The following is a 123,282-nucleotide window of genomic DNA, read 5'->3' on the forward strand; positions in this document are numbered from 1 at the left end:
TGGAGGCTTGGCTCGGAGGTGGTTGTGCAAAGAATCTTCTTCCACATTCAGTATCAAACCCAACCACAACAACTACACATTCGGTATCAAACCTATTCACATTACCTACATATTCGATATCAAACTCATCCACATTATCTACACATTCGGTATCAACTCATCCACATTACCAATATATACGACTCAAATATAATAATTTTTAAGTTAAAAATCAAATTTTTACATAAATAACATTAAATTAGAAAAAATGATGGTTGACCCAAAAAAATAAAAAAAAAAACTGTTGAGAGTAAAATAGGCATGAAACAAAATGAAAAATGATAACCTATTAATTGACCTTATAATCTCACCATGGTAGTTTTAATATATAAGGAGATAGTCAAAGGACGTTTGGGTTTTTCCTAAAATATTCCAGAACAAACGCAATTGGTAGTCACTTACTAATAATGTAAAATTACAAACAATCCCCACTGGTTAGGGGGTAGACCAGAGACGAGAGAGGGGAGAGAAACAAATTAGCGGGTTTTGAAATAACTGGCTTCTTCTTTTTAAGAGAGAGCTTGTGATCTATTTTCAAATTTGTTTTCAAATTTGAGCTCGGATTGCTTCCCTGCTTAGAGCTCCCTACTTCCTTCAATGCATTCCTTCCCCGCTTAGAGCTCCCTACTTCCTTCGGTACATTGCTTCCCTGCTTAGAGCTCGCTACTTTCTTCGGTGAATTGCTTCCCCGCTTAGAGCTCCCTACTTTCTTCGGTGCATTGCTTCCCCGCTTAGAGCTCGCTACTTTCTTCGGTGGACTGAAATCCTGCACAAGAACATGATGGATAAATACATGTAATTACAAGTAAGAAAAAAGAATAGGATTCCAGGCATTGAAACCCACAGTTCAGCTAGATATATGCACGATAGTTGATAGAAAAATAAAAACTAAAACTAAATTAAGTAGCTCAAACTCACCGGCGAGTAGATGGAAGCTTCTCTAGCTATAGCATAGTGCACATACCGCATCATCCCATTATAGGTACAAAATTCTTGTCCTGTTGCAATACAGACGAAGCACTACAAGAGCCAGCCATAAATCGAAAAGTATCAGTCCTAAATTTGTTCATGTTTCAACTAGTTTTTCTTAATTTATTGTTGAGACTTGCTAGCATTACTTAATTTAATTCTTTCACAGTTAGTACTATATTCATAGTAGCATGGGTGTCTTTGAGCATGCTAAAAGCCAAACGATCTAATAAACATGGTTACAAGAGATCCAAATATTCAGATAAAAAACAGGGAAAGAAGAAAGAGTTGAAGCAAATTTCAGGGAAGTTGATCATTTAATATTTAAGGCTCAAGATTTTGTAAAAAGGGGAAGTAGAGTATCATATACCTGCCCTGCTAGCAGTTTTGTTCACAGCTTAAAAAATATTACATAAGTTTCAGAAAAGTATATTTGAAGTGCTTCATTTGTTAGGGTTTTAGATGTTATTTTGTTTCTCTTCTAGCAGATCAAGTCTTTTATGTAATTAAATCAAATTTTCCATTAGGGTTTATTAAGGCTTTTTAATGAAATTTCATTAAAAAAAAGACCGGTGCAGAAATATGGTAGACAAATGACAGCTACAAATAATTGAGATAGGCTCAGAACTATGGTACATCAATGACAAGTCTAGGATTTTCCTCAATCTGGAACAGTTCATGAATAAGAAAAGGTAATGTTAAACCTACAAACAGGGATTATTAAGTGTACACAATTGGTAAAATTACAAACCTATTTACACATTAAAACAGTTAGGGAACAACAAGTTTCTGTTTGTAATGAGCTATTTTCCAAAATCGCCGAAAATATTGTGTCGCTTATTGGCAACACGCATCCAATATTAATTAAGCTCCTCAAATTTGACGGTAAAAGTATTCAACATGTGCAACTATTTGGTAAACGATATTCCTTACATTATCTTAAAAAACTTATGAAAAAACTGAACTGAATGGTCAAAAATCATGCACAGGTTTACGACATTCCTTAGAATCATCTTAAATGCGTTACAAAATTCCTTAGATTCATCTATGGAAAAGGACATTCCTTAGATTTCATCTACGGAAAAAGGCATTCCTTAGATTCATCTTAAATGCGTTACAAAATTCCTTAGATTCGTCTATGGAAAAGGACATTCCTTAGATTTCATCTACGGAAAAAGACATTCTTTAGATTCATCTTAAATGCGGTATGACAAAACTGAACTAAATGTTCAGCGATCATGTACCACATAGTACTAAATATAATAGCTGCATGCAATTCAACACTTGAAGCTACTCGAAAACAATTTTACTTAGATTCATCAAAAACAGGTCACGAGGAAGCTGAGCAGGATGTTCAGCGAACTTGTATCACGTACTGTCAAATATGTTTTCAACATTAACCGATCCCAGAAGATCTAGTATCCGACCACATATCTCATAGATCACAAGTATCTGTGCAAGTCCACTAGTTCTAACTTATGAACACTATAATAATGAGCAACTCAATCTCAAGATTCTCCAACTTATATAACCTAATCCGTATCAATGGGTAAGGAGATGATCATGCTTTATGGTATCAAACTTTCTACACTGAGAAGTTTCCTGAACAAAGCGTGGTACTTACGCTTTATCGAAATAAAGATCAAAACAATTCCATGCTGCCCAAATAATAAAAAATTTGTATTCTAAGTTGATCATAAACACTGAAAATACTATCATCTAAGTCAATTAAACGATTTAACAACACTGGAAAACCTTTTTCTAAGAAAGAACAATGAAAGCTTCAGATCTGCAGCTCGAATTATCAAAACAGCGGTTCAAAGTCTTTTTTCCATGCATTACTCAATCAACATAAAGAAATTCACAGTAACATCACTAAAAATTAAAAAGATAATAACCATAAAAACACAATAAAATTGGAACCCAAATCTTCAAAATTTACAAAGATGGTGAAAAGGGTATAGAATTTGGAGTACCTCGACCTCAGTCCCATCACCCTCAACCTTCTTCTGCATCACCCAGCCCTCAGGAATCGCATACTTAGTCCTCGGTGGTGCCATTGCTCAGGATAAGACCAACCCAACAAACTGCACACTCTGTGCAGCTTGACAACAACAAAAAGAGGGGCGTTATATCCTTTTGGGTTCGATACGAACAAGGTGGCAAGCATGGTAAGCGAGGCGAGAAGAGGAGAGAGCTCGGTTGGCAAACACGTGGCGCCATTTTTTGGAGAGGATGAACGAGACAGTAACGTAAGAAAGATGACGAGGAAGAATCTTATCTGGGATTTAGCTGGTTCTTAAGAGAGAGATAGAGAGGGAGCTGCGTGTTATCTGTGAGGGGTGGAGACGAGAGAGAGAAAAGCAGAGCGAGCCAAAATTAGATTTTCCGGAGAAGCTGCCGTTACACTGACTTAATATTGGCGATGTATAAAATGCTGTGTTAACGGGCCAGACCTATATGGTTGGGCCATTGGAAGAGTAGACTAATGAATATCTTTCAAATAAATTTTGTATTCGTCTAATTCTTAATTTAACAAAATTTATTGTTAAAAAAAAAATGTAAATTTAAATTGCAGAAATGTTCCCTTTTAGGGATTTTGTCGAGTAGATATTTGATTAAAACTATCATTAATATTTAATTAATCTATCATCGTTATTTAATAAAAAATATTTTTTTTTTAGAAAAACTAGAAAAGTGCTCACTCAAACTTTTCTTATTGTGAGTCCTGTATATCAAAATTAGAAAATGCTCGGTCAATCTTTTCATTGTCGATCTTCTCATAATGTTCATTAAACCCGAATCACAATCTTAGATTGCTTAATGTTAAAAGTTTGATTATTGGGTGTAAGTTTATTGATAAATTTTAGTTTTATTGTTAATTTCATCTTGTACATGATAATATTTATATGCTACGGACAATTACGTAAAAATATTTTTTTTTCTTCCAAAGTAGCATTGGTTTTTTAATCATGTTTTGGTAAAACTACAACAGTTTGGAACATTTACATGAATAAAGCAGATTTTTCAGTTAATGAATTATTTTTTAGATTTTTTTTTTCTGAAATTCAATTTCATTATTATTTAGAAGAATTTCACGGGAAGAAAAAGAAAGATATTGGTTTGTCCACTCAGCAAGTCCATAATCAAATATGACATGTAATCACATATTATCCAAACAAAAAGGATATGGTGCACACGTGTCATCACCCTAGTGGAGGCAACGAATTATCTCGCGTTGCCAGGATCAGATAATTCTGTCGTCCTCAGTAGCAACACAAACCCAGTTCATTCAAAGCCTCTGGTCTTAATTTTATATCCATTAACTTCTGCCACAATCTCAGCACAAGCTAGCACACAGAGAGCTAGAGTGACCAACAGCAGCACAGAAATCTCACACATGGCTGGCTGTGGCATGGCATCAGCTGCCTCAGGCTTTGTGGTAGCACCAAATGTTGCAACCACCAACGCAGGCTCAGCTTCCAGCCGGAGTAGCATGCTGTTTTTCTCTTCAAAACCCAACACCAACACAAGAAGCAATGCCAGGTTTGTGATCAGGGCAGCTGAAGAAGCCGCTACGCCGCCGGGCGCCACCACGACTGCACCAGAGGGGGCAGCTACCCCTAAGCCTAAGCCACCACCAATTGGACCCAAGAGAGGCACTAAGGTTAGTTCATGTGAAAAAATAATAGAAATAAATTAGTGTTCTTTTTCAAGTATTGTTGTGAGTAAATTGTCAATTGGTTTGTAGAATTGCTGAATAGAAAAATCAAAACCAAATAACCTAGAAAAAAAGTAGGGATTTAAACAACACTAATTGTGAATTTGAAAGGCTTGTAGCTTAAATCATTAAAGGTGTTATCCTCGCACTTGAAATCCTTTGTTTAAATTGTCACTCCTCCAATATTACATTACACAAAATATATCGCTAAAAACTTGTAAAGAGCTCAGTTAGTCCATAGTGAGTAAGAGGTCCCAAGTGTTCGTTAGTCTAATTAGATAGAAATAGTCCAACCCAGGTCGAGCCACAAGAGACCTTACTATATGTTCTTGAGTATGAATTTTTCAACAAATGGTTTTGTGTTTGGTTTTAATACACGACCAATTGAATATACAAGAAATTGGCTCATTTACTAATCTGGCATTAGAACGAGAAGAATTGAATTGAGGATGAATATTGAAACGTTGATCAGTTTGACTATTTCACTTGGCTCCATAGTGTTTTTTTTTCTTTTTGAATCATAACTCTATACTTTCTTTCACAGGTGAAGATTCTTAGGAGGGAATCCTACTGGTTCAAAGGCATTGGATCTGTTGTGGCTGTGGATCAGGTCTGACAGCTCTCTCTCTCTCTCTCAATAAAAATGAACTTGAAAAAGAAAATGGAGTACTTAAATGTGGATATCTATTTTGCAGGATCCGAATACCCGTTACCCTGTCGTGGTCCGATTCAACAAAGTTAACTATGCCAATGTGTCCACGAATAACTATGCATTGGACGAGATTGAAGAAGTTAAATGAGTTTGTAGTGGCACTGTAAATTGTAATCTTAATTAAATTGTCCTTCTCTCAGTTTGTTCCTTACTTGTTGGTGCCCTTTATTTGTGTATCATACTCTAAATTTCTTCTTCCACCTTTTCTTAGTTATTTTCTATCACTGCTTGCTCAAAATACGAATAGATCGATATAAATTCATAATATATACCGTATTTATACACCGGATTCATATGCCCGTTTCATGCATCTATACGCTGTAAATTATCCTATACTGGTTTCATACACCGGAGCCGTACACTGCTTGTCTCTTTGTCAGTGTATCTTTATCTTATGATAGAGAGGGAAGCGGTGTATCATATTGGTATGTTTCCGCGGTAAATCATTAGAAACCTCTTTTAATCTTATGCAGTGTTTAGTTTTTTTCTGTCGATTCTCCTTCAGTTATTCAATCCAAAGACCATAAGTAAATAGGGGTGTGTAAAGAGAGAAAAGGTTGTGCGGAAGTAACTTCCCTTTTCCATTATCCAGGTAGAAGTCGAAAGCAGTTCCAAAGATGATTTCCAGTTCCCAATAGGCACAGGCAGGACCTGTTTACTCATGCATAAGTGTTTAAGTACTTTACGTCTCAGAATCTGCAAACCCTTGTTGGCACCAGAGAAAGTATGTTTTACGTGTTTGGTCGAAACGAAAATCCATGTGGTTAAGCACCCAATAATACAAGAGAGTTAGCAGATACCCGAAATGTTGATATGCATGCCTTTAAATGCACATAAAATCACAATATTCTCAACAAATTGCAGAGTCATGACAAGTAATGAATGACTAGAAACTAACTTATCTCATAGCTTTTCAAGTAATCCAACTAGAATTTAATCTATACAAACAAAAAATATTTTCTTAAACTCTTCCATCAAACCCGTCGAGAAGACCAGACCACATTCCCTTTACAGGTGGTAACTGTGCAACGAAAGCATTCCAAGGTGGGTAACCAACGCCACTGCCACGAACACGACCATCCAGGCGAAGAGATATATATCTGCAAACAAAGAAAATGATGTAGAATTACTGACGAAGTGATCTTATATTAATTCCACTAGGCAAACTGTCGTAATATAATAGATTAGGCATAAGGCAATTTGCCTAGTGGAATTAAAGACAGAAGCAATCATGGAAGAAATGCTTACACGGGATAGTCAGAGGTGACACCGGCCAGCTTCTTTTGTTCGTCCAACCAGCTGCAATTTCCAACGAAAAAATGAGCGTGTCTGAAGAGGGAATAAGAACTTGAAATGATTAAATCATTTTGTTTTGCAAAAGGTTTACTTACTTGGTCCATTCAGTAACATAAATTGGAGTTAGCTGCCAGAGTCTCTTCCTCTTCGTAGTAATATCCTTAGCCTCTTCACTTTCTTCAAACTCAAAACTAGGCACGTTTCCATCCGTAGCCAAGGGCACAACAAGCACTCCTCTTTCCACAAGCCCTTCAGTGAAAGGCTCACTTCGATTGAACGATTCTGTGATGAACGATGCAGGGCCAGCGCATATTACAAGCCGAGCAATCCCTCTCAAAGAGCTAACAGGAATGACCTTCTTTTCAGAAACACGAAGCTTGAGATTTGAAAGATTTTCCTCTCGAGAGAGCCTAGCAATCTGTGCATTCTTGGCCTTGTTCTCCCTCAAATACAAGAATGCAAAGAGAGACACTGCTCCAAGGTCTATGCCAAGACCCTTTGCAATTTCGGGGGCGTCGAGTGCTCTTGATGGATTTGTTAGTGCTGCAATTAACTGTGTGGTTGCTATTAATCCTCCTAAACCACCACTTGCAATGAAAGCAAGGTAGAAAAACATTCGAACGGAGCGAAAGGGAGTGAGAACTTCACTCCTAATCCTGGCTGTGGAGCTGAGGAACAAACAAACCTATGATTACAAGGAAGCCTAATGTGTAAAACAGAAGCTGATATAGCACAAGGCATTGGAATGCAAAGAACCCAAGTCAGCAAAGATGTTTGGAAATTTGAAAGAACCCCATTACTGCTCAATGCACTTCAATTTAGAACCAGATCCATTCGCAGTACAAATAGATAGAATTTATCAATTATCCATCTATTTGTACTGTGAATGGAACTGGTTCTAAATTGAAGTGCATAGAATAGTAAAGTTTTATTGGACAATTTAAGCTTCCACCATAGTTCCCCAAAATATGCGCATATAATACCGGTTATAAACTTAATCGAAAATAGAATTGAGAGGATACTAAATAAATAATAACGGGACACTAAACCTTGTTATCTATACGGTTTATTTCCTGTTTAGTATTTCTAATTTTATTTTTAAATAGAAAGTTTGAAACCGATTCTATATGTGCAGACTTTTCTTAAACCAATCATGCAAAACAATCATTCTCAAAATACTGGAAAAGGGAAGACCTGATTTCAGTAGAAGAAGTTTGCTTATCAGTTGCAAAGCATGTGATGGTTGAAGACTTGTGCTTTGAGGTCTGCAGAGCGAGAAATTGTGCATTGCTACAAGAGAATGACCAGAGGGTGGTTGTGATTCCACTGCTGAGTTTGTAGTGAGTGTGGTTTGGAGGTTTGAGAATGTAGAAGGGAGAATTTGCCACAGAAGCCATGGCCACCGCTTGAGTTCAGAGTTCTTTTGTTGCTTTTTAGAGTTTGGCAGTGGTTTCTTGGGAGGCCATATTTGGATGAACACAATACTGCCACCTCCCACAACCCAAATGGTGGTAATTAAAGCCAGTCTTATTCTCTCACTTGATTTTTCCTTTTATTTATTTATTTATATTTTCTATTTATTTATTTTTATTTGTTTCTGAGGGACCAAAAAAGCTTTATCTTTAGCTAAAATTACGATCTAGTGATCTTCATCTTCACTTGTAAGTAAAATGTTTTAAATTCGATTCTTGCTAAAGGTAAATTTGAACTATATTATTGCTAGTCTATTATGAGATTAAGCCTATCCTCTCCCCACTAGCGTAGATAATATCGTTTGTTAAAAAAAAAAATTGCACTGTTTAGTTGCATGACTTTAACACCATAGGGTGTGTTTGTTTGAGCTCACTAAATTTTATTGGACTGATTGGACTACTTAGTGCTGGTTTGGTATTGTTGTACTTTGAAAAAAAAACTGCTTCGCTGTGCTGTGAGAATAAGCTCATTTTTGTTGTTTCATGTTTTCAGCTTTGTTCACCCAAAATTGTGAAAATAAGTTGTTTTTAAGTGTTTACCAAACACCTTTTTGAGCTCAACATTTTTTTATATCCATTTATATATATATATATATATATATATATATATATATAAGACCAAACCAATACTTATTAGTGTTGTATAGTGTTTGTTAGACATAAGGATAAAATTTAATGGGATTAGCCGGTACTCACTCCGACTAACCTCTTCGCTAAGAGGTTTTAGCGAGGAACCCCAATTATCACAGCATTGCTAAGCCAGTCTTCAAAAGCGTTGCTCATTCATCATTCTCGGTCGTCCTCCTCGCTCGTCCTACTCCTGCTTGTCCTCGTCTTGCTCCTATTTGGTAAATTCCAAATCTGACAATCTATTTCTTCGATTTTGTTTTGTAAATCGTGAAATTATTACTGGGTTCTCATTGATTTTGTTGTTTTGGGTTCGAAATCTATGAAATTGTTACTGGGTTCTGATTGATTTCTCATACAATCCTTCTTGCTTCAAGCTTTGATTCCAAGTTATAGAAGAAATGCGATGGGGGAGTTGTTATGTGATGAGTAGATTTTATGTTATATATTTTACCCTATTCTTAGTATATTTTGGTTAATATTTTGAAAGAATTTTGATACTTTGAATTGTATTTTCAATATCGGACTTTCAACTTCCTCTAGAGCAAAACATGATCAAATGGACGAATTTTGGAGTAATTCTAATTGGAGGACGTTTGTGAGTCACTTAAATTGATCGGGTCAAAATATCAGATTTTTCCACCAAGCGGTTATTTTCTGGCGATAAAATAAAGGAGCGTTGCGCGGTGCTGGAATATTGACGTTTTGGGCTTGAATAGTGTTTTTGGAGCCCAAGATGACCTCATATGGGTTCGTGGCCTTCTGGAGATGTGTTCAGAACGTCCTGATCTTTAAAACAAGCTATTTTGGGCCAAATTTGGAGGAGATTTGAGGCTTTCATGTTCAGATTTGATCCGAACGTCCGAACGGGTTGCATGTTAGATATAGTTCTATGTTGGAGGTTCCAAGTAGAATATAAATTAGGAAGACCTAACCTTAAAAGTGGCATGTGTAGATCATAAGTCATTGGTAAAAATACATAGGATTGCTAGGTGATGGTGGAACTCTAGTGCTTTCTTTAATTTGATTTCTACAAAACTGTTTCCTTTTTCTTCATCTTTAATAGTGCATATTAGTTTCTTTTATTAATTAAATTCTTTTTATTAAATTAGGTCATAAAAATCAATCATCTCAACTTTCTACTTAACAATAATTAATTGGAATTTGATTTGCTTCAATTTATTTAATAATCCCAACGATCTTGCAAGAACCGTTTATACTACAATATCCTTGTCATTCTTACAAGTAATATATGAGTTTTTAACCCGTTTGCAGTTGTGGTAAAATCCTTATCATTATGCTTAGATATACCTTCTTTTAATTTCAAGAAATCAAAATGAGTTATGATGTCGATGTTCGGTCCTTTGATTTTTTGCCATCTATTGAGTGAATTTTCCAGCCCCTTTGCCATCTATTGGTTTAAAAATGAAATTACATTCTGAATATGAGCAGTCAAATTTGCCAATCCAATCTTATATTTTAAGCTCTTACATCCAATCTTTGTTCATGTTTCGTATCAGTGTCGTTAGTTGGTCATTGTTCTATCAAGCATTGATGTTTATGTTTTATCCACTTCCGTGCAAATTGTTGCCCAAACAATGGCGGTGGTTGAATTTATTTTGGATGGTTTCGTCTGTGTAGGTGCTACTGTATTCTGCACGAATAGAATGTATTGGGAGCTATTTTTAACATCTGTTACGAACTCAAGACGGCAAAAACATGGGACGAAGTCGAGCAAATAGTGTTGGGAGAGTTGAATAATTGCGGAGGTTTCCCTGGATTATCTTCCACTTCGCATTTACTGTTGCTATAGTTTGTTGTTTTATCACTTCATAAGGTCCAAATAATGCGTACAATCATGATACCAATGTACCCCATTTTTATATATGATCAAACTACAAGTTTCATATTTACTTTTTTATGTCCAACATTTTTTTCCCAATCTTTTTCTGTCAAGTATGTATTGAGTGTTAAACCGAGTTAATCTTATCAGCAACTCAGCTCCGAAACAAACTCTTCAAAGGATAAGATTGCTAGGTCAGGTTTTAGTTTGAATAGCTCAAAGATGAGTTTGTTGTGATTTTGTATTTTGAATTCAAAGATCTCCGTGTAAATAGGGTATTCAAAACCTTACTTGTAATCTGAAATTGATGTGTATAAATATATTGCAACCCATCATTATATGGGTATGCAACTGAGCTGAAAACCCTAGTGTTCTAAAGTTGTACATGGTATTGAGCCCTACAGTCTAATGGTTATCATCAGCAATCCAGAGTGGATTATAATGAAACGTTTAGTCCAGTCGTGAAACATAGCACCATTCGACTTGGTTTGAGTCTTGCCGTATCAAAGAAGTGGAGTGTGAGACAATTAGATGTACAGAATGCGTTCTTGCATGGCTATTTGGATGAGGATGTGTACATGAAATAACCGCCAGGTTTTCTTGATCAACAGTATCCCAATTATGTGTGTAAATTGCAACACAGTTTGTATGGTTTAAAACAGGCTCCCAGAGCCTAGTTTCGAAGATTCTCGGATTTTCTCCTTCAACTTGGGTTTGAAGAATCGTTATGTGATTATTCATTGTTCGTGTTTAATCACGAGGAGTTTACTTGATTATACTTATCTACGTGGATGATATTCTTCTTACAGGCAATAATGATAAACAAATGCAATGGTTGATCAAGAAGCTCGACACTTTGTTTTCTATAAAGGACTTAGGTCCTTTAAGTTATTTTTTGGGTGTCGAGGTTACTTATTATGGGCAGAATATGCATCTTACACAGTCCAAGTATGCGTTGGATCTGCTGGAGCGCACAAAGTTTATTGATGTACAACCTATTCCACTCCTATGCCTACGGGACATAAGCTAGGTCAATATGATAGTGAACCTTATTCGAATCCAGAACAATATCGAATGGTTGTTGGAGTGTTGCAATATTTGACGATTACCAATCCCGATCTTTCTTATACTGTGAACCAGGTTTGCCAGTTCATGCATATGCCTCAGACTACACATTGGACGGCGGTTAAGAGGATCTTGCACTATTTAAAGACCACGTACGATCATGTTCTTGTCTATAAACCTAGCAATGTTCGATTAAATGCTTTCTCTGATGCTGATTATGCAGGAAATCTGGATACTCATCATTCAACTAGTGGTTTCTGTATCTATTTGGGAACAAATTTGATTTCGTGGAGTTCAAAGAAACAAAAGACTGTTTCGAGGTCTAGTACAGAGGCTGATGATAGGCAACTTGCTTATACTGCAGCTGAATTATCATGGTTAGGCAGCTTGTTTCAAGATCTTCATATTTATCTTCATCGGCCGTAGATTTGGTGTGACAATGTTTAATAGAACTTTTACGGGAATCTTTTTTTTTAATTGTATTGCTTCTTTAGAAATATATATATATATATATACACAATCAGTGTTCAACTAGGAAACTAAATAAAGCTTATAAACAACCTACTTAATAAAGGACTCCTACTATTTACATTCCCTTTTTTCCTAAGATTGACTCATGACTAACACTCCCCCTCAAGTTGGTGCATAGATATCACACATGCCCAACTTGACAAGTGAGTCATCAAACTTTCGACTACCTACAGCATGAATTAGAACATCTGCAAGTTGCTCCTCCGAATTTACAAAAGGTATTGACACAATCTTCCTTTCAAGTTTCTCTTTAATAAAATGTCGATCAACTTCCACATGTTTTGTCCTATCATCCTGTACCGGATTATCAGCTATATCTCTCGCTGACTTATTATCACAGTATAGTCTCATGGTCTCCTTTGGCTTGAACCCAAGCCCCTCAAGAAGTTTTCGAAGCCAGAGAATCTCACAAATGCCGTGAGCCATCCCTCGATACTCAGCCTCAGCTGAGGATCTTGATACTACCTTCTGTTTTTTACTTCTCCATGTAACCAAATTTCCTCCTACAAAAGTAAAATATCCCGAAGTAGACCGTCGGTCACCCACACTTCCTACCCAATCAGCATCTGTGAACCCTTCAACCCTTAAATGTCCATGCTTCCGATATAAAACTCCTTTCCCAGGTGCAGACTTCAAATATGCTAAGATGCGCATAACAGCAGCCATATGATCTACACTCGGTGAATGCATAAATTGACTTACTACACTCACTGCATAAGCAATATCAGGACGTGTATGAGCCAAATAAATTAGTCTCCCTACAAGTCTCTGATATCTTCCCTTATCAACAGATTTCTGATTCGGATCTAAACATAGATGGTGTTTTTCAACAATAGAAGTATCTACTGGCTTACATCCCAGCATACCAGTTTCTTTTAACAAATCCAAAACATACTTACGTTGTGACAAGAAAATACCTTTCGAAGATCGAGCAACTTCGACTCCAAGAAAATACTTCAAATCCCCTAGGTTCTTCATGTCAAACTCAGCCGCAAGATTTTTCTCCAACCTTGAAATCTCATCAAAATCATCTCCAGTAATAATCATGTCATCTACATAGATGATTAAAGCTGTCACTTTCTCATGCCTCTGTTTAACAAACAATGTATGATCAGAATGACTCTGATAATACCCAAACTTTTTCATAACTCGAGTAAACCTATCAAACCATGCACGAGGTGATTGCTTAAGCCCATAAAGAGACTTATGCAACCGACATACTCCGGTATTTCTGCCAGTACTGTATCCAGGAGGAAAATCCATATATACTTCTTCCTCCAAGTTCCCATGGAGGAAAGCATTTTTCACATCAAACTGTTTTAATGGCCAGTCCATATTAGCAGCTAAAGATATCAGAACACGTACCATATTCATCTTGGCAACTGGAGAGAACGTTTCTTGATAATCTACATCATATGTTTGGGTGTATCCCTTAGCTACCAACCTTGCTTTGTACCTGTCTAATGATCCATCGGCTTTGTATTTGACAGTAAACACCCACCGACATCCAACTATTTTTTTTCCTTCTGGTAAGGACATCACCTCCCAGGTATTATTCTTCTGTAATGCCAACATTTCTTCATCCATTGCTTTTGCCCACTTTGGATCCTTTAGAGCCTCCTTCACACGGGTTGGTACTCGAATAGCCTCCATATTGTCCACCAAGGTCTTGCGTTCTGGTGCAAGACCATTGCAGGAGACATAGTTGGCTATTGGATACTTCACTTTGCCTTCCAGAGAAAACCTGTCAGGTGGCACACCCCGATTTTGTCTCGGTGGCAGCTTATATGCATTTACATCATTACTCGCGTTAGTTACATAATCATCCACAATACTTACCTCAGGTATATCCAGAGAAGATTCATTGGGCAGCATTGTGGAGCTAGAGAGAGAGGGGGTTACGTCCGCAGACTTGTCAACAATCTGCCCTGACTGCAGATCTCTCGGCTGCAATCACTCCTGACTGCATGCCGCTCTCGGCAACAATCTGCCGTGGCATTCCAGCCCCATTATCATGCACGACATCTATGATCACTGCCTCATTATGCACGGCATCAGCTACAATGTTCCCTCCCAAGTCCAACCATTCCAGATCACCACTATGGCTCTCTCCCTGGTGATCTGAAGATGAAGATACGGGAGCATAAAAATACTCCGATTCAGAAAAGGTCACATCCATGGTAACATACATATGCCGAGTCTCAGGGTGATAACATTTATATCCTTTTTGGTGAGATGAGAAACCAACAAACACACATCGAAGGGCACATGGATCCAACTTAGTGTGATGAATTTTCTGAATATACACATAAGCCACACACCCAAATACCCGCGGGGGGGGGGGGGGGGGGGGTGAGAGTATGAGTAGATACCACTGGAACATGGTGAGTGAGGGCTTGAAGAGGAGTGCGAAAATCAACCACCCGAGAGGGCATACGATTAATCACGTAGACAGCATAAGTAACTGCCCTCTAACTTCAACATGCCACTGCCTCCTTCTGATGCCATTCGACTTTACTCACAAAAAAAAAATAAAGCAAGACTGATACTGAGATTCACCACACTGCCAGAAAAACACAACACACACACGCAGCACTACCATACATACATGGCAACACTGCAGAAATCGCAACAATACCATACACACAAAGCAACACTGTTTGCTGCAGAAAAATTGCAGAAAAACACTGCAGAAATCGCAGCAATACCACACACACACGGTACCACTGTTTTCTGCAGAAAATTTGCAGAAAACAGTCAACCAAGCACAGCGGAAAAACTAGGGTTTCGGCGCTCTTGATACCAAATAGAACTTTTACAGGAATTTTTTTTTTTAATTGTATTGCTTCTTTATATATATATATATATATATGTGTGTGTATATATATACAATCAGTGTTCAACTAGGAAACTAAATAAAGCTTATAAACAACCTACTTAATAAAGGACTCCTACTATTTACATTCCTTTTTTTCCTAATATTGACTCATGACTAACATGTTTCATCGATTGCTTTGGCTTCCAATCCTGTTTTCCACATACGAACAAAACACTTGGAAGTGGATTACCATTATGTACGAGAAAAGGTGGTATGCAGACAACTTTTGGTTCATTTTAATTGTTCCCAAGACCAGATTGCCGATTAGTTCACAAAGGGTCTATCTTCTTCACGTTTCAAATTGTTAGTTTCCAAGCTTCCAGTGGTTGCTCGACCTGCCAGCTTGCGGGGGGATGTTAGACCAAGTCAATCTTATCAGAAACTCAGCTCCGAAACAAACTCTTCAAGGATAAGATTGCTAGGTCAGGTTTTAGTTTGAATAGCTCAAAGATAAGTTTGTTGTGATTTTGTATTTTGAATTCAAAGATATCCGTGCAAATAGGGTATTCAAAACCCTACTTGTAATCTGAAATTGATGTGTATAAATATACTGCAACCCATCGTTATATGGGTATGCAACTGAGTTGAAAACCCTAGTGTTCTAAAGTTTTACATTGAGTATATTGTCTTCCCTGTCTATGTGAGTTTTGGGACCTGCATAAGTGGAGACAACTCCCGCTAAACCGGAGGTTAGTTGGTGTAATCTTTCATATGCTCAAGGTACCATTGAAACTGACTTTTTGATGCCTCCAATGGGAGAACGTTGGGACTTTGTCAAGGGAGGTGACAGGTGGGATTCCGGTTCAAAGTCAGAGAACGAGGATGGTGAGATTGATGGAGCTGGTATGTCTTTAGTTGTGAACAACAAAAGTATAATGTTGATCCAGCATTTCATATTTTGCATATGTTATTGTTGGTTTGGATCTTTCAACTGGCCTTGAATTTCATTGTATCTTTAGTTTCAAATGGTGCATTTGAAGATGGCGACGAAAAGTTAAAAGAGCTCTCCAAGCGGTATGACGCTTCTTAATTTTTGTTGGACACTTGTATTTGGGGAAGAAATCATAAGATCCTTTGTTTGCTCTCTAGTCTCTATTTTGTTACAACCAACGCCACACGCTGTTCTGCTGAAAGTACTCAATTATTGTTCTCATGCTTTGCAGGACGAAAAGAATGTCCATAGAAATTGGTCCGAGTAGCTTTGCTTCAAGGAAGAAGAAGCGTAAGAAGAGCACGACATGATCTGCCAAGCGACTTATTTGCAATTTACGAGATTAAAGACTTGAAGAAAGAGCTGTGATAAAGATTAATTATTCCTAGCAATTTTTTTAAGTAGTTGCTTAGGTGTGATTTCCTTTTGAAGGTTGTATTTTTTCCTCTAGTGATGTTCTAAGACCAAAACATTTTGTTCAGTGTAAATTAATCAAGATTTTGCCCATGAATATTGAATTGATTGATGTTTTACCAACTGAACAGGGTTATGTGTTAATGGATTATCTCATTTGTTTCGTGGAGGCTCGGAGTTATCAAAATCAACCTTTCGATCACCTGCCCTGCAAAATTTGAACATTTTGAAGTTCGATGTTTGTATGGCATTTTGTTGAGTGAGGGGTGCAAAAGATAAAGAGAGAAATAATAAAATAAAAATTAATTTTTTGAGCCAAAAAAATTAAAATATTTTAGTTTAGAATATAGTCCGTCATTGCACTAAATACTTCATTATTCTTATCCTGCTTAGTCCAAGCCAAGTCAGTCCATCTTAATTGCTAAAACATCTAAAATAATCCGGTCCAACAAACCTACTAAGTTTCTAATACCCGGTTTACTCTTTTCTCATTAGGATTTATAAAATATAATAATTTCACAAAAACAACGTAGTGGGACCATGCGTGGTTATGTTTATTATTTTTCAAATTATATTTTAATAAAAACAATAATATTTAAAATAATTAAAATTAAAAAAAATAAATAAAAGAACAAATTGTCACACGCGCGTGTGTCAATAGGCTAGTGATGAGTGGGTGATTGGGTTAATATATTTTGGGCAAGAAAATTTTCAATGCACCAAGAACACGGTCTGATACATTAAATGTCATAATATAAGTGATTGAATTTTTTTTTCAAGTATCCAACCATTTGTTATTATGACGCTTGAAAATTTTCTTGTTATGGATGTAGAGTATCAGGGGGAGTTTGTTGCGCCGGACTATCTCGGACTGGATTAGCTTCAAGGACTAAGCTGGACTGGCTTAGACTAGACTAAACTGGACTAACTTAGTGAAGCGTTTGGTGCAGTATTGAACTAAGAAGCTGGATAATAACAAATTCTAATATTATTTTATTTAATATATAAATTATTAATATTTTATTATGATCTTATCTTTTTCTCCATCTTTTCCTACCATTTCCGTCCCACTCTTTTCCTCTTCTCTCATCGTCCCACCCTCTCCCTCTTTTTTTTCTCTCAGACCTCTCAATTCATGTCTCTTTCTCATTCCCGGTCAAACTCCTTATTGATTCCAGTCTTTATTTCTCTGTCCTCCCTCCCTCTCTAGCTATACGTTGTTCGAATGGAACCTCACAGCTCCAATTTTTCCGACGAGTTGCAGGTTTCCCGATGTGTTTTTTGGTCAACCCTCATTAAATTGGATGAAGTTAGTACCGCCAAAAAATTCATCACCATCCCTGGACCGAGATCTTAGCTTTGCATGCTCGAATTTGTCATGGATTTGAAGAAGCCCAAACAGGCCGAAACTTCCAGGCCATTTTTTGGCCACATTCGACCACATTTTGGCCTCAATTCAAGTAAAATCGTAATCTTGTCACTCCCAGCTTCAATTTGGTATATTTTATATGAAAGTTGGTTGTGAAATGGATCTGAAAGAGAGTTGGAAAGTTAATGATTGATCTAGGTGACCGGAGATGACGAGGAGTCTGTCGGGAGTGGTTGTTGAGTATGATAAGGACGAGAAATAGAGGATAGTCTTAGCCAGTCCCATGGTTATTGGGGGGTCTCACTAAGACCTCTTAGTGAAGGGTTTTGTCCATGCTAGTCCCCTTTAGTCTCATTAATGTTAGTCCCAGCATGGAACAAACACAGTATTAGACTAATAGCTAATCCAGTCCAGTCCAGTCCGACTTAGTGAGGGCAAACAAACGCCCCCAAGGTTCTAAGAGGCGCTAGGCGCTACTCGGGCGGCAGGCAGGGGCCTAGGCGGTTTTCTAATTTTAATTAAATTTATTATATAACATATAAATATATACTTATACTTAATATAAATAAAAAATTGTATTGAGATACATAAATTACGAAATACAGTGAGATATAGATTATATAGTATTATAGCATATTGAAAACATGAGGAACAAACATATAATGAGCGTTCATCCAAGTATTCAACAAGTCTCTTATAATTTGTTGAAAAAATAAAATGCAAAATGAAAGTTATCTATTTTCTGTCTAACTACGACCTAGGCAAGTGCCTAAATAGGTCTAAACGCCATTTCTTAAAATTTTAAACGTCTATGGATTAATCGAGTTGGTGACTAGTAACATTTTTTTAGAATAACAACCATTATTTTTCTTTCTTTGTCTTAACCACTTTCATATATGCAAAGGCTAAAAAGATGCTGAAAGAAAGCAATTCAAGGCCTTGAAGCAAGGATCATCTCCCTCCTCTGCTTGTAAAACAGAAACATTTTATCAGGATGGAGGCTCTTTTTTATAGCTGGGTTTTCCCTAAACTTGTTAATCCAATTACACAAGCGAGGGAACTCATTGGCATGCAGTACTTTGACACCAACAACTTGTTCAATCACTCCAAAAGAGGAGGCTATAAATCCCAACGCCAAGTCAGCCAACCCTATTTCATTGCCACCAAAGAAGTCCTCCTCTCCCAGAGCTTGCTCTTCTAAGATCTTGAATACATCTCTGATTTCTTTTGCAGCCTTCTCATGTTCTTCCCCATCAGCCATAAATTTAAGATAAGGTAACCCCTGCTTGATCACACAAATTGAAATGTTCATTTGATTAGTAATGACCAAAAAAGGCCGAAACCCTAACAATCTACAAAAGCAATACATGTTATGCTTGTCAGACTGTGAATTCGGTGAACAATAATATAGATACGACACTGTATGACATAAACAATCACCTTTTCGTCTATAAACTTTGTCCAGAACCGCGCCAACGCTCTCTCATGAGGGTCATCTGAAAGGAGGGGATTCTGGGGCCAAGTCTCCTCAATGTACTCGAGGATCACAGCGGACTCGGTGATTGGTTTCCCATTGTGAACGAGTACCGGAATCTTTTTGTGAACTGGGTTGTAATGCAAAAGCAAATCACTCTTGTTAACCAAATTCTCTTCTACGTATTCATACTTCACACCCTTGAGCTCTAGAGCCCATATCACTCTGAAATTATATGGACTAGGCCAAGCTCCAAGCACTTTCACTTCTTCCATTCTTTGTTGAGTTATATGCGTTCTTTAAATCGCCGAGTCCTGGACTCCTTATATACTGATTCTATGAAGAAGGCTTTGAAATTTCCTATTGAATATTCACCCGGATGGTGCATTGTTTCTTTTGAAAAATATAAAAGAAAGTATTTTAAAAATTTGATTTAAGTTGGTCTACGTTTCTCTGTTTTGTGAACAAAGGTTTGATTTGATTTAATTCCCTTTTTTTTTTTTAATATATATCTTATAAAAAACCTCCTTACCGAGAAAAATAGAGTATTAAAGTGCTTCTTTGTAAGTGTGCGAAGCTAATTTTTTTGTGCACCCATAAGCCATAAGCCATAAACCTGAGGGTGAAGATTATACACATTTTTGGAAAATGAAGAAGAAGAATAGTTTCTGCAGCTGTGAAATAAGATTAAGGAGAAATTTAAAAGAAAAGAAAACGATGGAGAAAACAGATGAAAAAAAAAGTTTTTTTTTGGGTAATGGTAGGCATCCATTTCCTATCATGAAGGTTCTTTGTTTTGTGTTTATTTTATTATTGGTTTAGTTTGGTTTTGAGTTTGAGGAAAAGAAAAGGAAAAAAAAAATGAAGAAAAAGAAAAAAAAATGGTAAAAAGGAGAGATGAGAAAAAAGAAAAAAAATGAGATTTGGTTTTTGGGCTTTCGAAATGGTTTGTGTTTGTTTCAACATGCAAAAAATTTATTTGAACTTGCAAAAAGATTCGTGTTAGATTCACTTTCACCATGTTAAGAGGTTTTCTTGGATTTTCGAAAAAAATTGACGTTTGTTCTAGTTAGGAGTTTTAAAAGAAGTATGAGTTTCGATGAATTGTGATTTACTGAACTTTTAAAAAAAATAGCGTTAATTTCAATATATTAATACAAATTTCTTGCAAGTGCGGCTCCCTTAATGCATAATTCCACATAAGAGGGTTGAAATTACTAAGTTTTAAATCAAATTTGATTTGGCAAACTCATTTCTTGGATCCCCTTTGACCAGATGAGAATGAGATGACCTTTCAAAGTAATTTTGATTGTTTCCCAAGGACACCAATTTTTCTCTGCCAAGTATAACTCCAATTTTCGATTATGTACACGAATTTCTAATTTTTTATTTTTCAGACAGGCTAACAAATTAATGGTAAAAGAGTCAAAAGTCTTTGAGTCAAATGAAATGATAAAAATATTTAGAAAGATATTTTAATTACAACGGGCTATAATGCACTCACAGTGGAGGTCCGCTGCCATATGTATACGAGGTTAACCACAACTAAATGTCGAACATAAGAATTCCTTTAACTAAGGGAAGACAAACAGATAGAAAGAATCCATTTGATAATTATTTTCATTTTCATTTTTATTAAACTGAGCCTTGCAGACTTCAACTTTTGTTGCATGTTTTCAACCAGTTGGTGAAGAGCATGAGAAGGCTAAACGAGAAACCCAAGTAGTGTTCAAAACAATAGAACATGGACTTGGGGATAAGAAATTTTTTGGAGGGAGACAATTGGTTTGGCAGACTTGGCATTTGGGATGGATAGCTGGTTGGCGAGGAGCTACAGAAGAATCAGCTGGCTTAAAGTTGCTAGAACCAAATATGTTTCCTCACTTGCAAACTTGGATAAGCAGTTCTGAAGATGTCCCCGTGGTTAAGGAAAACCGTCGTAAAAAGCACATTTTATGACCATAAAATATGGGTCGTCAGTAACATGGCATGAAACAAATTTTTATTGCCAACGTCCATAATGTCCTTGGAAAAAGTCTTAAGTTTCGTCGGAAATGCACTTTTGTTTGGCGGGAAGAATTGGCACCACTTGTATTAACGACGAGTAAAGTTCTTATAAAAAATTAAATGGTTATTTCCGAAGGTTTACTCATGTTGAATAAATTGATTTAGTATTTTCGAGAGAAAAAAATCCTATCGGTAATGTTTTTGTACTTTTGAGGGAAAAAAAGTCCTCTCATTAATGCTTTTATATTTTCAAGAGTGATTAGTTATTGTCAGAAGTAATCATATTTTTTCCGACAAAACTTTTTTCTTTTTGTCAGAATACATTTTTAAGGCATATGGTATTGTTGGAATCAATTATTTACCAATGGTTACATGTGTCGTTGGAATATTCTTAAAACAAGTTTGATGCTTAATTTAAATTTTGCAATAAATAGATCATATAATTTAGAATACATATGAAAAAATACACAAAACCGTATTAAAATAATACTATTTGTTGAGAGAACCTGTCCCACCAACTTGGACAGAAGGAATAATGCACATGGTTTCAGCCTTTTGTGCTTCTGACTTGCAGTGAGCACGCCACCTTTACTATCTGTGCTTTGTGTGATGCATGTGGATGCCACACCCTAGACAGCAGGGATTTGCACGTTGTTGCTGCATCATGGGCAGCAATGATGCCATCTGTTTTTTTGTATTGTTTAATGCATGCGTGTGGGTATATGTATATATGAAAGCTGCTTCCATTAGCAGCAGACTAATTAATAATACAACAAAACTTAATATGGTATCAGAGCATAGGCAATCCTTTGCTCTGCTCTGCCTTTACTCTTCCGCTGCAATACTATGAAATGTTAATGCAGCTGTGCAAGACTTCTGCGTTGCAGACCTCACAGCTCCTGACGACCCTGCAGGCTACTCTTGCAAAAGCCCTGCAACAGTTAAAGTAGATGACTTTGTTTTCTCGGGCCTAGGCGTTGCTGGCAACACTACAAACATCATCAAGTCTGCAGTCACCCCTGCATTTGCTGCTCAGTTCCCTGGTGTCAACGGCCTTGGCATTTCACACGGCTTTGTTTCCTCAGCAAACACAGTTTATCTACAAACTGTCGCTGCTCTACCGTCACTCGTCGCTGCTCTACCTATCACAGCCATTAAGCACAGCCGCAGAGCACAGCCAAGCACAGCCACTGCACACTGTCTGCCGACATGGCAACTGACTCTTCCAGCAAACACACCAAATATGAAGATCCCAACGATCCTCTTTATCTTCATCACTTTGATCAGCCTGGAGCGATCCTCGTCACACACCCTTTGAATGACGAAAATTACTCCACTTGGAGCCGAGCCATGGCCATGGCCCTCAATGCCAAGAACAAGGAAGGATTCATCAATGGATCCATTAAAAGGCCCGAGTCTGCATCCACAAGTGAATTCCAACAGTGGACTCGTTGCAACAACCTCGTGAAATCCTGGCTGCTCAACTCTGTCTCAAAAGATATCGGAGCAAGTGTCATTTACAACAATGTTGCAGCTGATATTTGGAATGAGTTGAAGGAACGTTTCTCTCACACAAACAGTGTACATCTCTTCCATATTGAACAAGAGATACATGGAAGTGTTCAAGGAAATTTGAACATTGGTGCATATTATACCAAACTGAAAAGTCTTTGGGATGAACGTGATGACATGTGCACTCTCCCAACCTGTACATGTGGAGCTGCAAAAGAATTAATGCAGTTTCAGCAAAGTCAGAAAACCATGAAGTTTCTCATGGGCCTCAATGAATCCTACGCTGCGGTTCGTGGGCAACTTTTACTTATGGATCCCCTCCCTGTTGTCAACAAAGCCTTTTCACTTATTATTCAAGATGAGAAGCAAAGAACAGTTTCAATACATGCTCCTGGAAGGTCCTCAGTCACCGATACCGCAGCTTTCGCCGTGCGGGATAACACGCGAAACTTTGGTAGGAATTTTTCTCCAAGAAATTCCCATCTAAAATGTGGTCGTTGTGATGCAACTGGACACACTTCAGATACCTGTCGTGCACACCTCAAGTGCGACTACTGTAATTGGAAAGGTCACACCATTGATCAATGCCGCAAACTGAAAAAGGCGAAAGACAACAGCAATAGGGGAGATTATCAGGATCGCAGGGGTTCCAATTCCAAGGCTAATCATGTTGATACCCAGCCAACGCCTCCAGCAACATTTCCTTCGCCCTACAGCCTCACTTCCGAGCAATATCACAATCTGCTTGCACTCCTTGATAAGAGTCAATCCAACTCCACATCTAATCATGTCGGTACCACCTCTACTATGAATAACTTGTCAGGTAGAGTTTTTTGTGCTTCTGCTCTCAATAAGGGAAGGGACTGGATTTTCGATACAGGCGCCACAGACCACATGGTCTGCTCACCAAGCTTAATGACCACAAGTGTTCCAGTATACAATCGACAAGTGCACTTACCCAATCATGCACTTGCCGATGTCACACATATTGGCACAGTTCATCTCTCGAATGATCTCACCCTTCACAACGTGCTTTGTGTCCCATCATTTAAACTGAATTTAATTTCTGTCAGCAAACTCACTAATACCTCATCTTGCTTTGTCATCTTCACTGATAAAATGTGTCTACTTCAGGGCCAACGATCGGGGAAGATGATTGGGACGGGAACTGAACGAGAAGGACTCTACTACCTTGATAATGTGATGAAAACCAGGTGCAATTCAGCGTCAATTGTTGCCTCTTCTTCTTCTCAGCTTTGGCATCAACGCCTTGGCCATCTTTCCAACAAGACCTTACGGCATCTCTCTACTTGCATTAAAAATTTGAATTTTTGTAGCATTGATGATTGTTTGATCTGTCCATTAGCCAAACAAACACGTACTCCTTTTCCTTTGAGTTCTATCACCACAAAGGCTCCTTTTGAGTTAATTCATGTTGACATTTGGGGAGGTTACCATGTTCCCACTATCACAGGGGCACAATATTTCTTAACTATTGTGGATGATTTCTCAAGATGCACATGGGTTTATTTAATGAATCACAAATCAGATGCACGATCTTATCTCATCACTTTCATCCACCTTGTTGAAACACAATTTTCCACACGAGTCAAGGTTCTTCGTAGTGATAACGGTCCAGAATTTTTTATGACCCAATTTTTTTCAGATAAGGGGATCCTCCATCAAACAAGTTGTGCATCTACTCCCCAACAAAACGGGGTAGCAGAGCGCAAACACCGCCACTTACTCAATGTTGCTAGAGCCTTACTTTTTTAATCTCATCTTCCTAAGAAATTTTGGGGTGATGCAATCCTCACTGCCACTTATCTCATAAATCGGACTCCCACTCCTCTTCTTTAAGGCAAATCACCCTATGAAATACTTCACCACAAACAGCCAGCGTATGCACATTTGCGAGTGTTTGGTTGCTTATGTTTTTCTTCCACCCACCACCATCGTCCCACAAAATTTGATGCAAGAGCCACACGGTGTCTTTTTCTTGGGTATCTATATGGCACAAAGGGATATCGAGTTTACGACCTTCACACGGGTAAAATCTTTATCTCCCGTGATGTTATTTTCCATGAACATGTGTTCCCTTTTTCATCTTCTGCTGCAGTTTCACCACTTATGTTTCCACATACTCAAGATACTGCCTGTGATGATCCCATCATTCATCCGTCCATTCTACTGGAGCAGGATTCCGTCGATCCATCCTCTTCTTCGCCGGTGAGTCCTGTTTCGGTTTCATCTCCTTTTCTTTCCACCTCCCCACCTCGTCTTAAACGACCCACTCATGCACCTGGTTACCTTCAACAATATCACATCGACATCAACCTCCCTTCTCGGTCCGTCCCTTCATCTCACTCGGCGTTGACCAAAGTACCAGGTACTCCTTACCCTTTGTCTGATGTCCTCACATACGATCGTTTATCTGCTCGACATCGTGCTTTCACCACTTCCATTTCAGCTGCCATAGAACCCAGCTCATTCTCACAGGCTATACACGACCCTCACTGGCGTTTCGCTATGGAAGAAGAACTGGCAGCCCTTGCTGCGAATAGGACATGGTCTCTGCAACCATTGCCCCCTGGCAAGAAGCCGGTTGGATGTAAATGGGTTTACAAAATCAAATTTCGATCCGATGGATCCATTGAGAGATATAAAGCACGCTTGGTTGCCAAAGGTTATAGCCAAATTGAAGGCTTAGACTATCGAGAAACCTTTGCTCTGGTTGCAAAATTGACTACAGTTCGCCTACTCCTTGCTGTTGCCTCGGTCCAACAATGGCACCTCCACCAGCTTGATGTTAATAACGCTTTCCTCCATGGTGATCTTGAAGAAGATGTCTACATGTCCTTGCCTCCTGGTTTCGGACGAAAGGGGGAGACACGAGTTTGTAAACTTCATAAATCTTTGTATGGACTTAAGCAAGCCTCTCGTCAATGGTTTATCAAACTCTCTTGTGCTCTTAGAAAGGCCGGTTATCAACAATCCAAGACAGATTATTCATTGTTCGTCCGAAACCATGATGGTAAATTCACTGCCCTCCTTGTCTATGTTGATGATATTATCTTGGCAGGAAATAACATACAAGCAATTGAAGATACCAAGTCTTTTCTTATGAATCAATTCAAGTTGAAAGACCTTGGCCAATTAAGATATTTCTTGGGCATTGAAATTGCTCGCTCTAGCAAGGGGATCACTCTCTCACAGCGAAAATATGCCCTTGAAATACTTGAGGATGCAGGTCATCTTGGCGCAAAACCAGCCACCTCTCCTATGGAACAAAACTTATCACTCAGAAAGGACGAAGGACAATTGGTTACTGATCCTTTCTCTTATCGACGACTTGTTGGGAGACTAATCTACCTGACAATCACGCGCCCTGATTTGGTGTATGCTGTCCATATTCTTAGTCAATTTATGGAGAAGCCTCGAACTCCACACTTGGAGGCAGCCCAGCGAGTCTTACGATACGTTAAGCACACACCAGGGCAAGGTATTTTTCTTTCTGCAAGAAGTCCAATTCAATTGAATGCCTTTTGTGATGCGGATTGGGCCAGATGTCGAGACACACGACGTTCTACCACCGGATACTGTGTATTTCTTGGAGAATCCTTGATCTCCTGGAAAAGTAAGAAACAAAATACTGTGTCACGTTCTAGTGCAGAGGCGGAGTATCGTTCAATGGCAGCAACTTGTTGTGAAGTCACTTGGTTGAAATCTGTTCTACAAGACTTGGGCATCAATCATAAACGTCCAGTCAAATTATATTGTGATAATCAAGCGGCACTTCACATCGCTTCGAATCCGGTCTTTCACGAAAGAACCAAACACATAGAAATTGACTGCCATCTTGTACGAGAAAGGGTTCAAAGTGGAATGATCGAGACATCTCACATCTCAACCATGAAACAACCAGCCGACATCTTCACAAAGCCACTGAGCTTATACCAGTTTACGACTTTGCTTTGCAAGTTAGGAATAATCAACATTCATTCCAAACTTGAGGGGGAGTGTTGAGAGAACCTGTCCCACCAACTTGGACAGAAGGAATAATGCACATGGTTTCAGCCTTTTGTGCTTCTAACTTGCAGTGAGCACGCCACCTTTACTATCTGTGCTTTGTGTGATGCATGTGGATGCCACACCCTAGACAGCAGGGATTTGCACGTTGTTGCTGCATCATGGGCAGCAAGGATGCCATCTGTTTTTTTTGTATTGTTTAATGCATGCGTGTGGGTATATGTATATATGAAAGCTGCTTCCATTAGCAGCAGACTAATTAATAATACAACAAAACTTAATACTATCCATTAGTGCAAATTGTTGGCTTATTTCAATCCCCTAAGAGAGAAGTTCATTGCATCAGCAAGATCATAGACTAGTCTTTTAATTAATTGAATCTGGCTACCGTTAGACGTCGACACACACATCAGCTCAGACAATGCATCATCAATAGTCAAGAGTTGCTCAAGAACGTTAGCTAAAGCGTACTTTTGAAATGTACGATGCAATGCTTTTCCCTTTTAAGTGCTATTAGGAGAAAAGTATATGAAAGCATGTGGTCAGCATATCCAAAGAGGGCACGATAGCCTTTAAAGAAAAGAAAATTAATGAAAAAAATTGGAAAATTTTGAATTTTAACGATAAAGACAAAATAAAAGGTAAAGTGAATAGTATCATAATTATTTTTTTAGTGTAAAAATATGATTTTTCGTTAAAATAAACAGTACCTAAAACTTTTCGTTTAAATTCATTTTTAAAAATGATGATTTATATACCATCCTATCAGGAATAGAACCCCAATAAAAGTTTAATTTGCATATGCAATCTGTTCTTTTATTTTCTTCTTGTGAAGACATCATGACTGACGTACACATACACGTACTCCATTTTCAGCGTCTAGGGAGTCATCTTTTAGGAATGAGGATCTCCGGATACTTTCTATAAGGATTCTAAAAATTCTTAAATTGTATTCATTCATCGTACATCGTGTGGTCAGAAATCCTTTTAAATACTTTTATTTAAAATTAAATATGAATAATATCTGACGAAAACTGACCGCACGATGTACGATGAACGAACACGATTTGAGAATCCAGAAAGGATCCTCATTCATCTATTAGGGACTCTTGACCAAATAACCTAAGGATGTCATATTTTATGATGTGACTTTAATTATATGTAACACTTAGTGTTAAGAAATGTTTAGCCATTTTTAAATTATTAAATCATTTATTTTCAATTTTAACTATTCATTTTCCAACTAAAATGTTATGTACAACTGAAGTTTTTTTGCATATTCTATATGAAAGAAGCCAATTCCCCGTTAAATTCCCAAGGCCCTGTACTCGAAGCACAAGCAGCAAAATTGATTGAAAATAACAAAAATGGCAGAAGTGTAAGCACTCACGTACACATGCACCTTCCAATAATATTTTATATGAAAGAAGCCAATTCCTCCCTAAATTCCCAAAACCATGTGCTTGAAGCACAAGCAGCCGATTTAATTGTGGGGGTATAAATAGATCTAGAAACCCAGCACAACAAATCAGGAATCTCAACACAAAAATTACAAAAATGGCACAAGTGAAACTACTAGGACTGTGGCCTAGTCCATATGTTTATAGGGTTATATGGGCACTAAAGCTCAAGGGTGTGGAGTATGAGTATGTAGAGGAGGATGTGTTATTCAACAAGAGTGATGAGCTTCTAAAGTACAACCCAGTGCACAAGAAGGTACCTGTTCTTGTTCATGATGGGAAACCAACAGCTGAGTCCATTGTCATTCTTGAGTACATTGAAGAGGCATGGCCACACAACCCCTTGCTTCCTAAAGACCCTCACCAAAGAGCCGAGAATCGGTTTTGGACAAAGTTTGGAGAGGACAAGGTAATTATTCTTGACAGTTTTAACATATTATGTCATCACAATGATTGAGCATATGATTTTAATTATATTATTCTAGTATGTTATCAACATTGGTGATGATGTAATAACATGACGGATCAGATTGTCTATCAACTTAACATTGTATTTAAACCAAACTAACCAAAATGTTTTGTGCAACATAGAACCGAGCTTTTCTTGGATTCTTTTTCGCCACTGGGGAAGAACAAGTGAAAGCGGTAAAAGAAGCGCAGGAAAATCTTAAAATCTTGGAAGAGCATGGACTGGGAAACAAGAAGTTCTTTGGCGGCGACAAGATTGGATTGGTCGACTTGGCATTTGGGTGGATAGCTTTGTGGCTGGAAGTCCTGGAGGAATCAGCCGGTGTTAAAGTGTTTGAAGCTGATAGCTTTCCTCGCTTGCATGCGTGGATTCAAAGTTTCAAGGAGTCTCCAACAATCAAAGAAAACTTACCTGATCGTGATCGCAGTGCATTCTTGAACTATTACAAAGGCCGAAGGGCAACAATTGTTGCTTCAGCACAGTCATGAACAATATATACATTAGCAAGTGTTGCTATTGTCGTTTCTTTGTTACTTGTAAGGTAGTATTAGTATACATGGATGGTGTCGTTTCTGTATTTTGCTTTCCAGTAATTCCCAGAAAATAAAAGCTTGCTTGCCGTTAAATTTGCATATACCATTGGAGCTAAGGATCTTCATTTTCCTACTCTCTATTGTTTTTTTTTATCGTGATAGGGAGACATCAGTTCGTATAAAAAAAAAATTAGGGGTTTTTGAACATAGACCTTGCAAAAGATTAAAATTAAAAAAAAAAAACTGGTAATAGATTACATATTCAATTTAATCCGTTAAAGTGTACTTTTATTAAAATTTATATTCAATTTTCGTTATTTAATGTGTATTTTTATTTAATCTCTCCACATTAAATTTTAATTTTATTAATATGCACATATTTAGTTTTTAAATTATAAATGAACATAATATTAAAAGAAATTTGTGATACAAAAATGTGTAAGTGTACAGAAATGACTGTACCGAAATATATAAAATTGACTTTTTTTGTACTGAAATGTTTGTATTTAAATGTTTATACCTAAATGTTTGTATCAAAATATATTATAATGAACCTGAATATGTGTACTGAAATGTATTATATTGAATTAATGTACCTAAATATATATACCAAAATGCACGTACCAAAATATATGTACCAAAATATAGTATATTGACCTATGGAGCGTGAGTGCCGTGTAAAAGAAAGATTATGTGATGGTTATGTTTTAATTATTAGGTGTGAGTTTATTGATAAATTTTATTTTTATTGTTAATTTTATTTTGTACTTAATGGTAATTATGCAAAGGATAATAAAAACATCATATTTAAAATTTAGAGAGAGTTTATGTGAGTTTAAATAAAATTTTTCCAATAAATTTTTGCTACTTTCAGTCGTTCACCCTGATATCTTTAATGCATTGCACCCCCACAACCATTGATTATCAGAAATCGTACACCAAACCATGAAATGATTTACCATAGCACACTTCTTTGAAATGTACAATATATGCATGGTAAGCCAGGATTTTTAAATAATGAGTCATGATGATCAGAAAAAACTTTATTGAACCATTTTTGTTGAGCATTTGGTAGAAACGTGTCAAGACTTATGCTAGTATATATCAACAACTATTATGATATGTAGAGGTTTTTCAAGATTGGCTATCAAAAACTATTGAGTATTGTTGAAGACTATCGAGACTTGTCAAATGAGGCATTTCATCGAGTATTTGCTGCGCACAATAGAGTCGCACACAAGAAAAGACGAAAGGAAGACAGGGAGGATAAAAAAAAAAAGGAGAAGTAGGAGGAGTTTGTTGTAATTTAGTTTCCCTAAATGTTTACAAGATCAAATACAATATACACACAAATATATATAAGATTTTTGAAATTTTTGAAATGAAGAACAATTAATGACCTGATGCTGGCTTTGTTACTGGACATGATTTTCTTTCTAATTAACTGGCACTATTAAATGGCTTTTATTAACAATATCTAGGTGAGAAAATTAAGTGAATGTGACATCATTGCTAACGTACATATGCTCCTTGAATTGTCTTTGTTGTTGACTCTTGACTCTATCGCCTAAATATCATATCTTATGTGAGAAAAGCCAGTATTCCCTTAAAATTGACCTTGTATCTCCACCAAGTCGGTTGTTGGGCATAATTATAAATACATCTAGGAACCACAACACAAGACAACATAAGAAAAATGGCAGAGGTGAAACTACTAGGAGCCTGGCCTAGTCCCTATGTTCAAAGGGTTATATGGGCTCTAAAACTCAAGGGTGTAGAGTTTGAAAATGTAGAAGAGAATGTGTTATTCAACAAGAGTGATGAGCTTCTCAAGTACAACCCAGTACACAAGAAGATTCCTGTTTTTGTTCACGATGGAAAACCAGTTGCAGAATCCATTGTCATTCTCGAGTACATTGAAGAGGCATGGCCACACAACCCTTTGCTTCCCAAAGACCCTCATCTCAGAGCCGAAGCTCGGTTCTGGGCAAAGTTCGGAGAGGACAAGGTAAATTTTGTGCGGTCAAACTGTTCGACATATTATGTTGTATTTGAATATGTTATCGAGCTTTATGAACGATGATGACATAAAATGCAAGACTGTCTTGAAACATAACCTTTTTATGTGAACGCCAACTAACACATGTTTTGTCCAACCTAGGACCGAGCTTTCCGCGGCTTCTTTTTTGTCACCGGAGAAGAACAGGTTAAGGCTGTCAAAGAATCGCAGGAAAATCTTAAAATCTTGGAAGAGCATGGCCTGGGAAACAAGAAGTTCTTCGGCGGCGAAGAGATTGGATTGGTCGATTTGGCGTTCGGGTGGATAGCTTGGTGGCTGGAAGCCTGGGAGGAAGCAGCTGGGGTTAAAGTGTTTGAAGCTGATCGCTTTCCTCGCTTGCAGGCATGGATTCAAAGGTTCAGGGAGGTTCCCACAATCAAAGAGAACCTTCCTGATCGCAATGCACTGTTGACGTTTTTCAAAACCCGAAGAGCAACGATTATTGCTTTAGCAAAACCATGAACATCACAATGCTATCATTTCTGTATTTTACTTGTTCAATAATTCCCAGAAAATAAAAGCTCTTGAAGTTCAACTTTTGCATATATTTTCAGCAACTTGATGGTATGTGTTTATATTTCTGGGGAAACGAAGAGATAAAGAAGTAGCAAACAAAAGCAGGCAGTGGCACACATGCAAAAAAAAAAAAAATTAGGGTAAAGTACAAAAAAATTACCTCAACTATTAGTATCACAACACTTTCATACTTTATCTTTTAAAATTGACAATGTAATACCTCATCTTTAGAATTTGTGTCAATGTTATACCTTCCGTTAGCTTGGCCGTTTATTTCTTAGTTAAATGCTGACATAAGTTCGGAATCCATTTTTTATTAAAAAATTAATAAAATATTATTAAAAACAAAAAAATCATTTAATATTATTTAAATATTAAAATAATAAAAAATTAAAAAATAAACCTCTCCTTTCGTCTCTCTCTCTCTCTCTCTCTCTCTCTCTCTCTCTCTCTCTCTCTCTCTCTCTCTCTCTCTCTCTCTCTCTCTCTCTCTCTCTCTCTCTCTCTCCCCCATCTTCCTGCAACCCAGAAAGAAGGAGGAGGAAGAAGAAGAAGAGAGGGGAAAAAATAAAAAAATAAAAAAATAAAAAAATAAAACCCCAAACCAAACCCAGTTTGTCCTGCCTCCCCCCACCACAAACACAGGCAACCCAAAAGAAGGAGGAGGAAAAAAAAAAAAACCCCAGTTCGTACGTCTTCCCCCCCGGGACCCACCCTCTTCCCTCCACACCCATTACCCCCCATTTTCTCCGCGCCCAGATTCTCAACCTTCAGAATCGGGCTGGTGAAGGTTTCGCGATTCCACCTCAACGGGATCTAGGTTTTTTCTGGGTTTTTTTTTTTTTTTTGGGTTGTAGGTAATGGGTGCGAGGTTGGGTGCAAAGGGAGGGTGCGAAGGTGGCGAGGTTGGGTGCGGAGAGTGGGTGCGGGGAGAAGAGGGGATGGGGAGTGGGGAAAACAAATTGGTTTTTTTTTTTATTTTCTCTTCTTTTTTTCTAGGTTAAGGGGAAAGAAGATGAAGACGGGGAGAAGAGAGAGAAGGGGGGGAAGGGGACGAACTGATGTTGTGATGTTGGCTTTTTTTTTTTAATAAAATTTTTTTTTATTATTTTAATATTTAAAAAAATATTAAATGTTTTTTTTTTTAGTTTTTAATAATTTTTTAATAAAAAATGGGTCCCAGATCAAGACACATCAGCATTTAACTGAGAAATAAACGGCCAAGCTAACGGAAGGTATAACATTAACATAAATTCGTAAGATAAGGTAACGACATTATCAATTTTAAAAGATGAGGTATGAAAGTGTCGTGACACCAATAGTTGAGGTAGTTTTTTGTACTTTACCCAAAAAATTAAAAGACGTAGTCACTCGCTCCCGACTTTAATTTTCTTTTCTTTTCTTTTTTTTCAGCTAAAACGGTGAAGAACTTACACGCTATCATTGTATGTGAAGAGAGAGACAGACATTGTTTTATAAAACATGGATTCAAAAGTTTTTCTCCTACAAACGCTACCAAAATGTAAGAGGATGGCTTGGTTTCATCCTAAAACGTCATCGATTAAAAATACACAATTTGAAGACTAAGGGGTAGATTTGTGTGAAATATTACTTAAGGTCAAATAAGATGGCATATTATAATTAGTAATTTCCACCTAACCTCCTTTACAGATTGGTTGGAGCCGATGCAAATTAGAACTGCATCCAACCAGCTAGAAGAAGATAAACACAAGCAAAAAGAATATGGAGGAAGTGAAGGTACGAGGGTTCTTGACAAGTCCAACTGCTTACAGGGTTATATGGGCTCTGAATCTCAAGGAAATCAAATATGAATATCTAGAAGACGACATTTTTAACAAGAGCGATTTGCTTCTTCGCTTAACCCAGTGCATAACAAGGTTCCAGTGTTTGTCCAAGGAGGAGAAACTATTGCAGAGTCCATTGTTATTCTCTAGTACATTGAAGGGGCATGGCCGCAGAACCCACTGCTGCCAAATGACCCTCATGCAAGGGCCGTGGCTCGGTTTTGGACAAAGTTTGGAGATGACAAGGTAATCCTACCTCCCTAACTCTAACCTCGTTGGACATAACTTGGATGAACTAATAACAAACTGTTTTCTTGCCTAGAGATTCTCAGACTGATATAATATGATGGCTTCACTGACTAGTTTTCTTTTGAGTAATTCAGAAGGCAAACTTTTTGGATTTCTTCAAAGGCGCTGGAGAAGAGCAAGCAAGAGCAGCTAAAGATGCCCAAGAACATCTGAGAATCTTAGAAGAGCATGGCCTTGGTGGAAGAAGTTTATTTATTTATTTTTTTAACAGAAATGAGATAGGAATGACGGACTTATCTTTTGGATGGATAGCTTTCTGGCTTGAGGCCAAGGAAGAAGCAGCTGGTGTTCAAGTGCTGGAAGTCGATAGCGTCCCACGCTTGGAGGCATAGATTAAAAATTTCAAGGAAGTTCCTGTGATAATAGAAATTCATCCTGATCCAAGTCATCTGTTAGCCTATTTTAAACGCCTGAGAGAGATGTATACGAAGCCAGCAACTTGTTGACATCCAAGTCTTAAAATTTTGAAGCACAGAATGTGGACCAAACACGAATAAAGGTTAAAAAATAAGGAGTTGTATTGGATATAAAAATAAAAAATGCAAAAAGCAATAGCTTCTCAGTTCCAAACGTCAATAGTTTCAACCACATCTGTGTACCTTTGAAACTCTGCATAAGCTTCATAAACCCTTCATTAACTGTCAAATCATAAAGGTTTTATGAAAATGAATTAACACTCACAATATATTTTCTCTGATCAGTGAAATTTGTAGAGGTAGAAATCGTGCGTCTGTTCTTTCAAATAATCAGAGATTGCAAGGAGATCGGGCTCTGTGAGTGAATGCATGCTGGGTTGTGGGGCTTAGCTTTGTGTATCTTTAGCACTCGCTTCTGAGAGCAAAGTTTCAAGTTCACCTTTTCGGTATAACTTCACAGTATCTGCATATCAGATGTATGAGCAACATTAGACATTAATATATTTTCACCTTGTTCAACTTTGTTCTCTTTTAAGGTTTTCACTTTTCACGGGAGATTTTATAACTAGCCAGCACGGCCAACACGAAGATAAACAGATGTTGACTCAAAAAGTGGAGTTCTTTACTCTATGTATTTGCCTGTGTTTTTTACTTTCTTATCACATTGGTCTTCTATGATTTTAAGAGTCTATGATCACGTACTGTCACATGGAATTCAACCCTAAACTTCCCACTTACTTTTAAACTAAAAAAATTACAAATTATTTTGCTAAAGACCAGTGCCATGAAAGACGAAACGTTCATGTAGGAGTATTATACCTGTACAACCCCCAATGTGTTTCCCACCTGCATGAAAAGGAAAAGAAGTGTGAGCTTTTATTATAATTAAACACCCAATAAGATCAATAATAGAAATTGCAATATGACAAACTTATAATGCGTTCGAGCACATTAGTTGGTAATATTTTTCTTCAGATAATGCCAATCACTGAATGAAGCCACTGTTGATAAATTATGCCAAGGAAGGAATAACTATGAAAGCAAAATCTAACGAACAAAATTTTCTTTTCTAATAGCAGTTTACTAAATTGCCTGAACTTGAAAATGTTAACCATTTTGAGATTTACATTTAGCTTCTGAAGATATAAACTGTTAGTAGTCTGACTTACGCCTTTACACTGTTGACCATCAACAGGAGCACAAATTTTCAAGCATCGACTCTATCATCTCCAAACTGTTAAAAGAACCTAAGGAGTTTCATTTCTATTCCAGCAATTGCTCAGTAACAAAAAAGGAGTGGAAAAGAGAGTTTGAGGAGGTTTTATTAGTCTTCACTTTTGTTTGTAGCCTTGGAGGATGAGATTAGTGTTTCAAAAGAGAACAACGAAGGGAATATAACCTTGAAATTGAATTTGGAGAAAAGAATGTCAAAAAAGAAGATTGAGTGTTTGAGAAAAGAATGGAAACAGGATTCAGTAATTCACGTTTTGGTTAACATTCAAACTTAAATAGAAAAAAAAAAGCCCCCAAACTACAAACGGATAACATCCACAAGACTATAATTCTAGGTTTGTTGGGGAAGATAAACAATTTGTCCATCAAAGATTATGTTCTTCATCAACAATGGGGGATTCCCACATTTTTTTAATTTACCGTTGCACTTATTAATGACAAACTAATGAACTACAACGTATAATAAGTATTACGGACAACTTAACTTGTACAAAATTGCAATAAACATCATGTCGAGATATTATATAAAAGAAATATTTGTTTTAAGCTACCCAGAGCAGCAGCCTAGAGTAGCCTAAACAGGGATCCACCCTTGGATCCATCATATGAATATCGATGTGGGTGGGAGATCAGGTTGTCAATTGAGCAGAACATAACATGTTTGAGATGTTTTAGGTTTTACAGAGTTGCTTACCGATAAAAACATTAGGGACAGTATGTTGTCCTGTAAGCCTCTCCAATACCTTTTGCAGCTGTGGTCCTTGGGGACCTGTAGAAGAGAAATAGCTTTCAAATTCAGCGATGGAATCAAACAAGGACTCTTCGACAAAAACCACTACAGGAAAGCAATAAGGTAAGATCAAAGTGGATGTATGAGGAGCAGTAGCGAATGGATTCCCGGGTTTAAGATTGGAGGTCATTTTTTGATTTCAATCACCACCGGGCAGCAAGCTCCACGCTTCTCAGTAAACTTCTAGCCGTACCCTGTCCGCCAACCTGCACTGTTCGGGGTCTGTCATAGCACAATTCTTCTTGGAGGAGGGTTGGTTTGCCCAGGTGACTGATCCTGCCATAATGTACTCCTACCTATAGCACTGGCAACCGAAGTCAAGCATATATACGACAATCTTCATGCATGAATAGCCGGGAGGAAAGAAAGGGCGGTAGATGATAATGATAAGGTGTCGCGTCTGGACCCTGCTCCTACCCACCGGGGGGCACTATAGCATGTTGGGAATAAGGGGGGACACACTGGAAGTAACCACTCCCTTGGTTGGGGGCTGTGCCGCCCTGCCTTTCAATCTATACGCAGTTGAGTAGGCCAATCACGAACGCTACGGGTGTGGGAATTTTGTGTTATAAAAGCACACTTATTTTCTTGATTCAAGAAACATTATTTTCGATCATCCTGAAATCCCTAGAAATGTGAGGACATTCCCAGAACCTTTCTGTTTCGAAAGGTGAATAGAGCTTGACAAGTTGCTCTTGAAACTATCCACTATTCATACATTGTATACATAATCAGCTGGCCTACCATCAAATTTTACATTCCAACTATGCTACCACATTGTCAAGCACAGAAAGCTGAAGCTCTATTAACAATTTACATTAAATCTACGGACTCAACTGCAAAAGCATTGCCATGTAATGGATAGTAAAAAATTCATACCCAGTTCATCCAATTCAATCACGATCGGCTCCACACCAAGCCTTTTGAATAACGATTTCACCTCAGATGAGTACCTTCAAACACAATTTCCAGAAAAAAAAACCCAATTCAAATTTCTCGAAAAGAAACCAAATTTACAGCAAAAACAACACCCAAATTGCAAATTTACGAAATTTAATAGCAGAGGAGATTTTGATAAGATGTACTCACGAACACCAAGTTTTGGAATAGACGACAACAGGGTTCTCATCCACCGTCTTCTTAACGCTCTCTTCGAGCCGGGAACCGAAGGAGGAGGAAGCCATGGCCTGAACCGACATGGGTCTCCATCGTCTCGAGCCGCCATGGACGCTGGAAAGGTTGGTGCTCGAGCTACCTCCCGAACTGTAACTGTTGTTGAAAGGAACACAGAAAATGGATGACTTGTTTGCAGACGAAAGAATGCGAGGGGAATTTAGAGAAACGGATGCGAAATTGGTGAGATTATATGAGACTGCCATTGCTGTTGTTGCTGTCTCTCTCTCTGTCGGTGGCTTCCGCTTTCTCGGAGCTTTTTGCTTGGCTTTTTGGCCTATCTCACTTTGCTTGCTTCCTCCGCCTTCCTTTTGGTTCTTTTACTGGTTTGGGATTTCAACTGTTAGATTCAGGTTCTTTGTGGTTCAGCGACGGATGAAAAGTGAAAACAGAAACTGGGTTTTTTTTTTTTGCTGCCGTTGGTTTGAGGCTTTTGGCAGTTGGACTGAGGAGAACACAAGCCACAGAGGCAGAGCATTAACCTGAAAAAAGCTATGGACTTATGGGGCTTTAGGCTTTTGTACAGGAACCATCTTAGGGAGCCTGTATTTTTCTTTTGGGCCTACATCTCCTTCCTCGTTTTCTTTTCGATTTTGATAGGATTTAACTCCTTTTTTCTACCAAAAATAAACACACGGGTAATTATGGAGAATAGTTCGTCTATGGAACAGATGTCCGTTCTTAGAAAAAAGAATGAAAAATCATTGACATTTCTTCAATAATCAAAGCGGCCGTAGCTCAGCGTTAGAGCATTTGACTGCAGATCAAGGAGATATCTTGCCAACAATATATCCAAACATGTTATTCATACATTTTTGACAACATCGATGCATGTACACTTTTTCACGAAGAAAAGACTTCTTAAATAAATATTCCTTTTATGGGTAAGAATTAAAAAATAAATGTAAGATAAGTTTTACATTTTTATATTTTTAACCGTTGGATCTTTGATCAAAAATATAAAAATCAAGATCTAATAGTTAAAATTCAAAGAGTATAAAATATTTCAGAGCATCATAATTTTTTGTTTCAAGTAATAGTTTATAGGTTTTTATTTGATCCAGCCCATTAATATGATCTTTAAAATTGAAAATCAATCAATTTAGTTCCTGAAAATTGGTGTCTCAAATCAATGTGATTCTTTTATCACAATTCCGTCAAAAACTCTGTTATGTGCTCATGTGGCACATAATTATGTCCCATAAGTCTAATTAATATTGTCATTTGGATTAGAAATGCTTAAAATAATAAAAAAAAACAATTTTTTATTTTTGAATAATAAAAAACTTAAAAATTAAAAAATTAAAAAAAAAACACTCATCTTCTCCCACCCGAGGAAGCTGCACCCCTCCACTTTGGCTTCGAATCAGGAAATATATGCCTGATATCCAGAAGCCCCAAAGCCCTTAATATTGCATCCACCACACAATGAACCAACACATCCCAAAATTCAAAAATTAAATCGAAAATGTAATTAAATACATTAGAAAATGTGAAATTATGGGAAGAAAAAAGCAGATTAATGGAGGAATTACCGTCAGAATGGGCATCCCAACCTCTGTCATGAGGAATTTCGATGCCGCCGATGATCAAAGGGTACCTGGACTCCAGCTTGTGTAGGTCGAACCCGTACCCGGCCCGAAAAAGCAAAAGATTGGACGGAGTGGCGGAAGTTGGAGCTTGGTCGACCTCCAAGGCCGTGCTCGAGAGGTGCAAAACAGAATTTTTTACAGAATTGTGACGGAACGATTACATTATTCTGCAATACTCATTTTCAGGGACTATATTAATCGATTTTCAATTTCAGAAACCATCTTGATGTGATGCGTCAATTTCAAGGAATATTTGTGATAAAAACTCTAGTTTATAACCATTTTAGTTGTACAACTATGATCCGCTTAGCTATGTTAATGTAGACTTTGTCCTTGTTGATTAGACTTTACAGGGATTCTTGCAAGCCACCAAGTACACTCCCTTGTGAGTATAAGATTCATCACGTGACCGGTGACAACCAAATCTTTCTTCTCCATGTCCGGATCACAAGATTATGAGTATAGTACTTATTACATGACCGGTGACACCCAAGTCCTTCTCATGCTGTGGTGTGCTGTGGAGGAGTGCGGGGCTCTGTTTTGGGGTCCTGTTGTCACTCTGTTTTCATCCAGCTTTGGGGCAATAGTTCGGTTGATTTCCAAAGGTTGTAGGGGGCTGTTCGTTTGGTAAGCAGGTTGATGGCGGAGGTAGGAAGCTAGTAAGGTTTACTTTGGTGTTTTTTCTGTTCAGGCCTCAAAACTATATTTTGGACTGTTGGGTTATTACGAAGATCCATCTTTTTGTTTGTGTGTTTCTTGTATTTGGGCCCTCTCTCGTGTAATCTATTGTGTTATAAATAAAGTAAGCCTCTATCCATATATATATATATATCTTAGTAAAGCCAAGAGCCCCATCAATTTTCTGACTCAGTGCTATTTAATTCCAAACCAAAGCATGAGAAATAATGATACAACACATTTATTTATGAATTGTGTCTCTATGTCAGACAAGGCTGGCTGCACGAGCAGAGACTCTTTGCTGGCTGGTTTCAGGTTTAGGGTTGCAACACTCGTCTCTTCACTGCATGTGTAGTCAGTGTGTGTGTGCACGGTCCATACGGGAATGGCACAACCTTAATTAATGGAAAGGAAAAATTTGAAATAGGTCCAATTTTGTAGATTACCTTTTGAAATAGGTCCAATTTTTAGTGACTTTTGACTTTTGAAATAGGTCCAATTTTTAGTTACTTTGGACCTATTTCAAAAAACCCCTTATGAAAATTGGTGGTTTATGCCCCACAAACAATGGATGGGCTGCCAACTCAGGGTTGCAACCTGAGCTGAAGGTGTTTTTTGTTGACCTGCATCGTTTAATACATGTTTCGGAGTGTTGGATTTTGATTTCGATAACTGTATATACTTATCAAAAGGAAGTTATTATTTAGCATTTGAGTGAGTATAAGCTAGGATTCTCCATTGGCATTAATAATATCAAGAGTAAGTTGATAAAAAGTAAGAAAGTAGTCAAAATCAAGGTACCGGAAATTTTATTTGGGTTATCTAATTGTTTCTGTAGAATCATACATTTGGAATTTTTTGGAGGATGATTCATATGCAAGTGTTGAAGAACATAAAATACCACGTTCGAAACTTGAAAAACGAAAATATAATGTACAAGTGGTTCGATAGTTAATGACAGTTAGGATTTTTGTGATTAAACTCTAGACTTGATACTGAAATATTTAAGTTGGTGACAATGTCGTACAATTAAGTGGAAAAACAGGAACATAAGATATCTGAATGACAGTTAAGGAGAATAACCATGTGACAACCTCTCTTACAAGTAGAATCTAGATTCCAGCAAACCACTGCACCACTCAATTCAAATTGTACTTAGAAAGTACTCAAACAGTGCATGCAGCTGGAGTCCGTGAAAGCAACATGACATTTGAAAGAGAATCTAAAACTTTATTGACTAATTTCAGACTGTGTGGCTTTATGTGCTGCCTGTTCATGATTGATATATTTAGGGTTACAATCAGAGACCCTACTGGCCCAAAATGAATTGCTGCATTTCTTTTACTTTAAGGTCCAAAATCCTACGGACGATCCATATAGGTCCACTAACACCAGGTTGAGCAGAAGACACAACATGTGAAGTGAAGGAACAAAGTCTAATTCTTCACTTGTGCAATAATAAGCAGAAGAGAAATGTGATGTGATTGTGGCAGAGAAGAACCGTGGCCATACCCATGTGTTATTTTTAATGTTACTGGCAGAAAATGTCTGTTTATGGAGAAGATGTTGGAAAATAATAGAGAGAAAAGAACAAAAAATAACTGGATCTGTTATCTGCAGCCAGGTTTTTTGAGGAAGGCTCAGTTTGCTCATGTGAGTTGGGGTTGTGGTGGTGAAAGACTTGAAAGAGTATCGTTCATTCTCTCAGTTGAAATCCTTAATTGGGATTTTGAATTCAGCTGCAGCATGGGGTTCTCATGTGGGGTGTTTTCTACAGACTTGGCCTTTTGTATGGTGAAGCTTTTGACTAGATAGATAGGGTTTTGTGTGTATGTGACTGTACTTATTATATGTGTGACGAGAAGTCAGTGTAGCTTTATCTCAAGCCAATCTCGTATGTTTGCCATTGTGGAAAAACTAAAACACATACCAGTGCATAATTGACTTTAAATATGTACTAAAATGGTAACATTCCCGATAGGTAAGTGTCTCTTGTGCCAACAACACTTTCTTCAAATATTTTTGTTCATCTTTATTTCTTGTAGTCTGCTTTCATGTGCTATTTACAGTGCATCAAAAGCAGAAGCTATTAAAAACCAATAATTTTGATTTGCTTCAATCACATTATTTGGAGATATCTGACAGCAAAAGAAAAGAAAAAAGGGGAATTATGGCAATTTACACTAAAACACATAATGTCAGTTTAGATATTATATGTACATCTTCACAAGTTTTTCACTGAGATTTACTTTGGTAGATTTTTGGCAGTAAACCTAGCAATATCGTATCTTTTGTCTTTGTGCAGAAAACAGAAGAAATTGATGTTTGGTTTGATTTCTATTTGTGCAGAAACCTATCTATATCCAATAATCTGTCTTCTGTACACTGAATCAATCACATTCAATGAGGTTGATTTTTTTTCCCTTACAAAGAAACTTGAGCAGTTCATCCAATTCGTTGATGAAAGGAACTTGAGCAGTTTTATCAAGTCCTACAAAAGAACCAGCTCATTTGCACCATTGGACCTTCGTAACCAAACAGTTTCCTAATCTGTTGCCTAACCACCGAGTACTTCTAATTCGTTGATGTACCAGCATTACTAGTTCATTCATGTTATAATACTTGTATATATCAACAGTTCTATACCCTAAGTTCATGTGCTACCAATCATGTCGTCTACAATATTATGACACGTAAATTAGTAACATCACGTGGCCGTCTCGCCATCATTCTCAAAGACTTATCCATAACACCATCCTCATCATCTGTTCAATAAGCTTTAGCTTTCTGCTGATATCATTATATGCATAATGCCCTTTCCCTTTTCCTCCTCCCTGAGCCATTTAGAAAGAAAAAAAAAATTAGAAATGATTACCGGCCAATACTTATACTAGTATTCGGGCAGAAAGGTTTAGTCATTGGCTTCCTTTACATAATCAAACATGTTTAAACAATTAATTCTCACACAACATTTCAACTTATCACTCCAAAAGGCAAAAGTTTTGAACTGCATTCCTTCCTTTTTAGATATTGCTTTACAGAGAAGATTTAACTGTGATTTTCATTGAGGGCTTTGTGGCTTCTATCCATGTGCAAGGGCAACAGAGGCTTAATAAACTTGTATTTTTATTTGATCATCAAGTTGGTCAAACCTCAAAGATAATAGTTGTTAAAGGGAATGGTGATGTGTAGCCAAATTGCAATTTGGCTAATTCTCTAGTGGGAGAGAATAGAGAGAGAAAACAAAGGTGGTGGGTGTGGTGGACTCGAGTTTTCATTCTTCCATTGATGGGTCCTACCCATCTGATGACAGATGCTTGTGGCAAGTTGCCAATCTTAAAAACTTTTGAGTTAGTGGGCTGGCCATTTACTTTAATAGGCTTTACGGGAATACATGGGTTTAAGAGAATGTAGAACTATTTTTAGAGCAATATTGCTTCAGGTAGTTGTTCTTGGCTGAGAATTAGGAACCTTTGCACATGAAAAACCATGTATTAATGCAAGATGGAGAGGAAGTGGGAAAAGGGACCTCTTAATTAGTTTAACACTTGAACTTAGCCGCAAACGCTGGCACTAGTCGCAATCATATTGAGCTTATGTGCTTCCTCTGTGTACTCGAGTTTGGATTTTTTTTTTTTTTAAATAAATTTTGTTTGTATAAGAAAAAACACTTAAACATAGCCGTTGTGTAGTTATGCTCACATGATCACTAATTTTTCTTTGTTGTATGTAAATAGTATGAGATAAATGGGGATATGAAAATAGATAGAACTGGAAACCTGTGATTGAACTCGATCATTGGATTAATATGATACAAGAACTGTCTGGAACTTCAGAAAAAATAAAATAAAAATGAAGAAGAAAAAAGAAGCCTCATCATCCTCGGTTTACAAAACTCCCAACATTTTCGGTACTTGGGTTGGACCTTTGGAGAGGGCTCTTTGTCTTTGTGTGCTACCTATTTGTTTTCTTTCCTTTGTATGATATACACTAATTTTTTTTTTCTTTTTCTTTCATTTTTTAACACCATGAGAGTTAATTAAGTGTCTGGTTAATCTTCTGAATGGATAGGTAAATCTTTTTAGAACTGGGAAATACATCTTCTATGGCAAGCTGTGGTTCTCTTTTGGACCTGCTTGGTTTCTCCTTTCCACACATTGCCAATATCTCGAGCAATTCTCATGGCATCACTTGATGCACCACTGAGCCCTCTCCTTGTGAACCCTACTGCATAAAGTCCTGCATTTCCCTTCCAACCATGGGGGAATGGCTGCTTTGGGAATCCATTCTTAGAGAAGAAATCACCTTCCTGTTAAACATAGCACAAAACAAGATTAGTCACTGGTCCAAAAACAACAATCAAAGTTACCATGAAAGTTTTTAGTCTCGATGTTCGTGTACAGACATTTTTTTGTCACAGCATCCTTAATTGACGTATCGCGCCAACAGGTGATGTGACAAACATTGTATACAACCGAGTTTTAAAGAAAAATAAGAGTTTGGAACATTTTTTTACCTGAAGCCAAGAAGGGACATTGCTGCGGTATCCGGTGGCTAGAACAGCAGAGTCGATTTCGAGGGTTTCACCGTTAACGAGCTCAACTTGACCGGGGGAGAACCTCTTGATTCCGGGAACAACTTTTATTCTTCCGGACTTGATTTTGTCCAATGCACCAATGTCCAAAACAGGGGTTTTTCCTTCAACGTTCTTCATCTCCATTGGTCCCAAGGATGGCCTTTTCAGCCCGTATTTCTCAATGCTTCCGAGCACCAACCATGAAAACATCAGGAGCAACTTGTCAGCCAACCAAACTGGCAGCCATTTTAGCAAGAAAACCGCCAATTCGAACGTTGATTTTCCGAAGATTTCTCTAGGCATAACATGAACCTGTAAAAAACACAGCAAAAATTATTAGACTTCCATCAGAAGAGTAGAACTTAGTAGAGAAAATTAAGGACTCGTTTGATAACCATTTCATTTTTTAGTTTTAGAGTACTTTTATCAATGACTTACCGAGCTTCTAACCACCATTGATGGGAAGGCATTGTGGTTGCAGAGGTCAAGAGAGACTTCCATGCCGGAGTTTCCGCACCCAACAACAAGTACTTTCTTTCCCCTGAAATTTTCACCGGACTTGTACTCACACGCGTGCATAACTTCACCTCCAAACTCCGACAAGCCGTCAATTTCTGGCAGGACACACTCGGCATTTTCGCCCGTGGCAACGATGAGCCACCTGCAAATGTACTCAACCTCAGACCGGGTAGACTCGGTTGAGGTAACGGTCTTGACTCTCCAGAAACCGCTTGTCTCATCGTACCTTGCGGATTGAACGCATGAGTTGAACTTTGGGTTGATCTCAAAGTGTTTTGCATATGACTCAAGGTAGTCGATGAATTGTCGTTTTGTTGGGTACTCAGGGAAGTCTTCTGGGAATGGAAGCTTGGGAAGTTGGCAAAATGCTTTTGGAAGGTGAAGTTTGAGCCTGTCGTAGGTGCGTTTTTGCCAAAGCGATGCTATGCACTCGGCTCTCTCAAGGACAACAAAGGGTACTCCTTGGTCTCTGAGACATGCCGCTGTTGCCAGACCTGATGGTCCGGCTCCAACTATGATTGGACCATTGACCATGATGCAACGGCGAGCGAAGAAATCTTCATGATCAGCTAATCGAAACAAGTTCTCCATGCTTATGATCAAAGAAGTAGTAGCTCAAACACTAAAAGTGTTAATTTTTGGTGGGATTTTGAGTAATGGGTTTTAAGTACAACACAATTTGGGATTGTTTGTTGTTGTAGTTGAAAGTAGATCAAAGATCTTGAGAATTTTGAGAAGGTTTGTAAGTCGAGGTTTGCAAATGTAGAGAGCAGAGTGTGTTGAGTTTGGTTTGGAGGGAGAGGAGGGGGTGGGGGTGCTTATATAGATGTGAAGTGCATGTGATAGCAGTGTGGGGAGTAAAATGCGCTTTGAGAGTCACTTCCAAATCATAAACATTTGGTTTATTTTTTAGATAATAATGAACACAATTTTCCCTAACATTATTTTATTAGATCTTGCATAAAAATATTCAAGAGGCTTGGAATATTTTTTGCAATTATTTTATAGGATTATTCTTTTCTTAGGAAAGCTTTCATCACTACCACAATATGAAGGGACTTTTATATTTTTCTTCGATAATTTTTATTTTGAGAAATGCTAAGTAGACTCTTTCAAAATAAGACTTTTCACAAACTTTTTGTCACCTCACAGTTTAACTTACTTTTCGTATCAATATCATAAAACATTGTGTAAAAAAAATGAAGTGACAAACAATTCATGAAGAATCCCTCTTTTAAGAGAGTCTCCTTAGTATTTTCTTTTAATTTTGTACGGGAGTTGAATGTTGTTTGTGAAATAAGCGAGGTTAGGAAAACACTTCAATCACCCCTTGGAGGCATGCATTTAAAATGAATTAGACCAATAAAATTGACAATTATTATTATTATCACAAAAACATAAATATCACATCTCTATTTCAACCATGCAAAAGTCTTTCAAATGTATGTTAGTAGGAGAACTGCATTCACAATAATAGATGATACCCATAATAATAGAACCATTTTAAATAAAATTCAAATGATATATAACAAAGTAATGCATAAATCAAATAAGTACATAGATAGTGCAAATTAAAATCATCTTTATTAATTCACCAAAATATCATTTTGATTCAAGAAATGGGAAGTTGGGAAAGGGACATGTCATCCTCAACATATTCAATTTGGCCCACAGAGAATTTCGAAAATCCGTTGGAAAAAATATTTTATTTTGAAAATAGAAAAAATATCGTGTAGTTGGTGCCTACGTGGCGGAGAATGCTGACATGGATGTGTAAGCAGTGTGCTCACGTGGAGGGGAGTAGCCAACTTGCTGTTGGGGGCTGAAAACGGACCCCAAATGGCCCACAATGTCCATTCCGCCAACCGGTTTTCGCACCACGCTAGCGGGTTCCCTTGCTCCCACATTTGTCCGTCTCATTTGTTTGAGATGCGATGATAATATTATTTTAATTACTTGTTTTAATTTTTTGAAGGAAACAATGATACATTCAGTATTACAGTCATAATCTGTCAAGTACATTTGTTAGGGATGAAATGTCAATTACTTTAAATTTTCTATTGTTTTTTATGAAATAACCAATGAGATATTCGTGCATTTACCAACTGGTTTATAATTCAAGTATAACATTACTAATACAACGTAATTTACAATGTGTATAGATTACACCATTACATAATATTATAACAATTGTACTAAAAACTGCTTCCGTACTGTTTTCTGACTACGAAAAAAGAAAAGAAACCCTAATTAATCTAGGGTTTCCGTTTGCCTAGTATTAATGTTAATATAACATGACGTGGGGATATTTGATATAAACGAATATGTTTTGTCTTTGCAAGTGACCGATCGAATATACAATTGGAGAACAAGATGTTTGGATCATACCATATAGCATTTTGCTACCATATTGCATTTTTCTTATTGATACTCCCACAAATTTGTTTAAAATTTTGAATTTTAACCTACTTTTTAAGGTAGAAAGCACGCACTCTCACCCATCTTATAAAATTAGTTACTTTCTCTAACACCTTTGGGAATTTAAAATTAAATGTAATGCATGCCAAATAAAATGAACCACGATCTTGCAGCCAGCTAGCCTTATTTTACTATGTTATTTGATAAACCCTAGAGGTTTGTTCATTGTACGCGGAAAGCTGAGAGAAGTTGATACTGTGTTCTACTTTCGGTACCAGGGTGAATAGTCCTATTTCGACACGCGTCCCCTGCTAAAGCTAGCTAGAAAGTGAAGTTTTAGAGCTTTTCTTAATTAAGTTGATTATGACGGTGATTAAACCTAGGTTTAACTTTTTAGGGTTTGTATAATAACTTATAAACTTGTGTGAAATGGCGCTAGGACGGCCAAAGTACACCACTTCATTTGTGGCTCTGCATGAATAGTTTTGAGTTGGAAAAATCATGGGTCCGCGTCTGTCCCACTCTACTGATCATCTCAACCCCCACTTGGAGCTCTGAGCATACAGAGAGAGAGAGAGAGAGAGAGAGAGAGAGAGAGAGATACATACATACATACATACATACATACATACATACATACATACATATATATATATATATTCATGGGAAGAGGAGAGGGAAGCATGTGCATGAAAGCCTTGAATTCCATGAGAGTCCCTCCTTTTCATGAAAGGTTTTGGGAGGTATAAGCTTCGCACTTATAAGAATTTCTATATTATATTGGCTTTGAAGTGAGTAGTACCATCATCACTATGATCAAAATGAATATCCAAAGTTACTTTGCAAGCTAGCTAAGCTCTTAACTATTCATTTACTCCCAACCTTGGTAGCTAAGCTCTTACTTCATTTGCCACCAATAGTACTTCGATAGTGTAGGAAAATGGGTTATGAGGTTTTAGCTTTTCTATATTGCACTATGATGTTTTGATATTCAACCCTTAATTGTTTTGACAATTAAATGGTTAATGATGCAATTAACCTAACAAAATGTGTAAACTAGGCAAATGTCAATAGATTAGAATACAATGCAAAAAAATTAGAATTTCTCGTAACCAGCCTATTTTGACACTAACCTTAAACCTTGATAGTGTGAAGTACTTTGCATGCTGGATAACCTCTTACCTAGTCACTTGCATCCCCAATATTTCATTTGACATCAACACTTTTATTTTTTGTAGAAAAATAAACCTCCAAATACAACATACAAAGGTGATAGATATTGGGATATAAACGAGAGAGAAGGAGAATATATATATATATATATATATATGAGTTTGGTGTGATATATGATATATCCCATGCATGATATGATAGGGATATGTATTTTTGTTGTTATCCCTATGGCTTGTATATTCTACCAGCCTTGCAATACTCCACTGCCAGTCTGCCAGCTTGGTGGCTCATAATCTTATTAGGGACACTTTCTAGGATGGGGAAGAGTTGTTTTGTAGCTTCCCTATTCTTTTTCTCTTCTTTCATAGCAAGATCGTTAGGGCTAGCTTTCTTCTCTTTCATCGAAATATGCATGCATGCTTTCATTCTCTATGGTCGGCGGTACTTGCTAAGAAGCAAGCGCGTTAGTATTGTGTATTGGGAAGAATATTTATCTTTATGAGTGTAGATTAATTAATTAATTGAATAATCATGGAAAAGTAGTTTAATTTGTTAAATCTATAATGAGTTTCATCAGTCACGCGTGAAGGAAAGTACTTCCAAGAAAAGCGAAATCATTAAGATATCACTGGTTTCCTAGTTGTTGTTTATATATGCTAGCTATGCTAATTGGCAACTTAATTCTCACCAAGCAGAAAGTTAATTCTCTAAATGGTCTTGGGGAATGGGAATGGCGGTGCCAAGTGGAGGGCATGATGCTTGGGTTAATCTTAATCTTAATCGTAGGGTAGCTGCTATATGTGCAACAGATTGGTTACCTAGTGGCATGTTGGACAGTTGGAGATCAAGTAAAGAAATGAAAATTTTTGGGCAAAGTGATATTAGGGAGAACAAATGTTTAAATAAAATTTTGTACACCAAATGATGTGAACATTGATGATTGAATTATCATTTAAGTGTTGATTAACGTGCTTATTTTATATTGGTGACACATCATTTGGTTTGCAAATTTAGTTTAAAATTTTGGTCTCCTTAACATTATCCAATTTTTGAACCAAATTTGCAAACTAAATGATGTGTAACCAGTAGGAAATAAGCACGTTAATCAGCACTTAAGTACTAATCCAATTATCAACACTCGCATCATTTGATTTACAAAATTTGTTCTCCCTAGCATTATACATGTTAGGTAGACCAACCTTTTAGATCATATTTGTAAATTATGTGATGTATCACCAATAGAAAATAGGCTTAGCACATTAATCAACACTTCAATAATAATTCAATCATCAACAGCCACGTCATATGGTTTATAAAATATAGTTTAAATTGATAGTCTCTCTAGCATTACCCGAGATTAAAAATGCTTATGATAGTGTTTAACCAAAAGGATAATGCTAGGGAATCCAAATTTTTAAACCAAATGATGTGTCACCACTCACCAATAGGAAATAAGCAAGTTAATCAAATAATGTTAGGGAGACCAAATTTTTAAACCAAATTTGCAAACCAAATTATACATCATCAATAGGAAATAATCACGTTAATTAATACTTAAGTAATAATCCAATCATCACGATTCACATCATTTGGTTTACAAAATTTAATTTGAAAATTTTGTCTCCCTGGCATTACCCTTAACCAAAGGGGTACTTGTACTGTCCACACACCATTTTGTACTTCATACACACCGTCTTAATTTGCAGCCGTTGGATCGACTGAATTAAAAAATATCAAATGACAGAAATTAACAAAATGTGTGTGAGAAGGAAAAAGAGATGTATGAATAGCACACCCTTAACCAAAAAGTCGAAAAAACTAGCACTTGCTATGTGATATTTCTTTCAACAAGCATTTAAGTACTTTTTTAAGAGATTACGGCTATGTTTGGATATATATATATATTTAAAAAGATTGAAAGCATTTTTTATGAAAATGTTTTTGGAACCAATTAGTCCTTAGTAAAAATGCAAAGTGAATCTTAGAAAAGCACTCGAAGTGCTTTCTACAGGAAGCACATAATTGGTGCTTCTTTCAAAATACATTTCAAGTGCTTTCAGAATCTAAAAAAAAAAAAAATTCACCAAAAACGCTTTCAGTTATTTTGAAAGAAATTTTAAATGGGTTTTATATATGCTACTAGCACATAAAAATACAATAACTTTACATAGGATGTTGGTCACAACCACCACAAGTGGCCTAGTGATTAGAATTATAGGCCCATATTTCCCACGGAGCATCTTGGATTTGATCTCTTGCACTAGTAAATTGCACGATAGTGGCTAAAGGGAGACTGAAATGCCTCTATGAACCTTATCAGCCCTCGAAAAAATGGACTGCCATGACAAGCTACCAGCTGATTTTTTTTTTTTTATTAAGGACGTTGTTCATGTCTATTTTAATAGAAACAGTTGATGTAGAGATATACTAGATGAAAAACAAAAAGGAGATATATATTACTTATCATGGCATATGGTCCATATCAAAATTTTATTTTATTTAACTTTTGGTGAACGTCTTAATTACCATCCAGAAAATATAACTAGAGGGCAGGTAAAGATTTTAGTTTCTTTTTAAGTGTGCTTAAATATATGTAGGATGACCCTCCTCATTCAATTATTAGTTTACTTTTAGATGATGTTTGAGAGGGTTGATAAGACTCGAGTTATTTGTGTGAATCCCTTGTACTGATGTCTTTCTTTGTTTAGCGGTTCTCTGGACTTTGGAACGGAACACTTTTAACAAAACACACACCACACACACACACACACACACACACACACACACACACACACATACATATACAGACACACACATATTCTTTTATCCTTCTTTCCTATTCATCATCTTCCTACACACACACACACACACACACACATATATATATATAGTTTTGGTAATCTGCGAACGTGTATTCACACCTCTTTCTTGGTCAAACCAGAAGCAACGAATTCCATTTCTCTTATTTGGTAGGAAAGGGTTATCTAATAAAATTTAAAATTTTAGGTTAGCTCCAATTCATGATTAAGAAAGGACCCAAAAAGATTACAAGAGAGTTCTCTCTCTCTCTCTCTCTCTCTCTCTCTCTCTCTCTCCCTCTCCCTCTCTCCATGTTCATTCCACTCACAACAAGTTTTTAAAGCCTGATCTCATTATTGTTTAGCAAAAAAGATAATCGAGTTGGCGACTACCCAATGATTAAAACAACGTTAGGAGAATACCTCGGCTACCTCACAAAGCAACGGCTCGAAATGCAGCCTTATACTGAATTCCAATCCAACGGTTCGGTTTATTATTAGCTAGGGTTTTAAGAGAGAATCAAATGCCTCACATGACATGCACCGAGAAAACTAATAAAATTTTCGAGGAAGATCACAAAGAAAAATAAAATTATATGGACACATAAGAACTTTGGAAAGATTTGAAAGATCTTCGTTCCAAAACCTCCATATGTTTTCTTTCACGTAGTTGACTAAATACAAGCAATACCAAAACATGATTAATTAATTCCAAGGAATATTTATCGCATGTGGTTGGATTTGTTCTAGATATTTGTATTGCGAACATAAAATCTTGGTGATGATAATATGATTAGTACCAAGATACCGGTATTAACATTTGTTTAGGGTTTTGGTCAAGCCTAAAATTAATGACATAATTCTACTTTAGGTCAAGTGGTCAACATGCATGTTAGTGGGACAAGTACAATATTAAAGACATGCAATTATGCAGAGAGTAGTTATTTTACATGAAATTGCTTGTTAGTCGATTTTTTTTTGGTCAACTAGTCAAATTGATTTAAACAATTAATGTTTGCATTTTTAATATAACATGGCCGGCCAAATAAGCATTTTCTTTAATTTTATTTTGATTAAGGAGATGGAGAGGGTTCGAAACTATTCCAATAAATTTGGGAGGGGAGAGTTTCGAACCCGAAACACAAAATCCAACACCTTATCCATTAAAATATTCGGCCACATGCAAATAAGCATGTATTTGACCAAAAATCATAAGTTTATTACCATCGAATTTGTGTAAAATTTCCAACTAGCAGCTTCCTCAACATGTGATTGTGTGATCACAATAAAACTTCAGCATTCTTTCGGAACGTAAAGCAGTTTTAGATGAAATAACCCCAAACAAGGAACTTCGCATTTCTTGAACTTTTTCGTTTGGTACTAATTTGTCGGAATTTCCAGAAAGCTAGAATTATTACTTGGAATTGTTAGCAGCCGGAGATGGGTCAATGGCTTCTACTATTACCTGATGAGAAGAATCAACCCTTAACCGGCAATCATGAGAAGGGGTGCTGGTTGAAGGATCAGCAGAAATCTGTATGTGCTGAGAAGTTTCTTTATTAACAGAAAAAAGATTCTGCTCCGTCTGATTGTCCGCAGTATTGTTTGGAAGATTTTATGTATTATCAAAAGATGATTGGATGGTGTTGCCCGTTGGCCTTTCGTCCTTTCCTTAGATCATTGTATCAATTCCTTGTTTTTTAACTTCTCTTAGTACATATATAGCATGTGCCGCAACCAATTTTGATATAAAAGAGAGAATTAAAATTGCTATAAAATATGATTTTAATTAGAGCCCTAAACTAAGGATTACGCTGAGCAAAATAGTGATCTTCCGGTAAGGATCCCAACTCCCCAATAATCAGCATTGTGTTAATCACATGACTACGTGTTTGTTAAATTGAATCATTGATCCCTTGAAAGTGGCTGACCTCATAAATTCCAGTGTGTGATCTCATTGTTGCTTCACATAGCAATAACATTTACAAGAAAATGTAAATTTAGTGAAATATGTAACATCCCACATCGCCCAGGAGAATGGATCCTGTAAGTCTTATATGTATATTCTCATCTCTACCTAGCACGAGGCCTTTTGGGAGCTCACTGGCTTAGGGTTCCATTGGAACTCCGAAGTTAAACGAGTTCATGCGAGAGCAATCCCATGATGGGTGACCCACCAGGAAGTTCTGGTGTGAGTTCCTAGAAACAAAACCGTGAGGGCATGGTCGGGGTCCAAAGTGGACAATATCGTGCTACGGTGGAGTTGAGCCCGGGATGTGGTGAGGGCCTGGGCCGGGATGTGACAATTTGGTATCAGAGCCAATCCTTGGTCGGAAGTGTGCCAACGAGGACGTTGGGCTCCTAAGGGGGGTGGATTGTAACATCCCACATCGCCCAGGGAAATGGATCTTGTAAGCCTTATATGTATATTCCCATCTCTACCTAGCACGAGGCTTTTTGGGAGCTCACTGGCTTCAGATTCCATCGGAACTCCGAAGTTAGGCGAGTTCGCGCGAGAGCAATCCCAGGATGGGTGACCCACTGGGAAGTTCTCGTGTGAGTTCCCAGAAACAAAACCGTGAGGGCGTGGTCGGGGCCCAAAGCGGACAATATCATGCTACGGTGGAATCGGGCCCGAAATGTGGTGGAGGCCCGGACCGGAATGTGACAAAATAGATTAGAATATTTGTCATCATCATTTTATGCAACTAAGTTCGAATTCTTTCAATGTAAGTAATTATCTTATCATTTGGTAAAAGAAAATAAAAAACGCACCTAACCCCAAAAGATTGAAATGAAATGCTTTCTCTCTTGTCAAAAAATAAAAATGCTCATTCCTTCATTTTGATAACATAATTCCCAACATACACGTGTAAAAGAAAAACTATTAGTGATTAAAAAGTCATTTTACACTTATTGTATATTTTGTTTTTAAATATAAAAAGTTTGAAAGGTAGAATGATCTTGTTTGATATGCCAATAATAATACATTATTGGCTTGTTTGAACATACTTTTAAAATCACTAATAGTATTTTTGGTAAAAATGCTTTTGAAATTAATTCTTAGTATAAATACAAGTAGATCTTGAAAAAAAAAAAAAAAAATCTTGAAGTGCTTTCTATAAGAAGAACATAAATAGTGCTTATTGCGTCAAAACTTCAAGTGCTTTTAAAACCCAAAAATATTTTATTTAAAAGTGCTTTCAGTCATTTTAAAAGTATTTTCAAATGAGTCATATATATTTTTATTTATTTTGCTAATGGTACCTTATATATTACATTATATTATATGTATTCAGTTGATGAGATCGGAAAAACAGTTCGAATGAAGTCTCAAGTTATCTAACCATGAGCTGGTAGTCCAATGGTAAAGGGCTGATTATGAGGCTTCCTTGAAACTAAAAACTTGAGGTCTCGGTCGGTTCGAAACCCACTGCTGGTGTGGAAGCCAGACTTGTGACCAGGGGAGGCTGAAATGCCTCTATGAGTCTTCCCGCGCCACTGAAAGGATGGATAACCATAATTTGCCACCCGTTGTCCCATTTTTAGAAGAAAAAAAAAAAAAAAAAAAAGAGTCTCAATAAGTTATCTCCTAAATGGTCACCCAAATATCATGTTGGGGTCATTGCATCTGGCGAAACCAAAGGCTCGCATGTGGCATCGGGCTTATTTTTTATGTTATTTATTTTCAAAATTTTATGTGAATTTTCTATTGGAGCCTTCTCTTAATCCTAGGTGCCGCCCCCTTCCTTTGTAATTATACCACAAACCCCATCGAAATCCATTTATGGATTTAGTCTTCCAAGTTCCAGGGTGAGAGCGAGAGTCAGAGAGGATTCAGGTGAGGTTTTGATTAAAAAAATGGGATTAGAAGTGAAACATGTGGTAATTCTTAATGAGATGTGTTTGTAGATGTTTGACTAGGTTTTCTAAACCAAGTTTTATATTGTATACGTCAGATTTTTTTTGTAATTAATTAATCCCACATTGTGGTACTTAACTCATATACTAATTGGTATTATCATCTTAGTAACCAAAATCATCTGATTAATAGTAGAGTATGTCAATTTAAATATCTAGACATTGAAAAAAAAAAAAAAAGAGACACACTCAGTTTCTAAAGTTTCATGCCAAAAAATTGTAAACATGCTTTAAAAGTAAGAATAGCTTCAACAACAATATGTGTACCGGTAAGTTTAAAGGCGTGATAACTACTCTAAGGAATAAATAATTACCCTATAAACTATTTTAATTTCATCTTACATTTATTTGTAAGATAATTCATATTTTTAGGGCTGTTATTACCATGAAGACAAATTTCTTAGAGATGACCTAGAAAAATTATAACTTAATACAATGTGAAGTTTAATACATATATATAAATTGGCCCAAGTTGGGACCAAAACTATTTTAAGACATATATAGAGTATCACTATAGAAACAGTATCACTATTTTAATTTCACCGTATAATGTTTGGATTAAGTACGTAGAACTACTCAATTATATATTAAGATTATTAACTGGTTCAAAACTTTTGAAACATTAATTTTAAATAACTACCAAATGTTTTGATAGTTGGATATATATCTGTTATGTCACTAAAGCATAAGTAATGACATGAATATACTAAAAGGTATGTTCATTTTTCACTAACACGTCACTTATAGAGGTTTAAATCACAAATTGGTTGCTTTTAGCTAAGTTGTTAATTTTTAAATTGGCTTTGATTAAGAGGGTTAGCTTCAGCATTCAGAGTTTCATAGATGACGTGATAGTAAAACCAAAACATGCCCTTAAGTTTATTTGTCTACACAATCATTTAATGGTGATAACATAGTCAATTAACAACAGTAACTAATGGATATTCAATTTTCAAAATTTGAAGTATTTTATTAATGGGAATATATTAAGACGCTGGGACCAATTTTATGTATCGATTATTATTAAATGAATATGATTTAATTTATTTACTAATGTAAATCTCAAAAGCTAACACCATTTTAGTGTTCATGCTCACTTCCATACATTCAATCATAGGCGATATACAATACGATGCTGCCTTTGTTTAGCTTCCCTCTTCGCACGCATTCTTCATTATAAGGATTTTAATAAACTAAACTAAAATTTTCTGTCAGAATCTCAAGGCTTCTCAAGAAAACAAGTTTTGCAGGTTGGAACTTCAACAACTATGTCTACGTGCCTGCACATAAAATAATAATTCGTCTACGTGGATATTTTAGGTGCAATAAGATTCATGCACATATATATACACGTCAATCCCCATTGACGCAGTCTCATGCTCCTGTATCCTCCCAAAGCTGCCATATAGAACTCAATAATTAACAAAAATAATGCATCTTTAACACTAGTCCTCGAAACCCTAGCTGCATTTGTCCTTGAAACCCTGGCTACTGTAGATCAGAGCAGAATGTAGAGAAGAAACTCAGAAAAAATTATTATTTTTTATGAATGTTTCATGGCTTCTGCATTTGCATGCACAGTTCCACATGTCAGCCTGTCAGGCATTATCTAAGGCCGGCCTCGACACGTTGGATTAGCTTTGCAACTATAGAGCTACTAATCAAATTCAATCCATGTGATGTGACCCATATAATAGTTATAAACTACTATTAATGGTGAGACCAAAGGGTTTTCCCCATTTGGAAACTCAAAACTCTATGGTGGAGTCACTTGCGTTATGAGGGAAAGTCAACTATTTGTTTAGTATTTTTGCAAACCAAAATTTTCAACCACCACGCTTAATATACTCACTCAACTCTTGATGAACACTTAGATGGCAATATAGATAGATATGACTCATCATCGAATGAATAATGCTAACGTTTTTCAAACTAATATTACCACTTTATTAACTTATTAACTGATTAGTAAGCCACCAAAATTTTGTTAGCAGTAAACACGGTAGAGTAATAAGTAGAACTAAACTCTGTAAAATTTATTAAAAAAAAAAGCACTAAATGGTTACCGTTCGAACTTTCTATGTACATAGCCTTTTTATTATTATTAATTACCGTTTGACCAAATAGTAGTAATAATAAAAGAAAACAAACTAAATGCGGTGAGGAAGTCGGCGATTCTACCTTTGAATATCTGGAATGTGTTTTGAACATGATCGTTTAAGCTCACTACTCTCTAACATGCACACTCACTGCTCTCTAACATGCATGGGTGATCTTAACTAACTTTGTAACTGCATTAACTGCAAACATCTTATAATATTTTCCGATGAACTACTCGTTTAGGGTTTCAAACCAGAACGTGACCCTTAAACCATAATTAGAGATTAGCTTACGATAACGTCATGAACGGAGTTTGACCAGATACGAACAAAGAGATCTCGATTCTTTGAAACACATGAGACCACATGGATCAGCCGGTTTTAACTACAATTTTGGAATATTAGTGACTGCAGTTAGACCGTTAGTGAGAAATTAATTAGTCAAATGTCGTTATTAGCAAATTAAAATGCCATTTTACTTAACTAATACATGTGCAACAGATATATGATCAGCCACCCACGATCACCATACAAACCTTGATTTTTGACCAACTAGTTAATCTCCATAATCCATATGAATGTTCAATTATACTAATATTAAGAGGGTCACCATTGACTGTTACCCAATTAATGCATTTGGATTTTTTATTTTTATTTTTCATGCTATTTTCTTTGAGAAATGCTAATTAAGTCGACTCTCTCAAAGTGGAACTCTCCATCACCTCATGTTTTTTGCACAATGTTTTATAACGGTGGCACGTACGAAATTGTGCCAAAAATATGAGATGACTGAAAGTCTCACGTTTGAGAAAGTCTCCTTAGCATTTCTCATTTTCTTTTGGTATAGTTGTGGCAAACCATATTTTATCTATTAGCATATAAATTAGTTGGTTAGTTTGTTATTGGAAAATCAACATGCGGTTTGAGATGCTTAATTATGTAAATAGTAGCATTAACCAAAACATTTCCTTCTCAAAACCTTCTGTGAGCTGCCAGTTTGTGCATCAAGGACGACAACAGTTGGCTACTTTGGCCACTTGTACTATTGTAGTGACAAGTTAGACATTTGAAAAGCTTGATTAATGTCTTCACAAATAGAAGCATGTTCCTCCTTAAAATGCCCAAATATGTACATTTTTAACGTACTTTGAAATTTAACACGCGTGCATAGATGATTGGCTGGTATAGATTGGAATGTATTAATCACAAATAGCACTCATTTACGTATACATAAACGACTCACAATAACATTCCGTCGTAATGTATAGAGTTTTTCCTTTGAGCTCTAGTTTTAAGGCCAAGCAAAATGGAACTCCACTAATTAATCCAACGGTTGGGGTACGTTGAGACAATCATAATTGAGGGGGCATTAGTTTTGAAATGTGGGTTTTCTTCTCCTCTACATATGACACGAACTTGGCTGCACTTATCGGAAAACTTTGAATTGCAACCACAATTTGGAAACAAATATGATAAGGTCATATCAAAATGATGATCTTCAAAGAGAAGGCTCAATTTGGATGCATTTGATCTGCCATGGGATAACGAAAGTGACACACTCGGACTTCTCCTATTAGGTCAACATCATCTCATTCATCCTCGATCGATTGAGTAAGCCAAATTTAGAGCACATTATTTATGATGAAAAATTTCACGACAACGAGATCACGTCGGCAACCTAGATTTTTTGTTTGATTTGAAGAAAGAATCTTAGCTTGTATTATAGAGTCAGGGAATTGACTAGATTAGGGTTTGGGCAGCAACCATACAAATGAAGCTTATTAATTCGTATGTTGTTACTTAATTAGGTTATGTACAAGTAACCACTCAACATTTAGAAGATATTTTAAATGATGTGGATGAAAATACTGAAGTTGATTTTTATTGACATGTCATCTACTAAGTTATGGATTCTCCAATCAAGTCCTTTTAGCGAAATTAAAGCCTCAAAATACTTGGCTAAAAAGGGAGATTGGGAAATTCAGAGCCCCATAGATAATCTGAGGGTGAAAACTCTCTTCAATATTTGTCTACGTCATCACTAATGACAGTGACCTAACAGATGTACAATTTTCACTAGCAATAGTGACATAGCAAATGTCTAGTTTTCAAAACGGTAAATGATTGTTTAGAATATAAAGGTTGTGGCCAATTTGAGACCACCCCTAAAAATTAGATAGTATACTCGTACTTAACCCTACTACTTATTGAGCTTGAATTAGTTCAATACAATCCTCTTGTCCGGCCCTAATCACAATCACTTCCACTAAAGTTATTAGAGCATGACACGCAATCATGTTTCTACTTTATAAACAGTTTAACAACATAACACGTTTGCATTTATTAACAATTTAACAATATAACCCTAACCCGGTAGGACGAAAATGTTTTGTAACTGTTTACATGAATGCCGAGGAATGGACCCAACAATACTAGATAAAATTTGGTTGCATACATAACACGATAGTGTGGTTTTTGTCTAATTTCAAAGTGCATGGCAGAGGAGATTAGATGTAGAAATTTGAGGGGACCTGCCATGGACCAAAATACCAGAGTGATAAATTGGTTCAGTCAGGTACCCTTCAAAGATTTACCCACATGGACCCAAAATTTAGTGGATAGGGTCTAATTTGGTGCAATAAGACTAGTTTTGCAAGCTGTACAAACCAAGCCGACAAAGGGCCCGTTGTGTGGTTTGAAGAAAAATATGGGGTGGTCCAGTGGGGGTCCTAAATTTGTCACGTGGTCCAGAGGCTAAGTGAGGAACGAGGACTTTCTTGTGGTTGAGAAGGGCATGGTGAAGCCCCTTGTGAAATAGGTGAAGGTACTAGGCAAGTGCCATGTGAAATCCTCATGGCTAGGGAGAAACAAAAAATTTTGAATCAAATTTTGATTTGATTTTCAAGGACATGTCCGTGTCCAATTATGTCTTAGGAAATCAAGGTTACTAAGAGCTAGAAATTTTATCAACTTGTTCTTTGATTTCTATGTGTTTTGACTTTAGAAGTTTGGAGAGAGGTGCAGCAATTGGATTAGAAAAAATGCAAGTCAAAGATGGTGATGCACAAGAGGGCTTTATTGCAAGTCAACTAGCTTCTCAAACAAGATAAATTCTTGAGTGTCGGCAGTTGTATATGACTGACGAAATGATCAATTTTTTTCTTCAATTAGGCTAAAAGAGAAGCCAAGAAGTTATTGACATTGGTGGGGATGAAGAAAGTTTAAAGTGTGTAAAGATCGTTTCTAATTCTGCTGTATTTCGCATCACATGACTAAGTACGTGATAAGAAAGAGAAATTCATTGCATATAGATAGCTAAGATTTTAGCGACTGAATTGGAATTAACCATCACACTACATGGATCAAGCCGCCTTGCATAATTTCCGTCTCTTTATTTGATATTAATATGAGTTCAAGGACATTATAATTGTTTAGTAGGTTTGCCCTCAGGAACCCAAAATTTATAGTTCGTAAAATTCCACCATACAATTTGGTTTAAGTGACAGAGAACATAACAGTAGTACGGTTTTGTAACTCAACTGAATTTGGAAACACCATAAGCATTCCACCCTCCACTTTCGTCCCTTTTTAGCACCCACACCATACACCAGTCATATAATGGTGCCTAGAAGCAAAAACTCTTGGATGGAACGGTGTAAACGTCAAACGTCTCCCGGCCCCTTCATATCTAATCGTTACTTTCCCATAGGATAACAGGCAATCTCGACAGCACGAGGAGAATATCATCCAAAAAAACACCTTAAAATTATGTATAATGCTAGTATATTTCTTTGTACAAACAACAGAATTGGTGGGGGAAGAAATAGCTCAGCCACCACACTACAAGAAAGTATGTGTACTCCTAACATCTATCTTCCTGCATATATTGGCAGAAGAGACTAGGCAAAGGAGAAAGAAAAAAAGAATGCACACCCACTTCCATGTCTTTGCTTCCCCTTTCAACGAGGATTTCACACTTTGAATGCCCAAATAAAAGAATAAATAAAGAATTTTACAGAAGGGGCATGGATATAAAATGGGGGAAAGAAAAGAAGAAAAAAGATTTACAACAAATGCAATAGAATTTGAATTACTGTCCTACCTAGAGAAAACAAGATAAAATCATGTTCGCGCATCCTTATAGCCTCACTCATGTAAAAACTCGAAGGCAGGATGCTCAAGAAGTTCATCTGCTGGCTGGACATCTGAAAACTCCTTCTCTTGTAGGGACGTAGAGAGGTCATCAACCGAGAAGGGAATGCTATATTAAGAAACACGGATTAGTAGCAATTCAGAGTGCCAAGTCTTCACAGGTTAATTGAAATTAAATAAAGCAAACACACGTTCAATCGCTAGACAGTTTAGATTGCATCCTGTAGAAAGTATGGTTTCATTTTATGAATCGCTACTATGTTCATGCATGCAAGTTTGTACGGGTATGGTCATTTTCCTTCACTCTGTCGCACAAACCTTTTCCAGTAATTAATCAACAAAGAACACATGAGGAGAGAAAAAGAAAGCCCACCTGGAATTGTCATCCAATAAAAATGAGTTGCTGACAGCATTGTTGGAGTCCTCGGTCATAAGTACTCTCATGCTGGAAATTACCTGTAAAAGCATGAATATGGTGGTTGTTAAACAAAAATCACTGGACAACAATATGAATCCAAATACTGCAACCAAAGAAGATATCGTCATGAACAAACTTACATCTGGAGATACACTTCGGGTATTATAGTTGTCATCCCAATAGAGAGTACATATTCTATACAGCTGTTGAACACTCAGGATCTGAAGAAACGAAGAATTGTTATCAGAGAGAAAGAGAGTGAGATAGAGAGACGGGAGAGAGATTGTTGGTTGAGTGGGAATGCGTGTATGTGTCTCTGGAGAATATGCTAGACTAGCTCAGACAGAGGAGAGGGAAAGAGAAACTCACGGGGCACAGATCATTGGTGATTTCATCATAAGAAATTCTATACTTCTGATGTATGACCTGTTGAGAAATGTAAGTCAGATCAAGTAAACTCCACAGCCACATATTTAATGACATAAATTATAACGATATGGGGATAACCATACCAGGAAACCAACAGCTTGTCTTATGTGCTTAAGTTCATCCCACGATGAGCCCGCATACTGGAATCCAAGGAGACGAAGCCATGAAAGTCAGAAAATAAATAACAATGAACCGAGAAGTTTACATAGAGAGAGAAGAGGGAGGAAGTCACCTCTTCTTTTGCTTGACAACACCATAACTCCAACTCAGCCAATCCAGATTTCACATACTCCCCATTGCTGAATGTACAGCATTCACGGCGTAGGAGAAGACTGAAAAAGATAACATGTTCCGGTGTAAATGAATATTCTGGCATAAACGATGAAACGTCAAAGCGGAAACAAGTATTTACCTATTGAACAGTTGTACATTAATATATGAGAAAGTCTGAGTGAAGATCTCCTTGACAAGAACCGGAGGCACCTGAAACCCCATAAAAGAATAAGATAGGAAAAAAATTGATGAAGTAGAATGTATGGCATTGCCCAAAATTAGTATAGTATAGTAAACAAATAGTACAATAAGTTTCTTACAAAATTTTCTTTCAATGTGCTAAGGAAAGTGCTAAGGCCGTCAATAATGCTCAGCCAATGACTCGCTGGAGAATCTTTCCCAAAGGACCGCCCAGATCTTAGTACACCCTTTGACATTCTCGGTGCCTGTATCGCAGATGAGAAAAACAAAGTTCAAGGTGAAGAAAGCAAACAAAAACAATTGGATAATGTAACCAATTTCATCTGACAAACTCATTATAAATGTTTAAGAAAAAGACTTTAGAAGTCAAAACCCACGGGAGACCAATTGGATTTATAACTGAAATAGTATCACAGCTACTGCACCTCTTGGTAGGACTAAGATTCTTTTGTTCCAGTCAGACAAGAAGTCAAATAAAATTCAGCGTACCTGGATGCACAAAGAAAGCAATGGATTCAACTCCTTTTTCAAGTTGTCTCGAATAATGCCATATATTTTCTCCACATATGCTGTAAGCTGCTGCTTGAATAGCAATGCAGGGTACTTGGCCTCCACTTGGCGTACTACCTCAAGTGCAGGTGCAAGGTTTGCAGAAGAAGGGGATGAGCGAAAACCCTGCAATTACAAAACCATATTATAAGACAGGAGTGAAATCTCCAAGAAATAACCAAAATAATAATGCATTTCAAACATAATATATAACAAAAAGAACCAAAAGGAAAGTAGAAAAAGAATATATTGAAGAATCTGGATACCATGGTCATCCTCCCAAAGAGAGATGTTGGAGCAGGTGGCTTCTTCGCACCTGCACCAGAACCCTTCAGACTTCGTTGGAGTAAGAACAATAACGCAGATGTATTTGACAGCCAGTAAGCCATGTGATCATTGTTGTCTTGGTTCTGGAATCAACAGACAGATTAATTGATTGGTGCACAATTTCAGTCATATTCATCATGCTTAAAAAAAATCACATTTCAATTTTGTTTTTGACTTCCAACAGAAAACCTTACACGGAGTAATCCAGTTACCTCAATTTCCGAACCAATCGTCTGGATGAGGCGGTCAAACACACTAGTCCTTTCAGCCTCAAAAGATTTCCAGTGGATAAGACATTTGTAGATGCTAAAGGCCGCAACAGGCTTTCCTTGACTGAACCCAATGTTTTTCACAACACAGTTGATAAGAGCATCAACACTCTCCTGTGGAAAACGACCAGGCACGATGTTAAAAGAAGCCAACCTAATCAAAGGATGTTTGTATTAGTTAGAACATACATGTTGACGTTCAACAAATGATCTCCTCAGCTTGCTATCAGATTCAGTGCCAAACTTCTTTGGCGTTGCACTTTGTGGTTCCTGCAAAGACACCAGTGTCAATTACTAAATGATAGGGAAAAGGAGCAGCTATATGAGGGGCAAAGATAAAAGAAGATTGACAGCAACAGAGAAGAGAAAAGTAAAATTACATTGGTTCTGTTCTCTTCATTCACATGGTGACCATTTTCCACTCTCTGAAATAATAGCATAAATCAATAAGGAGATATGTGTGTGTTTGTGTTTGTTTATGTATGGACAATGCACACACACGTGTGTGTGTGTGTGTGTGTGTAGAGAGAGATAGGGGGAGGAAGGGAAGGAGAGAGGAACAGAAGGGGGGAGGGAGTGCTACCTGAGTTTCTGGAGTTGGGGGAATTGTTGGAATTGGTGGAATTGGTGGGTGCTCATGTGCCCTTTTAACAGGTGTACTTATTTGCTGTCGCCGAAGAATTTTGTTTTCAGACTCAATGTCAGCAAATTTCTCTTCAAGCCTGCAAATGAAAGTAACAATCACTATGAAATAAATAACTGAGAGAGAGATGACTGGTCGCAATTTGAATGGATAGTCAGACAAGAAGCTTACTCAAATAACCTTTGCATGTTCGTCTTTAACTTAATAATCTGTGATTCTGCCTCCAAAGCTTGCTTCAACCTTTCTTCACTCATTTTGTTTGCCTCTTCATATTTCTTTTCTGTTTCATCAATTTTTATCTCCAATGAATTCACTAAAGCCTGCAACATGTTTGAATAAGCAAGACACAAGTAAATAGAAATGTACAAGTTCATTCCCCCAAATTTAGAATACGTTCTTGATGTATCAACTCAAAATATCAAAGTGCAGTACTCGGCAACAAATTTTGATCACTTTACCTTCAGTTGTTCATTTTCGTTGGTTAGCTTCTCCATCAAGCCATGGTCAACAACTGGAACCTTTTGTATTAGTGGGACTACTTTTTCAGCTCTTTCTAAGGCTTCACCCTCCTTCTCAAGCATCGCCTTAGTTTCTTTAAATTGAACTTGCATCTCTTGCAATGCAGACTGTAGTTTTTCATTTTCTTGTGTTTTGGCTTCTTCCATGTCGGCCTACAAGCAAGGGAACATAGTAAGAGATTGGCAAATAACTTCCCCTTTTCCTTTCGTGTAACTATTTTTTTTTTGATATTCCCACTTTGCAGCAGACATCACATTCGAATGAGATACACAGAATAGCAACAACCACCATCCCCAAAGTAGTTTTTTTTTCAAGAAGATTATGCAGAGAACAATCTAAGTTGTTGCATGCCTAGACAAAACACCAGTATCACAACTTTACAAATGTTTTATTAAATTCAGTATCATGCATACCCTCATGCGTTTCTCCAGCTGTAATCTCCATGTCAATTCTTCAACTTGCTTTTCTAATTTATTTTTGGCAGCTTGGAGGGCTCCCGTCTCCCTTGCAGCCTGTGCAATAGAACAATAAAGAAATGAGACCCTCTGAAGAAACATGACACAAAGTCTTATTTCAGTAGTACTTGGGAAGATTACGTGCCCCCAAATATGAAGAAGGATATAGATCTCCAAAAGACTCCATTTTCAGTTAAAAATGTCCAAACTTTAACCTAATAATGCATACATATCATCTAACAGACCTTATGAAAAGAAAAGAAAATGAGCTTGTTACCATCTTAAGCTTTCGTAGTTCCATACGTGCAACCTTTCCCCTCCAAGCACATTGTGTGGCAATTGCAGCTTTCTTTGTCTTCTTATAATGCGACCTGTGCCAAGAATTTGCGACAGTGGCTCTGCAATCACCAAAGTGAATCTAAATTTTTTGGGACAAATATGAAACAACAATTTTTTTTGCCAGATATAGTAATAGAAAGGCCCTATAGACATTTAAAGTTTTAAACAACTCTTTGAAACATTTCGAAATTCAAAAGAATGATATTGGCATTTCATCTGTAACCTTTATATGATTAAGGAAAACACAAAATACGAAGAGCTTAAGAAATTTATTATAACAATCATCTTTTTTATCATTTTACCTGGATGATAATTGCTGCTTTGGTCTGTCTTCTGAAGCGTAGCTCATTACGGGCAGTTAACCCTCGCATACCGGTCTGAATAGATACAGCAGAGCAATACAATTCTTTGTAAGCTTTCCTAGCAAGATACATGCGCAAATGCCTTTGGATCATTAGACTGGAAGCTTCTCTCCTCATGCCCAGATAGACATGTCGAGCAAGATGTCCTACAATAAACATACGCAAAACATCATAACAATTAGGTGAAAGCCTTAAGGTATTGACAGACTAGAGTACTTGAAACCTCGAATAACATCCAACTAATTTACCTCTGCATGCAGCTTGAAGTTGTATTGCAGAAAGACGGAGCACGATAAAACTTCTTTTAGCCAAATAAGAACGCACTTTCCTTTGAATAATACTAGCTGATTTTCCTAAGACCTCACTTCTACGAGCATCCAGTTCTGCCATCTGACCAGCCCGAAGGAAGACCTTTGTTTTACCAATCTGAAAACATGAATAAGCTAGTACGTTAGGTTTAGTTTTAAAACACTATTTTGCATATTAGAGGATAACATAAATACATCATTCCGTCAAAGATTAAATTAAGACAACAGTACCAATAAAATGTCTAACTGCAAAGGAGAGCATCACTGTCTTCAAATTTCAAGCTGAGAAGCAAAATTGATTATTGGATCAGCAATTACCTGATAGCCTTCTAGGCCCACCTTCTCTAAAAGTCTCTTGCAAGCATTGACCTCATCAGTGCTAAGTATAACATATGCGGAAAGAAAAAAAGTTAGAACCTTCAATGCTGTGACCAATCAAGATTTACATCCCCAACCCTTAAAACAAAATGTGCAGATACCTTCCATCCAAAACTTCAGGCGCAAGAAGGCCAAATCGGTCTATAAATTCAGCAAAAGCTTTTCTAGTAGGATACCCAGCACAGCTTATCCTGATTGCTTCCATGACCCCCTGAAATTCAGATCACATATAAATGCTGGGAATCCTAATTGCAACACTATCAGAAAAAAGCAACCTAAAGATATCAACATTGTCATACCCCACACCGAAGTTGTTGTAAAACATTTTTGTTCTCAAAGATTGCTGGCTTAAGAACATTGTTGGGTTTTACACACCGAATGTAATGTGGCTCCGTAGAACTGAGAGTTTCAAGCAATTGTTGCAGTTGTTGCTGCATAAAGCACAAATGCGGTGTTCATAACCACAAAACTAAGCAAATACACAAATCACTTACTTCAACAGAATTTAAAAAATATATATATATCAGACCTTAAACCGAGAACCTATTGAGGAGAACTTGGAGGACTTGGACGAATCCTCAACTAAAGACGTAAACATGCCCGAGACAAAGGAACATGTAGAAGCACTCAATAGTGCTTGATGCTCAGCAACCACATAGTCCTTGTTCTTGTCCAGAAACAGTTCAGTTTGATAAGTGACCTGAAGGTTATATTAAACCTTGTTACTTGGTACAACTACGACTCTAAACTCTATAACCACAACATATTATTACCTAAAACTAGCAGTAACCGTAGTGGTCAACAAACAAGTACACTTACATCACCAGCATAATGGCAAATTGTGAAGTCACTTTGAGACAATTTAGGTTTCACGAAGCGCTTATGATTTTTGAATGTTTGATATAACTTCTGAGCAAATGTTTCATGTGTCGATCTTGGAAACATACTACAAAAAATAAGCCTCGGTTATCTCACCATAAAATAGTGTCAAAATAATTTTTAAGCAAATAGTAATTAAATAAACAATGGTATGTCAAGGATAGCAATGTGACATAAAACGGACAGGCTAATCCAAACTACTTCACTTACCAAGCTTCATCGAGAAGAGCAATTATGCCACCAGGTTTCTGAAATTCAAAAGATTTATATTTAAAAACGTCATAAGAACTCTTACACAAGAATCATCATAAAAATAAATGTGAATATTCTAATAACAAGAAACCAGATCAACAAATTTACGTGAAGAGTAGATTCACCAAAAAACAAACCAACATACATATAAATACATGGTGATAAATAGCGACAGAAACAAATTACAGAATTCAAGTTAGACAGCACAAACCTTTTCAATCAGATCTAGAATATCTTTGTTGTCAACAAATTCAATGTAACTCCAATCAATCTCTTCTTTTGTATATTCTTCTTGCTCCATTTTGAACACGTGCTGCCCAAACAAATAAGCAATATAGATTAGATGTACAGAAGAAGTGCCAAGGATACTAAAGAAAATAGGGAGTCCATTGACCGACAAACCTGATTGAAATGTTGCTGAAGCTTCTCATTTGTCAAATTGATGCAAAATTGCTCAAAACTACAAAATTCATAAGCAACGATGCATCAGGAGAAAGAGCCAAACAAGTTTCTAATAGTAGAATCATCTCTCTATTGATCGGAAATGTATATTAAATTATCAATGCATCTTATGGATTCACAGATACTATGACCACCATGTTTCTGACAAACTGCGAACTTTCCAGCCAACCCTAGGCTATCCATAAAGCGGTACTAGAATAACGTTATGCTAATACTAGAAATTTACAATCCTCAATGCGATCTGGTAGGAAACCTAGTTGATCAGTGGAGCTCAGTGGACTGCTAAATGATCATGAGAGCAATGATTTCAAAGTAACTGTTGGGAGATGATCCTCCACATATTTTGCATCTGATGTGCACACTATCATCGAGGGAAGGGGGATACTTCTTCACTCGACGAAACTATGTCATATCAATTATGTAAACAAAAGGAATACCAATTAAGCACCTGTTCGTTTTGAAACTCTCAAATCCATAAATGTCCAAAACTCCAATTAAGAACTTTGAGTCAGGATCTTGACCAATTGAATTGTTAATCTTATCCACAAGCCTGCACAAACAAGAGAAATGACAAGGATATCAGCAAGAGAAACCTCAGTATGGTTCCAAATCAAAGGAAACAGTAAAACCAAGGAACGACCATACTACGATATCTTCATTCAAACTTTTTGGCATGGAAACTTACCAATCAAACAACCTCGAGTACACAACTTTAGCCAAAGCATCTCTACTGACAGCTGCGGCTTCTGGATCCAGCCATTTTGTGATTGTTTCATCACGAGTAACAATAATGCGTTTGCAAAGAGAATCTTCTAGCGCCTTCACATCACACCTAAACAAAATTCATTGAAAAGGAGGCTGCATTTCATTAATTTATAGAAGAAGGGGAGCCAAACTTAATATAAGAGAACCAGCTTGTGTGTGATAATGTGCCAATGAAATTGCATAATTACATGAAAAGCTGGGCAGCAGTTTTTAGGTGGAACCATGATTTGTCGTCCTTCGGCATGGAAGAGTCCATTTCCTTACCCTTTGCAAATTCAATATTTCCAAGATGTAGAATTGCTGCCACAACTCGAAATATGGCATCCTAAATACAGTTGCAAAGATTAATTATAATTCAAGGCCACTTTAGAAAGATCTTAACATTTGAAGGTACTCCCTGTATCAATACCTGTTCTTCAGAACTTATTCCAACAACCTCCATTGCCTTCCTTGTAGCAATGTATTCTTCAGCATCATCAAGTGCATCCAATTCAATACAATCTGATTGATTCAAATAATGAAACGTTTTTGCGGGTCCCAATTTGAACCTCTGAACATCCTGAAGATGACAACATAAAGTCAATCCAAATTGTTAGAGAAGAAACATTGAGCTTTGCCTGCAAACATGGATACTAAGTGTTTCTGCTTCTAGTTGTATATTTGACTTTAAGAGATTCATTACCTCAGGTGGTGCAGCACAAAGCATGTAGAAACAATGATAATTTCTCTCAGGATTGGACACCTGACAAACGCGTGATCTTTCAAGCAAATAAGTTCTTATTGCAGCTCCAGAGATCCTCCCATTCTGATCAAACTGAAGCTCCACAAACTTACCAAAACGACTGCAGAAATCACAACCGGCAAATAAAGTTATACCCCCAATCGAGCATGTAGTATACAAAAAATTCAAGACGTGAGAAACATTTCAAACGATCCTCTGACCTGGAGTTATTGTTTCTAACAGTCTTCGCATTTCCAAATGCTTCTAAAACAGGATTTGACTGAAAGTTACAAAAATCCAAAACATATTAAATCATACAGACGATAAATTAATAATAAGAAAGACAATAGTTGTCGACCATATAATTGTATCAAATCTCATGACTTCTCATTTCTGTTTGCAATGCAAACTAAAGTTCTAAATCCTTGGTACCTCCAAGACTTGCTGCTCAACACTCCTCCCTTCAGCAACACCTCTCCCTCCCATGTAGGCAAGATAGCGCATAAGCAATTTGGTGCTTTCAGTTTTACCAGCCCCACTCTCACCACTAACCAATATTGACTGACTTATTCCGTCATTAATCATAAGCCTGTAACCAAACCAATGGAATCTTACATCACTGGACAAAACGAGATCACAAAAATAAACAAATAAACAGCGAGAATGTGAAAATGTACCTATATGCCGCGTCTGCAACAGCAAACGGGTGTGGGCTCAGTTCACCAAAATCTGCCCCTTTATATTGTTCCATCATATGGCTATCATACAGATGAGGTAGTCTACAAAAAGGGTTCACGGCGATCAAAATGCTCCCTGTGTAAGTCTGGAAGCAGCATTTAGTATATTAGATCATTGGCTTTCATATATTAAAATTAAAAGCACACTCACACGCACCAAATGCATAAAGAAAGATGACATAATGCAGATAAACCGCAGAAACTCACCGTCCCCACCCGATCAACAAGCTAAATAGAAAACATACATAAGCAAATGGAAGAACTTATTTAATTTAGTCAAATACTTACATATATTTCGTTGATATCATATCTTGATCTTAAATTATCCAGGACACCTGGTTCATGCAAATAAGCCAGCTTTGTCATATCATCCACTCCACAGGGTGGGGCCTCGGCATCTTTAGGATAGACACTGGAGGCTTTAACGACAACCTGCGGGAAATGGGGAAAGCAAGGAAGATCGAAAAATTATCAGAATAAACTGATGGAATATTGTAAATAAATGATTAAATACTAAACATTATTAACAGAGATCGGGATGCACAAATTCATAGTGCATAAATATTAAATGCACCCACCGTCTTCCCTGAAGTGCAGAGAACCTTGTAGTTTTCACTTTTAATCTCCACAATTTCACCATCTAGCCAAGCTTCTTCAGGATCCTCGACCCAAACAAGAGATCCAACCACAAGACTAATAGCAGCAGCCTAACGGAAAGAGTCCCAAAAGTTAACATATCAAGTGGAACATTAGAACAAGAATTAACTGTAACGGCAACAATACACAAAGTGTACTGCAAGGATTTTCTTTTAATTTTCAAAAGCAAGGAAACTCTACAGAATTAAGCAGAAGAGTCAGCATATGTGCAACTTAGAAAAAAGGCTGAACCAATCCAAACTAAAGATAAGGAAAGTACTGCATTCTCTGATAACTGAAAAAAGAGTTAAACGGGAAAAGAGTGTCAGAGGTCTATATGAGTTAACTGATAAATACGCTAGATTCGGCATGAGATAAGCTCAATAATGAACCTTTCAAAGTTCAAACTCAACTCAAAATTATTGGCAACTCAAAAACAACCACGTCTTTAAGTTCGAATACCAGTGTCACTTCCAAGAGTCTATTTTCCTATTGCCAAACAAATCTAACTAATGTTCAGTGACTGATTTAGGCATGGTCATAAAATCTGCAGGCTGACTGCTAGTCCCAAAGTGGATATGAGAGCTGAACCAATAAGTCACTTTCAAGCACAACCCCAGAATCCAACATCCAAGTTACTGATTACATTGAGTTATAAAGTCGCACTCTCATTAATTACTCAGTGTTGCCAACACGCCAATGCTACAAAGAAGAAGCTCGAAACAGTTGCTCACTAAATCCAGATGGCCATTTCAGTAGATTCACATTGAGTTATAAAGTCTCGCTCTTGTCAATTAAATTCCTAAACTTAAGCATTGTTGCCAATATGTTTATGCTACCGAATACGAAGCTCGAAGCGACTAAATCCAGACGGGCATTCCAACATGACAGGAGAAGTAAACAAATCCTAATGACATTCATCTACACCAAATGACACAAAACACAAACACAAACAACGAAAGCAAATCAAATCTCTGTTCTGCTCCAAACCAAACGCAGATCAGTCCACAAAGCAAGTAAACCAATGACAACCATCAAATCATCAAGAAGTTCCAATCTTTAAACAAAAATTCCATACAATAATAAAAACCCAAAACTCCAAATCAATAAAATATCCTAAAAAACACAAAAACCAGCAGAAACATACAAAATAAAATTACCATTTTTACAGATAAACTGATCGGATCAGAGACTTGGGTTTGCTTCTGGATCTACTCCCAGCCGTTCTCAACAAAAATCATCCAATTCCAGCAACCAAAAAGCTTCCAACTTCTCCTCCTTTCACTACAATTTTTGCCGATACTTCTTTCCAAAAAATAATTTAATAAAAAAATTAAATGAAAACTGAGAAGCTTAAACCCTTCAACAAACCCAAATAATTTGCAGAAGAGATTAAGCCCCCGCCCCTTCTGTTTCCTTCCAACTAGATTTTCTTCTTATTTCTCTCTGTTCTGTCGACTTTGGATTTTAATTTTTCGGGTCTCTGTAAAGTTTTATTAACATAATTGTTCCTATTAACGATTTAATTAACAAAATAAAACGCCTAATAAGTTCCCAAGTTTCCGAAAATGCCACTAGATCTTGACCGTAATTACGGAATTTAAGACACGGTCCCGCTGGAGTGCAAACAAGGCTTGTCTGAAAACTTTGACCTTAAATATCGAATTCCGGAGGCGGTAAACTCTCAATATTTCTCAATTTTGTCAACTTCTTTTCTTTTCCTTGTCTGTCAAAAGTTTTGTGAAAAGTTGAAAGTTGGTTTTTCCTTTATTAATTTTTGAATTTAATCCTAATTCATATATCGGTTAATACTAGATTCGATTTCTCTTTACGCATAAATGTTAATTATCTTTCTTATTGTATAAAAAGACTTTTGTTTGCTCACTCAGGGTATGCGCAGCATAAAAATAGATTACGTGATGGAAATTTTTTGTGATTGAGTGCACGAGTTGTATTTGTTAGAAGCAATATTCTTACGATTAATCACTTTAAAAATGTAGAATTTATCATTCATATGGTATGAATTTGTAAGAAATGTTATGATGAATATTGCTATTTTTGGTAAGACAAATATGTTAATTCATACAATTTTATCAAGGGTTGTTATTTTTCATTAAATTTTCTCCCCACCCCTACATTTACATTTTACATTTGTTTGGCTACCACTAAAATGCTAATACTAATTGTTTTGGGTATCTTCTCAACTTAAAGAACTTAAAAAAAGAGACTATATTTTACTTTGCCATAATACACTTTTGTAGGTTTGTTTAATATATAAATTTCGAAATCTATGCTTTTTCGTGATAATTTTAGGATAAATACAGTACTTTCAAGCGTTTCAACAAAAAATACAATGATTTGTAATATTTGATATCAAGTCATCCGTATAATTTTTTTGTGATATTCATATAGGTTTTTCTATGTGAGCTACATAAAATATACAAATATAATTCTCAAGTTCACTCATTGATTCATTCTTTTATGATATAGCTAATTAACTAAAACATTTCCAATGAAATCAGGTGAGATATAGACGATTTGTGAATCAACAATAAGTAATAAAAATCCCACTTCGATAAAATTTATAACATCATCAAGTTCAAGTAAGTACATATCTAGATCGTAATCGTATGAACTTATGATCTAGACTCTGAGAGGGTGCACAAGTTCTTGAACGTGCATGGGAATGGAGGCTAGCTTCGTAATAATAACTCAGTTTCGTGGGTAGTTATGGGAGGGGACAAATATTCGGCGTCCACAACACAACGGATGCAGAGACATCCAGATTAAGGTAAGATACTAAGATGGTGAACCAAGTAAAATGGTTAAAGTCAGAAGTTACTGTTAATTGCCATCTCATCGAATTAAGGATGCCACCCACCACGCGCCTTAGTCTTGATTGTCAACCTCCTCCTTGTTGCTGGTTTTCGTATTTTGGTTGATTGCATCAAATCTTTGTTTCATTTTTTGGTTAATTAAACGAATATATTTTTCTTTTCTTTAACAAAAAGTTACATGAAACGATAACAAACTAAGCATAAGAGCAACACGAAACATTTCTAAGTTTTTAGATTTATATTCGAATAAAAGTGACCTAAATAAATATTAGCATTAACCGTCTTTTTCCTCAATACTTTCGCTGTAAGTTTTCTTATAATCAATTTAGATGGATAGGACTCCTAAAACAATGTTAGATTTGAAGGAAAAGCTATGAAGCTAAGCTTTAGGTGAATAAATAATATATTATGAGGAATGCTACATAGACCCTCTCAAAGGTAAGTTCAACTGAGACTTGTTAATGTGTATATTTCATAGTAGCTTAATTTGTGATGACAAATTTTGACGCAAAAATTACACAACAAGTACAACTTGGACTTGCCTTTTAATGTATCAACTATTCTCAATAAATTTAAGATGCGTATTTTCATTGAATATGTGAAAAACCAAATGGCTCCTTGTTAAATCGCATTTTTCTTTCTAGTTTTAAAAGGGGTTTAAGGTTTGAATTTTCATTACCCACAATGCAAAGAAATTGAGAAAATTTGACCTTATTATTGGATTATTTTGTAAAATTAACATTTGCATTACTTTGTCATCCAATTGAATGATATAGATTATAGGAGTGTCAAATGGCATGGCACATTTTGATACGATCCATTTAAAGTCAGTTAACATCAACTTATTAGGAAAGTCATAATGGACCTGGATTGCAGCTTGTGCTTGGCTCATGTGAGTCATGAGCTTGGCTAAGCTTATTAGGCCTAAATTTTAGGTTCGATCCACCCAGTTCTTACGAATTGTGTTGTGTCGTATTTTTTTAAATCGATCGTGACCATACCATACTTGTGCCACCGCTCTATTTGGTTTGACACCTCTAGAATAATATATGAAAGAAGAGCCACATATTCTAAGGACAATAAAATCAGCTACTTAGTACTATACTATAGTAATATCATATTCACCTATAAGTAAGAAGTCTTGAGTTTATTTATCTTCAAAGCAAATTCAAACTGAATATTATGACTATTGGCTAGCCTATTTTCATACTTAATATAAATAATACCGTATATATTTAAGAAGGACAATAAAAACTAAATTAGAAAATGAAGACAATCAAATGGAGGGCGTGAAAATGTGAGCGTGGGCTAAAATTTTCATTCTTAACTCACTCGTGAGCACGTTTTCAGGACGTGCAAAACGAAAAATGTCAACATCAAATGGGGTCATCAAACCAACGGTGCAGATAAGAGGACCCACATGCGGTGCAACCACAGCCGTTGGACTGAAATACTGTTGGAAAAAGTGGACGGTAATGACCGCCTTGACAGACGGGATCAAATTAGAAGATTGCAATCATAATCATACTTTAAAGAAGTTCGCTTTATTTCCTTTTTTGTGGGTTGGGGGCTAACCGCCTTTTTTCTTTAAATATATATTTTTTTCTTTCTAACAAGCGACTGGTAGGTAGGAAGCACCGAACTCGAAATCTCAGGTGAAAAACGACAACTTCAACTAATTTAAATATATTTTTTTGTGTATTATCGGGCTATTACTAACCGACTATTGTAATTGACGAAAAGATAAATTCAACTTGGATGCAAAAGAACAAGCACACTACTCTTACAAATTGATCTAATTCACACATCTACTGAAGTTTGTCGTTTTAACATAAGTAAAATAGCTCAGAAAAATAGTATAGGCTAATAGATGACAAGTTCAAAACCTAATTGGATAGTGTTATTCACTCACCTATTTTTATATCCAACACATTCTTGTTAATTTTTAGTTATTAGTCGTCTTTAATTAATTCGATACGATGACCATAAATTGAGAAACATACGTAAAAAGTAAAAATCAATGTGTGGATAATTCCACCCTATCTAATTATTAATCGTCTTTAATTATAACTAGCTTTTATTTGTACAAATGAGTAAGAGGTCCAAAATGTAAAAGGAAAAACAAAATATTGGAAGGATAATAACGTAACGTCACTAAATTGAGATAATTTAACGACTGAGGTTATCTTTACAAGCAAAACTTTGCAACATTTTACTTCTCTATAAACTAATAATATCATATTGTGAAAAACAATATATACATAAAATGAAGTTAACTATATTTTACACTTCACCATAAACTAATAATATAATCTTGTGAAAAACAATATATATATAAAATAAGGTTAACTATATTTTACACCCTCAAAAGTTAGAGGGAATTTTAAAATTAGTCAATTTTCTCAAATCACCTGTGATTTTAAAGTTGTATTAGTTAACACTTTTTGTATATTTGAACGTCTAATTATTCATTAATCGATGAACTTTTTAGGCTATATAGTACAAATGTGGTTTAAATGTCAAACCAATTACGGTTTCATGCTCACTATGTCATAAATTTAACGAAGACTCAAATAACTCACTAGACGAAATGTATAAATTGTTAGTTTCAAAATCTAGGGGCAAAGTGAAAAAATTAAAACCACGTAACCCATTTTAGAAATCACCGTAAAAATGGAGGGTGCGAAATATAATTAGCATTATATAATACTATAATAGCAAGTTGGTGGGAAAACAATACGAACAAAAACATAAAACTCTTAGCTTTATATAAAGAAATAGGTTTTATACAATTCAAAGCACATTTTTATATCCAGATCCTTGTAAGATTAACTAACATGACAGCACGAAAGTTGAACTAAAAGCTGATTAATAATAATTAAATAATTAACTACTTTCATATCAAAATCTAAAACTTGGAGATGAAGAAAAGTTTGTAATCAAACGTGAGTAGGAAGGAACAAACCATTTCAAATTTTCCCTGCTAAATAATGAGGTACAAGAAATTCTCATGTGAGTTGATTAAAACATGGACTAAAAAATAAAGCTTTCCAGGAAGATAAGGGACAAGTTTATGCTCAACATTTTCAGGATATTAAGGGAAAAAGAAGAAGAAATATTAACAGGACTATCTCTATGTCGATCCTACCCCGATGCCATTTTGGTACAGAAGTGAGCATGCGTCGCGACTAGTTGGCTGTGTTGTAAGAAGGCAGATAAGACTCTAGAATCAATTGTGACGGAGAAGGTGATTGTATCTGAACAATCAAATACGTGAACTTCCATTGCTTGTCTGTTCCGTCTTTGAACATCTCCGCAAATACTTTCCCGGCTCCATGGGGTCCGCGAACATGAAAGTTAACCTGCGCTCAATTGGTAGAAGCACAAATTCAAATGAGGGTCTGGGAATCAACTTGTATTGCAAATAACATGGTGAAGTTGACAATAGGAAATCACCTCTACATGCTCTACGCCTTCTTCATCGTGCCATACTCTGTTGGGAATGCGTTGGCGAGCAGCACGGTTTCTACTTTCTTGACCGTATCCAGTAATAGGATATCCGACCCTCATCCTAACCTGATTAAGAAAAAAATCAGGGTCAGTCTAAGTCACAATATTCACAAACATACACACGAAGAGGATTATGTGCAAAATTGATCAGTAATTAATTCATGATTGGCTCATAAATCCCCTGAACTGCAGGAAAAAGACGCATTTCTCTCCCCAAGCAATTGTAGTCCTAATGTAGCTAGCACATGTATGGCGTACGGGATGAGGTGTTGACACATTTAATTTATACATTGATAGCCTTAGTTATGTAGCTCTTGAAGTTTCCAGTGTTGGACATAAAAAAAAAAAACCTGTCACCCAACGAATTTACAATATTTTCAAGGTTCACTGCCACTGTACAGATAAGCATAGTCTCAAGACTCCCAACCCCTTTCATGAAATCACGGTTCCAGGATTAAGAGAAATTTTTACACTTCTTTTAGACAAACAATAATGACATACTAACCTGTGCATCATCTTGAATCCTTTTAAGAGCCTTGTTAAAGATCTTGTACCTGCCAATGACCGTGTTGTCATTACAGAGTAATACTGAATAACTCAAATTTTCAATTTATGACAGAATCAAATATTTTATCTAGAAAATTAAAATAAGGTTTTTTTTTTTTTTTTTTTTTTGTCTCCTTACTCTTTTGGTTCAAAAATAAGCTCCTTGAAAACAGCATATCCTGCAGCAACAGCAATTCCAAGCCCTGCAAGAATGACAAGACTGTAGGAAGCTCCCTCTACAAACGTCACGGGCTTTTCTGGGATGTTGTATGTAGGAGCATCGAAAGGATCCTCTACAGTAGATACATCTTTCTTATTCTGGCAAAACAAATAGTTGACGAATTAAGAAACCAAAAGTTGAGGTTGCAAAAAGTATCAAGAGAAAAGCAAGTTTAGCAAGCTCAAGCACAGAGTCTTGAGGAAGTTAGTTGATACCCTAATGTTTCCATATAACACAGAATGAGATGCCTAGAAAAGCCCTTGACCTCTTCAACCTAATAATTTCTCTTCATCGAAGCAAGTGCTAGTTTCGGATCAAGCAAATAGATGACGGATCAAACCAGTCAACATGAATGATGTTTGACTAGGTTAAATCACCCAACCACAAACAAGCAGACAGAACACACATGTAAATTTTTTAAAAATCAGTTCAAACTAAAACCTCAGATGAACTTTGTTGCTGTTTCCGTGTAGCTTTTGATGAAAAGGATTTGCTAAAGAGAGGAATGGTGGTACTTGCTCCATAGTTTCTTGTGTGTTGTGACTGTGGCCAAGAAGCATGCATAAACTCTCTGGTGGGATACCTTCCATATAGAACAGGAATTCCTGAAAACATGATTGTATAAAACTCAACTGCAAATAATAAACTACTTGATAATTCAAAACAATAGGATCTTTCCCTACTCCCCATGAGTAGAGTGTGTCATTATACCTCAGACTTAAATACGAAGGCAAACTTTTGGCACCAAAAGCTTCCTGGTATTTATCCATAAACTATACGATACAGTACATACATGTACATCTAGACCCGAGAAAGTTTAACACCTCAGACTTAAATACGAAACTTTTGGCACCAAACGCTTCCTGGTATTTATCCATAAACTATACAGCATACATATACATCTAGACCCTAGAAAGTTTAACTAATGAACTTTTCCTATATAAGCTGTATATTCGAAGCTAGAAACTAAGGAAAGAATTAATGATTAGAGGAACATCATACTAATACTCTAATTGAAGTCATTTAACAGAAGACTTGATCGACCAAAAAAAGGTTATCACTGTAAGTAACTCTCTCACATCCCATAGTTGAAGGAAAACTATCTATGACGGAAAATGAAAAAGAAGCCAACCAGAGATTCTTTTGCTGACACTAACCAACAGAAGACAATTGAAATACTTATCCTGAGCACAAGAATTACTTATCAACTGTATGAGTTGGAAAAGCAGTCACTAACCATTAGCTCCGGCTATTCCCTGCAGAATTACAAGAAAACGAACATCAGCGAGCAATGTGCGAAAGAAACAGAATACTAAAACCAATATCATACAATTACCTCACCCTAGTCAAATGGCTTCCGGGAGCAGCAGATTGACTCGCAAAACCTGATCTTACTACTGCCAGCAACTGTACCACAACAATCAAACAGTAACTCAGTACATAAATTTCAACTCTTCTGAGTAAAACAGAAATGCAAATCAATCGAATCATATTAAAATAAAAAAACCTGATCTGCCTTGACCTCCTCCTTGTGGAAAGCCCTCTGCCCCCCCAATCTCATCCTGGGCAAAACCCTTATCAAATCTACTTGATTTTTCCTCAATAACTCCATTGCACACTTGTAGGATCCTAAAGAACCAAAAGGGTTGCCGCCACTAAGTCAGATGAAGATAAACCCTTTGAAGAACAACACTTGAAACATAAAGAGAGCTTTATTTCCTGTTTGGATGCTGAGAAAAATGCGTGAAAAAATTTCGAAAAGGGTGCATACCCATTACGAATGATGTTGGTTCAGTCTGGTCTCTCGAGGGTTGATGCCCAAAAGCTTTTTGTTCAGCTTCTTGTTCTGCTCAATCGTAAAACCCTCACGGCGCAAAGGGGATTTGTTATGGATCCGTAATAACGGGTCGGGTTAATTCGATTTGAAATTCACGTCGAGTTGAGTGGGTTAGAAGAAGCCTAGGATTGAGTTAGTGGACTTATTTTCTATAATGGGCCTCAATGCTTGGCATGTGGGAGTTGATTGGACCAACCATGTTTTAAGAGCAGTTCCAGCATGGTTCATTGTCTCTAAGGCAATCCACTATGATATCCATCCAATAAATAGTAACTGTCTTTAATGAACAATAATCGTCTTTTGCATCTTCACCTTTGCACTCAATAGCCCTGACAATTGGTAATAAAATATTAATATTTTTTTATTTATAAAATAATGTAAAATAATTTTATTTGTAATTTCGAATAAGATTTTTAATCGTTTTCGTTGCACCACATGTCATTATCCAAAAAGACAATAGCAATAAAATATTAGTATTTTTTTATTTATAAAATAATTCAAAATAATTTTATTCGTAATTTCGGATAAGATTATTTAATCGTTCTCGTTGCGCCACATGTCATTATCCGAAAAAGACAATTATTGGTGATGGATTTTTGATAAGATTTTTAATCGTTCTCATTGCGCCATGTGTCATTATCCGAAAAGACAATTATTGGTGATGGATTTCCAATAAGATTTTGAACCAATCATGTCATGCCACGTGTCACAATCTGTTTACAATATTTAAGGATAGATTTCCACTAGATTTTTAACAAATGACAGCATGCCACGTGGCATTATCTACAACATAATCATTTCTGAATCCTCCATATAATCCACCATCTATCCTCATAAATCTCACACCAATTTTCTCAAGATCTCTATCATTATTCATAGTTTCTGCTTCCTTATTCACCTAAACCTCAATCATTATTCATAGTTTTTGCTTCCTTCTTTACAATGTCTTCTTCTTCCTCAAGGATGATGTGGGAAATCGATCAGCAAGAGAAATAATTGTTTAACCAATCAGAATGAATGTTTAAACGCTAGGCGGCCCAAAATGAAAGGGAAGAGGATGAGGAGCGTAGACGGAAAGACGACGAATTAAGAATGGCAAGAGCCTCACATTCACGTCGAGTCATCCAAGCTATGGCTCAGATTTGCAGGCCTAGCCGTGCTGTAAACATTGATAGAAGCAGGCAATGACGAGGTCAGGATCTCTTGGACGATTATTTTGTCCGTAACAGTGCATTCCTTGATACATACTTTAGACGTTGTTTTAGAATGGAACGTCATTTGTTCAACAAAATCATGGGCACTGTTTGCAACCATGATTCTTACTTTGTGCAAAAGTCGGATGCTTTTGGTGCTATGGGTCTATTGCCTGAGCAAAAAATTACTGCTGCATTACGAATGCTTGCATATGGAGCATCTGCAGACCAAGTGGACGAGATAGCGAAGATGGGAAAATCAACCATTCTTGAGTCTCTGACGAGGTTTTGCTCGGCAATCGAATCTATCTACATCGTAGAGTACCTCTGGAAACCTACTGAGATGGACTTGCAAAGGCTTCTGAAGAAAGGGGAGATGCGAAGTTTTCCAGGGATGATTGGAAGCATTGACTGTATGCACTGGACTTGGAAAAACTATCCAAGTGCATGGCAAGACACTTATGGGGACAGAAAATGATCAAAAAGTATCATTTTGGAAGTGGTGGCATCTTTTGATACATGGATTTGGCATGCCTTTTTCGAGGTTCCGGGAGCTCAAAATGACCTCAACGTGCTTGCACAATCCCCAGTGTTCAACGATGTCCTACAAGGAAAGGCACCAAAAGTCACGTACTGGGTCAACGGACGTAAGTACGACGAGCCATACTATCTAGCAAACGACATTTACCCAAGGTGGGAAACATTTGTCAAAACAGTGCCACGTCCGCGAAGTGCAAAGGAAAAACACTTTGCAAGCTGTCAAAAGGGGTGCAGGAAGGATGTGGAACGTTGTTTTGGTATCCTCCAAGCTTGCTAGGTGATTGTTAGGGGTGTTGCCAGAACGTTTGATTTAGAGTCGCTTGGATCCATCATGATGACGTGCATCATTCTTCACAACATGATTATGGAAGATGAGTACGATTATGATGCCGTTAATGAATATGGGCCAGACACGATGAACAATTCTAGAACACAAATATATTGTGCTCATGACTCCACCGAGGAACCCGTGCAATACGAGCCATTAGAAAGGGATGGACGTTACAATGACAGGGTCATTCAACGATATACTGCACTTCAAAGGCCATATATGCACAATGCCTGCCAAATTGACTTGATAGAGCACCAATGGAAATTGAAACAAGCTGAAGATACTTAAGTTCATTAGTGTTTGTTTTTTTTTTTTATGTGTTTATTTAATTTTATGTGGTGTTTTTTTTTTTAGTTCATTTAGTGAGATTTTTTTTTTTTTTTGGTATGTTGATGTAATTTGATTTGGTGTGTGTTGATGTAATTTTATTTGGTGTGTTTAAATGTGTTTTGAATAAAGATTCTCTTAGTATAAATAAATTACCAAATTAAATAAATATACTCTTAGTTTAAATAAAGTACTAAATTCAATAAATTGAAAACAACATAAAGTACTCTATTCAATAAGTAAGAAATTACAACCCAAATTGATTGGAAAATTATGGGCTCCGGTTACAAACAAAGTGATTCGAAAATTATAGGTTCGTGAATGGATAATCATCACCTAACCAATTTGTGGTGCTAGGATGATTTTCTCTTGTCGTGCTAGGACCATTTCCTCTTGCTCTCGCTTCTCTTGCACGCCTCCTTCACACCACGTTCGCTTTCTCCGACTTCCAAAAATATTTAGAGTTTGGAGACTTCCCTTCTAAAGGCTCATTCACAATGTCACGATCTCGTTGGGCCATTCTTTCTTCTCTAACATGTTCCATTTCTTGCAGAAGTAGTTCTCTTTCTTTCTCATTAGCTTGAAATTCTTTCTCAATAGCTACAGCTTTTGCATCCTCTCTAACCTTTTCAGCCTCAAATTTAGCCATTTCCCAGGCCAAACTCAATTCACCTTGGCAGGCAAGTTCTTCCATATACTTTGCATAATCATTCTTGGAAGCATTACCTTTTCTCTTTGAAGCCTTCTTACCTTGTTGAGGTTTAATTGGAACCCCGATGCTTGTTCAACGGGGGGCGTTTCAGGCACTTCTTCTGCATCATCTTCATCATGATCATGAGGCATGATCGGGCATAGAGTGTAGATGGGTGCTGTTAAAGGCCACTTTTGGACCGATAGGCATAACTTTGAATTTAGGACAATCTTTGACAATATTCCAACACTCCCACTGGTTGAACGATTTGTTTTTGCTTGTGGTTTTGGCATTATACCAAACTTGTGCTTGAAGCTCCTACACAATGCGGGAAAAGAAATAATTATAATCAAAGTAGGTAATGTAAATTTGAGTATAGTACAAACAAATAAAAATTATATCGTTACCTGATCCGCTAAACTTTCCCCACTTCGAAGATTAGCACTAGCTTGTGCCAATGCGTCTCTCCACGTATTAAACGATTTGCTTAGTAGTCTCCAACGACTGGACAAAGATTCTTTGGTTCTTTTCCCAGCAATTTTCTCAACATAATTGGTATGAATAAGACCCCACATTTCTCTCAACTGCATCTCATTACCCGAAATCGAATCATGAGTAACTTTAACCCAGCTAGTACACAACGTAACATCTTCAATAAGCGTCCAATTTGTACCTGCATCATTAGCCATTTTCTTGGAAAAAAATTGGATTGAAACTTTGTGAGAAAGATAGGTATTTAAGAAAGTATGAAATTGGATTGAAACTTGACAATATATGAAATTAGATTTATAGAAAAGTAAATATATAAAAGTATGAAATTGAATTCAAACTTGACAATATATGTTGAATTTATAGAAAAGTAAATATATAAAACTATGAAATTGGATTCAAACTTGAATATATGAAATTGGATTGAAACTTTGAGAAGATATGAAATTGTGGTGTAAGGTAGAAGATAATGAGAAGGTATTTATATAAAAGTAAAATCAATTTATTTTTTGGATTTTTAATAATTTATTAAATTTTTATTCACCCAATTAATCTATACTGTTGGATTTAAACCAATTTGAATTCCAACACTCCAGATTGTTCCACGTGGCACAATGGTAACATTTCTGATTTTTTAACTGTTTTTTCTTTTTCTTTTTTAATTTTTAAAGTCTAAAGACGTGGACCGTTGATCTCAAATCTAACGGCTGGTATTAAATGAAGTTTTTTTATTTTTTTTTTCCGTTGGAGATCCAACGGTCCAAAATTTATATCCATTGTAATCCAATGATCGTGGGGAAGCCACGTGGCTCCCCAACAGTAAGATTTTTGAGTGTGCCGCAGCCCCAATGTCTGATTTTATGTTGGATTACGCGAGCCCATGTGCATTTGAAGTCCACGCGCCTGACAGAAAAAATAAAAAAAACGCGGCTGACATCTCCCTGACGTTAGCCCACGTCAGATGCCCATCAGGCACTCAGGCCAGCATGAATCCACGACCCTCTTGCTCGGGCTTGCTCCAGCTCCATTGCCAGCTTCCGTTGGACTTCCTCCCTCAGGCAATAGCCCACTGTTCCTCAGCTCGTCCCTCCAGCAACTCCTCCCACTGGAGCTACTCTAAATGGTTCTGTGTTTGGTATGTGGGAGTTCATTGCTAGACGATGATATTTATCTGCCAAGGGCTTGTTTAATAATCCGTAATTAAAATGAGGGGAATTTAATTGAGTAGGAGTTGGAATGAGGAGTCAGAATTGAATTCCTATTACAGTAGTTTACTAAACTGTTCTGGAATTGGAGAACAAATGATATTTGATTTCGTATAAGTTGTTTACTAACTACCTAAATCGGAATTAAAGTTAATATGATTACAAAAATACCCTTGTTTTAAATTATTTATTTCGTATACTAATTAATAAAAAAATCAAATGAATTTTTTACCGATAATAGGCCTCTTAATATAACACTAGCCTCTGCGCACGCACTACCATGTGTGTGAGAGACATTTTTGCATCACGGGCGTTACGCGCCCCTAAAGGTGTATTCTGTTAGTTTTTTATTCATTGTAATTGTTAAGATATATTTTAAATGTATTGTGCAAAGAAGAACTTTTACTTTACCATGCATATCATAAAAGGTTGCCATGTTTTTTGTTTTCACTTTGCATAAAATAATGATTTAAATGTTATTCATGCAATTGTCAAACAACATGAGATTTTGGATGCAAGTTCCTAACTAAAGTCCATGAACAATAGTAAGTAGATATAAATAAAAAAAGAGTAGATGAAAAGTACTCGTAACAAAATACATAACAACTTAAATGTCAAAATATAAAACCTACATCACAATATGTACATTATTCACAATACCCATAAAGTTTATATGTCATTGTTTCTTTTGAAAAGAAAGTTTACATATTGACATCAATGTTGCAATTTCCACCTATTTGTTCATGATTGATGCTTCATATTTTCATTGCAAATCTACAAACGATAGTGAGAAAATTAAAATAAAAAAAAAGAGTTAATTGATAAGTGAAAAATGCATACTGAAAGGTTATCATTAATAAATTTGTTACCTATTAGGAATCACCATAATTAGCTGGAATTAAGCAAGACTTCTTTGTATACTACATTCCGTGTAAATACTCCTTGTTAGCCTACTATGGAGCTATTTTTTACTAACACGGTTCTGGTTGACTTTGAGACCCCCATCGATAAAGCCACATATAATTGTCCATGACTGAAGACATGATCTAGAAGGTAAATGCCTACATGTGGTATTGTCTGACCTTGAGATTTGTTTATAGTGATAGAGAAACTTAGTTTAACTGGAAACTGCTTTCTTGTAAGTTCAAATGGAAGCCCGGCAGTATCAGTACTTTTGAAAGGGTTTCTTGGTAAGAAAACTCTGGATTCGACAAATTGTCCAGTTAGAATTTCAGTATCAATAAGATTTCGGTAAGAACCACGACACAATAATCTTGTACCATTACACAATCCCAATTTTGGATCAATATTTCTTAAAAGCATAATTGGAGCACCTCTTTTCAGAGTTAACTTATGCGAAGGCAAACCACCAAGTGAGATTGAATTCAAGAACTTTGGCTGAAACAAATTCCTTGTGTCATCCTCAACTGAATCAAATGAATACATTGTGTCTTCTAAACCCGAAAACATATTGATTATCTTTTCATTCAACATATCAATGTCTTCATTTGTAGGAGTTACTACTGCCCTTTCAACCATGTAGGTTGCATCATTTATATGATCCTCTAAGTCAGGGAAGATCTTGACAATTAATAGATTAATGGAATGCTCACTCTCTCATGGTATCACTATGCATTCAGGTAGATTTACCATATCATCAATAATAACATCTTCATTCCCATCATCAACACGAAGTAAAAATTCTGAAAATTCACGATCATTTATGGATCTCATGTTTTGTTTGAGTTTTAAAATCTTATATGTGACCAAAATGATGCTTTAATGACACTGGCTTGGATTAATTCGGACTGGGTTCATTTCTTGATAATAGGAAGAACTTGTTGAAAGTCTTCCCCAAATGGTAAGTCAATGTCTGTTAAGTCTCTGAACCTTCGATTAAGTGCTTCAAATGCATGACGATGCGTCATTGTTGCTTCATCCCTGATAATTGCCTTTGCCTTTTGTATTAGCTTTGCTAAATCAAATTGCTTACTGATCAAACACATCGATGATGCATCGAGACTAAATGGTATCTTGAATTTAGAATATGTTGTCCTCCCACCAGGCAATATAGTAGTTGCTATTCCAGATGATGTTGTTGCTAATACTATGTGCCCCAACCTTCTCAAGCTTGCTAACAATGCGCGATATAAATAAGTTTTTCCAGTTCCACCAAGACCATCCACAAAAAAAGTTACATTATCCGATCGTTGAACTGCACCCATTATTGTTTTAAACACACTTCTTTGGTCATCATTTAAGTGTTCGATTGCATCAAGATCTAAGATCTAAAGGAGAAGGGTATGAGCTTAGCCTCACAATGGGCTAGTAATAACATGGTTTAAACTCGCCTTTGGTGAGAATCGAACCTAAGACTTCTCCCTTACAAGTAAAGAGTAATACCACTGAATCGTAGTACTAAGTGGCTTATAAGAGGCTTTTAGATTGGGGTCTAGAAACATAATTCACTCTGTGATTTCACTGTCCCTTTTCCTTCGCCACCATTTTTGTTCACATAACATCTAACTTTGAACCAAAGCATTGAACTCAGTGAGATTTCTATTATATATTTTAGTAGGTTACCAGGTGAGCATTCTCAGCCACATGATTAAATTTGACAGTCAGCAAAAGTTGGGCATAAAAGTCGAACGGTAATGAAGGAAAATTGCATTTTTCATACCACATTTATAGCATCTCTCTAATAAGTACATTTCATGTTTAAGGAATAAACAACATATATCATTGAGACAAAATCAAAGTTATGAGGAACTGGTCTTTTTGAAATACTTTACCTTGGTAAAATTCCATAGGAAAACCCTCTTTAAGCAAAAAGAGGTCTCATATGCCCATAACACAACAAAAAAGCCATCAATAATAATGCAGTGTAGGAAAATCTAATTAGAATTCTCATGGGCTAGGTTTTGTAAATCCCTGTGGGCTTATAATTATTTGTACATCAAGCTAGCTAACTATTATATATTTATACTATTGTGATATCACTGATATTAAGGAATTGCAATCCTACATAGTATCACTAGTTTTAGGTTACCCTTTCCTAGTAAAACCCTAGCCTTGCCCCCCCCTTTTCTTCAACTATTTGCCGTCCCCCATTCAATTTTCTCTCAATTTTTGCTTTGTGCTGTGACCATCTCCTCTCCATTCCATTGCTCACTTTCTGAAACTCACCGATTCCAACTACCTTATTTGGCTTAGTCAGATGAAGTTAGTTGCCTAGTCAAGTGAAAGAGTTGTAAATTTGAAATCCTATTAAATTTTAACTCTTTGATTAGTGGGATCCATCACCGATAAATGTAAAAGAATATAATTATAGATTTTTATTTACATCTCCCAACAAAGATGAACCGTTTACATTCTGCCATTAAAGATTTTTTTAACAATTCAAATAGATGTAAAATGCCCATTATATAAGCTCAGAAATTTAGGCACTTAAATAATTTATTTCAGTGAGAGCCTACTCTTGTTCATGACCGTTGGATGGAAGAAGTAAAAAAAGAAATCAACAAACTAAACAAACAATATGTAAAGGATAAAAACAAAAAGAAAATAAAAGATAGTGTAGAAATAAGAAATTACAAGGGTTTTGGGTTTGACAAAGAAGCAAAAGGTCAAGCGAATGAGGTGTAAAGTTGAAATCTTATTTAAACTTAACTACTCTTTGATTTGTGGGATCCATCACGGAAAGATGTAAAAAGAATATAATTATAGGTTTTTATTTAGGTCTCCTGGCAAAGATGAATAGTTTACATTCCGCCATTAAAGAATATTTCGACAATTAAGAGATGCAAAATGCCCATTATATAAGCTCATAAATTAAGGCGCTTAAATAAATAATTTTTAGTGATAGCCCACGCTTATTCATTACTGTTTGACGGAAGAAGTGAAAAAAGAAATCAACAAACAAAACAAATGATACGTGCAAAGGATAAAGAGAGAGAGAGAAAAAAAAGAGTGTAGAAAAAAAGATATTACAAGGTTTCGAATTTTGAAAAGGAAGCAAAAGAGGGTTAAGTGAAAGATTTGTAAATTTGAAATCCTATTTAATTTTTAACTCTTTGATTAGCGGGACTCATCAGCGAAAGATGTAAAAAGAATATAATTATAGGTTTTTATTTGGTTCTTTCGGCAATGATGAATTGTTTAGATTCCACCATTAAAGAATATTTCGATAATGAAGAGATGTAAAATGAGAAATTTAAGCACTTAAATAATTTATTTCGGTGATAGCCTACGCTTATTCATGACCGTTGGATGGATGGAAGAAGTGAAAAGAAAAAAGAAATCAACAAATTAAACAAACAAATATGCACAAAGGATAAAAAGAAAGAAAAAAAAAGAGGTAGAAATAAGAAAGGAAGATGATTCTCTTTCATCCTAATCTCTCTTCCATTCCCCCCTCATATTTGAACGGTCACGATTAAACCACGTTAACATCTTATATTGATTTTTTTTATAGAGATAATAAGATAAAAACAATGTGTGAGAGGAAGGGAGGTAAGACCTCCTCCAACACTGGGCTAAATGCCAAATTACCCCATTTATTCCCCCCTCCCCCCCCCCAAAACACCACCCAACCCAAGCTAAAACATTGGGGCAAAAGCCAAATGCTAAAGTAGGGCCAACTACCCCCCCCCCCCCGAAAACGAGTGGACTCACCTACATTTGGGCCACTCTCGCCCCGCCCACTCTCCGATGCGCCCCACGCGGCCCGCATCAATTCAGTTCTCAACAGGGGGCCCATTGTCAGGGCCCTTGTCGGCCACTTCCCCAAGCCCAACGATTCTTTTCCTCATCGAACGACCACAATTTAAGGACCGTTGGTTGGTCCAATGGTCCGGATTCAAATTTTATTTTTTAAAAATATGTTATTTTAAAATACATTGAATCTAACGGCTGAGATTGAATATAATCAAATCTAACGGTTAAAAAAAAATCTAACAGCCCAAATTTAAATCCAACGGCTAAAATAATTAAAAAAAATAAAATACCTATGTATTTGTTCAAACATCCACACAAAAACTCATTTTTCTCCTACAATTTTTCCAATTTATCTTTCTACCATTTCTTTCTATTTCCAAATTGTTCAACCTGGCAAGAGAGCATATTAGAGGTCGTAATTGGACTTGTGAGGAAGATGTTGCTTTATGTTTGACATGAGTTTCTGTTAGCGAAGATGGTATAGTTGACACAAATCAAAATAAAAAGGTTTTGTGGGATAAAATCATTGCAAAGTTTTAAGAAAACTGCAACGGCGGCGGCAGGGGGGGACGGTGGTGATGTTTATGATCTATGGAAGACTATCAACAAAGCATGCACTTTATGGAATGGAAGCTTGAAGAGAGCCGTGGTTGGCATGGCTAGTGTAAGGAGAAAAACTTTTGACAAAGGTAGACCAACTAGGATAAATACCATCAGTTAGGTAGTGACCTAGCTCATACATATTACCATTTACCTTGTAACGAAATTCTAGTGCCCATCCATTGACAATATCATCGAATAGAGGAGAAGACCAAAAAACGTTGATATTGTTGTTTGATCTGGGATCGCCGAAGAAAGCAAGCCAAATCCATGTGTAGTAAGACACCATAGCCTCGAGCATAATGGTTGACTTGTTTATGACGGCCTTTGAATTGGCCAACCGAAGCAGTAGGACAATTCTTCCACTCCCAATGCATACAATCGAGATTTCCTATCATGCCAGGGAAGCCTATTTTGTCTGCCTTGAGTAGAAGCCTCTCCAAGTCTTTACGATTTGGCTTGCAGAGGTATGTGGCTCTATATATGGCTTGAATTGCCTGACAGAAGCGCTTCAAGTTCTCAATAGCAGTACTCACCGTAAGTTGGCAATACTCGTTAGTTGAGTCTGCAGAGCACCCATTAGTTAGCATCCGAAATACAGATGTAAGCTTCTGATGAAGTGATAGACTTTGTCGGCCTACGACATCAATCTTCCTTGCAAAGTAGTGGTCATGATTGACAACTACATTTAAGATGCTTTCAAAAAGCTCTATCCTCATCAGAAACCGCATCCGAAAATCATGAGCAAGAAATCTCGGACGCTCGATGAAATAATCTTTCATCATTCGGTCATGACACTTTTCTCTATCAGACTGCACAATTGAACGCTCCGTGACAGAATCACGATGGCTAGATTCGCCATGGTGCTTATATTGCATAAGCGAGTTTACAAGTTCAGCTTCGGCATTGATCAATTATGCATCCTCAATGTTAAGCCTTGTTTGGTATTGTGCCATCTGCATTGCCCTGCTACGCCTTATTCTATCACTCGTTGATGAGATATTGAAGATTTTTAGGAAACAAAAACTCTTTCAAAGTTGAAATATTGGTGAATATAGAGAATGATTGAAGGTTGAAAGATTGTGAGATCAACTAATATTGGACCTGTGTTTATATAGATGATGATTGATGAAAGTTGATAGGTTGGTGAAAGTTGAAAGTTTGGTGTTGAACGGTTGGTAAAAGTTGAAAGATTGGTGAAAGTTAAAGGCTTGCTTTGTGGAAAATTTAGTGATTTTTTAATATTTATCGGAATTTAAATATTTTTAGATTAAAATGTTCATAAAATTAATTTACGATAATCTACATTTTTTTTTAAAATTAATTTAAGAAAAAAATTAACCTAAATTCATTCTTTAATAATCTCTGGCTAAAATTTTTTAGGCTAAAAAATTTGGCTTACCCAAAAACCTTGTCAATCAATCATAGTATATATATATATACACACACATTAAAAGCAAGGATAAGACATAAGAGTTGCATCTCAAACTGATACAATAAACAAACAACAAGGAAGGCAATTAAATCAATCTATCCACAAAGTCTTAAGTTGAAGATAAGAAACATAAAAGAAGAAAAAAAGTTACTTGTCAATCAATCAATCATATATGTATTGATACCCAAAAGCTTCTTGGAATGGACGTAGAGATTACTACATGAGATTGAGGGCTAAACACAAGAGCTTCTTGGAATGGAAATGTCCTTGTTGAACTCAACCCGCATACCTGGCGGTGCCGAAGTTTCGAGGTTGTAGTATTCATCCTTCACGTCAAATTCTTCTTGCGGGATATGAATGAAGTTGGCCTTTTTTCCCGGTCTCGGGTCACGGTCCCCATCTTTGAAAAAATGAAACCACTAATCTTTCTTTCTTACTTTTTTTGGCAGCTTGGCCAAGGGCTTCCTCGCTTCGTCTATTTGGCTCTGCTCTTCCTCTTCTACTTCAACCGTACCTTGGGCTGGAAGTGAAACCAACATCATTTAGTCAAACCCTAATTTCATTAAGTGCGCAGCTCAATTCAACAACTTAAACCGAAATTCGAAATCATCCTAATTCAGCCAAATCCTCATTCCAAGTCACTTCATCCTAATCTAAACATGCGCACACTGAGATTCAGCAAGCTAAAACGAAAATCGAAACCGAAAACATCCTAATTCAGCCAAATCCTCATTTGAAATTACCTTTTTCATCCTAATTTCACAATGCGCAGCTCAATTCAGCAAGTTCAAAATGAAAATCGAATTCAAAATCATCCTAAATCAGCCAATTCCTTATTCGAAATCACTTTCAAGAACGATTATCGGACTTACAATGTTCCGTGTCACAGCTTCGCTGATTTTGCTCTCATCTTCCACTTCAACGGCACCTTTGGCTGCAACTGAAATCAACATTATTTTTTCAAATCCTTATTTCAATATGCGCAGCTTAATTCAGCAGGTTAAAACGAAAATTTTAATCAAAATCATCCTAATTCAGCCAAATCCTCGTTCGAAATCAGTTTCGAGAACGACAACCGGACTTACGGTGTTCTGTCGTTGCAGCTTCGCCGATCTCGCTCTCATCTTCCTCCATGGATGATTCTTGCCTGCAAGATAGACATATAGAGAGTGAGCGAACCAGATTTGAACCTCACTTTCTTTTATATACAATTAAGCGCGGGGGGGAGTGATTGCCTTCCAATTTGAAGAAGCTATGCCACGTGTTTTATTTTTTATTTTTTTTTCATTCGGTTTTTAGGGGGTGTAGTCAAACTAAGATTTTAATGGTTTTTAAAAGTGATAGATTTGATAGGATTTTGGAGGATTTAAGATTCCTACAAAATTCATATGGATTTTAAAGAATTTGAATGGATTTAGTTTGTAGATTTTGGTGGATTGTGGTGGATTTTCATATAATTTTTTTTATTGAAAAAAAAAGGGAAAAATCTTTCTCCTTGCCCTACTGTTACACCCACCCCTGCTTATAAGTGTAATTCTGTAATTCTCCCCAAAAATTTATAGAATTATCACTTTAGTCCTTAATTTTTCACCCAATCAAGATCTGGAAATTTAGATTTGACCCTATCCCTAAGCTGCCACGTGGCAGTACCCTAACTCACCTCTCTTTTCTCTTTTTGTCCCCCACCTGCCGTGACTTTCCTTTTATTTCTTTTTCTTCTTTTTCTTTTTTTGTCTGCACTCTTTCTTCCTTCTTTCGAAATCCTTTCATTTTTCTCCCTCTCCTACACCGTGACAGTGCACACGCAACCATAGTTGCACCAACTCAGGGAGATAGTCACCATCATCGCCATCAAACCTCATTTCTCTCTCTCTTTCCCCTTTGCTCTCGTCGCTGGGAGGACATAGGAACCGAGCATCTCCGGCGAGTTTTATTGTTTTTCCGGTTGGGTAAGCTTTGTTTCTTCCCTTTTATTCATGTTAGTCGTTGCCTGGATGTGTTTTACTGAGTTTGGGCTCATTATTTCCAATGTTTTGGAGTGAGTTTGGCACGGGACAAGGCACACCTATCTCTGGTGAGTTTGTGGTTGTCGAGGGGTTTTCCGACCACCACAGGTCGTTTTAAGGCGAACCAAAGGTATAAAAGTACTCCTCTCGTCTAGTGTTTCATTTTGGTACCTATATCGGGGTCTCGTTTGCACGTTAGAAGTTAGCCGGAGCTGTGGAAGCTCCGGCGTCCTCCTCCGGTTCGCACCAGGCCTTCAGGCCGTTTCTACCCCCCCCACGGGCCTTAGGCCTGTTTTGGTTTTCAGCCCAAAACCCTAACCCTTTCCGTTTTTATTTTTATTTTATTTCGTTAAGACCTAAAGGCCTTAGGGTCGTGTTAGCAAACCCAAAACCCTTTCTATTTGGGCCTTCGGGCCGTGTGGTTTAAAACCCTAACCCATCCCACCTAAAACCTAAACCCATTTTTCCTAACCCAAACTTTAAGGCCCAAACCCGGATCCAATACCCAAACCCTAAACCGGGTTGACCCGGGTTGACTCTAACGGGTTGACCCATGACCCGTTGACTGTTGACTGGGTCAACGGTCATCGTTGACTTTTGACTTTGACCAGTCAACGGTTAATGTTGACTTTGACCTCGGGGTTGACTTTTTGGGTTTTCATGCGGGACCCCTCATAGGCTAATTTTGACGTTCTAAACCCGTTTCCAATGTCCATTTTCCCAAATTCGATCGTTTGAGTAGAGTTTAACTGAAAGTACCAATTGTGTGTTTAGGTGCGATTTTTAGCAGTGATTCCGTTATTTTTGTTTGGTACGGCTTGCACCAACGGTGTACAGTGAGTGGACCCCTTAAAAAAAATGCATGTTTTAATGGTAGAAATGCATACATAGAAAAACATGATTTCACAATTATGTTTTACGAAATGCTTTGAGATAACATGCTTACTGAGGCTAGTTTGAATTATTACTATTTTTCCTATAACCCATGTTCTTATAGAATATCTGATGGATGACGATATGATATGTAGAACATGTTTAGAACACTTCTTTATAGTATAGATGATGGATGACTTTATACTATGAAGTTGTTTTTCAATGTATGTATGTTAACTGGTTTTGTACCTACCTAGTGGTCCTTTCGGCTACAAGACGTAGGGATAGATCCGGTCCGTCCCGGGCGATGGTTTGGTGTTGGCATAGGGCCTAGAGTGTGTTTCCTCTGGCTATTTAGCACATGGACGGGGAGCCGGCATGGGGCCTGAAGTGTATTTTCCTCTGACTGTCTGCTCAGAGACAGGAAGCCGGCATAAGGCCTGAAGAGTTTTCGGACATTCACTAGTGTTTATTATTTTATGCAAATTATGATTTCAGGCATTGCACAACATGCTAGGTTTCGGAAAACCTATGTTTATCATTATATTTGTGTTTTCATAAAACCTGGGGGTTAGTACGTTGATAACTGTTTTATTATATATATATATATATATATATTAACTTGGTCCACTCATGTTTGTTTTGCGTCCCCTTCAGAACCTATGAACGAGGAATATGATCTGAGCTACGAGGCATTCCCATACCAGTGATATTGTGTTATATTCGCTCCGTTTCGCCATCTATTGTAGTAGCACTTCTCTATCTTAGTTTCTGCTTGTACTCTGTAATAGACTTATGCTCTGGACGTGTTGTGTATTTACCTAATTTCAATACTTAGAAGTTGAACTTTTATTTGTATAATTAGCCCCTATTGCGTATTTTAGCTTATTTCTCAGTTTTCGTTTAAATTAAATGGCTTTCGTCACCCTTCGGGTGTCGGCCAGCACGTGACCATCTCGATGTCCCTAGGACCTCGGGGTCGGGGCGTGTCAATAACTGAAAGATGTAAAATGAATTTAAATAGGGGTTTGACTTAGTACTAGGTCTAGTAGTATTCATTTTCACTTGCGAGTGAAATGTTTAGGGGTGATTCTCGCTAAAGCTAAGTTTGAACTACATTATTATTAGTTCATTGTGAGACTAAGTCATCCTATTCCCTTAGTGTAGAAATATTATTTGTTCAAAACAAATATGGGTTTTTATTATAAGGGTTTCGAGTTTCAACAAAGAAGCAAAAGACGGTCTAAGTAAAAGAGTTGTAAATTCCATCTTAGAGAGGAGAAAGCGAGAAAATTGCCAATCGTTCGGCTCTGGTTTTGGGCTGTCAAATTGTTCGGCAATCACTGTGTAGGTAACTTATATTTCCTCGATCTCCTCGATTTCCTCTTTCCTTTATTTGTTTGTGCCAAATGAATTAATCAGTAAAACCCCTTAAACCTTGACGACACTAACAACCAATGTCTAATTTGAAATCCCTTAAACGTTGACCTCTTTCGTTTATCTGTAGCTCGGTTGTTCGTGCACTTTTAGCAGATGAAACCATATCCTGTATTGTTATTGGTAATACATGTTGAGTGCTTAGCACAATTAATCAATGTCACAAATGTTAGGTATGGTTGAGTGGAAAAATTAGGTGCAATTAATGGGTTTTGTGTGGTAGTAAATAATCTTAGTTTAATTAAGTGTGTGGTGTAGCTTTCATTTGGTTTGCTATAAATACCCAAGTCTCCAAGCATTGTATATCATCCAAGGAAAAACAAAGCCTAGAGCTAAATAAGAAAAGTTTTGCTAATTAGTTTGTTTTGTGAGCTTTCTTTAAGAGTGTGCTCTATTTTCTTCTTCTTGGGATCATTAGAGTTGTCTTGGATACTCTTCTTATTCAACAATTGGTATCTAGAGCCAAGTCGGTCTGGGATCGTTCTTGGTAGAGCATTGGTTGTAAAGTCTCTTGAAATTCCGAGTATGCTCTGTGGTTGCAGTTTTGACTGATCTTCCACATCAGAAAAAATTTCTTGAGATTATTGTTGGGGTTATCACAAACCTTGAGATGGAGCTTCTTTGTGTCGAGAGTAGTGTATTACTCTGCACTGTAGTCACTCAAGCTTGTTCGGTGTAGTCAAAGTCTTGCCGATACGATGGGTGATCTTCAAGTTGTTGGAGGAATCAAGAAGCTCAACAACCAAAACTATAACACGTGGGCAACGTGTATAGAGTCTTACCTTCAAGGACAAGGCTTGTGGGAGGTTGTCGGTGGTAGTGAAGTTACACAACCGGCAGCAGAAGATGCTAACGGCGTCTTGCGGAAGTGGAAAATTAAAGCAGGCAAATCAATGTTTGCTTTAAAGACCACAATAGAAGAAGAAATGTTGGAGCACATTCGGGATGCTAAAACGCCAAAGGAAGCATGGGACACTTTTGTTACACTCTTTTCGAAGAGGAACGATACAAAATTGCAACTTCTCGAGAATGAGCTACTATCGATGGTACAACGCGACATGACGATTGCCCAGTACTTTCACAAGGTGAAGTCGATATGCCGCGAAATTTCAGAATTAGATCCAACAGCTCCTATTGGGGAAACCAGGATGAAGAGAATAATTATCCATGGTTTGAGACCCGAATATCGAGGGTTCATTGCCGCCATACAAGGATGGCCGACACAACCATCGCTTGTTGAGTTTGAAAATTTGCTTGCAGGTCAAGAAGCTATGGCCAAGCAAATGGGAGGAGTCTCACTGAAGAGTGAAGAGGAAGCGCTCTACACCAACAAAAGCAAAGGCACCTTCAAACGGTACACTGGTAGTGGATCTAAAAATGATGGAGAAAAGGTGCAAAGTCACCAAGAAAATGGAGGCTCTCGTCCAGGGGGAGCTTGGAAGAATCGCGGTAATAGTAAAAAGTTTAGTGGTAAGTGTTACAACTGCGGGAAGATGGGCCACATGGCGAAAGATTGTTGGACCAAGAAAGAGCCTGTTGAAAGTAATACTGCTACTTTCAGTTCGAATGAGAATAGTGAAGATGGCTGGGATGCTGAAGCATTATTCGCTACGGAGGAAGAAGAAGAATTAGCCCTCACGGTAACAACACCAGAACGCATTGACTACAAAAATGATTGGATCGTAGATTCGGGCTGCTCAAATCATATGACGGGTGATAAACAGAAGCTGCAAAATCTATCTAAATCCAAGGGAAGGTGCTACACTTCACGAGATGTGGTGTTTGATGAAGCGTCTTCTTGGTGGTCATCAGAGAAGGAAGTGCTACCAGACTCTAGAGAATTTGGAGAAAAGCTGCAACAGAAGATGAGGGAGCATACTATCCAACTCCAACCAAGTTCAGATGAATCAGGAGATCCAAATGACAATGATGTCGAACAGAGAGTGACTCAGAATCCTTGGCAAACTGGCATGTATCAACAACCAGACGAAGAAGGTGGGCCTAGTGTACCGGAAGAATCAACTCCACAATCTCAACTCCGAAGGTCAACAAGAGCACGAAGACCAAATCCCAAATACGCCAATGCAGCCATAATTGAAGAAGCAACAGAACCTGAGATGTTCGAAGAAGCATCACAGAGTTCTGAGTGGATAACAGTTATGAAAGAAGAGCTTGATGCACTTGAGCAAAATCAAACTTGGGATCTGGTACCAAAGCCAAGAGATGTCAAACCCATATCCTGTAAGTGGGTTTACAAGATAAAGCGTCGTCCAGATGGGTCAATCGAGAGGTACAAGGCACGACTAGTAGCTCGTGGTTTTTCTCAACAGTACGGACTAGACTATGATGAAACGTTTAGTCCAGTGGCAAAACTTACAACAGTACGAGTCCTACTTGCACTTGCAGCTAACAAAGATTGGAATCTATACCAAATGGATGTGAAGAATGCTTTCTTGCATGGAGAGTTAGATCGGGAGATCTACATGATGCAGCCAATGGGCTTTAAAAGTGAAGCTCATCCTGAGTACGTGTGCAAGTTAAGGAAAGCACTCTACGGTTTGAAACAAGCACCAAGAGCGTGGTACGGTAAGATTGCAAAGTTTCTAACACAAAGTGGTTATTCAGTAACACCTGCAGATTCCAGCTTGTTTGTCAAAGCCAATGAAGGAAATCTAGCTATCGTGCTAGTGTATGTGGATGACTTGATCATAACCGGTGATGATGAGGCAGAAATTCTTCGGACGAAGGAGAATTTATCAGTCCGTTTCCAGATGAAGGAACTTGGCCAACTCAAGCACTTCCTTGGTCTAGAGATTGATCGCACACAAGAAGGAATATTTCTCTGTCGGCAAAAATATTCCAAAGATTTATTGAGGAAGTTTGGAATGCTCGAATGCAAGCCAATTTTGACACCGATGGAACCAAACGCCAAAATGTGTGCACATGAAGGAAAATACTTGGAAGATGAGACAATGTATCGACAATTGGTAGGTAGTCTAATCTACTTAACCTTGACTCGACCTGACATTTCTTATGCAGTTGGTGTGATGAGTCGGTACATGCAAAATCCAAAGAGACCTCATTTGGAAGCAGTTCGACGAATACTGAGATATGTGAAGAGTACAATTGACTATGGTCTTTTGTACAAGAAAGGTGAAGACTGCAAGTTAGTTGGTTGCTGTGATGCTGACTATGCGGGAGATCATGACACCAGGAGATCAACAACTGGGTATGTGTTTAAGCTTGGTTTTGGAACCATCTCTTGGTGTAGCAAGAGACAGCCAACGGTATCTTTGTCAACCACAGAAGTAGAGTATAGAGCAGCAGTAATGGCAGCTCAAGAGAATGCATGGCTGGTACAGTTGATGAGTGATCTACATCAACCAGTAGATTATCCAGTACCATTGTACTGTGATAACCAATCGGCCATTCGCTTGGCGGAAAATCCAGTCTTTCATGCAAGAACTAAACATGTGGAAGTGCACTACCACTTTATCAGAGAAAAGGTTCTACAAGAAGAGATTGAGATGAGACAGGTCAAGACGAATGATCAAGTTGCGGACTTGTTCACAAAAAGTTTAAGTACAGGCAAGCTCGAAAATTTTCGCTATCTGCTCAGCACAGTGCAAAGAATGAGAGCTGACATTGAGGGGGAGTGTTGAGTGCTTAGCACAATTAATCAATGTCACAAATGTTAGGTATGGTTGAGTGGAAAAATTAGGTGCAATTAATGGGTTTTGTGTGGTAGTAAATAATCTTAGTTTAATTAAGTGTGTGGTGTAGCTTTCATTTGGTTTGGTATAAATACCCAAGTCTCCAAGCATTGTATATCATCCAAGGAAAAACAAAGCCTAGAGCTAAATAAGAAAAGCTTTGCTAATTAGTTTGTTTTGTGAGCTTTCTTTAAGAGTGTGCTCTATTTTCTTCTTCTTGGGATCATTAGAGTTGTCTTGGATACTCTTCTTATTCAACAATACATCTAGTTGTTGACACATGAATCGTGCGATAGCTTGGCTTTGATAAGTAGGGTTGGTTGGTTTCGTAGGTTCAAGCAGGTGGGAACGCAGGCAATGCTTTAACGTGTGCAGCTCGTCTGGGATTAAGTCCGAGGCTGATTTCCATGGTCTTTAATTTTATCAGTAACTTTGAATTTTCTTTCTGCGGAAGGAACCTATTTAAGCATTGTAAAATGATAGGGTTGCAAATGATACACAAGGCAGGGCTATACTGCAGGAGCTACAAGCCAACGGTATAGATACTTCTTTTGTTGTGGTAAGCTTCAATTGGAAGCCATTCATCAATTTGGATACCCATTTGCTGTTTTTTAGGCAAACATAATAGTGCGTACAGTTTAAAAGTACTTCAAATCTGGAACATGCATGCTGCATACGTACACAATGCCGCTGCTTCCAAAGATGCATTTGTAAACCCCTTGAGTGTGGATCAGTTGGAGACGTTGAGGTATCAAGCAATGAATGTGGTGGCCACTAGGCTTAGCTGGGCAGAGCCGCCATTGGGCAGAGAGGTGGTCGAATACATGCTTGATCACAATTCCGATATGTGGAGCATGAATCGGAGCAAAGCCAACTTGTTTCGACTAATGAATGTTGTTTTAGGACGTGTTGCCATGGGAAGATGGGTGAAGTTGATTCGTAGTTGGAACCGCCAGGTTATCTCAGCTTTAGTTGTTGCACTTTTCCTCTTGCTGGTTGCATATCCAGACCTCTTTATCCCAATGAATTTGCTCTACATGGCCTTAGTGGGACTTGGCGATATAGGTCTAGACCGCGTCAACCACCCCCTCGCCTCGGGCTGGGTTCGGTTCTCATCGGTTCGGTTTTTTCTCAAAACCGAAACCGAACCGAAATTTCGGTTCGGTTCGGTTCGGTTCAATTTTATTTCGGTTTTTTTTTGTTCGGTTTTTCTCGGTTCGGTTTCGTTTTTTTTTTTTTATTTCTCCCTCCAAAATTATTAAAAAAAAAATGGAAATATGAAAGTTCACATTCAAAGCCACTTCTTCAAAGTCATCCACATGAAAACCTACAAGTATGAAATCAATTTTACACATCTACATTTGACATAAAAGGAAAGATATGCCATTTGAGAAGTGGTTACTACTATCATAACCTTAGAGACCATATTCAACAACAAAACCATAATGAGAATCCAAAGTTTAAGTCTTCTAAGTTCCAATTAGAATCATCAATCAAGTCTTCCAATTTCCAAAGTCCAAACTTCAATAAACATCAAAGTTTAAGTCTTCAAAAAGTCCAAACTTAAAATAAACATCACACAAGTCAAATAAACCTTCAACGTTTCATCATTTCATGTCTTGGGACAAATAAAATCTTCCAAGTCCTCAAGCTCAATGCTTAGGCGGCCTAGGCGGCAACATAGCACCTTTGTTTGAGTTTCCACTTGCCATTTCTACATACAAATAAAAAATGAAACATGTCAACATGATGTAAAGCAAGCATGTAATTAAAATAGTCTAAGTTCTAACAAAACCAAATGGAATAAGTAAAATTACCTTTCTCAACTTCTTCACAAAATTCAATCTCCTCAATGGTTGGCTCATGATGTAATGCTACATGAATTGACCTAAGCCAATTTTGTGTACAAATCAAAGCTTCCACCATTTTTGGACTCAAAGAACTACGATATGGATCAATTATTCATCCACTTGTGCTAAAGGAGGATTCCGAAGCTATGGTTGATACGGGAATAGCTAAAATCTCTTTTGCAACTCGTGCCAAAATAGGATACTTAGAAAGCCCATTCACCCTCCACCAATTCAAGATATCAAAGTTTGCCTCTTCTTCCCCTTCAAATCGATCCGAAAGATACCTATCCAAATCATTGTGCACAATACGGGCTCTCTTTGCTTTTCTCATTTCACTTTTCTCTTTCAACTTTCTTTCAATCTCTGTCATGCTTGATAAAGGATCTCCACTTGTAGTTGCCGATTGAGAACTACCAACACTACTTGTGCTTTGTTGTGTATCAAAAGACAACTCTTCATGAATCTTGTAAAAATCAAACAACAAATTTTTCACCGCATTGGTTGCAATTTCAACTTTTTCCTCATCCTCGCCATATAGTATCTCATAATAATCAACCACCTTCTCCAATTTATGACGAGGATCAAGCACAAGTGCAATAAAAACATATTGATTCATATCATCAATTGAACCCCAATATTTGTCATATTTTTCTTGCATCAACATGGAGATCATAGACAAGAATTCATTATCTTTGTTTTCAAGGAGGAGACTTTGATCTTAAACAAATCACCAAAAGTAGTATGAATTGTTGGAGTATTAGAACAACACACTTTTAAAGTGACTTCATAGAAAGGTCTCAAAAAGGATGCAAATATTCCCGCCTCACTCCAATCATGAGTCGAAGGTGGCCCCTCCCTTATATTATCATGATTTTCTTTAGTAAAGTAAGGAAGGTAATGACCATCATCTACTTTCAACCTATCAAAAGCCATCTTGAACTTCAAAGCCGATTCTAACATTAAAAATGTGGAATTCCACCTAGTAGGCACATCTAAAATCACAAGTCCTTTGCTTTCTATTCTCACCTTCTTAACACACCTTTTAAAGCTCTCCAACCTTTGAGGGGAAGATCTTACATACCTAACCGCATTACGAATGCTTTGTATGGCGGTATTCAACATCTTTATCCCATCATTCACCACCAAATTAAGGATATGAGCAACACACCTCATGTGCAAATACTTTCCATCATGCAAAAGTGCATTAGGAATCCCCCACCCACTTATTCGGTGCACCAAATCCCTTAAGCCGGAATCATTTGCCGAAGCATTGTCAACCGTAATAGTTAATACCTTCTCTATGCCCCACTCCACCAAACACTCCTCCAAAAGTTGAGCAATGGATTCTCCTTTATGATTTGGAATGACACAAAAGTTCAAAATCTTTTTATGCAACATCCAATCATCATCAATAAAATGAGCGGTGAGAACCATATAATTTATTTGTTGAATAGAAGTCCATGTATCCGTTGTTAGACATACCCTAAATGTTTTCAATTGACTTTTCAATTTCTCCTTTTCGGAGTAAAACAAGCCAAGTACATCTTTAGCTATTGTCTTACGACTAGGCACTCTCCACAAAGGACATGCATACATGCAAAAATGACGAAAACCATCTCCCTCGACGAAAGAAAAAGGTAACTCGTCTATAATTATCATCTCAACACAAGCCTTAGTAACTTCCACTTGAGAAAAACCAATAGCTTCCAACTTATCTTTTGTGCCGGCAAAGGTTAAGATCTTTTGCCTATTTACGGCAAATATTTCCTTATTAGGACCATAGCTCCTACATCTAGCTAAGTGATTTCTTATGCTAGTTGTACCATTTTTATCCGTGTCGGCCATATACGATTTGTTGCAATACTTGCACACCCCTTTAACTCTACCTCCCTCAATTATCCTATCAAAATGCTCCCAAATTGTAGATCTTGAATGACTTTTTAGTGAATCCAAGAGAGTGTCTTCTTTACTTACTTGATCACTTGAGCCACCTTGTTGAGTAAGAGGAGCTTGTTGAGTTGCCACCATGGGGGCTTGAGGTGGAGTTGATTCACCAACAATGTCCTTCAAAAATAAGAGTAAGAATCATTACAATTAATTATTAAATAAATTGAGACATAAGAACCATAGAGAAAGTATAGAGAATTAGAGATGATAACTTACTTGCGATGAAGTAGAAGTAGGTGAGTTTATTTTTTCACGGGAGCTATTTGATGATCTCATTGAGTTTGAGCTTGAGCTCGAGGCCTTTGATGCACTTGACTTCATCTAATTAAGATACAAAACATATAATAAGCAAAGGTACGATGCACATGCAAAAGCAAAGATACAAAACATATGAAGTTCTTGTCTTTGAAGGAGAGGAAAGCATTATTTCTGATTATGGGTGTTTTTTCCTTGTATGAAACTAATGGAAGCAGCTTGCTTTATTATTATTTCTCATGAAAAATTTCTGCATAACTGAAAGCCTAGTGTAAATTGCATGAAATCATTGTTTGTATTTCATCCTCGAACTACCACATTGTTTCTTTAGCTAGGAAACACTTCTGTGTGGGTGCGTGTAAACAACATGGGCCTGCAATATATATTTTCAATGTTTAGTGGAACTTTTCTTATAACCAACTTTATTTGCTTCTAAGGGTTATACTTGCAGATTGTTTGCTACTGGAGTCCTAAATAATCTTACGCAACATGATTAAAAGTAGATATGTTTTAACAATTTAATATGAAGTCATGACAATGGAATGGGTTCTTAAGAAACTGCACTAAGTTAGATGCAATTTGATTAAGAATGAAATGCATTGATGCATGCTTGTCTTCTAGTACTGGTTAGTAAACTAAGGAAAATTATGGATGTATAAATGGAAATTTACATCATATAGGGTTCTTTATCATGCAATACTTGGAAAACAATGTGGAGCTTAGGAATGGTACAGTGGTCTTTATCATATAGGGTTCTTTATCATGCATTATTGCATTTTACTATCTTTAAGGTCTGATGAGGGGAAAGTGCAGCACCCAAATCATACATTGCGACATTAAGCCTCAGAACATACTTCGAGTTGGCTGGAGTTTGTTCCGAAGAGGAAGAACCCTCTGATTGGATGATAAAAGTTAATATTTTATATAGGGCATCTTCCTTATGATTTTAATGACCTTAAACCGGTTTTAAATGTGCTTGTAGAGTCTAGACTGCGCATAATATTTAAAACCCTTTTTAAGTGATAAGCAAAAATTTTGAATTGAGATCCAGCTTGTAATGGTGGAGCTGGAGCCAATGAATTTGTTAGGTAACTAATTTAGAGCCCACATATTTAGTAATAATAACTTGATCAATCATGATAATTCGTTCCCATATAAAAATTTTGGTGAAAGATACATGAGAAAAATTAGTATAACAGTTAAGTAACATATGAAATGAAAGTGATCTTAATAATGAAACTCGTGTCAAATACGAATCATACATTTCCCTCAACATACGTTTTGATACATTTCCCTCAACAATTTAGAGCCCACATATATGCTAAAAAATGTAGCCTTTTTCTTTTCGAAAGCCACATTGACAGTTATATACACAACTTCTGTAATTGAACCATCTTTTGGGGAAAGAAAAATACAGATCAAAAATAAAATTTGTAAGAACCTACCGAATAGTATCACCACAAAATTTGCAAAGCTTGAAATGATAGTCGTATCTCTACAAAGAAACAAAGAGTACCTGTAAAGAAACCCAATTAGATACAGGAAAGAATGAAGCTCTGAAAATTTGATTACCAAAAAAACCCCAATTAGATATTGAAACCGAGAGTAATCTCACTCACTGTAATTGTAGATAGTAAACTAAAATTATGCAATACAACAAACTGAAGCCAAGCCAAACAAAATTAAAGCACAACCCAAAGGAAACAAAATTAAAGTACATAGAGTGGCAGAGTGCTATGGGAGTAAAGCCAAGGTAGATCGATAGAACACCAAACGAAATAACTACCCCTGAATTTCATGAAGGACAACCTATATTAGAGGCAGGAGGATTATGCAGAAAATGCAGAAAAGGCAAAAATGTTGATGCAGGATTATGCATATAAACATCTGCTATGTCAGTGTGTCTCATGAGTTTATGATTTATCTAATCAGAAGATTCAGAACCAATGTTTATAACCAAAATTACAAATGTCTGAATAATGTTTATAAACCAAAATTAAAACAATGGTTATAGCAATATAGCACCCAATAGAAATGTCTATAGAACCAATGAAATCGAGAAAAAAAAATCTGCACACAGCAGGGTGACTGGGTGAGAGACTAACCTTGCAAATGAGGGAATTTGTGGGTCAAGGCTGGAGACTAGAAACGGCAAGAGGAAGTCGTGGGTCGCGCGCGGGTTACTGATCACAGGTCACGGGGGTGAGAGACTGAGAGAGAGTAAGACGGCGTCGATGTGTGAGGCAGGTCGCAGCACTGCATCAGGTCACAGGGAATGAAGAAGACGAATCGGAAGAGCTGCGGAGCTGGGAAGGAGATGGTCCAGAGTGAGAGTGCTGCAGAGGAGGATAAGGGAAAGGGAAGGCCGGCGGAGTGTTTAGGGTTTCTTTTCAGACTGAACAACTGAAGACTGAAGTGAAGACGATAGTGAGATAGTGAGTGCTAGCCTAAAACGACGCCGTTCAAGATAAAAAAAATTATTAATTTATAATTAAATATAAAACGACGTCGTTTTGCCTTACTTCGGTTCGGTTTGGTCCGGTTCGGTTTTCAAACCTCAGAAACCGAACCGAACTGAACCAGATTCGGTTCGGTCCGGTTTTACCCTTTCGGTTCGGTTTTTTTTTTTGGTTCGGTTTTTTCGGTCTTGGTTCGGTTTTCGATACAGTTTTTTTCGGTTTTCGGTTTTTCGAACCCACCCCTAGCCTTTCCCATGCTGAAAACGTCTATGCTGATGAATTGGATGTGGAATTCGATTCGTTCCCAACAAGTCGGAGCGCGGAGGTGGTAATGAGGTATGACCGGCTAAGAAGCGTGACAGGGAGGATTCAAACTGTTGTTAGTCGCATAGAAAATTATGAAATAATTCATTCAATTATTTATCAAAATTAATGCACGTACATGAGTAACCAATGTTAAATGAACATGACATAATGGATTGGAAAAACCTGAAAATTCGATCGAGACAAGTGTAGTCACTCTATCCTTAAGACAAGTTTACGCCTCACTACGGTGCTCATGGTTGATCGACGCTTGTCTCTCAAGATACAACGACTATGTCCTTGTAATAATAGCACTCCAAATCACAAGCCTCCATGAACCACGATAGTGTTGAATACTCTCTCACATAAACTCAATGTAGACTCTCTAATTTTTAGTGCAATATATGTATGATTAAAAGTTATTACGTGATAATAGGCGCTACTAAATTTATAGAATTTGAGATGCTTCTTTGGAAAGCATGTGACTACTCATGAAGAGTCAAAAGTTGCAATATAAACACATCTTTTCACCAAAAGGCATCACTTCTAATTTCCATTCAAATATAAATTTAATATTATTAAAATTTTCAACAGGTGCCACGTTCGTACCATATCATTAAATCAACAGAGTTTGAAGTGAACTGGAGAGCGAGACATGCATGCACCATTTCCATGACATTTTTTGTCAATTTAATTTAGGGAATTTTAACAAAAAGCTCCCTGTACTATTCATTTTACTCTTTGTTTTGTCCTTATCGTTAAAACTTAAAGTTTTTAAATCTTTTTTATTATTTTTTCTTTTAATTTACGTATGGAAGTTCTTGGACCAATTCTAAAATCTTCTCTTCATATTATAGGCCTTGCTTCCACTTTTATTAATTTGTTTTTATTGAAAGAAACTACAAACCTTTTTTGAAAAGCACTCCAAATTTTTTATGGCAAACGTTGACTCATAAACCATTTTGTTCGTAGAATTTCTGACAAAGTAAGAGATTTGTACGAGAATAGAGAGAGACAAGAAAGAATGAGGCGGATAAAAGAGAGTCAAGTAAAACAGTTGTGAATTTGAAATTCTATTTAATTTTATTCTTTAATTAGTGGGACCCATGGCGGAAGCAAAATTTTATGTTAAAATGAGCTTCACATAAATATTTTAAAAAATTGATAGTATTTACAAGAGAGTATAATACATGCTTTGATTAGTGAGCTAATTAAATTTTTTGAGGCCTAAATGCTTTTTTTCATGTTGAAATTAACCTTCCGATATCAAGCCAATATAGAAAGTATTTAATCAAACATAAAGAGGATTAAGAGAAATTAAACTTCCAATATCATGTCTATGAAATATGCTAGGGAAATCATATTTTGGAGATCACATAATGTGACAGTTGATGATTAGATTTCTTCTTTAATGATTTAAAGAAACAGTCTAACCATTAACTGCAATATCATCACATGGTCTCAAAATATGACTCAAGTAGATAGTCTCTCTAGCATAATCCAAGTTAATATAGAATAAGTTGGGAATTTTCAAACAAAAAATGAGATGAATGGATTAGGAATGGAGAACAAAATATATGATATTTTAAAAAGTTTGTAAAAATTTGAAGAGAACAAAGATATTTACAATAGACTTGGTAATTTCTTACACGATCCGTTAACACGACACGTAAACGACATGAAAATAATGGGTTTCGGGTCAATACGATAATTAATCGGGTCATTATCGGATCACACGATAATAACCCATTAATAATGGGTCCTTAATAGGTTTACACGAGAGTGACACGTGGGTAACCTGTTTCGACATGATAAGAAAAAAGTTATTTTGATAATTTTAATATTTTAAACTACTAAAAAAAACTTACTATAAAATGCAATAGATATAATGAATATGTATATATTGTTTATTAATTATTATTCTATATAAATTTTAAAATTTAAGTTTTATTTATTTATTTTTATAGTATATTATAGGCAAATATTGAGATTAAAAATCATAAAAACACATTAAAAATAAAAATATCAAGTAATTTAAAAATACCAAACACATTAAAAAAATTATAATAATTAATTTACATGTGCAAAAAATATGAAAAAAATATGCAACCGCTCGTAGTCGCATCCTCTACGCTTTGAGAATGGATATATGATCGTTTGAATTTTTAAAATCATACAAACTCTCATGAATAGTATTTTTAAGGGAGTTCAAAATAAACAAAATTCATAATCATTAATGTTTAAGTCTGAAAGATGTGAAAACATAATAAATGTTTATAATTGCATCCTCAACACTTAGACGATGGTTACGTGGTTGTTTAGATTTTTAAAACCCTCCAAATCTCATGAACAATGTTTTTTATTTGAGTGAAAAATTAATAAAATTAATAATAATTATTGTAGAAGTGTGAAAAATGTAATCACTTGTAATGAAAAGTTTTACAACTTTAATGAAGGGGTCAACTCCGAAATTTAGTATGTATATACTAATTTAGTATTATGTTTTACATTTTTTTTAGTCAAATTATGTTTTTCATTTTCATTTTTATTGATTTAAAATATATTTTTCTTAACGGGTAACGGATCGGGTCATATTACCTAATAATATTAACGGGTTGATTTTGGGTCTGGTCATATTACCCGTTTACTTTAACTAGTATTACACGACACGACTTGTTAAGCTATCGGGTATGACACGAAATGTCACATCCTGGCCCGGGCCAGTACAACTCGATTCGAAGTCCTAGTGGACATTCCGGGTTGGGGTGTGTCACAAAAACGATACGAACATGAAAAACACGACGCGAATGCCAAGTCTAATTTACAAACTTTAATATCATTGTGAGCTGGGAATTTGGATGGCAAAATATATGAATTTTCAAGAAAGGGAGAAGGAAAAGGTCAAAGTTTATTTTCTTCAGTTGGCAATATAAAATAATATCATTTTTATAAAATTAAACTAGACTTCAGAATTTAAATTTAAGAGATTGATTTCTCTATAAAATAAGATGCTAATTTAAGTTTGGGGATGAGTGGTGCTGGGAGTTTCAAAGGAAAAGATCTCTTGTTTTATTTATTTATTTATTTTTTAAAATGATATTATCTACACTAAGGGCAGGGGTAGGTTTAGCCTCACAATGAGTTAGTAATAATATAATTCAAATTTGCCTTTAGCGAGAATCAAACCTAAGACCTCTCACTTACAAATAAAGAAGAATACCACTAGACTGTAGTATTAACTTACACAGCTCTAATACCTCTTCCTCAATTTGAAATTTAACGTTAAAAAAAAGAACGAAAAAAAAAGAAAAAGAAAATTAAATTGTTCAACAAATTAGACCTCGAGCAGTGAGTAGTATTCTAGATAGCTAAAAAATCTTTAGTTTAACTTGCATGGCAGTCATAACCACCGGAATTATGCAATGGTTGATCAAGAGAATAATATACAGCACTGCAGCGGCTGCAGCCCATCGTCAATGCTCGTTATCTGAACCTTCTTCGTTTTGGGTCAGAATCCCATCCTGAAGCCCTAGGATCAACAACATCTCCATATGCACCACCACTTCCTTGACCCCATCCGTCATTGCTCTTGCCACCCCAGCCATTGCCACTGCCACTTCCACTTCCACCGGTACCCCAGCCACCTGGGAAAGCTTCCTTTCCCGGTGAGTTTTGAACCTTTGCACCGGGAAAGTTGCCCATATCATTTCGGCCTGTAAAATCAGACATAAAAAACCAAGTCATTGGATTAAGTCTTAAAAACAGCCTGGAAGAAGTTGCAAACCAAATAAGGTATTTCTCAATGTGTACTTAATTGAACTGCAAGCAAAACAAACAGATTCAAATCCATGTTGTATAAGCTTCACCTGTTCTTGAACTCGATGTAGATGATCGATCCCTGCCAGAAGACTGGCTTCTCCGCCCACCATCATTGGTTGAACCACCCCAACCACTGCCCACGGATGCCCCTGAAGAACCCCGAGTTGCAGGGCGTCGCATTGGCACAATAGCAGCAACTGACCTAATTGGTGGCCCTAACTCTTGCGGAGGGTCATTGACATGGCGTTGAAAATACTCTACAAGCTGATCAATTTTCTTAAACATCCGTTTTCTGAACTTGAATCCCTTTGGATACATGCCAACTAACTCGTGGTGTGGATTTGAACTCCGAATATAGGTCAGAATTATCGTGCCTGGATATTCATGTGATACACCAAAACTATAAACTATCCGCGCAGGATTCTCCAATTTCTCAATCTTCAAAAGAGCATCAACCTCTGCCTTTGTTCCCCTTCTGAACTTTCGATAATTTAGCATTGCCTTCAACTGAGCCACTAATGGATCAACATAACGATCCACCACCTGGATTTTAAGTTATAAACTGAAAAAGTAAGTACTAGGACTAATACAGTACAACTCTCTGACAACACATTGTGTTTAAAATACTAACCTCGTCCAAATCCTCAAAAGTGTCCTCCCCAATGGTCAGGGTCTTTCCAATACGGAGTATGCTCGTAATGTCCTTCTTTTCCTTTCCACCTTCAACTATGTCTTTATGAGCATAAACTCCATCATAAATCTTGAGAGTTAAGGATAAATGAGAAGGCCCACCGGAACTAGGACGAAAAATGCTTTCCCCAGGATCCTTATCAGACAATAACTGTTAGACATAACAGATGACAGCGTAAGAAATAGTTCGGGGATAATATAAATGTGTGTCTACATAACTCAAGTATTCAATGACAAAAATAAAGATGAAGGTACCAGAAAAATCTTAATATCAATTCAACCTTAACCTGCATAACACAAGCGGTTACTAATCAGAACTAAACTATCCTACATAATTCAAACTAACAGCTAAGTTAAAACATACCCTCATCGATTCATCTGCAGATATATTCTGGAAGCGAGGATGAATGATCATCCTTGGCTTGAAATTCTTCTTTTCAAGCTGCATACTCTTCTGAGCTTTTTCTTGCTCACTTTGTAAACTTTTCCAGTCTTCTTGGTAATAGGTATCAAGATTCTGAATGTGAGATCGGTCATTTCTAATCTCGCTCTCTCTATAAGCCAGGAACACCCGGTAACTTTTCTTTTGAATTGATTTGATCTTGCAAGTGAGAATATCACCCTCATTCAATCTGTCAGACAAGTCAGAAATACCCCTCCAATCATCTGGATTATAGTCTGCTTTCATAAGAATACCAGTCAATCCACATTCAAGAGCAAGTTGTGCACGATCAACTTGCACCCTGCGAACTGTGGCCTGCACAAATTTTCCTTCGGCGAGGGTATCCTCCGTTTCTCCTGTAATCATGTAGAATTCTTCATCCTGGGTTGGTTCTTCATATTTTTTACGCCAGTCCTGAAAACCCTGTATTAATTCTCTCCTTATATCGTACAATGTAATTATCTTTTTCTCACACCGTTTGCTTTTAGCATATTCTTCAACATCGATGTTTTTTAGATATTTAGGATGCTCCCTGACGAACCCCACCACATCATCATCATCATTGCGACCTTCCACATCATAAACATCTTTCGCCAATTGTTCTGCAAGTTGATAAGATTCTGGATTGATTCTGGTATCATCCAGCAGATCAATATCGGCGTAGCTGCTACCAGCCGACCCACTCAGCCGAACACGCAGGAAACCACAAGCATTAATAAAAACCCTATTATCAAGCCCGTATTTTCGCTTGAACTTGTCCTTTAGTGTTGGTGGATTTGACGTGTCCTTTGACATGTCCTTTCGTGTATACACTGCTTCACCAAAGCCTACCAACATCTTCTGCAACGAGGCTGCCTTTCGAGGTCCAAGTCCAGAAATGAATTGAAGAGGTGCAAATAACCATTCATGGCTTATAGCCAAATTTAGGTCAATGCCTACCTGGTTTGTAACATCTACCATGACCTGTTCAACCACCTCATACTTCTCATCCGGGGTGAGAAAGTGCTCAAAAGCGCTGATATTCCAAGATAAGATCTCTCGTCCTGGTCCACAAAGCGTGGCAACCATGGCCAATGGATTTTGAAGATAACGCCCAAGAGCCACAGCCTTCTTGACAATGCCTGATAACATAGAAGAAATCAAAATCAGCCGCAAGACATCTTCATAAACACAAAACTCAGGTCGGAAACATATATTTATACCTGACTGCAACTGCATAGGTAGCTGATCAGATGAAATCCGAGAATTTTCATATAGGCGAGCCAAAGATTCATCCCCATGTACAATGCTTAGGCCATCCATATCAGCCCCAACATCTCTTGGATGCTCCTCTACCATCTTATAAATTATCTGATAAATGAAAGGGAGAAAAATAAGCATCACGTAAACCAGATACGGATTTGATATATGTTGAAGATCAACACCAGCCCAATTAGTGTTTGTGTTGAAGTGTAATCTTGCCTTGGCCCAAGATGGATTCAGCCCATGGACAAAGAAAGATCCATACAGATGCTAGAGAATTCTAGCAAAGTTCAAGTTGGTGGAAGAGTCTAGAAGAATGGTGAGGTTTCCACCAAAATGCAAGATTAGTGTAGATAATTCTAGCTTAGGAAGTTAGTGGAATTATCTAGATATCTCTAGCATGATGTTTCCATGCTTCTCCAAGGTTCCATCCATGCCTATAACAGGAGAAGGTATCCACATCATTTGTATCAATTAAGAAGACTAAGTGAGAGTGAGAAGTAGGAGTAGTCTTGTGAGGAGTGTGAGTGGTCTACAGTTTGTCTCTAGAAAAAGTGAGTGTCATAGCTTCAAAGAGTGTCCTTAAGAGTTTGTGTGTTGTAATATTTTGTGTGTGTAATACAAGTAATTTGTTTACTTTTGTTGTCTCTCCAACACTTGTGTTAGAGTCGAAGTTTAAAGCGAAAGAGCCGTTAAAGTTGGTTCATTTCGATGTGTTCGGACCTATCAAGCAACCATTGATAAGTGGGATGCGGTACATGGTGACGTTCAGCGATGACTTCTCAAGGTATGCATGGATTTTCTTTATGAAAGAAAAATCTGAAACAGTTTCAAAATTTAAAGAGTTTAAGGAGATAGTCGAAGGAGAAGTGGGAAAGAAGATCCGTTGCATATGAACGGAAAATGAAGGAGAATATACCTCGAATGAGTTTTCCCAGTATCTACGAGATTGTAGAATACGTCACCAGTTTACATGTGCCAACATGCCACAACAAAATGGCGTAGCTGAAAGAAAGAACTGACATCTTGTAGACATATTTCTGAGCATACTCCATGCTAAGAATGTACCATGAAGGTTTTGGGCCGAAGCTATGAGAACTGCAACTCATGTGATCAACAAGCTTCCTCAACCAAGGTTAGAATTTGTCTCACCCTTTGAAAAACTATGGGATATGAAACCTACCGTTAGTTACTTTCGAGTATTTGGCTGTGTATGTTACGTATTTGTTCCAAGTCACCTACATGGCAAGCTTGACAAGAAGGCAATCTGATGTATCTTTGTGGGATACGACAGCCAAAGAAAAGGGTGGAAATGTTGTAATCTTACAACTAGAAGGTGTTACACATCACGAGATGCGGTGTTTGATGAAGCATCTTCTTAGTGGTCGTTAGAAAAAGAGGCATTGCCTGATTCGAGAGAGATTGAAGATAAGCTACAACAAAAGATGGGGGAGCAAACTATTCAAATCTAGTCGAGACTAGATGAGTTTGAGGATTCACTTGATGGTGATGGTGTTGAGTAAGCAGTGCCCCAAAACCCTTAGTAAGCTGGCGTATATCAACAACCAGAAGAAGATAGACCTAGTGAAGTGGAAGTATCAACTCCACAATCACAACTAAGGAGGTCAACAAGAATCAGGAAGCAAAATCCTAAATACACCAACATAGCCATAGAAGAAGAAGCAGCTGAACTTGAATGGCTCAAACTTGGGAGAAGAGAGCATTGCAGCGGAGCTAAATCAAGCTTGAAATCTAGTGCCAAAGCAAAGAGATGTGAAACCCATATCATGAAAATGGGTGTGCAAGAAAAAGCTTCGTCGTCAACTCGTCATGGAGGAAAGAATGAGCTGGTGTTGAGGTGGAGTGTTGAAGATCAACACCAGCCCAATTGGTGTTTATGTTGAAGTGTAATCTTGCCTTGGCCCAAGATGGATCCAACCCATGGACAAAGAAAGATCCAAACACATGTTAGAGAATTCTAGCAAAGTTCAAGTTGGTGGAAGAGTCTAGAAGAATGGTGAGCTTTCCACAAACATGCAAGATTGGTGTAGATAATTCTAGCTTAGGAAGTTAGTGGAATTATCTAGATATCTCTAGCATGATGTTTCCATGCTTCTTCAAGGTTCCATCCATGCCTATAAAAGGAGAAGGCATCCACATCATTTGTATCAATTAAGAAGAGTCTTGTGAGGAGTATGAGTGGTCTAGAGTTTGTCTCTAGAAAAAGTGAGTGTCATAACTTCAAAGAGTGTCCTTGAGAGTTTGTGTGTTGTAATATTTTGTGTGTGTAATACAAGTAATTTGTTTACTTGTGTTGTCTCTCCAACACTTATGTTAGAGTTGTGTACTCTAAGTTTTTCCCCAACAATATATATATACTTGATACAGATTAAGAAAATATATGATAAAAATGAAAAACATAAATAAGAAAGTGCATTTCTTCATTTCGTATCTGATTATTTGTACTAAGATTAATCTTCCAACTGAATAATCTTCTTCTATAGAAGATAAAACTTCCATCAGAAGAAAGATAAACCACAAAAAAGGATGGTAAAGAATCCTTTGAATTTTAACTGCTAAGATGAACAAGGCATACAGAGAAAAGGCTGGTGATAATTTTTGTAAAATTGCTCCATCATTTCCTCCTCCCCTCCACAAAAAAAGGTAATTAAATAAATACACCATCACAAGAGAAGCTATATAAGAAGAGAAAGAAATATTACACTACTCCTAGAGAAAAAGAATCGTAATACACACAACCCAGTGAACAAAATGATTACCATAATAAAACTCACCTCATAAATATCGTCCTTCAGGCGAGTACAAGACAAGTTAACACCTCCTAGGACGACGACGTGTGGTTGATGATCAATCATGAACTTCAAAATGCGTTCTTGTTCATCCTTTTTACGCTTCTCGTCATTAGCATTGAGGGAGCGTAAAGTGAGGGACCCGGCATAAAGTACATCTAGCACCTCCCCAGATGAATCTAACATCACAAAAGTGGTTGCTGGGTTACCAGGTCCCCAAAAGCAAGCCATGACCTTCGGTGCAGCTTCATTGTTTGAGCTACTATCATTTTCCTTCCGTTGATAAGGTCCCACAGAAACTTGATTCCACAAAGCATTTCCGTATTCCACACGTAACCAGTGTTTTGCTCTACTAGTCAATAGGGATCTTGCTTCTTTCTCCATTGAAGGTAGAAGGAAATTAAAAAGTGCATCCTGCAATATCAGCTTCCGCTGCTCATTCCACAGTTGTGCAGATTTACTAACACCATCACTAAGATAGTACTCATTAAAGTCGCTGATCAACTTATTTAGTCTGTCTTCCGGCAGCTGAATAGTAACTTGAAGAAGCTTCTCCTCTTCAGCCTTCTGGATAAGCAGCCATTGCGCGTCCTCGAATCTATTTAATGGCTTTGTTTTCAGCCACTTCACCCCTGCAAACTGATGAGAAGCATCTATTGCAACATTTCCTTCAAGTGTTGGGTTTGTTGATATCTCAGTTATATCCAAGTAATTGCTTCGAACATACTTCCTGACACATGGCTCCCAACTTATCTCAACAGCTGCCTGAAAGAAGCCATAAAGAAACATCAAAATACTTTCAACCTAAAATTTCTATGAAAGTTTCAATGAACAATGCATACCATATGCCTAGCTCCTTTGAGCACGGCTTGAGGTGTATCAAACATTGCACATGTAAAGGTGGAAGCCATCTCCTCTGGTGTCTCCTTAGCATCCTCCAACTCATCCATTCTCATATTTTCTAGTGATAATTGCAGTCCAAATTGCTCAGAGCTGTAGCCGAACTTTCTTGCAGCATGCCACAGGCCAGCCTTGATGCAGATACTATGAAGTGATTTCCTCTTCGGCCTCTTATATTGTCCTACATCCACACCACCCTCGCCCGGAGGAAAATGCAAGTTAAACTTGGCATCAGCATCATCAACTTCTCTCTCTGATTTTGCAGCCTCAAGTGACTTCATAATTGATTCAAAAAGCTGCTGATTCAATGTGAGTCTGGTCTCCTCAGATATACATTGAGATTCTACCTCAAACCGCTTCTTGTAGTATGATTTCAATGCACTTTTTCGCTTCTGAAGCAGCAGCCATTTTCTGTCCAAGTCCTGAATCGTCCAAAGTAATCTGTGCCACTTTAACTCAGGTTTGTTTTTATTTTTGTCCTGGTTTTCGTCTTCCAATTCAAGGTGTTTGGGATCTTTCAATAAGCTTAGACACTCCTCTTTCCGATACATAGCAATAAAGGGAATCTGAAAACAAGGAGAGAATGATCATCCCATACAATAAATATCAGATAAATGAACAGAAGTGCGTCAAAATGAATGAGAATACTAACATCGAACATTTGCACATGGTGCAACTCCAAAAAATTCTGATGTCGTCCCTGCTTATAGATTTCCCCAAGTCTGTCGTGCCATAGAAGGGTATTATACCACTCGTAAGTTGATCATATATCCAGGTACTCTCATCATCTATAGTTTTTGCATTCAGTGGAGGAGAACCAGTGCATTTCTCAGATATCTGTACAAAGTAAATACGGTCATGGTTTGGGACATGAAATTTGAGATTTGTAGCATATATTTTCACGAAGGGCAAACTAAAGAACCTGAATTCTTTCCGGAACATCAAGCGCCTGTATCTGTTCATCCTTGTCTGTCATATACTTTTCAGAAAGAACACTAGGTTCAAACTGATCTTTAATCCTCATATTCCTCCATTCGCCGGAATCCAAACCTTGCTTACGAAGTTCTATCAGTTGTTGAGGATCACCAAATATATCATGTGCTTCCTGCAAAGAAGATGATAGGACTTCTGGTGCCTTTGTAGATTTTCTTCTCTTAAACTGCCCCTGTCTCACTGGAGATCCAGTCACATCAAATTCTTCATCATCGACAATAAAGTCTGCCATATCATCTTCACCAACATCTCCATCGGCTTCTGCTTCTGGTTCCTCCTCTTCTGCAATGTCCTCAAGCGGATAACCTGTAGGATTATAGTGTAAAATCAACAAGAAGAAATATCAGATTCATATATTGATTATTCTACAAGTCAAGTTCTACATATGTAGAGATAGGCATACCTTCTTCACCATCAAATAAAGCTTGCTCAATCGTCTTCCCATCAGATACCCCCTCAGAGTTCCTCTGAGCTTTTTTCAGTCGCTTAAATTTCCCCTGAGACTGTTTGGACAGAAAAAGAAAATCCATATCACGAACAACTTTAGAAGAACTAAATGAATTAGTTTCAAATGCAACCGAAACTATAAAGAGATGTAGACTATGTCCAGAACCAGAACCAGAACCTTTCTGCGGAAGGTATACACATTGTTGTCCTCCAGGAGATCATAGTCATCGTCGTCAAGGACATACTCCTCCCTAGAAAATTTGACACGGAAAGAATTATACAAAAGAATTATAACTAGCCTTCTGTTCAATTGCTACAAGATTTTTGAAAGAGAAAAAGAAATGGGAAAACTCGAGAGAGAGAGATAATTGCTCCGATTCAGGGTATTGAACATTCACCTTTTCTTTTTTTTCTTCTTCTTCTGTTTTTCTTCTTCATCACTGTCCGCCCTCCCTTCTTCCTCCTCCTCTTCTTCCTCGACATCATCCACTAGAAAATCATCCTTCTCATATTCATCCAGACCTTCTGCAAAGAGTGCACTAGAGTCAAATTTCATTAATAATAGCGAATAAAATAAACGAGGAAAACTAAACAAAGGTTGAAGCACATTGCACACAAGAAAGAAGAATTCACAGACAAAGAAAATTCCAAAATGTCCAAAATTGCGAATTCAAGAAGAAACAATTGAAGCCCGTACCGCCCTCCTCCTCTTCATCTTCCACGTCGTCACCGTCACCACCACCGTCAGAGTCATCCACTGCAACGTTGTCAACAAGCGACCTGTCGTCGTCCTCTCCATGAATCATCTCCTCTGAAAGCATTGAGCAAACGTGATTAGGGTTAGGGTTTTCAGCGTATTTTATACGAAACGAGAGAAATAAAGATGCATTACACTAACCTTCCTCGTCGGAGACAACACCTTTGCCCATCGGATTTGTTGAAACAAGAAACACTCTCTTTCTCTCTCCTTCTTCTACTTCTTCTTCTTTGCAAAACCCTAAATTACAAACAGGCAATTGTAATATGCATCTCTATTTATAAACATTCGCGGCGCTCCCGCTCTCTCTCTCTCTCCAAATTAACGCGTGAGGATCAAGTCAGCGAAAAGCGTACGAGTGCTCCTGCTTTGATCTTCTTCTTTACGCCCGATCAGCAGCCTGCAGTTACGCAGCCCTCCATCTCCATGCAGAAGAGCACGTCCACTTGTTTCTCCTATTGTCGTCCTAAAGTAGTGCTCCAAGCACAAAGTTTTATATCTCCCCGATTGAATAAAGTAGGCTTAATTTTGGGACTGCATATAGTCTACAGAAAGGAGTTACATTCGGAGTAAAATTACTCCCTATATTGTCACCGTAATTTAGATCTGGTACTTAAATTAAAAGTTCGTTAATTGAGGTCCTTAAATAATTAGTAAAACGTGCAACATTGGTCACTCTGTGAAATTTTCTTTCAATTTAGGACATGTTTACTAATAAAAATTAAAATCATTTTACTACTTCATTTTTCTTGTTTTTCCCTACATGTAAGAAATAAAAAGGCACATAATTTTCTTTGAAATTCGTAATCAAGTACTTAAAAATTGGGAATCAAATCGACCAGGGTGGACTAGTTGATATTATTCACTTTCCTGACTTCTATTCAGCTTTATTTTTCAGATTTCTTCATTTTTTTTTTCATTGTATTTAGTAAACTTGCCCTTAATTATGTGGAACCAAGAAATAGGACCAACAATCAATCCACAAACTTTCATTCTAGTTTAGATTTGGTATCGGAATACACATAGTTGTAATTGGATCACACGCATACCACATCATCACAATACAGTAAAACTCCTAGCAAGTCATAAAGTTGGGACCAAAACAATTTCATAACTCTCAACATCATTATTTCCTAAATAGGATTCCTGAGGATTACAGTATAGAAATACCAAGGTCTCATGCCAAGAAGCTGTAAACATGCTTGAGAAGTTAGAAACATTTTGGCTTCAACAAGAAAGTATCCTTGTCGATGAAGTATTATATAGTTGCAAGCTCAAAGACATGACATCAATTCTAAGACTAAAGCATGAGCCTCACACTGGGTTAGCCATAATAATGTGATTCAAATTCGCTTTTGGAGAGAATTGAATCTAAGACTTCTCGCTTACAAGTGGAGAGGATATCACTAGATCGTAGTACGAAGTGACAATTATTACTTTTTGAGAAATATTTTAGTTCATTTTACACTTTTATTTGTAATATTGCACACTTTTTGTACTCATTGACAATTATTACCATGTAGTAGTGTTTTCTTATGAAGGGATCAAGAAAAATTATCTTTTTTTTTTTTTTTTTTTTTTTGTCAAACGATAGATTTTATTAGATTAAAAGTTAGATTAGCCATCGATGAGATTTGAACCAATGTCGTCATGCACTCAACACCTTTTCACCATTATGGTATGTGGAGTTTATTCCTATACATAGGGCTAGTTTGGTATTGTTGTGCTTTAAAAAAAAATGTTTTTGCTGTGCTGTGAGAATAAATAGCTATAAAATAAAGTTGTTAAGTATTTGGTAAACTTCTTTTTTTTTGTTGTAAAAGTGCTTTTAACATTAAAAAAAATAGTGTCTGAGTGTTTTGTAAACTTTTATTTAAATTGTTTTGAATATGTTAAATAACTAAAAATGATATAGTATTTAATGTGATATAATAAGTGTCAAAAACAATAATGTAGGGGCAAATATTGTAAAGCATGTGAGGTGTACTTGCCATTTGAAAAATTCATTAAATGAAAATTAATTAATTACTATGCTTTGAAAAAAGAAAAAAAACATTTTTTTTTAAAAGCATGTAGACCATGCTTCTGCTTTTTTTTATTTTTTATTCTTTTCTACTTTCATTGATAGCATTTTTTTTTTGTTTTACCAAACACATTTAATGTTCTAAGTTTTTTTTATTTTTTTTATTTTTTTTTTTAAACACCACAATCTCAAACCAACCCATAATTGGTCTCGAGTTGGAACCATAATTTTTTATTACTTTAAAAAGGTTATTTCTTTATAAAGTATTTCTTTGTAAAGTATTACCTTACAAAGGTTTTTTTGTTTTACCAAACACATTTAATGTTCTAAACTTCTTTTTTTTAATTTTTTTTTAATTTTTTTTTTAACACCACAATCTCAAACCAACCCATAATTGGTCTCAAGTTGGAACCATAATTTTTTATTACTTTAAAAAGGTTATTTCTTTATAAAGTATTTCTTTGTAAAGTATTACCTTAAGGGTTTTATTGTATTATTTTTCTCGGAAGTTAACAGCAAGAACTAATGATGGATAATGGGTAAAATGTTCTATTAATTTTTTTGTCTCGTTTATGCAGTTTTGTATGAGTTGAAAGTATTTTTTGATCTTTGACCAAAAAAAAGTATTTTTCGGTCACATGAGTACATTTCTATTATAAAATTAATTAATAATGTATTTTCCAACAAAAAAAATGATGAGAAAAGGTTGTTCGGTAAATTAGTACATTTTCTAATAATTGTCAATGAATTTCCATAATTACATTGAATTGAGACAATTTTATTTTCAAAAAATAAAAAATAAATAAAAAAATAAAAAAGATATATATTTATATATAAAGCCAACACTGACGTGAACAATGGTTTTTTGGGTCACAAGCTTCCCAAAAATAAGTGGACAAAAATACCCTCCAAACAAAAAAGCTCAAAAGCAATCCAAATTAATGCACCAAATAATGCAGGAGTATTTTCATAATATAAACAATGTTTTTTTTAATAATTAATTCTTTTTGTACAATTATATATATATATTTATTTATTTATAATTAGTATCTCGCAATGAACTAGTAATAATGTGATTTAATCAGTTGTTTATTAAATATTATTTTATCTAATTTTAAACATGTTCAAAACATCTTAAGATGCGCGTAGTGCCGATTATAAAAAAAATCTTTTGCACGGGCATTATAATATGATTCAATTAGTTGTCAAATGATTTTTTTTTTTTTTTAACAAGCGATATTATATACACTAAAAAGGAGGGGTGAGTTTAGCCTTATAATGGGCTAACAAAAATATGATTCAATTAGTTGTCAAATGATTTTTTTTTTTTTTAAACAAGCGATATTATATACACTAAAAAGGAGGGGTGAGTTTAGCCTTATAATGGGCTAACAAAAATATGATTCAATCAGTTGTTTATTAAATATTATTTTCTCTAATTTTAAACACATTCAAAATATCTTAAGAGGCACTACGTGCTGGTTATAAAAAAAAGGTCTTTCACACATGCATAATAGTGTGATTCGATTTGTTGTCAAATGCTTGTTTTTTTTTTCTCGAACAAACGATATTATCTACACTAAGGGGGAGGGGGTGGACATAGCCTTACATTGAGTTAGTAATAATGTAATTCAATCAGTTGTTTATTGAATATTATTTTCTCCATTTTTAATGACGTTCAAAACATTTTAAGAGTCGCGTACTGCCGGTGATAAAAAAGGTCTTTCACACGCTCACAATAATGTGATTCAATCAGTTGTATTATTTTCTCTATTTTTGAACACTTAAGAGGTACATAGTGCCCATTATATATAAAAAAAAAAAAGGTCTTTCGCATGCGCATAATAATAAGATTCAAGTAGTTGTCAAATGGTCTTTTTTTTTTGAGCAAATGATGTTTTCTACACTAAGGGGGGTGAGCTTAATCTCACAATGGGCTAGCAATAATGTAATTCAATCAGTTGTTTATTAAATATTATTTTCTCTTTTTTTTTGTCGAATTATTTTCTCTATTCTTAATGTAAATTCAATAGAATGTAGATGGAAATTTAAAAACCGATTTTATTATGTGGATTCAGCTGCTTTGATTGGTTTATGAGGAGTTTCTTCTAGCATGGTCAAATATTATTCATTTACTTCAAATATTTGACCTTCTTTTTGTCATAAAAAAAATTATTGAAGCAATTCACACATATAAATACATTTAAAACGTGAAAGTCGAGTGTAGCACACCGTGGTTCAAAAAATGTCTTCTACATGCACGTGAGCACGTGCATGAAGGCTAGCAATTAACTATGCCAATTGAGTGAGAAAAATAATTACCTTGAAAAAAATACAAA

At 36.7% G+C, this 123,282-nt stretch overlaps 15 protein-coding genes and 1 pseudogene across 16 annotated transcripts; 7 read left to right on the forward strand and 9 right to left on the reverse strand.

Moving 5' to 3' along the window:
* Nucleotides 1-48: 48 nt before the first annotated feature.
* LOC125472508 lies at nt 49-3,409 on the reverse strand. Its single transcript, XM_048574103.1, has 3 exons — nt 2,985-3,409; nt 958-1,059; nt 49-805 (listed from the first exon to the last, which is right to left on the reverse strand). Exons 1-3 carry the CDS (start codon nt 3,066-3,068, stop codon nt 455-457), a joined length of 537 nt encoding a protein of 178 aa, XP_048430060.1. The 5' UTR covers nt 3,069-3,409; the 3' UTR covers nt 49-454.
* Nucleotides 3,410-4,285: 876 nt separating this feature from the next.
* LOC125472521 (photosystem I reaction center subunit IV B, chloroplastic) lies at nt 4,286-5,641 on the forward strand. Its single transcript, XM_048574123.1, has 3 exons — nt 4,286-4,675; nt 5,274-5,339; nt 5,425-5,641. Exons 1-3 carry the CDS (start codon nt 4,409-4,411, stop codon nt 5,527-5,529), a joined length of 438 nt encoding a protein of 145 aa, XP_048430080.1. The 5' UTR covers nt 4,286-4,408; the 3' UTR covers nt 5,530-5,641.
* Nucleotides 5,642-6,238: 597 nt separating this feature from the next.
* Nucleotides 6,239-8,241, reverse strand: LOC125472520 (protein LOW PSII ACCUMULATION 1, chloroplastic). The gene is made up of 4 exons (XM_048574122.1): nt 7,932-8,241; nt 6,833-7,405; nt 6,690-6,740; nt 6,239-6,541 (listed from the first exon to the last, which is right to left on the reverse strand). The coding sequence occupies exons 1-4, from the start codon at nt 8,132-8,134 to the stop codon at nt 6,403-6,405; spliced, it is 966 nt and encodes a 321-aa protein (XP_048430079.1). The 5' UTR covers nt 8,135-8,241; the 3' UTR covers nt 6,239-6,402.
* Nucleotides 8,242-11,687: 3,446 nt separating this feature from the next.
* On the forward strand, nt 11,688-12,170 carry LOC125472546 (uncharacterized mitochondrial protein AtMg00810-like). Its single transcript, XM_048574186.1, has one exon. It carries the CDS (start codon nt 11,688-11,690, stop codon nt 12,168-12,170), a length of 483 nt encoding a protein of 160 aa, XP_048430143.1.
* Nucleotides 12,171-18,696: 6,526 nt separating this feature from the next.
* Nucleotides 18,697-19,651, reverse strand: LOC103961448 (probable glutathione S-transferase). The gene is made up of 2 exons (XM_048574141.1): nt 19,308-19,651; nt 18,697-19,149 (listed from the first exon to the last, which is right to left on the reverse strand). Exons 1-2 carry the CDS (start codon nt 19,614-19,616, stop codon nt 18,799-18,801), a joined length of 660 nt encoding a protein of 219 aa, XP_048430098.1. The 5' UTR covers nt 19,617-19,651; the 3' UTR covers nt 18,697-18,798.
* Nucleotides 19,652-22,056: 2,405 nt separating this feature from the next.
* On the forward strand, nt 22,057-22,666 carry LOC125472547 (auxin-binding protein ABP20-like). Its single transcript, XM_048574187.1, has 2 exons — nt 22,057-22,066; nt 22,212-22,666. The coding sequence occupies exons 1-2, from the start codon at nt 22,057-22,059 to the stop codon at nt 22,664-22,666; spliced, it is 465 nt and encodes a 154-aa protein (XP_048430144.1).
* Nucleotides 22,667-22,698: 32 nt separating this feature from the next.
* Nucleotides 22,699-24,032, forward strand: LOC125472548. Its single transcript, XM_048574188.1, has 2 exons — nt 22,699-23,683; nt 23,995-24,032. Exons 1-2 carry the CDS (start codon nt 22,699-22,701, stop codon nt 24,030-24,032), a joined length of 1,023 nt encoding a protein of 340 aa, XP_048430145.1.
* A 4,373-nt stretch (nt 24,033-28,405) lies between these two features.
* On the forward strand, nt 28,406-29,452 carry LOC103960232 (glutathione transferase GST 23). Its single transcript, XM_009372673.3, has 2 exons — nt 28,406-28,758; nt 28,941-29,452. Exons 1-2 carry the CDS (start codon nt 28,447-28,449, stop codon nt 29,304-29,306), a joined length of 678 nt encoding a protein of 225 aa, XP_009370948.2. The 5' UTR covers nt 28,406-28,446; the 3' UTR covers nt 29,307-29,452.
* Nucleotides 29,453-31,032: 1,580 nt separating this feature from the next.
* On the forward strand, nt 31,033-31,945 carry LOC125472503 (glutathione transferase GST 23-like). Its single transcript, XM_048574080.1, has 2 exons — nt 31,033-31,359; nt 31,513-31,945. Exons 1-2 carry the CDS (start codon nt 31,048-31,050, stop codon nt 31,870-31,872), a joined length of 672 nt encoding a protein of 223 aa, XP_048430037.1. The 5' UTR covers nt 31,033-31,047; the 3' UTR covers nt 31,873-31,945.
* A 1,295-nt stretch (nt 31,946-33,240) lies between these two features.
* Nucleotides 33,241-34,471, forward strand: LOC125472493 (annotated as a pseudogene).
* Nucleotides 34,472-34,534: 63 nt separating this feature from the next.
* Nucleotides 34,535-38,100, reverse strand: LOC125472494 (monothiol glutaredoxin-S10-like). The gene is made up of 5 exons (XM_048574056.1): nt 37,569-38,100; nt 37,359-37,432; nt 36,384-36,458; nt 35,276-35,302; nt 34,535-34,919 (listed from the first exon to the last, which is right to left on the reverse strand). The coding sequence occupies exons 1-5, from the start codon at nt 37,856-37,858 to the stop codon at nt 34,843-34,845; spliced, it is 543 nt and encodes a 180-aa protein (XP_048430013.1). The 5' UTR covers nt 37,859-38,100; the 3' UTR covers nt 34,535-34,842.
* Nucleotides 38,101-43,912: 5,812 nt separating this feature from the next.
* Nucleotides 43,913-45,791, reverse strand: LOC125472532 (probable indole-3-pyruvate monooxygenase YUCCA8). Its single transcript, XM_048574170.1, has 3 exons — nt 44,937-45,791; nt 44,439-44,810; nt 43,913-44,231 (listed from the first exon to the last, which is right to left on the reverse strand). The coding sequence occupies exons 1-3, from the start codon at nt 45,606-45,608 to the stop codon at nt 44,004-44,006; spliced, it is 1,272 nt and encodes a 423-aa protein (XP_048430127.1). The 5' UTR covers nt 45,609-45,791; the 3' UTR covers nt 43,913-44,003.
* A 15,378-nt stretch (nt 45,792-61,169) lies between these two features.
* Nucleotides 61,170-72,992, reverse strand: LOC125472417 (myosin-6-like). Its single transcript, XM_048573822.1, is given in 40 exon segments — nt 61,170-61,687; nt 61,952-62,034; nt 62,137-62,217; nt 62,366-62,422; nt 62,509-62,565; nt 62,658-62,757; nt 62,838-62,908; nt 63,019-63,144; nt 63,389-63,574; nt 63,715-63,858; nt 63,988-64,158; nt 64,234-64,314; nt 64,425-64,469; nt 64,628-64,766; nt 64,868-65,007; nt 65,146-65,358; nt 65,620-65,718; nt 65,939-66,031; nt 66,033-66,059; nt 66,303-66,508; nt 66,611-66,788; nt 66,989-67,049; nt 67,150-67,259; nt 67,348-67,479; nt 67,578-67,748; nt 67,868-67,994; nt 68,138-68,175; nt 68,391-68,492; nt 68,582-68,639; nt 69,090-69,191; nt 69,327-69,473; nt 69,595-69,731; nt 69,816-69,965; nt 70,089-70,248; nt 70,349-70,407; nt 70,560-70,716; nt 70,805-70,950; nt 71,153-71,296; nt 71,443-71,571; nt 72,661-72,992. Coding segments are annotated over 40 exon segments (4,545 nt in total). The 5' UTR covers nt 72,664-72,992; the 3' UTR covers nt 61,170-61,572.
* A 4,295-nt stretch (nt 72,993-77,287) lies between these two features.
* LOC125472320 (probable mitochondrial import inner membrane translocase subunit TIM21) lies at nt 77,288-80,544 on the reverse strand. 2 transcript variants are annotated; one of them, XM_048573590.1, is made up of 9 exons: nt 80,385-80,544; nt 80,136-80,242; nt 79,955-80,020; nt 79,851-79,869; nt 79,055-79,218; nt 78,533-78,711; nt 78,353-78,401; nt 77,794-77,913; nt 77,288-77,699 (listed from the first exon to the last, which is right to left on the reverse strand). In XM_048573590.1, the coding sequence occupies exons 1-9, from the start codon at nt 80,386-80,388 to the stop codon at nt 77,526-77,528; spliced, it is 882 nt and encodes a 293-aa protein (XP_048429547.1). In that variant the 5' UTR covers nt 80,389-80,544; the 3' UTR covers nt 77,288-77,525. The 2 variants fall into 2 exon arrangements, with proteins under 2 accessions (XP_048429547.1, XP_048429546.1); XM_048573589.1 differs by having other exon boundaries at nt 80,121-80,242.
* Nucleotides 80,545-85,840: 5,296 nt separating this feature from the next.
* Nucleotides 85,841-86,765, reverse strand: LOC125472549 (ATP-dependent DNA helicase PIF1-like). Its single transcript, XM_048574189.1, has 2 exons — nt 86,309-86,765; nt 85,841-85,854 (listed from the first exon to the last, which is right to left on the reverse strand). The coding sequence occupies exons 1-2, from the start codon at nt 86,763-86,765 to the stop codon at nt 85,841-85,843; spliced, it is 471 nt and encodes a 156-aa protein (XP_048430146.1).
* Nucleotides 86,766-110,303: 23,538 nt separating this feature from the next.
* LOC125472550 (transcription elongation factor SPT6 homolog) lies at nt 110,304-119,092 on the reverse strand. The gene is made up of 14 exons (XM_048574190.1): nt 119,062-119,092; nt 118,894-118,974; nt 118,562-118,688; nt 118,330-118,414; nt 118,120-118,219; nt 117,646-118,022; nt 117,372-117,560; nt 116,666-117,289; nt 115,794-116,588; nt 112,974-113,121; nt 111,694-112,892; nt 111,271-111,480; nt 110,687-111,182; nt 110,304-110,533 (listed from the first exon to the last, which is right to left on the reverse strand). The coding sequence occupies exons 1-14, from the start codon at nt 119,090-119,092 to the stop codon at nt 110,304-110,306; spliced, it is 4,692 nt and encodes a 1,563-aa protein (XP_048430147.1).
* Between the last annotated feature and the right edge of the window lie 4,190 nt (nt 119,093-123,282).

Source organism: the organism of the source record quoted next, unplaced genomic scaffold, assembly GCF_019419815.1.
Source record: "Pyrus x bretschneideri cultivar Hongxiangsu unplaced genomic scaffold, Pyrus_bretschneideri_v1 Contig7, whole genome shotgun sequence".
Taxonomy (NCBI): Eukaryota; Viridiplantae; Streptophyta; class Magnoliopsida; order Rosales; family Rosaceae; genus Pyrus; species Pyrus x bretschneideri.

Coding starts and splice junctions, on each gene's coding strand:
- LOC125472508 (XM_048574103.1), bottom strand. CDS start 3,068: ATGGCACCACCGAGGACTAAGTATGCGATTCCTGAGGGCTGGGTGATG. Junction 1,060..2,984: donor GTGATGGGACTGAGGTCGAG/GTACTCCAAATT, acceptor TGGCTCTTGTAG/TGCTTCGTCTGTATTGCAAC. Junction 806..957: donor AAGCTTCCATCTACTCGCCG/GTGAGTTTGAGC, acceptor GTTCTTGTGCAG/GATTTCAGTCCACCGAAGAA.
- LOC125472521 (XM_048574123.1), top strand. CDS start 4,409: ATGGCTGGCTGTGGCATGGCATCAGCTGCCTCAGGCTTTGTGGTAGCA. Junction 4,676..5,273: donor GACCCAAGAGAGGCACTAAG/GTTAGTTCATGT, acceptor TTTCTTTCACAG/GTGAAGATTCTTAGGAGGGA. Junction 5,340..5,424: donor CTGTTGTGGCTGTGGATCAG/GTCTGACAGCTC, acceptor TCTATTTTGCAG/GATCCGAATACCCGTTACCC.
- LOC125472520 (XM_048574122.1), bottom strand. CDS start 8,134: ATGGCTTCTGTGGCAAATTCTCCCTTCTACATTCTCAAACCTCCAAAC. Junction 7,406..7,931: donor ACTTCTTCTACTGAAATCAG/GTCTTCCCTTTT, acceptor TTTGTTCCTCAG/CTCCACAGCCAGGATTAGGA. Junction 6,542..6,689: donor GTCACCTCTGACTATCCCGT/GTAAGCATTTCT, acceptor CTTTGTTTGCAG/ATATATATCTCTTCGCCTGG.
- LOC125472546 (XM_048574186.1), top strand. CDS start 11,688: ATGCCTACGGGACATAAGCTAGGTCAATATGATAGTGAACCTTATTCG.
- LOC103961448 (XM_048574141.1), bottom strand. CDS start 19,616: ATGGAAGAAGTGAAAGTGCTTGGAGCTTGGCCTAGTCCATATAATTTC. Junction 19,150..19,307: donor CAAAGTTTATAGACGAAAAG/GTGATTGTTTAT, acceptor GTGATCAAGCAG/GGGTTACCTTATCTTAAATT.
- LOC125472548 (XM_048574188.1), top strand. CDS start 22,699: ATGGCCATGGCCCTCAATGCCAAGAACAAGGAAGGATTCATCAATGGA. Junction 23,684..23,994: donor TACTATGAATAACTTGTCAG/GTAGAGTTTTTT, acceptor TGTCTACTTCAG/GGCCAACGATCGGGGAAGAT.
- LOC103960232 (XM_009372673.3), top strand. CDS start 28,447: ATGGCACAAGTGAAACTACTAGGACTGTGGCCTAGTCCATATGTTTAT. Junction 28,759..28,940: donor CAAAGTTTGGAGAGGACAAG/GTAATTATTCTT, acceptor TGTGCAACATAG/AACCGAGCTTTTCTTGGATT.
- LOC125472503 (XM_048574080.1), top strand. CDS start 31,048: ATGGCAGAGGTGAAACTACTAGGAGCCTGGCCTAGTCCCTATGTTCAA. Junction 31,360..31,512: donor CAAAGTTCGGAGAGGACAAG/GTAAATTTTGTG, acceptor TGTCCAACCTAG/GACCGAGCTTTCCGCGGCTT.
- LOC125472494 (XM_048574056.1), bottom strand. CDS start 37,858: ATGGCAGTCTCATATAATCTCACCAATTTCGCATCCGTTTCTCTAAAT. Junction 36,459..37,358: donor GATTGAATTGGATGAACTGG/GTATGAATTTTT, acceptor TCTCTTCTACAG/GTCCCCAAGGACCACAGCTG. Junction 34,920..35,275: donor ACACATTGGGGGTTGTACAG/GTATAATACTCC, acceptor TCTGATATGCAG/ATACTGTGAAGTTATACCGA.
- LOC125472532 (XM_048574170.1), bottom strand. CDS start 45,608: ATGGAGAACTTGTTTCGATTAGCTGATCATGAAGATTTCTTCGCTCGC. Junction 44,811..44,936: donor CAATGGTGGTTAGAAGCTCG/GTAAGTCATTGA, acceptor TGTTTTTTACAG/GTTCATGTTATGCCTAGAGA. Junction 44,232..44,438: donor ATGTCCCTTCTTGGCTTCAG/GTAAAAAAATGT, acceptor TATGTTTAACAG/GAAGGTGATTTCTTCTCTAA.
- LOC125472320 (XM_048573589.1), bottom strand. Junction 80,021..80,120: donor AGGAGGTCAAGGCAGATCAG/GTTTTTTTATTT, acceptor GTTGTGGTACAG/TTGCTGGCAGTAGTAAGATC. Junction 78,712..79,054: donor AGCAACAAAGTTCATCTGAG/GTTTTAGTTTGA, acceptor TTGTTTTGCCAG/AATAAGAAAGATGTATCTAC.
- LOC125472549 (XM_048574189.1), bottom strand. CDS start 86,765: ATGGTTGAAAGGGCAGTAGTAACTCCTACAAATGAAGACATTGATATG.
- LOC125472550 (XM_048574190.1), bottom strand. CDS start 119,092: ATGGGCAAAGGTGTTGTCTCCGACGAGGAAG. Junction 118,975..119,061: donor TGTTGTCTCCGACGAGGAAG/GTTAGTGTAATG, acceptor CAATGCTTTCAG/AGGAGATGATTCATGGAGAG. Junction 118,220..118,329: donor GCAGAAAGGTTCTGGTTCTG/GTTCTGGACATA, acceptor CTGTCCAAACAG/TCTCAGGGGAAATTTAAGCG.